The 121,896-nt window shown below is 36.4% G+C and overlaps 7 protein-coding genes across 11 annotated transcripts in view; 3 read left to right on the top strand and 4 right to left on the bottom strand.

Moving 5' to 3' along the window:
• The first annotated feature begins 318 nt into the window (after positions 1-318).
• On the top strand, positions 319-38,864 carry ptprz1b (protein tyrosine phosphatase receptor type Z1b). 4 transcript variants are annotated; one of them, XM_059510659.1, is made up of 30 exons: positions 320-603; positions 13,107-13,172; positions 19,436-19,615; positions 20,055-20,206; positions 20,777-20,872; positions 20,980-21,046; positions 21,135-21,292; positions 23,643-23,793; positions 24,704-24,888; positions 25,054-25,180; positions 26,058-26,110; positions 26,221-26,707; positions 29,502-29,646; positions 30,282-30,373; positions 30,544-30,632; positions 30,954-30,974; positions 31,148-31,244; positions 31,335-31,417; positions 32,065-32,199; positions 32,556-32,690; positions 33,165-33,328; positions 33,973-34,108; positions 34,195-34,341; positions 34,422-34,515; positions 35,492-35,565; positions 35,644-35,772; positions 35,878-36,027; positions 36,958-37,100; positions 37,174-37,309; positions 37,747-38,864. In XM_059510659.1, exons 1-30 carry the CDS (start codon positions 540-542, stop codon positions 37,879-37,881), a joined length of 3,891 nt encoding a protein of 1,296 aa, XP_059366642.1. In that variant the 5' UTR covers positions 320-539; the 3' UTR covers positions 37,882-38,864. The 4 variants fall into 4 exon arrangements, with proteins under 4 accessions (XP_059366644.1, XP_059366642.1, XP_059366643.1 ...); XM_059510658.1 differs by having other exon boundaries at positions 321-603; positions 30,541-30,632; XM_059510661.1 differs by lacking the exon at positions 30,954-30,974 and having other exon boundaries at positions 319-603.
• A 768-nt stretch (positions 38,865-39,632) lies between these two features.
• Positions 39,633-40,947, bottom strand: LOC132106228 (NADH dehydrogenase [ubiquinone] 1 alpha subcomplex subunit 5-like). Of its 2 annotated transcripts, none has more exons than XM_059511861.1 (5): positions 40,870-40,947; positions 40,328-40,372; positions 40,068-40,184; positions 39,881-39,946; positions 39,633-39,794 (listed from the first exon to the last, which is right to left on the bottom strand). In XM_059511861.1, the coding sequence occupies exons 1-5, from the start codon at positions 40,888-40,890 to the stop codon at positions 39,693-39,695; spliced, it is 351 nt and encodes a 116-aa protein (XP_059367844.1). In that variant the 5' UTR covers positions 40,891-40,947; the 3' UTR covers positions 39,633-39,692. The 2 variants fall into 2 exon arrangements, with proteins under 2 accessions (XP_059367844.1, XP_059367843.1); XM_059511860.1 differs by having other exon boundaries at positions 40,858-40,911.
• Positions 40,948-43,137: 2,190 nt separating this feature from the next.
• asb15b (ankyrin repeat and SOCS box containing 15b) lies at positions 43,138-48,610 on the top strand. Its single transcript, XM_059510657.1, is given in 9 exon segments — positions 43,138-43,425; positions 43,497-43,552; positions 43,640-43,771; positions 43,857-44,015; positions 44,684-44,929; positions 46,932-47,106; positions 47,189-47,750; positions 48,114-48,267; positions 48,354-48,610. Coding segments are annotated over 9 exon segments (1,758 nt in total). The 5' UTR covers positions 43,138-43,321; the 3' UTR covers positions 48,524-48,610.
• A 2,321-nt stretch (positions 48,611-50,931) lies between these two features.
• Positions 50,932-55,219, top strand: LOC132105503 (leiomodin-2-like). The gene is given in 4 exon segments (XM_059510655.1): positions 50,932-51,042; positions 51,044-51,337; positions 51,862-53,289; positions 54,753-55,219. Coding segments are annotated over 4 exon segments (1,845 nt in total). The 5' UTR covers positions 50,932-50,946; the 3' UTR covers positions 54,780-55,219.
• Positions 55,220-56,338: 1,119 nt separating this feature from the next.
• On the bottom strand, positions 56,339-70,669 carry LOC132105502 (actin nucleation-promoting factor WASL-like). The gene is made up of 11 exons (XM_059510654.1): positions 70,275-70,669; positions 65,172-65,306; positions 64,539-64,625; positions 64,125-64,221; positions 63,596-63,619; positions 61,071-61,320; positions 60,626-60,668; positions 59,736-59,889; positions 58,308-58,810; positions 57,505-57,613; positions 56,339-57,386 (listed from the first exon to the last, which is right to left on the bottom strand). The coding sequence occupies exons 1-11, from the start codon at positions 70,380-70,382 to the stop codon at positions 57,331-57,333; spliced, it is 1,566 nt and encodes a 521-aa protein (XP_059366637.1). The 5' UTR covers positions 70,383-70,669; the 3' UTR covers positions 56,339-57,330.
• A 16,732-nt stretch (positions 70,670-87,401) lies between these two features.
• On the bottom strand, positions 87,402-88,871 carry LOC132106227 (transmembrane protein 229A-like). Its single transcript, XM_059511859.1, has one exon. The coding sequence runs from the start codon at positions 88,687-88,689 to the stop codon at positions 87,691-87,693; it is 999 nt and encodes a 332-aa protein (XP_059367842.1). The 5' UTR covers positions 88,690-88,871; the 3' UTR covers positions 87,402-87,690.
• A 30,646-nt stretch (positions 88,872-119,517) lies between these two features.
• LOC132105501 (prosaposin receptor GPR37-like) overlaps positions 119,518-121,896 on the bottom strand; it is a 10,095-nt gene continuing 7,716 nt past the window's right edge. The window contains exon 2 of the mRNA XM_059510653.1: positions 119,518-121,026. Coding sequence (XP_059366636.1) covers positions 120,196-121,026 — 831 coding nt within the window. The 3' untranslated portion in view covers positions 119,518-120,195. The remainder of the gene's footprint in view (positions 121,027-121,896) is intronic.

Raw genomic sequence — 121,896 nt, 5'->3', positions numbered from 1 at the left:
TAAATTTCCTTTCATTTAAAAATTAAGATATTGACTGAAACATGAAAATGTACAGCATAACATGAACGACACATTGCATCTTGTTTTCCATCTATTTTCAAACAGTCCAACAGATGTTAACGGGCAGCTTTCAGCATAAAATTCCGCTTACACTGCAATGCATGCACATACAATCCAAATAACACAAGAATTTATGTTAAGGTCTGAGCTTAACATAAAATGCGACCTTTACTTTTAATATAATGTTGGATGTCACTAGCACCGTTTGTCGACCATGCACGTCCAGTTATTTGGACCGTAGACCCGTGATTGATTGGGCGCGAGACTGTGGTGTCTGTGGGCGGCGCGTGAACGCAGCGTCTCTCCTCTCGCGCGCTGTGATCCTACAGTGAATGAAGCTCTAGCGTGGGAAAGACGAACAGGATACACGAAGCACTGACATGGATCCACTGTAACATCGCTGCAATAGCTGCTACTGCGTTCTCCACAGATCAGCGTTCCTCCACCTTTAACTGCAGCAAGATTAAAGCCTGAAGACGATGCGTCTGATCGCAGTCAAATCACATCTGTTCATCGCGCAGCTGTGGCTCATCTGTCACACAGGTAACAAGTAAATACAGTGCTGAGTGATGCATGTGTCCTAATATAGGCTCGGTGTGTTTTTGGCACGAATGCATTGATGCGTAAAGTTGCGTCCATTTCCACAGGTTAAGGCAGGTTTATGAATTTATTATTGATGAATGCATAATTGTTTTGATGACAGTTAGGTTATTGCGTTTAATCCCAGTCCGTAAAACAAAAAGCGTTGCAATAACGGTTTTGAATGTCTGTTAAGTGAACGGATAAAAGGTTCATGAATCAACTTTAGTAGAGTTGAATTAATCATTTCAAGTGTGTATGTGTGTGTAAATATTAGTTCATTTTATTTCTTTACTTCTTCTTCTTTTTTTTTTTTATTCTTTTTTTTAATATAGGCTACTTTAGACTTAAGTTGTTGTATTTTATCCCAGTCCTGTAAGACAACACTTTAAAATATATTAGACTGATGCAAAGTTGTGAATGATGAAAAGTTTTATGAATCATTGAAGTGTACTGGTACCTTTTTCAGTCGAATCATTTTGATATATGGTAATTTGAGTTACTTATTAGGTTCTTACAAGGTTGTAATGTTTTTGAAAAAAAAAAATTTCATGTTTCTGAATATATATGAAGTGTACTGGTTCATGCAGGCTGTCTAAATCCAATTTCCTTGCTGTGAAATTTGCTGCACAGTGTTTGGTTCAATTTCACTCAAGGCCATTTCAGCTGTAGGACAGACTTTGGCTCTTTGCTCTTGGCGCTCGATCATTGATGCTTTTTTAATCTCTCTGTCTCTGTTCATCCTGCTGAATTAAATGTAATTTGACATGGTGGCGGAATATAAAGCCTCGTGTTTCTGACCACATGTGTCTTGAACCATCTGCATCTCTCACTGGCACACCAGAGGTCTCTTTTCCTCAAAGTTGATCTCAGCACTGTAACAGTGCACCATTGTCCTGGCTATTTCAGTCTAAAATGTTGCTGACCTTATGCAGAAGCATTAGTTACTCCCTGTTCGGGAGTTCCACAGTCATCTGTGCTGTCACTTGTGTGTTTGTGTCGTAGATATATGCAGAGTGCTGGTGGATGTAACACCCTGTTGTTCGACGTGACGGCAGGGGAAGCCCGTGTTTGTGCTGTTTTTGTCTCAGTGACGATCATTCACCATTAATGCCAGCAGCAGGAAGAGAGGGAGAGAGAAAGAGAGAAAGAGAGAGAGCTTCTGCCCACCAGACACATGATTGATCGATTCACACCAGGGTCACCCTGCCATGTGTCCAAACTAAATAACCACAGCATGGGCGGTGATCGAGAAGATGCAGTTTAGTTTCTCTTGATCAAATGAGTGACAGTGAAAGCCCACACAATCTCAAGGCATTTCATTATTAAAAGTTATCTGAAAGTGACAGGCATATCCAATCAGTTGTCACACTATTTAACCTGTAATATAATATAATATTGCCTATTAGCTTTGGTTCCCATTCATTATCAGTTCAAGTAGATGATAAAATTTGTGATCTGTAATAGTTTGCATGTGTTGCTGCAGCTTGTAGAGACGTAACAATATCTGCTTTTTTGACTTAGCATCTGAGTTTCTTTTATATGTAATGTTATTGGAGATTTTGCATGCTTCATCATATGCCTGCATAAAAAGCTACTGTTCAGACCTTCATGCACTTTGGTTTACTGGTATTTGGCACCAGAAGACTGACCTTTTTTTCAAAAAGTTACTTGATACCGGAGAGTGTTCAGAGAGGACTTATTGATTTAATACCTGTACAGTGCACATTTGTGCATGATTTTTCCTGGTTCATGACCCCAAAACACAAAATTTATTCACAATAATTGATAAAATGCTAATTTAACTAACTATATAACCTTGCATAGCTAGAATTGCAAAATGAATAGGTATAATCAATGTTTAAAACACTTCTCAGATCTTTTGTTTTTAATGTACATCAAAGGCTGTACATCCAGTTAGATGCACTGCAATAAATGATATGATCAGTAAGTCATAGCAACTTAAGTTTTTAAATTGCTTTAACTCACCAATCATAAGTTGAGCAATTAAGTTAAGATTTAAGATAAGTTAATATTTTTAACTCCATTTTAAATTCAGTTCAATTTAAAACCCTCTGGGCTTCTTCGGGTCAAAAAAGACCGAAACCATGTACGTTTTAAATTTTTAAATTTTTTTGCTTCATCGGAGGGGGATGAAACTTGGTGACTTTTGTTGTATTACCTATGTGAACACACAAAAAAATCAAGGAGATGATTCTGATATGTTAAAGGGTCGTAAAAAAAAATTGCACACTTAGCTTCCTACGGGTCAAAAATGACCCACATAGGAAATGAATGGGAAATACAAGAAAATCCGAAAACTCAGAGAAACTTTGGTGGTACAAACTACAGATCAGCCACTGTGCAGAAAAAAAGTGTACAGCAATGAAGGGGTGACACTCTAAAACATCAAGAGTGCAAATAAGACACCCTCCCCCCCACACACACACACCCACACACACAAACACACACACACACAGAGAAATTAACTGGTAAGACTGAAACAGCAAATTTTGCTATATTTTACTATATAATCATAATAACTCCAAAACTATAGCAAGGAGAGTCAAAAGGTAGGTATCGTTTGAAAGAACTCTTTTTAAATTTTTCAAAAATATAAATTAGATTACATTTAGACATTGTCCTGCAGAGAAATTGCGGATAAAAGACAAAATATATATATAATTTGTATTATGATTTTGCATATCTTTCTTATTTGTCATGGAATAACTCAGGAAGGAAATAAGGTAGGAGGAAAATTCTTTTTTAGTGAAGTCCCCCTACATGTTAGCTGCATCTGGATAAAAAATAATAATAATTTGGATAAAGGAATCAAAAGTTACAGCATTTGGAACAGAGATAGCCTTTTTGTACAGTCTTTGACGCCCCCTCATGGGCAATTGTTTCTCCATGAAGAATATCTAGTCATAAAAGCAATAGATTATGTTAATTTTAGGCTCATTGTAATTGTAATAATATGCTGTAAAAAATGAAGTGCCATTTTCAATGATCTGTGAATGTTTCATGAGCTGTATGATGTTTTTGACACATTGCAGTACATTATTTTATAGATTATGAAAAAAAAAGAAATTGTATTTATCACCAAATAACTCAGCAATACTTAAGATTTTTTCAAAGTGGATACATTCACTGTAAAGGTCATACCCTAAGCTTTCAAATGACATCAACTTTGTGTTAATCAAGGCAATATTTTTGAAAAATATGGTAATGAATATTTTCGCAGCTAGGTGGCGCCTGCTGGCGGTACACTCGGTTTTAGAGGGATTACTCAGCACTCGTTAAGAGTTAATAAATGTGATTAGATGCATTAAAAAGCTGAGATCCTAAGCTTTAAAATGATATATAGATTGTGTTGTTCCATTCAGTGGTTGCTTAGTAATTCGATTTTTTTTCTTTCCAAATGGGAATAAAAAAAATAAATAAAAAAAAGCTATGGCAGCCTATAGGCGGTTACAGGACATTACACACATTTATTATATTTTAAAGCCACTGGATGGCGCTCTTCTCACTTGAATTTTTTTTTATTTTAGGCCTGCACTCTATTTTGATGTGCAATGGTGCATTTATTGAAAAAAAATTAAAATTAAAATAAAATAAAAATATATATATTAATTCTAATGGAAAAAATTGCTCATAAAAAATATATAATTAATGCAAAGTATCATAAAAATCTTTAAAAATTCTAAATAATATACAAAAAATATTATTGAACAAAAATATATTTGATTGGTTTTCCTGGGAAAAAAAAAGTTACATTTTTAAGGCTTCGGTCTTTTTTGACCCGGAGGAAGCTAAGTGTAACCCATTTACGAAGAAGCCCAGAGGGTTAAGTAAAAAATGAAACCCAGAATATGTTTAAATAAAATCAGATAAATATGGATTGCCGACCACAATGTGTTTTTTTTATGCTGTGAATTATTGATGACAACGAGAGCATGAAGCCATTTAAATGTAGGAGAGGTTTAGAAACCAAAATAAAAATAAAATCCTATTCAACCTGTGTTATATTAATCATTTTGCATACTGTGGATTTCCTGAAGCCAAACCTGTTGAGATCCGTTGTTGTATGTAATCTTTTTAATAAATAAACCAATGTTAAATCTAAATTAATTATTGATGATTATGGCCTATTTAAAATTCAGCAGTCTTACCCTATTTAAGCATAAAAAACTCCACTCAGTTTGTATCTTGGGGCATGAATAAGTGAGAATGCCTGGAGTGTATTATGTCAAATCATGTCCTTCTGATTTCTGCAGTAAACTACTGTGAATTCACCTTAAACTCTTTACAGATCAGAGTCCAATGAGTGTCATCAGCGCAGACTCGGGTCTATTGAGCACTAAACAGCTCCAGTTCATTTCCAGCGCCTGTCTGTGTCCAACGCAGCCCCAGGCAATACTGCTTGTACCGTTATGTCATCCTGCAAATGGAAACTTACATAATGAGTAGAGGTGTTCTAGATATTAATGCAGATTGGTTTTAATCAACCAGAAATGTTTTGTGCTGAACCTGATGCCATTTGTTTAGGTAAGTGCATTTTTATTGCTTGATACAGTCATATCCATACAGTATCTCATTTAAAGGAATAGTTCCTCAAAAAAGGAATAAAAAAACATTTTACCCATCCTCAGGCCATCTATGTAGATGAGTTTTTGTCCGTCAAAACAAATTTGGATCACATGCTCTCCAATGGATCCTCTGCAGTGAATGGGTGCCGTCAGAATGAGAGTCCAAACAGCTGATAAAAACACCACAATAATCCACAAGTAATCCACAACACTCCAGTCAATCAATTATCTGAAGTGAAAAGCAGTGTGTTTGCAAGAAACAGGTCCATCATTAAGGCATTTTAACTCTAATCTGTCACTTCTGGGACAAATACATGTTCATAATCCACAATAACATTTCCTCCAGTGAGAAAGTCCATCCCCAATTGTCCTTTCACATTAAAGTTGAAAGTTTTGGCTTGTAAACATTTCTCTCCTGATTCAGATGAGACAACTTTTTTAATGAAGAAAGCATAGATAGAGGAATGTCTTGATGTATTTGTTTCTTACAAACACTTAGCTTTTCTCTTCAGAAGATGTTAACTGATGGACTGGAGTGGTGAGGATTACTTGTGGTATATTGAGATGTTTTTATCAACTGTTTGGACTCTCATTCTGACGGCACCCATTCACTGCAGATGATCCATTGGTGAGCAAGTGATATAATGCTAAATTTCTTCAAATGTGATGAAGAAACAACCTCATCTACATCTTGGATGAACTGAGGGTGAGTACATTTTTATTTTTGGATGAACTATTCCTTTAACTTAGGTCAAAACAACACACAATCTCTTTATTCCGGTCTAAAACATTCCTCAGGGAAAAGCTATTCAATGTTGGAGAAATACAATCTCCTGTAAAGAGGACCTCGTCTTCAGAAGAAAACTGTGCAGACACTGAGATGGCCAGTCGTCTTAATTTCATCCAATTTCCGTTGCATTTTTTCAAGTGGTCATGTTGCTTCCTAGTGTGTGTTATTTAGATTAAAATCATCTAGATATTTTCTCCATGCTGAGTATCGTTTTCCATCGACTGAAATTGGTGTCTGTGCATGTGGACATCGACTTAAAGAGCTTCTAAAGTAAAATGTAATAATTCATTACTTGCATGCTATTCTCATGTGGGAATATAAGACTTTGTTCCCGAGATATAAATGCAGTTTTAGAACCATTTATGAATGAGATTTATGGAAAAATTTCACACCTGTCACAGGCTAAGTGCTTACCTTAAGCAGATTTCTTTCTTGTTATTTTCCCCCCAAAATAGTGTTGAAATTCAGAGAGAATATTGCTTTTCGAAGCCTATTTCTTGATTCTCTCTGTAAGCTTCTTGTGTCGTTCTAAAGTGTAAATATTTAAAGGGGAAACATGAAACATGATATCTCAAAAATGGAGCATTTGGCTTATAATATTTATGTCCTATTAACAATTAACATTTACCCACCCTCAGTCCACCCAAGCTGTAGATGAGTTTGTTTCCTCATCAAAGCAGATTTGGGGAAATTAAGCATTACTGTCTCACTGAAGGAAGCATTATTATGGATAATGGACTTGTATTTTGGCTGGAAGTGATTATTGTGATGTTTTATCAGCTGTTTGGACTCTCATTCTAACGGCACCCATTCATTGCAGAGGAACCATCGGAGAGCAAGTGATATGATGCAAAATGTCTCCAAATCTGTTCTGGTGACGAAACATCAAGCAAGTGTATAGCAAGAGCCAATTCTTTTAGAATAAACCACTCACACTTGAGCAGATTTCTTTCTTTTATGTTCATGAAATAGTGTTGAGAGAAGATTTGTTTAAGCCCATATCTCGGTTCTCTCTGTAAGCATCTACCGATTAGTGAGGAGAGATGAAGTGAAAGGAAAATCAAATCTCTTCCTCTTGACCTCAGGATGTGGAGCTGGAGCTCTAGTAAACTGCTGAACTCATGAAAGGCAGCGCTCCAGCTTTGGCTCGGTCCAGCGGACGGACAGTGAGGCGAGGAAGGAAAGCTTTTCCCTCTGTTAAAGAAAGATGGAGTATTCGGTTGCCTTTCTGAGACGGATCTGGCCTGGTGTCCGGGGCGATAGAGGAGGCTCTGGAGGAAGTCCTGGTGGCTGAGCGCCTCCGGAGGTTCTGTCTGTTGTCAAGGAGTTTCCTCTGGCATGTCCTCAAAGTGAATGGAGAGCGTCTCCTGCTCGGATGTGCTGCGACCAGCCCAGATAAAAGCACTGTGTATAATAAATGTTGTCAGGCACAGAACTTGTTCTCTGTCGTTCGCTATTACACTCCTAAAAATAAAGGTTTCAGAAGTGGATTTTCACAGTTATGCCACAGAAGAACTGTTTAGGGTTCTTCAAAGATTTTTTTCTGTGAACAGCTCTTAAAAGAATCTTTTTTTTAACATTCTAATAATCTAAATAACCCTTTTTCGCTTTAGGAACATTGAAAGATTCAAAGGATCTTAAAGGTTCTTCATGGAACTATAGATTCTAGCAACCATAAAGTGAGAGCAAACTATTTCAGAATGAGCCATTAACATTTTCTTCACTTTTATGGTTATTCATTTAGCAGATACAGATTTGTGGATAAAAGCATCATTACAAAATGTGCAAATGTAAAAATAGTTTATTTATTTATTTGTATCTTTACATTTGTTTGTTGGCTTGTTGAACATTCATTATAAATAAAATGAATATTTGTATTATTTATTAATCAAATAAATAATATTTATATACATAAATATAATATGTATTTATTTGTATTTTTTCATTTGTTTGTTGGCTCGATTAATTTTATTGATTTTATTGTAAATATTCTGAATATATATATTATCTATTAATAATATAAATAATATTTATTTATTTATTTATTTATTTCAGAATAACTATGCACATCCTCTTCAAAAATCCTTACAGAGCCAAACTGTCTTTCTTAATTTCAAATATGAATTATTTTCTAGGTTAATGTAGTTTACTAGTTATGCAAGTTGAAAAGAAGTTTATTTTTTCATCCTGGGTCAACAGGGAAATCTCACAACAGGGCCAAGGATATATACGAGCCAAGTATGTTTACAAAAGTATCCTGAAAAAAAGATTGGATGGGGATAAGAAATCCCACAACAGCAACACAGCCTTGATTTTTTTTCCTTTTGTGTCTTCCAAAACACAGATCCCTGTTTGCCTGTTTACCTTTAACTTACAGAGAACTCTGCAGTCATAAAGGCAAATTCATTTCCTATTAAGCTGTAATAGTGAATTTGGTCGTTGATGGGAATCTTGGAGGCAGGGCAGTGTTTGAGTGTGTCAGGGAAGGTATAAACCCCAGCTGTTGACTAGCATTACTACCTTCAGCTGCAGTCGGTGTGTTCTCACGCGGACCGCATGTCACTTTCCCCCTGACCCTACAGCAACAGCTGCCACAGCCTGCTGCACTCATGCACCGTCACATACTGCAGGAGCCCCTCGCTTTAGGAGTATCTCTACAGCACCAAAATAACAAATAAAACATCCTAGCAACACAGCAATGTTCTAAAAACATCCTAGCAACCACACAGCAACGTTCTAAAAAGTTAAGTGTGCTAAAATTGTGGTCACATTTTTTTTAATCAAAATTCTACAGGAATAATCCAGTCATTCCAGTAGGAATCAGTGCATTCTGGAGTTTAGCCTGTTAGCTTGCAATGCTTTGCTCTTGTTCAAGCTGGTCATGTGAGTTCTGCACACTGACCAACAGAAAGTGACTTCTGTGTGAATTGTATTTCATACATCTCTACACTATTACTGACAATAGACAATGGACCTTTTATGCTATTTTTTGTTGTTGAAATGTCACCAATGTGACTACATCTTAAGTTAGAACACTTGTGAAATCTGTGCGTGGAAATCTTTCACCCTCACACAAAATTCCCAATCGCATGGATTCCTATTGAAATGACTGGATTTGCCGACAAAAACTGCAAATGTGACTGCATCTAAAGATGTTTGATGTGAATTTGTAATGTTAATTTTATATTTTATTTTAACTTGGTTTGTTGTATTTTAGTTTACATTTTTTATTTTATTTCATTTTATTTTAGAATTATTTAATTTTATTTGGGTATTGGACTCCATTGAGAAAAAAATCTTTTGTGTTCCAATAAGACATTCAGGTTTGGAACAACATGACAGTGAGTAATTGATGAAAAAAAAAATATTTGTTCCAAAACTCTAACTTTTTTCTTCAGTGTAACATAAAAGAATTGCCACTGACTTCTTGTGTGTTCATCAGAAGAAAGAAACTCATAGAGGATTGGAAAAACTTGAAGGTGAACAAATTATGACCGAATTTTCATTTATGTGTGAATTGTCATCTAGGCAAGTTCGGATGGATTATATTTCAGGATGTTATATTTCCTAAAATGTGTTCCTATTATAGCAAAGCTTTAAACTTTCTTCTGTCTTCAATTATTTCTGAACTGGCTGTTTTCCAACACTTGACCTTGGGGATCCAAATATAATCTGCACCTTTGGGAACACATGTCATAATTCAATTAGCTGTCAGTCTGAACAAGTGTGTGGTGTGAATTCAGGCCATGACTCCTGTCAGTGTCAGACAGGTGTTCTCCATCATATGAGAGCATGGACAGACACACAGTTCACAGGCTGCGTTTCTTCCAGGCGAGGGAAGTTATTTAGTGATGGGGTGAGGAGGGGGACTCGTGTTTTTGTTCTTGAGTTAGAAACACGACGTTCTGGCCGGCTTCCCCGAGACTTTTCTAATCCTCTTATGTATTTGAATGACTCTGGAGACGTTGACAGAGGGCAGAGGATGCTTACGATTCCTCCCCCATCCATTTCCTGCGTGAACCAGACACATGCAGAGAGTGTTTCCCAATCGAGCGACTGTAGTAAACCACTCCTGCCTGCCTGACAGCTCGCCTTTAACAAACTCGCAAAACTTTGCACTTAAAGTGTAGGTTCAAACTTCAGAGTAGAGTTGGAAAGTGTGTACACAGCTAAGAAGACGATGACTATATAAAGGGAGTCAGGCAGCAACTTCTACTAACCATTCTATATTAATCTTATTATTATAAAAAATGATTACATTCTATATACATCTAGTATTTGTTGTTGTTGTTGTTATTATTATTATTATTAGTTTTAATATATCAAATTATTATATAACATTTTGAAAGCAACTTCCACTCATGTAAGCATTTTTATATTTTATTTTAATACTAACGGCATGTAATTATTATTATTATTATTATTATTATTATTGCATTAAATTATTACATATTAATTAATATATTAATTACATTTTTAGAGCAACTTCCATTTATTGTTACCATTTTTATATTTTATTTTAATACTAATTATATGTACTAGTGGTAGTTATAATAATAATAATAGTAATAACAACAACAACAACAACAATAATATATATTATTATAATAATTACATTAAATCAGATCAACTTCCAATCATGTAACCAATTTATATTCCTTTATAATCATACGTAAATATTTCATTGTTGTTGTTGTTGTTGTTTTTATTATTATATGAAATTATTTCTTGCAATATATTGAATATATAGAGAATATATTTATATTTAAATATACTTCTAAAGATATTTTTAATAAATGTAAATATCTTATTATTTATTAAATATTGCTATTTTTAATTAGAATTTAATTTGCTTAATTTGCTTCTAAATATATTGATTATTATATGAAATGATTACTTGAAATATATTGATTTAAACTCAAAAGAGAACATTATTTAAATATCTAAAATAAATGTAAATATCTTATTATTTATGAATATATTTTTATATTTACTTTTAAATTAAACATATGCTTGCTTTTAAATATATTGATTATTATCCTGTGATCACTCATAGATCAAAATGATTTTAGCATTGAGTGTTTCCATAGAAACATAATTTCCAGGGATGACTCTCATAATCACTGTAATTCGGATGTGCGGTGAACACAGGCTAGATCTACTGCTGCTTGTTTAGAAATCTCTCATATAATGGTTTTTGTTTATCTGGAAAATGGAAGCACATCCCTGGTTGTGTTTCTTTTTTTCTTGTAGAGAGCAGTGAGAATGTGAGAGGGGTCCAGTGAAGGGCTTGTTTTATCGGTGATAGACTCATTAACATCAAACTGTGAGCAATTTTAATCTAATTTGCCGCAGGCTTTTCTCTCGGTGCCTGTGAAATGGAGCCGAGCCAAAGAAGCTCAGCAGCTTTAGTGGAGCACAGGTCGCTGTATGATACTGTTCCTGTGAATCAGGACGAGCAAAAGAGCTTCTTCCACTCGCAGTTTCATCGCCCGGCCAACTGGGATTTACTCCACACAACCGTCAAACACAAAGCTTATTTTTAAAAAGGAAAGGTCCTAAACAAATGGGTGTTTTACCATGTTTTACCACAAGAATATAGTGTATGTACAGTAAATAATGTGGCATGGTGCAGTGAGAGTTCCTAGCTCATTTTTGCACTGGTCTTCAACCCTCAAACAACCTTGTAGCAGTTTTAAATGGCTCAAAACAAATAAATGATAATATATATAAATATTAAAGCACATACACACACACACACATATACATATACAGTACAGACCAAAAGTTTGGAAACATTACTATTTTTAACGTTTTTGAAAGAAGTTTCTTCTGCTCATCAAGCCTGCATTTATTTGATCAAAAATATATATATACTGTATATATAATTTTGATTTTATAATAAGACCATTTTAGTATAAAACAATTTTTATGAAATTGTATAAAATATAAAGTTCATTTTATTATTGTGATAAAATAATTGATAGTAATGTATATAATTTTTTTAATACATAATATTGTAATGCATATTTACAAAATTCTACTGTTTTCTTAACTCTTATATGGACCACAGAGGTGCTTGTTTTTGTGAAAACTCTTCCAGAACAACTTGTGTCTGACTGTTCTTTGTAATAATGGCTGTTCTGTGGCAAAAGTCTTCAAAGGCTCTATTGTGGTAGCGGCTCTCGGTCATCATTCACTGAGTAATGGGCTCTGAGAGGCAGGGACGGGACCGGCCGTATTACACATGGGACGGGTCAGTGCTGTCAGGTCAGAGGGTCAGACTGTTAAAATGCTAAAATGCTCTTTAACTGATTCTTACATGCTTCGGTGGTTTGCAGCTTGACCAAGTCTCTTGGAAGGACATTCTACATCTGATCCATTGCACTGACTCTTGGACTTTGTGTCTACTTTAGTTGGTTACAGTCTGGCACATGCAGTTTCAGGATTTTTGAGTAAACTATTCCTTTAAGTCCCATCAAAACATTTGACGTCGTTGTTTCTCAGAGGTTATGGCTGTAATCCAGACACAACTGTGTGTGTGTTTGAGCTCATGTGTCCTTTTTATCTCAACTTTCTCTTCTACAGCAGTGACACATGTGTGTTTTGATGTGTCTGGCAGGTGTGTACACACACACACACACACACACACACACACACACACACACTTCAGACAGTAATGTGCTGGAAAACACCCGCTCAGTCTGTTCTACTGTGATAATAATGACCTTCCACTCATCACACTTTCATTTACAGATATTTATACCGCATCTGAGTCAAAAAGACCGCTTTAGTCTGATGACATCAGTTTAAAACTATAACCTGCTGTAACACCCTAGCAAACCCCTAGTAATGCCTTATATAAGCAACAACATTACAATGCACTGTATATTTCTTTTAGAACACATTAACAAACCCATAGCAGCACCCCACTATAAGTTATGTATCAAAGCATTTGTTTCAATGGTGAAACCTGACAAACTACAAATAATTAGTGTATCCTGTCACTTGTGTAATGATTTCACTCAAGCACTTTTATTTCGTGGTTTCTCTGAATGACTCCAGCTCTCTTCATCTCTCTCTTCCAGATCTGGCCGTGTCGTACCTGAGAGGTCAGCGCAGACTCGCCGAGGACGTCGACTGGTCTTACACAGGTGGGTTGAGCTGAACAAATGCTCTTATTGTGTGCGTCTCAGCAGACTCCAGTCTGCCACAGCACTGGCTTCAACCCAAACGCCTCAGAAAGCCTTTCTCCTGTGAGCGAGAGACTGGGATACGCTAGCAGAGGGATCAATGTCTGTTCTCCATTAGAGTCGACCGCTGACCTGCCGGTGCTGGAGATTAGCTGAAAGTCTGAGACACTTTAAGACACTTAAGACTTTCAAAAGAGTAAGTGACATTCAGGATTGTTGGAGGGCTTTGACTTGTGGCTTTGAAATCAGGCCGGAGGACACTTAGAAAATTATCTAAAAACAGAAAGGGTATTGAATTTTTTTGTGACTTTTAGTCCATGACTATTAGAAGTTTTTTTTAAATGTAATTATTATTTTTTTAAGTTTCAGTATTCAGTAGAAAAGCTGAATGTTTAAAATGTACAGTCATTCTCTTACCTGGAAAAGGGACCAAAACTGAGTTACTCACTGATGGGAAAACCATCAAAACAAATGTGACGTTACGTTTCCAGATGGGACAGTGACAGATGAAAATGTAATAATAATAATACGTTTTTTAAAATATTTTTGACAAGGAAATCTGAGACCTCTACAATATGTATAATAAACAATATATAAATATATTATTGTATATATTTAAATATATAATTAAAATAGAATTTGAATCAAATATATTTAATTAAAATTAAATTCATAGATGTGTTTCAATAACAACCTGTAGTTTATAACAAAAATGGAAGAAAGGAATTCTGGCAAACTTAGTTTTTTGTTTAAATTTATTTATTTTATTACAATATGTGTAATGAATGTAAATACATAAAATTATAGATATTTAAATAATAATAATCATAATGAAAAAAGTTAAAATAATTTATAAATAATATATATATATATATATATATATATATATATATATTTAAATATTTAATCTAGTACTATGGTACTCCATAGCTGTGTGGTTAAGATCATATTTAGTTAAAGTGTAACTTTTATTTTCTTTTAGTCACTTTTTATTTGTAAAGCAACCACACACTCCATAAAATAATCACTGCTGTCATGTTAAAACCACTACGAGTCTGCATCAAGACAAACCTTACTGTCTTGTGAAAACTTGTAGGATACGGACTCTGTGTGTGTGTATGTGTGTGTTCAGTGAGTCGAAACTAAATGAATTAACATGTGAAAGAAGACTCTTGATTGTGAGGCCCAGCACAGACCTGTGGAGAAAGAGAGCGAAACACGTTCCTCTGTTTTAACTCGGATTGTTTCGGTAAACTTCTCTCTTCACAAACAATAGTTGTCAAGCTTGAATGCTAATTTGTTCACAGACTCTCCTCGGTTCTTCAGCTGACAGACACACAGTGACTCTGTAATGCTTCTGATTTCCTCCTGATGTGTGGGAAATGTCTGCTTTTTGTTTGTTTTATTGGTCTTTTTATTATGCACTAATTGTGAATTAAAAATCAACTGATACTGCGGTCTTCCAGTCTTGTCACCCGATTAAATGAGCAATATCCCATGAATTATTCCACAGCATGTTGTTTTTCTCTCCAGATCCTCACTAACAAACTTTATTTTCTTCCCTTTTCTTCACTTCTAATCCGTGTTAGCATCTATTACTGTGGGAACTGTAATGTAACAGTCCAGATAGCTTTTAGGGTGAAAATTACAGAAATAATTTCTAATCACACCTAATTTTTTTCATATTTTATTTCTTTATTAATAAATAAATAGTAAATAAATGTTGCAGATTTTCATTAAGGAATTGCTAGTAAACATTTAAAATATGAAATATTTTATATCCATCTTTTATATCTAAAACTAAATTAGATTTATATTACAACTAAAATAAATCTATTATTAATATATTTTCATATTTTAATAAATTCATGTCATAAATTTTCATTAAGAAATGACTAGCAAATTTTTTCGTTGAAATATTTAAATATATGAATATTATATAATATATATTGTACATAATATATCTATGTATTTCATTTAAAATATAATTCTGAAGAAATATATGTAATATTAATACATTCATACCTAATATTAGAATATCGTATTTAATATTGTATATTTATTAAAAATTGAAAACTTTATATTAACTTTATATTATATATCTTATAAAATGATTATATATTTTTTAATTTTTTAACATATTTAAATATTTAAGTAAGAAATACTAAAATATTTTAGAAATGGCAAGTAAAATTAGCAAAGAACGGGCAGGTAATGCTTGAATTAAATGTGAAATGTTTTTTTTTTTTTACAGTATAGCCTTTAAAGTTTTCACATTTCACAGGAAAAGCAAATCCCAGAATGCCTTGTGATGGGGAAAACATATGTAATATGTACTGATATATACTGTATATTTAATATTTCATCTTATAGTTGTGTGCTGATGTGGAGTGTTTCAACTGAGTTTGAATCTGCATGCAGCTGTCTATGTAGGCAGTGAACGGCTGGACTGCTCATTTGGTTTGGGGATGGAGTTCTTACATGATCATGAGTTACTGTAGCATGTCAGTCTCCCGTCGAGGCTGTTTTCCAGAGCCCAGGGGTGTGTGATTCCCGTCTCCATCTGCTGCGGGGGCCGCCGCTCTTTCCTCTAATCATATGAATGCTCTGATAACCTGCCGCCTCCGTCCTCAGCAGCACCTCAGCTTTACTGCTCATGATTTTACTGAAGACGTGATGTATATATAAATGCATATGTTTCTCTAGAGCAAATAGGGAAATGTTGTGTTGATGTGTTAATTACTCATCGATTGCATTGCTCTATGGTTTACACAAGCTTGTTGCCATTGAACTGATTCCACAAGTTACTCACATTCAAGCTACATCCTCTCCACCTTTTTCCTGATGTAAAAATGGGTGCCGCCATTTGTAAATTCTATGGGTGTAGCTTCCGGTCTCATTTGCTTCCAGCTATTTTTAGCTGTACAAAACAGGTAGTTTTGCTGCTTTATATTGACAATTGATGTGTGATATCATATTATTTTAATCTGTTATCTTAATTAAGAACACACTGGTTTCTGCTGCAAACAGTTTTACTGTTTACTGCACTTTGTTATTCTCCTCGTTATTTACCTATAGCGGCTAATGAAATGGAAGTCTTATATATATATTTTTTTAATAAAAATGTAATATTATTATATTTGTATATTTTAATAATGAAATGTCCTTAATTAAGTTTAAAATGTAATTAATTCTTTGTAATTTTAACTTTTATAAAATGAAATAAAAATATATACAATTAAATATATAAGTTAATAACAATAACCAATATTTATTGTATTATTATTATTGTTAATATAATAATACAAATAATATTATATATAATTTCATTTTATAAAATGAAATAAAAATATATACAATTAAATATATAAGTTAATAACAATAACCAATATTTATTGTATTATTATTATTGTTAATATAATAATACAAATAATATTATATCTAATAAGTTTAAAATGCAATTTTATATTTTTAAAATAAATATAAAATATTATATATAATATTATCTGTATTATATTCATTATAATTTTATACAAATATATTTAATATTGATACAATAAATATTGGTTATTATTATTAACTTACATATTTAATTGTATATATTTATATTTATACAAATAATTATTTGCATTTTAAACTTAATTAATTATTGACATTAACTTCTCCTTTGCCGACTTTCTTGCGTGGAGACTGTTGTGGATAATTGGCTGGTTTAATCAGACTGAATGTCAGTGTGGATCAGGTGTCATTATGAAGGGAGAGGAATCCGCAATAACCGTTCCCGTCTGTGATTGTTCTCACGTTTGATCCCATGCGCCATAATTCTGTTGATCGCTTCAAAGGCCAAAGCACATCCTACCTGTTACTGCAGCCTTCGATTGTGAGCGATCTGACCTTACATGCTGTTAGAAAAATAGAAATATTCAAAATGTCAGAGCAGCCCAGAGGTCTCAAAATCCTTGAAATTACTTCAGGCTCTACGTTTATGCCACATCCGCAGACTAGCGGTTACCATAGCAGCAGCGCTTCTCTTTGATTACAGCGTATCCATGTGTGTGTGTGTGTGTGTGTGGCAAGCCATTTTAATCCTCGAAATTTTCTAGCATGCATTTTCATGCTAATAAATTTCTAATTAAAAAGTTGTAGTATCATAATGAATAGGTACTGATAGCTGATATTTATAATTTTAAGTTTTATTAAATTAAGTTCTAATAAATAAATAAGAGCTAATAGCTAAAGAATAAACACTAGTAGCTAATGAATCAGGAACAGGAAAGGTCAGCGCTAATGTCTGATGATTAAGCACTAGTAGCTAATCCCTTAAGAAAATTAACCATGGTTTTACTGCAAAATATAAAAAATAATAATTAAAGATGGTTAATGTAGTTAAACCATGGTAACCACAAATTAACCAATTGCTACATTAACCATATAGTTTAACAATGGTATTTGTTGTAAAACTGTGGTTATACAAATGGGTATTCAATCTGCCAAAAAACATGGTTACTACACTTTTACTATAATAAAACCATGGTTAATTTTCATAAGGGATAAATCAACATTAGTAGCTAAAGAATATGCACTAGTAGCTTAGCACCACTCACTAATGAAGAATCAGTATTAGCTAATTAGCAAGGAGTAGCGAAAGGATACATGGTAGTAGCTAAATAATTCAAAGATATAAGCCAAAGAATATGAGCTAGTAGCTAATGAATAACCACTTGAAGTTGATGAATAAACTATAGAAGAGGTTGCAGTAGCTAAAGAGGAAATGCTAGTATTTAAAGAATAAACATTATTAGCTAAAGAATAAGCGTCAATACCTAAAGAACAAATGTCACTAACTAAATAAGCATCAGTAGCTAAAGAATAAGTGTCAGTAGTCAACGAATAAGCATTAGTCCTTACTGGCTAAGAAAAAAATACTAGTAGTGTGGAAATAGATGCTAGTACATTTTAAGGATTAAATGTTAAAACAGCTTGCCATATTGTGTGTCTGCTGGATCCAGATGTGCACTGCTGTATCCTGACAGACTCATAGCTCAAAACACTGTGTTCCTGTTGAATGTGGCTCTATCAATCAGGCTAACGGCCAACGTTTGTCGATATTAAGTAGCTTGCGGATGTGGTTCTGCTGTCCTCACATGGTGGACGTGATCCTGTATAACCTGTTAGGGACGTATTAATTATGTTGCAGCTTAAGAGGGTGAAGAATTGCCACCCAGGAGCTAAAAGTGAAATCACTGTGAAAATATACACACTAATCGTCCTTCCAGGGAACATTAGAGCTGATAATTCAGATCGAGAGTCTTAAAGACACGTCCTCGGGGGCACTTTTAATCAGCTGTGTTTATGTTTGTGTGTGTGTGTTCAGTGATGTGTGACCCGTTGCCATCTGCTCTGTCAGTTTATCATCTGCTGAAGTCAGTGTGATATATCATAGCACTCGGTTTATGTGTTCAACATCACTGCAAGTGGCATTATTCTGCTCTGATCAGCACTGACTCTTCATATGCCATACCATGTGCTTCAGTTTGCTGCCATATGCCATTGGTTTACATTTTTGGCCTTTTTATTTGTAGTGCACAATGAAGAAATCAGAACATTTTAGGCAGAAAAGATGTTAAACTTAATTTTAAAACACAAATCTGAAAATATATAAAATAAATATTAAGATATTAACTATAGCTTTTTTTTTCTTTATAAGAAATCGAATGTCTTTTTAAAAAAAAAAAATGTTTAAAATAATATAAACACATTAAATAACATGTTTAAAAAATAGTTTTTGTGGATAGCTGCCCTTTTTTGTATTTCGCAAAACTACTTTTTGTAGTATTTTTATAGTTCTTGTATAATTATTCTACATGCTGTTTTGATCTCATATTAACTGAGAGACTATATATGCAATATTTCTTCTTTTCTCATTATTAAAATATTATAGTCACATTACCAGACTGTTTAAATGAATAAATAAACTAAAAGCATTTAAAAAGGTTCCAAGGCAGAAATTTATACCAGTTATAGAACTTTCACCTTATACACTGACATAAATTTACCTTAAAGTCTAAATAAATTCAGGTCAATATTTGGTGCATTAATTAACACTGCATATTTTTACCTGATTTGCTTCAAGATTGATGTCTGACAAATTGCTTTTGTAAGTAGCTTTGGATAAAAGTCTATGCAGTTATTAAGATTAGAATATTCACCATTATTCTTCACAGGGGCCCTGAACCAGAAGCACTGGGGAAAGAAATATCCGGTGTGTGGCAATGCCAGACAGTCTCCTATTGACATCAGTGAGGAGTTCACGCAGGTCAGGGTTCAGTACCAGAATCTGCAGCTGGAGAACTGGGACCAACCAACCACTGAATCCACCACCATCACCAACGACGGCAAAACAGGTCTGTGGTGTTTCCATATGTGATCTAGTGCAGACGAAACGTGTCTGGCATTTAAAATCCCTCTTTTAACCAGCACTCCCCACAGCGATGGCCTGCGATGAATGCAATTACAACCTGAGATTAATCGGCTGCAGATGCTGCTGAAGAATCAAATCTTCTGGCGTTTCTTTCTCATACCTGTGAATGTTAGCTGGCCGTCTTTTAGAGGGTCTGTGGTCTTACAGGAGCGCAGAAGAAAAGCTGGTGCTGAATCTTTTGTTCTGATTTGACACCGGGAGAGTGAGGGATTATTCCAGCACAAAAGGCAAAGCTTAAAATGAATCTTTTATCAGCGATGAAAGCTGAAATATGAAATACGAGCAATTAGGCATGCTGAAAGAAGAGCACAATTATGCGTCAAGCGGTCCTTGAGTTTGTGTGTGTGTATCATGTTTCTCAGTGATAATCAGTCTGAACGGTCAGTACTTCATAAGCGGAGGTGGGCTCAGATCCAGGTTTAAAGTGGGCAGGATCACGTTCCATTGGGGCCGATGTAACGCCACTTCAGATGGATCTGAACACAGTCTGAATGGAAACAGGTTCCCCTTGGAGGTAAAGTTCAACACACATCTGAATCACCATAAATCACTCTCTGTAAGACTGAACATAATGATGGTAAAGCATCAATGTATTTAATATACATAATAATGTGACATAATTATAAGTATAACAGTATTCAGTGGAAAATATTCTGGGAGGAATTTAATAGAAATTGTATAGAATTTAATGTTTGAATTGTGGAATTATTATTATTATAAGGGGCAAAGCACCGAAGTTGTGATGTATCCATTGGCGTTCTTTTTCTTCTTCTTCTTCTTCTTCAATACTGTCCATTCACTGTATTTCCAGCAAAAAAAAAAAAGTATAAAATAATAATAATAATAAAAAATAAATAAAAAACCTTCCTTTCCAAGTATTTAATATATAATAATATATCCCATTACTGGGATATATAATTAAACACAATGAAAAATAAATTAAATATCTTCCATTCATTGAATTTCCAGCAAAAAAAAAAAAAGGTAAATTAGTTGGTAAAAACGTGGCTTTCTGATTTTATGTTGACTTCAAGCTAAATTCATTCAAAAAATGAAATCAACTGAAGTTGTTTCTCTCTCACAGATGCAGATCTATTGTTTTGATGACGAGGAGTTTGAATCCATAGACGAGGCGATAAGTAGCGGAGGAAAGATTACTGCTGTTGCTGTCCTTTTTGAGGTGACATTTTCATCCTGCGAACCATAAAAAACACAAACACATCTGTATATTAACTCATATCTGCAACCCTTTTATCATCATTTTATCAAATGTTTGGTCTTTCTTAGGCCAGTATTGAAGACAACCAGGACTATGCAGCCATCATTGAAGGAGTAAACAGTGTGAGCCGATTTGGTAAATCTTTTTTTTTAAGATTACATCCACAAAGCTTTTCATTATTTCTAACTGCAATAACAAAAACACAAACATGCTTGTATCTAAGGTAAAAGCAACCCTCTGGAAGCGTTTTCTCTGCTGGCTCTGCTTCCTCAGTCCACCGAAAAATACTTCATGTACAATGGCTCACTCACCACGCCACCCTGCTCTGAGAACGTGGAGTGGATCGTGTTTAAAAACACAGTGTCCATCTCAGAAACACAGGTCAGGATATATATTATTCTTCTCCTTCCAATTCTGTCTATGGCAGCCCATAGAACCACTTGATGGAAAGTTATGAAATTTGGCACATAGATAGAGAACAGTCTGAAAATGAAGCACAATAAATTTGGATTCTCTAACTCAAACTCTCTAGCTCCACCAAAAGCTCAAATTTTAACTCATGCTTATAACTTGAACCGAAAGGACTGGAAACAAAAACACAGAAACAAAATGCAGTCTTGACCAAAACTGGCTCAGGTCATCTTCAGACCGTGCTGGCAAACTGTTGTTAAAAGGTTTTTTTAATAGATCAAACCAAACTGGGTCTATTTTCTTCTTCTTCAGCTTTCGTTCCCTCTTCCGTTATTGAGTCTATGGAAACTCACAGAACAGCTTGGGAGAAAGTTATGAAAATTGGCACACAAATAGAGGAAGCCTGGATAGTAATACCACCAAATGTAGAGTCTTTAACTAAAACCCTGTAGTGCCAGCAATGGCTCAAATTTGCACTCGTATTTATGCTAATATCACTTGAACCATAAGAGCTAGAAACTAAAATTTGTGCTTCAGATTCCTTCGCTCAGTACGATTTGATTGCATCCTAAAATGTCATTTTCCATCAGGAAAATGTAGAATTTTTCAAAAATCCTGCTTTTTGCAAACCAGATTTTTTTATCCAATTTTCCCAAAAATGGTCACAAATCATCTTCAGACCATGCTTGGAAAAGGGTATTAAAATCTTTTTGATAGATGTAATTGTTCTCATATAACTCATCATCAAATGTGATGGTGTAATGACAACCTGGATTTGAGGATATATTTCCGCTTCTTATTTGGCTTCGGCATTTGAGTCTTGCAAGAAGTGTTCAAATTTGGCACACAGATAAAGAATAGTACGAACATTAACCACAGCAAATTTGGAGTCTCTAACGTAAACTCTCTAGCGCCACCAACAGCTCAAATTTGCAATCACATTTATTTTAAAGACTTTTAAACCATAGATCAGGCCAAGTGAGAAGAGTTTGGGGTCAGTATTGCAGCCACTGGCATGATTGTGTGTGTGTGTGTGTGTAAGAGGGAGAGAGAAACCCCTCTCCTAAAAATATAGCATGGTTCATCCCTGACAGCCCCTTTAAGCTATTCTCAAGCAGACGGAGGCGTGCATTAATATTTCAGCTGGCCACAGCCTGACGTGTGGATCAGAGATAAGCCCTGGATGTCAGCGAACAAAACTTTGCCTCTCTCATCCAGCTGCACTTTAAAGCTCAGTTTTCAGATGCGAGGAGGATTTTTTGTCATGCGGGTGTGCTGCTATTTTTTCTTTGCCCCTGTGCCTGATCCTCTTTAAGCACAGACTGTTTCTTGAGCATGAAATTTTGATACTGTAGAAAAGCTGATGAAATTCAGTGCTAGTTCATTGTGTCGTCTGATCTCATTACTGACCCGCAACTGCATAAATTCACTCATGCACTCATTTATCTAGATTTCAATTTAAATGCAATCATTATAAACAAAATATAAATATATGAACTTGATAGTAATACTTGGTTGTGCAAGCAAATTCTGATCCTTGCTGTTTAATTTTTGTGTAATGATATCTGTTGTATAAAGCTCGTCTTGCACAGTATAATGTCTTCTTGCACAAGAAAATCAATATGTATTGATTGATTGATTGGCTATACTAACTCACTAGTTACTATAGCCAAACTAAACTAACTAGTGAGATTATGTACATTGTTCCTTATGTATTTAATTATTTTCTTTTATATAATTTATGTTTATTTATTTATTTTCCAATATTTTATCTATGTATTATGTAAAATGATTTTATTTTATTTTATTTTATTTGAAAAAAAAAATAAATAACAAAATTTAACTTTATTTATATATTTGGTTTATAGATTATATTTTCAATGATCTTTCTTATATTTTATGAAATTATTGAATTTAACAATTAATTTTTTTGTCTCTTTTATATATTTTATGTTTCTTGATTACATTTTTGTGATCCTATTTATGTTTTATGAAAAAATAAAAATGAGTAGTTTTTAATCATATTTAATATTATCTTTAAAATATTTTATACGTTTTACACATTTTACTAAATGATGTATATTTTTTAGATATTTTATATGTATATTGACTGTTTTTAGAATTTATAATTGTTGTATGAAAAAAATGTATGTATTTATTTTATTCATTATTTAAAATATTTTATGAAATTCCACTTATACTATAATAACAATAATAAATATTATTATTTTTTCTGTATTCTTAATTATTTATTTAAGTTTCTATTATTGCAACTGGATGGTCTCATGGTCATCTCCTGTGTTTTGTTGTGTGTTTGTAGCTGGAGGTGTTCTGTGATGTAATGACCATACAGCAGGCTGGATACGTCATGCTGACTGACTACCTGCAGAACAACTACAGAGAACAACAGCAGCAGTTCATGGGACAAGTGTTCTCGTCCTACACCGGCACAGAGGAAGTTCCTGCACCCAGTATGCAAACCACACACACACACACAGTATAAAATAATGATCATAGAGGAGTGAGAGGTCAGGCCTCCTCCTCTGAACATGGACACACATGCATTGTGCTTTTTAAAACCCTGCAGTGAATGCGTGTTGCTAGGTAACCCTACTTTGGCACTTTTCCAAGAAAACAAATGCACCAATTCTGTTTCAAACAGAGCTGATTGAGAAGCAGTTTTCTAAATTATTGCTATTCGACTGAAGTTAACTGTTCTGCAATAACATGATATTCTCTCAGGCTCTCCATCTGTATATTCAGAATATAACACACTGTCTAGTGTCTTATTGCTTGATCTTGTTTTCCCTCCCAACAAATAAGGCTAAGAATTATGTTTACTTAGTAGTTTACTAATTCAAGATTTTTTATGTTATTTTATGTTTATTGAATATTCATAAATATTCCTATTTTTTTTATTAAATTTTTTTTTATTATTTTTTACAAATATATATATATATATATATATATATATATATATATATATATATATATATATGTAAAATGTAAAAATGTAAAGAAGATAAATATAGTAAAAATTGATTAAAGATTATAGTTATATAAAAAATAAAAGACCTATAAAGAATATATTTATTTGATGTTATTTAACAAATATTTTATAAACTTTTGTAAAAAGAGTGTTTATAAATTATATATAATGTGTTTATATTTTATACTCATATAAAAATATTTTAATTATATTGTATGAAAAATAAATTGAATTTAATATTATATAATAATATTATATTTTACAAAATGCAACTATATTGTTTATTGATTTTATTATTATTATTATTAATTACAATATTATTTAATTTAGTAATGACACTCTACACTCTTCTCTGTGTACACAACTCAGTTTGGATCTCTTGTTGTGTTCAGTTTGCAGCTCTGAACCGCAGAACATGCAGGCCGACTCTCAGAACTACACAGGGATGGTGGTGACGTGGGAACGGCCGCGGGCCGTCTATGACACCACCATTGAGCGCTACTCCGTCACCTACCAGAGACTGCAGGGCAGAGACCCACCAAAACAGCAGTATCTCACAGACGGAGACCAGGATGTGGTGAGCGCTTTTACACTTCAGCAGTGATTAATATAACAGTGATGAGTGAAGCACAGTAGGGACATCTCAATCAGCGCTGTGAAACGATCGCTGATAGTTCAAGGTTACACTGGTCCTGATGGTTAGAAACAGATGTTATGGTATGATATTGTCTTGTTTTTCCAGGGGGCCATTATCCATCATCTGCTGGCGAACAGTAGCTATGTTGTCCAGGTGGTGGCGCTCTGCACCAATGGCTTGACGGGAAAAATGAGTGACCAGGTTATTGTGGACATGCCTCTTGAAGACCCTGGTAATCTCACAAAAATATCATAAATGCCTGCGTCATATTTTACACCAAAATCAAAACATATTTTAGGACGATTAAGAATGTTTACGAAAGGATAATTATTTTCAATTAGGCGCATGTACAATAACATTAATGATGAAAAAATCTTTCTATATTAATGATTTTGCATTATTTCCATAATAAAAATATAAAGTATAATTTAAAAAAAAGAAATGTAGTATGTTAGAATTGTACAAGTGTGACTTAAAAAGCATTCAATAATAATAATAATAATAATAAATAAACAAATAATTGATATTATTAATAAGTATTATATAAGTATTCATCATGGTAGTATTTTCTTACAGAATTAATGTATTAAATATATAATAATAATAATAATAATAATAATTATAATTAATATTATTATTGTCATTATTATTATATTAGTATTCATCATAGTAGCAATTGTTTACAGTTTATTTATTGATGTATAATAATAATAATTTGTATTTATTTGTATTTATTTATTTGTATTAATTTGTTGTTATTATTATTATTATTATACAAGTATTCATCATGGTAGTATTTGTTTACAGAATTAATTTTTTAATTATTAAAAAAAATTGTCTGGTTACAGTAAATATATAAATTATATTATTTATGGTATTATTATTATTAATTCTGTAATTTTTTTTTGGGGGGGGGGTGCTTAATCGTCATGAAAATTTTATACATTTTTGTATTTATTTTTGGGGGGATAAAATATGACACTGATTTTTTTGTGTGTGCCATTCACCCTTTTGTATAGCATGAATATTAATTTATTTTACAATTTATTTACATATTTATTATATTAATTTATATAAGTAATTTACCAATATTTTCTTTGATCTTGAAGTAAATGAGCTTGATTCCTTTGGCGATTTAACAGAATCCGAGGACTATAATGAGGTAAGATTTTTATAATCTACCTTCAGAAACAAAATCATAAATAACTGAATCATAAGCCTCATTATTTTTCATGAGCATCTTGAGTAAAACATGACATGTTTGGTTCTCAGGAAACATCTCCACCTGTTTCCAAATCTCCGCCCGGCCGAAACCTTATCCGGGATTCCGGGAGTTCCATCTCAATCACCACAGCAAAGGACCAACCAGGCTTCCTGTTCCCCGTGCTCAAAACGACCGCTGTTACAGTCCTCCGGAAAATGACAGAGGAGTCTTCACTTTCATGGTCACCTGACCAAAACAAGAGCAGAAACGAGACCAGACGACCACTGAACAGACTCCTTCCAGAGGAGGGCGGCCAGCTTCCTCACGGCAACATGCTGGTCACAGACGTCTACTATGAGGACAGCAGCACAAAAACAACACCAGCTCAGGATCAGGACCAAGAAACCTCAACCATGACGGCCCAGACTTCAAGCAGCACCACTGAACCTGTATTAAACACAACCGCAGCAGCTAATGCTAGCACTGCCAGCACTGGATCGGCCTTTACAGCATCTATGAAGATCGTTTCTCAGACCACTCAGCCCCTGTGTAATGGTAAGACTGGCTTTTTGGGGTGTCTGCTAAATCAAACATTTACTAAATGCTAACTTGCTTGCAGGGAAATCATATGAAATGACTAGCAGTAGTACTTGGGTAGTTTAGTAATTAGAGTGTTTCCCAACTTTATTCATCTGAAGAACTGCTTCATTAACATCACCCTTGTAAAAAAGAAGTTCACTTTAGAATACTGAAGTGTGAACTGAATGTATTGCCTGTTAATTGCAGTTAATATTTTAAATAGTTTAATGATAAAATAAAAAATGTTTAATGTCCAATGAAATATGCTTGTCTTTTATTAAAATATATTTTGCACATTTGTAATGATGAAATAGCAATTAAGTACATTGAAAATATTTTAACTTTAAACAATAATAAATAGCACACTACTGTACAGTTCAGATGCAATTAAGTGCACTTCTTTTTCACAAAGGAAAAACCTTTGCGCTACAAACCATTGATACTGTGGGTAGGGATATTCTTTTGTGGTGTAATTTAACTACTAAAGCAGCTCAGCATGTATGTAGAATTATCACCTGCAAGCAAATGCAATCTTATATGAGTTATAAAAAATTACAGGTTTACACTGTCTTTGCGCATCTGCAAATCCTGGTTGGGAATCACTGTTTTAAAGGGAAAGTTCAGCCAAAAATTCTGTCATCATTTACTCACCCTCAATTTGATCCAACAATCACAAAAGATCATTTGAAGAATGTTTGCAACCAAACGGTTGACGGTAGCCATTGACTTCCATAGTATGGAGAAAAATACTATGGAAGTCAATGGCTACCGTGAAACATTTGGTTACCCACATTCTTGAAAATATCTCATTTTGTTTTCAGGATGAGAAAGAAACCCACACAGGTTATACAGATCATGCATGAACTATCCCTTTAAACTTTCAGAAACACTCAAGGTGATGGTGGTACAATTGTTACTGTATTTATGGAATAAAAACTTAATTGCCACATTGTACCACAAATCCGCAAGATTTTAATGCACATGTCGGACTCTCTCTTCTCGGGTGGTTTGCTCACTGTTCAGATGTTGAACGCGGTGGTGGTTCTTCTCTTGCTCCTGTGCTTCTTTATCTTGCACCTGGTGATGGTCCCCCTTGGTGGTGGCTTTAGGTATTGCAAGTTAAATGTAGATTAATTTGGCTGGATTTGATACTTCCAAACGCTTCTTTCCTCCGCCATAAACGGCCCTTCAGCAGAAATTTGAAGTCTAAACTCTCCAGAAGTGTTTGTTACAGCCACATCGTTCAATGATCAAAGGGTAGCGATGGTTCACGAAGCCTCAAATCTCTATGATTCCTCAACCACTCTTTTGGAGGAGGGCTCTGCTCAGCTTCCCTCTTCAGGAGAGTTCAGCGGATCGGGGTCCACGATCTTCCTGGAGGAGCTCGACCGGGAATGGGAGCTCGACCAAACCCGGTCGGCTCTCAAAGACCCCCCTCTGAGCTTCAGCGGTAGATCTGAAGATGAAAACCGAGAGGGACTATCCTCTACTTTCTACTTTGAGGGCGAGCGAGAGGCGGCCACCACCGGAGAGCCAGAGAACCGGGTGTTTCTGTCATGGGTGACCTGGTCAGCTGAGTCTGACTCTGGCTCTGGTCAAGGAGGGTCAGTGAGCTCTCAGAGCGATGATATTCCCATACAGCTCGTAATTCCTCAACTCACTATCCGAGAGTCAGAGGAAGACCAGAACGCAGGTAAAACTGGCATGTGATATCAAATCAGCATTTGGAGAGTGCAAAACATGACTTCTTGTGTAATTCTTGATCATTTCACTGGGGTTTGATCCACAAAAATGGTAATAACAGTGCAAAAAAGTATTTAATTTGTAATTTTGACCTCTGTAAATATTGTTAATTCAAGCAAAATGTGTCTTGTTTTAAGGTTGTAAGTTGTTTTATATTTTAAATATATTTTATAAAAAAATTAAATGAGATTAAATCAGGGTTGTTATTATTAACCAAAACTTACTTTAATTTAAATAACTAAATATCAACTGAAAAATATATATATATATTTGTTTTATTTCTACTAGTTGTGAAGACAACATTTCTCATTGTCACTTAGTTTAACTTGATGTACTACAATATCAATCAATCAGCCAATCAAATAAAAAATTAAATTAAATAAAAATGAATAAAATCTATATATAGGCATTTTAGACCAAAATGGAATATATATATATAAACATAAAAAAAATAATAGTATCTCATTGGTACTAAAATAACTCCGGTTTATGCTTAAAACATAAATAAATATAATAATAATAATGTATATATATATATATATATATATATATATATATATATATATATATATATATATCCCAACTTATTCCATAGGAAGAAACAAATTTTATTCTTTATGTTTTGTTAATTGTTATTCAAGTATAAACTTAGTTTTGATCTTTGTTTGCTTGTTTGTTTGTTTGTTTGTTTCAGAAAACAATACTCTATATGTTAAGTCATTTTGCTTCTAAAGTTCTCAAGTATTTAGATATTTTACTGAAAAACAAGACAAAAATAATTTTTGCAGTGCACAGATTTGCAAAATGATTTAAGATTAGAAAAAATATTGCAGTCAGTGTGGGTTTTTATTGAGGTGGAACACATTAAATGCTTTTACACCTCTTGATGAACTATATAGCAGTTGGACTCTTTGTATTCTCGTAGCTCCTTGAATGTGCTGAATATTGTGTAATGAAACTAATAATGTGTTTATTATTTGATTAATGGATGGGTTAAAGACAGTTTTGCTCCTGTTTCCCTGATCAGAGGCGAGTAACAGCAGTCCGGAGTCTCGTGTCGGGATGGTGGGAGGCGTAGAGAAAGAGAAGAGGACGGTTGTTCCTCTGGCTGTGGTTTCCACGCTCACTGTCCTGTGTCTGCTGGTGCTGGTGGGGATTCTCATCTACTGGAGGTATAAGATCTTCACACATACGCCAGTATGTCAGTGTTTGCTTTCAGATTACATGTGCATGGACATGCTTTCCCCAGTTTACAGGAGAACATGTACAGGTCACATTTAACCTAAAATCAAAAGAAAAAAAATGAGTTCAAGAAATGTTTTGGAGCATTTTATGACAGTCAGGCAAATTCCCCACAATGTTCACTGCTGTGTGTGTGTGTGTGTGTGTGCTCTTGTTTTTGTGACATATCAGGACACAACTCTGTATAATGACATGGGTATGACACAGGTATTACAAGGAGAGGGTGACTTATGAGGACATAACCCATGTCCCCATTTTTCAAATCGCTTATAAACCATACAGAAAGAGTTTTTTTTTGAGAAAGTAAAAATGCACAAAGTTTCCTGTGAGGGTGAGGGTTAGGTGTAGGCTTGGTGAAGGTCCATAGAATATACATTTTGTACAGTGTAAAAATCCCATTATGCCTATGGGATGTCCCCACTTTTCACAAAAACTAACGTTTGTGTGTGTGTGTGTGTACTTGTCAGTTGTTTTTTTGGTCCCTTTATTTGGATTAAAATATATGCTTTTTACACGATGAGAGTAAAAATGTGTGGGAATTGAATGTTCCATCTTTATCTTACAGAAGGTGCTTTCAAACAGCACATTTTTATGTAGAGGACAACATTTCAGGCCGAGCCATATCAGCCCCATCAACACCTCTTCTTCTGCCTACCGGTAACAAACGCTACTCAGATCAAAAGACTATATTTTTTTAGATTAATTCATGAACTAATTTCATGCCTTGTCATCTATTTTTTTTCCAGATAGTGTCTTTTTTGTATTATGAATGCCTTATTAGCTATTTATAATTTCTAATGTTTCTAATCTTTTTTTTTTGACAGCAGAGGACAATGAAGCTCTCCCGGTAAAGGAATTTGTAAAACACGTTGCTGATCTTCACATGAATCACACATTGATCTCCAAAGAATTTGAGGTACTTGTGATTTTTATCACTTCTTAACATTTCTTTACATCTTCTTTACATTTCTTGATACGTAAGCTTAAACATTGCACCTTGTTATGCAATATAAACATATCAAATAGTGCATTCATGTCATAAATTCAGGATTATGAGTGCAACGGGGCAGCATGTAAAGGGTGATATACAGGCGTCTGCATGGACACCCAAACAGAGTTTAAACCCGTGTGTAGCATGAACACACATGCACACGTGCCTCATGCACCTGCACTGGCACCTTCTGTTTGTCCTGGACTTTCATTGTGCTTTTCTGCATTCTCATCCCTCCCTTATTAGATCTTGAAAGAGTCTTACGAGGTAAGACACATCTCCCTTTGTTTCAGTGTTTCTTGTTCTTTTGCATTGTTGTTATTCTTCTGTTCAGTGTATTGATGTGCATGGTTAGTATGCATGAAAAAGTGTAATAGTTTGGTAATGGTTATGACTTGAGTTATGATTTTGTCAGTGACGGGATGAAATGTTTTTTCTAGGAGATTCAGAGCTGCACGGCGGACATCTGCATCACTACGGACAGCTCCAACCATCCAGACAATAAGAGCAAGAACAGATACATTAACATCCTGGCCTGTATGAGATGTTGTGTCACTCATCCATAACAATAAAAGAGGTGCATTAATATAGAAAAAACATGACTAATATGATTTTTTGTACTCTCAGATGATCACAGTCGAGTTAAACTCTCGCAAAACTCTGACAAAGATGGAAAGACAGGGGACTACATTAATGCCAACTTTGTGGATGTAAGTGTAAATTTTACATTACATTTTAAATGCTGTAATGATAAAACATTATTGTTTTTGCAACATGTCTGATGGCCAATATACTGTATATAGACTACCATTCAAAAGTTTGGGGTCAGTAAATTTTTACGTTTTTTTTTTTTTTTAAAGCATCTTCTGCTCACCAATGTAAAGTAAAATCATTAAAATTTTGAAATATTATTACAATTCAAAACAACAGTTTTTTATGAGAAAATGTACTAAAATATAATTTATTTCTGTGATGTAAATCTGAATTTTCAGCATCATTACTTCAGTCTTCAGCGTCACACGATCCTTCAGAAATCGTTCTAATATGCTGATTTGCTGCTCAAGAAACATTTCTCATTGTTGAAAACAGTTGTGCTATTATTTGATATTCATATGCATGGAAAGTTCAAGAGAACAGCATTTCTATGAAACAGAATTTTTTTGTAACATTATAAATCTCTTTAATGAAATTTTTCAATTCTTACTGATCCCAGTTGTTATTATTTTTTTTTAACAAAAGTGTACTTTTAAAAAGTGGACACAATTATCAGCCGATAGTTTGCCAGTTTGCTTTATTTATTGGTCTGTCATTGGTGTTGGTAGAAATGCTCATGGTCTGATTGTAATGATTATTTTAGGGCTACAATCAGCCGAAAGCATATATAGCCGCCCAGGGTCCACTGAAGGGCAGTCTGGAAGACTTCTGGAGGATGATATGGGAGCAGAACGTGGGTGTGATTGTCATGATCACTAACCTGGTGGAGAAGGGCCGGGTAATGCTTTTATAACTCTTAGATGAGATCTTTTGGTTACACGCTTAAAAATAAAGGGGGTTTTCAAAGCAATGCAACTGAAGAACCATTTTTGGTTCCCCAAATAAATTTTCAGTGAACAGTTCACAAAAGAACCATTTTTTTTCTTAGTGTGAAGAACATTTAAAAAAACCTACTTTTTCTGCTATATAGAAGGTTCTTCGTGGAACCATCAATGCCAATAAAGAACTCTTATTTTTAATAATATATAATAATATAATGAAATACATGCAAAATTGATATATATAAAGTGGTCAGATGAGACTCCTGATTATATGTACATGGTGTGTGTGTGTGTGTGTGTGTGTGTCAAACAGAGAAAATGTGATCAGTATTGGCCCTTGGAGAATCAGGAGGACTATGGATGCTTCCTAATCACGCTGAAGAGCACCAAAACTCTTGCCTACTACACGCAGAGGACGTTCACCTTGAGGAACGTTAATGTCAAGAAGGTCAGTCACTAGGCCTATGCCACAAACCCTTGAGGATATTCCCAGCTAATGAAGAACGTTCTCAGAAGGTTCTGGCAAGTTATGAACAAATGTTATTTTAGTATCATTAATAGAGTTATCTGCTCTTTACTTGTATTCCAAAAACAAGTTATTTATACATAGTTTATATAATGTTTTATTTCTGAAGTGGTTTAGTTGGATGTTCGCCTAATGTTTCTTCAATGTTTCTACTTGTTGCAGAATGTTCAAAGAACTTTCAAATGTAACGTTATAAAGTGGAATCTTGCTTTAATGTTGCGAAGCACAACAATGTTTTGAAAACATTTAAAAAACTGGACATTTTGAATGTTCAGAGAACATTCAGACATAATGTTTTAATGACTTAATGGAAATATTAGAAAGATGTTCTTTAGAACATATTTTTTTATTAGTTGGGTTGTTCTCAACACTTTTCACTGTCTTTCCCCCCGTCAGGGCTCACAGAAGGGCCGCAGTCAGGAGAGGACAGTGCTTCACTTCCATTACACTCAGTGGCCCGACATGGGGGTCCCAGAATACACTCTGCCCCTGCTGTCGTTTGTTCGGGCGTCCTCACAGGCCAGGACGAATGATATGGGGCCTGTGGTGGTGCACTGCAGGTAGACATCAGTTTTAAGTTATAAAGCATAGGTGAAGTCATTACGGTCATCGATTTGACTGTTTGGACGAGAACAAAACCTGAATTAAACTGAGCTGGATAACCTTTTCTTCTGTCATACTGACTTCTCTCAGTAATTAGTTTCATAATTGATGAACACTGACTGTTGAAGCTTGTTTCTAAATAAGAATTGCAAGATGTAAACTCACAATTCAGAGAAAAAAGTGAGAATTGTGTGATTGGAAACTCAGAATTCCAAGAAAAAAGTATGAATTGTGAGATTAAAGCTCAGAATTCCAAGAATAATGTAAACTCAGAATTTCAAGAAAAAAGTAAGAATTGTGAGATGGAAGCTCAGAATTCCGAGAAAAAACATTGAGGAACATGACATGAAAAGTAAGAATTGCAGGATGGAAACTCAGAATTCCAAGAAAAAGGTAAGAATTGCAAGTTTAATTTTAGTTATTTAACTCCTTTTAATCAACACTGAATAAGGACACCATTCTTGCTGTTTTAGCTGTTTTACTGCTGAAATACAGTAGTATTATATAAATAAAGGTCACTTGACTTGAATTGAGGTAAGAATTTATAATGGCGACATACATTAAGATGACGTTTTAACACGTTTGAATGTGTGATTTTCAGTGCCGGTGTGGGAAGAACAGGAACCTACATCGTGATCGACAGCATGCTGAAGCAGATAAAGGAGGAAAATACAGTGAACATCATGGGATTCCTCAAACACATTCGGACCCAGAGGAACTATCTGGTGCAGACTGAGGTTCGCCAACATATATCATTTCAAAACATACCTTAGGATGTCATGTCACACGTGAAACATGAAACATCATATCTGTGTGTGTGCAGGAGCAGTACGTCTTCATCCATGATGCTCTAGTGGAGGCCATCAGAAGTAAAGCGACTCTGGTCTCGTCCAGTCACATTCACACATATGTGTCTGATCTCCTCACACCAGGACCTACAGGAAAGACCCGTCTGGAGAAACAGTTTAAGGTGAGACCTTTGTTTTTGTGATTCCACCTTAATCATTATTACGCGGAGCAATTCATTGATCTTTCCTTTTGATTCTGTAGCTGGTCAGTCAGAGCTGTGCAAAACCCAGTGATTACACAGCGGCTCTGAAGGAGTGCAACGCATCAAAAAACAGGATGTCTTGTCTTATGCCTGGTGAGTGTGCAATATAAGTGGTATAATATTAATTTATTTATAATAAATATATCATATAATATCTATTTATATATAACTATATTGTATACAAAGAGAAATGGTAACCTTTTGCTTTGGAGAAAAGAATCCTCCAAAAGCATAAAAACATAAAATGTAAATGTAAAATGTAACTTGTTTTTATCAATAATTTTCAATATTAAAAATAAATAAACTATTTATTATAAATATTGATATTATTTATTAATTAATCATGTATTTATATAAATACATAAATATATACTTTATAAAATTCTATTATTTTGTATTTATTTAAGACAGAATTGATGTTATTTTTTTATTCATTATAAATATTGATATTATTTATTAATATCATAATTATTTATATACAACTGTTTAAAAATGAAATCGCAACCTGTTTATTTGTTAGATTTTTTTATGGATGATTGGTTTATTTATTTATTATATTCTTTATTATAAATATATACAGTAATATATTTTATATTAATGTTTTATATAAAATTATATATTTATATAGTAATACAGTAATATCTAAAGACATTAATATAATAGAGAAACTCAAAAGGTACCTGCTTTTTCCAATAATTAATGTATTTATTTCTATGTAAATTTATTTGTGATTTACTTTATGTATTTATTTATTTTATATATTTTATTTTATTTATTAATATGTCACATTTATTTATATGCATGCATAAATATATAAAAAGAGAAAGGCTGACCATTTTAAATAATTATATTCAGTTATATTCAAATGTTTATAAATATTCAATATTATATTTATTATATCTATTTTTATTATTATTTTTTTAATATATTTATTCATATACATACATAAATACAATATATTGTATGTTTTCCTGGTTCTTTCCAAAAATTATATTCAGATTATGATCAGAATATATTCAAGATCTTTAGTTTAGTGAACCGTAATGGCTGATCTTCATCTGTGCTTCAGTGGAGAGGTCAAGGGTCAGTCTGTCTACAGGACCTGGAGAATCATCAGACTACATCAATGCGTCTTATTTAATGGTAAGACACTTGTTCTCATGCTCCTGTTTAGATTCTTAAGTAATATGGTGCTATTGAACGAGTCTGTGCCGTTTACAGGGGTACCATCAGAGCCAGGAGTTCATTGTTACCCAGAATCCTCTGCCAAACACCACACAGGACTTCTGGAGGATGATCTGGGATCATAACGCACAGATCATAGTTTCTCTGCCTGATACACAGAGCTTGGTGAGTCTCACACACACACACACACACACACACACACACACACACACATACTTCTGAATGCATCCGTATGTAATAACTGAGGCCTGTCATTTCTGACCGTCACAGAGCAGAGAAGGAGAGTGTGTGTACTGGCCCACTAAAGATCAGCCAATCAGCTGCGAGACCTTCACTGTGACCTTCAGAGGTGAGGACAAACTGTGCCTGTCCAATGAGGAGTCTTTCGTGATACAGGACTTCATTTTGGAGGCCCTGAAGGTGAATAAAACTGATTTAATTTATGAAGCCAGAACTCAGTATTTGGTGAATCTCACAAAACCTGTCAATATATACATATAGCATAAAAAAACAACAACGTATTTTAAAACTCAATACAGGAAGATTACTAAATAAATAAATGACAGTTATTGTTGTGTTGCCTTTTTTAAATAAAAATAGTTTAGTAGTTTTTACCATATTACAGCAAAGAGAATCTAATGAGAAGAATGATTGAAATATAAGAACTTCAGTAAAACGCATGGACATATTACAGTACAAATGAAAATTCATAATATTCTAAAAGATTATAATTATTGTTTACAATATTTTAATTCATAATATTATAAAAGTATATTTAAATCGTAATATTATTGTATAATATTGTATAATGTAATTTAATATGTAAATGTGAAATAATCAGTAAAGATTTAGTAGTATTTGCACTGCCTTTATTTTGAAAAAATGTTTAATTACTGTAAATTGTACTATAATATAATATTGAAATGCCTAAACAATTTAAAAATTAAAGAAAAAACTTTAGTAAAAAGCCTGGACACATAACAGCAATGACAATTTTTTTATATTGTAAAATATTAATTTATAATATATATAATTATTATTAAGATTTTCTTTACAATATTATTAAATTATAATATTACAAATGTATAATATTATTTAAATATTATTTTCTAATAATGTATAATGTAATTTTTGTAATGTAAAATAAAAAAACTGGTTAGGCGTGCTAAGATCTTTAATGCAAAAGTATATAGTTTGGTTGTTTTTTTGTGACATTCACAACAAAAAAAACAAAGCATTTTAAGATTTTCACATTTAACTTTTCTGAAAGCAATCTTTATACTGGACATTGCATTTCAAACTGAAGTATTTCAATGTGTGGAGCAACAGAAAGGTGACTGTATTTGACAGGACGACTATGTGCTGGAGGTACGGCAGTACCAGAGCCCTCGCTGGCCGAACCCGGACAGTCCCATCAGCAGCTGCTTTGAGCTCATCAACATGATCAGAGAAGAGAGCTCGCGGCGAGAGGGACCCGCCATCATCCATGATGGGTAGAGTCTCAGAGCATTTCTCCATCAGTGACTGCTATAGAGGAGTGTTTCATTCCTTACGGTGTCTGTGCAGGTCTGGAGGGACGAGTGCTGCTTTACTCTGTTCACTGACTACCCTGGTTAACCAGCTGGAGGAGGAGAACAGTGTGGACATCTATCAGACCGCCAGAATGATCAACCTCATGAGACCGGGCATCTTTAATGATATTGTAAGATGACTGAAGTATTAGTAAAGTCTGTTTGCGCATGGTTAAGGGAATAGTCCACTCACAAATGAAAATGTGCTCCAAATGTCCTCCCCTGAGGTCATCCAAGATGTAGATGAGGTTGTTTCTTCATCAGATTTGGAGAAACGTAGCATTCCCTCACTGGATCCTCTGCAGTGAATGGGTGCCGTCAGAATGAGAGTGTAAACAGAAGATGGCTTTTTGGATTCAGAAGATGTTTATTAATGGACTGGAGCGGTGTGGATTATTGTGATGTTTTTATCAGCTGTTTGGACTCTCATTCTGACGGCACCCATTCACTGCAGAGCATCCATTACTATGAACAAGTCGGATGCAGAAACAAACTAATTTTTTACATCTTGGATGACCTGAGGGTGAGTAAATGTTGGGTGAACTTTTCCTTTAATATCTTCCTGCAGGATCAGTATCAGTTTCTCTACAAAGCAATCCTGAGTTTAGTGAGCACCAAGGAGGACGAGAGAGCTCTTCACTACTCGGAAAACAACGGCACGGTTCCCGCCAACCCCTCAGAAAGCCTGGAGTCTCTCATGTAGCATACAGAGCTCTGTCACACCTCACCCAAGGAAACATACACTGAGTCAAGAGAAAGTCGTTTTGAAGCCCTCCCAAAGTCTATACATGGACTCTGTGGGTACAGGATATACTGTCATTTGGTCTTTTATTGTGCCTTTTTGTTACCTTTGTACTTTCAAATTCTTTGATATGATATTATTGTTGTAACTAATGCCAAAATTTCTACTCTTTGGAAAAGCAGTGACTGCTGTATTGCTGGTGGTGTCTTAGGTTTAGTCGGACATAACTGTTGAAGAAATATTTATAAGTAGCAGGGCAGATGATTTCATATGGTATCTATTTTGGGGGTAAAAAATCTTAGATATAAAAGCTTTCTTGAAAGTAGCCTCATAGTACAGAAGAGAGAGGTGTGATTCTAATGTATAAAACCATCGGCCACACCAACAGACCAAAATACATTTATATGACTAGAGCTTCTTTTTTGTTGTTGCTATGTTTGTTATTGTAGCAGTTTCATTTTTAATTGTAGAAATTCAAGATTTTTTTTTTTTATTAACTTAGTTGATATGTTGTAACAGACATTTTCGTACGATTATAATTTGTAATGTTTAGAAGTCTTACTGCATCCTTCTAGATTTAAATCAACGCTGTTTCACATCTCAATATCTCCATATTTACAGCTTTTATTTAAATTGTCTAATCACTTGGGTGTTTTGTAAAGCATTAACACAGGACATACTTGGATATAAGAAAGCACAGTCAAAATAAACAAAACGGGATTTCACACACACATTATTTCTTCTAGTGCTTGTCACTTCTTAACATTGTATTTTCTTCCACTGAGGTTCTACTGCTTAACCACAAAATGTTTGCAATTGAATTGAAATACTTTTCCAAAAGTGTCAGTATGACAATCTTTTTTATGTTTTACTGTCTAGTTCTTATAAAAGTGACATTGAGAGACTACATATAGAAAGTTGTCAAAAAAAAAAAAAAAAAAATTGAGAAAAACCAGTGTTTTGATCAAATTGTTTTGCTGCCTTTTTATGGAACTGATCTAAAAAAAATTATATTTTGGTTGAAGTTGAAGTTTGGTTGATTTGTTTCATAATTCTTGTTATACATTTCTATTTTCAAGATATTGAGAGACAACATGTAATAACTAACATCAAGTCTGTAGGCAAGTCAACTTACTAAAAGTAAATAAATGGAAAAGCATTAGTAGTTTGCTCTAATTATGTTTCCAACCTTTTTATGGTATTGATGCTATTTAGTTAAAATTTTACTATTTGAATGAGTTACATTTTTAAAAGTTTCCTAATTCCTAAAACACGTTCAGATTTCATGACCTTTCAAGTCCCTACACAAATTATATAGCACAAATTCATAAAAATGCAAAAACACAAAATATTGATTAATTACCTTTTCATTGCATTATTTGTGTTTTTTATTCATCTTAAAATGGATTGGCTTCTGATGTGTATTTTTGGTCATTTATAGCTGTGCCGACTTCAAATCAAAATTGATTTTCCAATACATATTTTACTCTAAACGAGGCCCTCATTTAGGCAAATTTCTTTTTTGCTGGCTGTTTAAGTCACTGGAAAAAACTTAGTGATCGACTGTGTAATAGATTATGCATTTCTCATACCTCACATGAGCTCAAAATATTTTATTGCATCTCTTAGAAATGATGAGATCATATAAGATAGAATTTCCAACTCTGACAAAGAGCTGTAAATAAAAGAAGAAAAAAAAGAAAATGCACAACTTAAATGGACACTTTTTATATTTAATATAAACATACTATGCACATGAACATCATGAGACGTCAGATGGGCCATTTCCACTGGTTCGCCGGTGCTTCTTCTACCAAAGGCTCCCATGGTTTCCATTCGGTCATCTTCCTGGACAAAGCCAGCTCCGCCTCGGCCTGCAGACACCAGACAGACTGAGGTACAGCACACTGTATTCACCTTCTATAAACGTACTGCAAATGAGGATTTGAGATCTTCTAACCTGTGAAATAACCTCCTCAATCTGTCCAGAGTTGATTTTCTTTTCTAGCTTTACTACATCTGGCTCCTTTATAGCAAAAAAGTGACAAGCATACAAAATCAATACAATCTCTTTTATCAGTTAAAGATAACACTTCAATCTAAATATCATTTGTTTACCAAAGTAAAGAATATTTTCAATATCTTACAGATTTGACGTGGCTGAACCTCTCGGTGATCAGTTGCTCTGTGTATTTCCTGTAGGCAGCATCCTGAGGCATGGTTTGTAGAGAGCCCAGGATCTTTGTGTACAAAATCCGAAGACGCTTCAAGAGAGAAAACAACTATTTAATAGCTGGCATTGGCAATCACATATGCACAATTCCTCTAAATTTAGCGAGAGATAACAAAACAGACAGTACATGCGGATAAAAATGAGAATTAATCGAAATAAAATCAAAACACTCACCTCATGTGGATTGTGGGAGACGGCAAGGCCAACCAAGCCTGTGGTCTAACAAAAAATGTATGAACATTATTCTTTAATGAAATTAACAACGGTCATTCGACATTTAACAATTGATACACGACACGTGCATATTCAATTAAGCAATTCTGAAATGACAATTACACAATAATGCTATAAAGACATCAACGCATGTATGCATAGTCGTATAAATCTTACGATGAAGTGTCAAACACACAACTTGATTTCCCATGCATGACATTTACAGCTCCAAAAGGACATTAAAACGTCAAACGATTAACTTGTATCATTATAAACCATATTTTATGCACGATGGCGATGATTCAGGTTTCACTAACTTACACTTGCCATCACGATCGACCAAAACAAAACACGACTCAAGCATTGCTATACATAAAAACGATGAGGACAACTGTACAAAAAAGGCAGAGATATTCAAACGCTCTATTATTTAAATACAAGCTTCATTCACGGATGAAAAGCAATAGTTTTCATGAATATATTTTAATGACCTCCGAACGTACCTTCTTGATCACACCAGCCATTTCTGCCTAGCGCGCGAGTCAACAACACAACTTCCGTCGACTGAGTGTGACGTCAGTTGCAAGCTTTTATCTTCATTAGTTTATTAAATATGATGCAGTGCTATTTTGTCTTTGTATTTCTTTTGTCTTGCAATTAAAAAAATATTAAATGTTATTTGGCTAATTTGTTAATTCTTTTAGTTAATTTCTGTATGTCATCTTAGTTTTAAACATTAAATGATTGTTTTGATTATTGTTTTGTAAAAAAAATTTTTTAGCCCTCTTAAAATTTAATTCGTCTTTCTAAATAATACTACTTATAATTATATAGTGTAAGTTTCAGAATACTGAATAATATGAATACTGTACAAATTGAATAGCACAACAACACTATTATACTTTGTTTCTTAAAAGTACGTTTAATTGTGTTAAGTTTCTCTAATTTTATCACAATAATTTTTATTCACTGCCATTATATAGGCTACTAAATATGTAAGATATAGACGTCTACTAAAAAGTCAAATTTCTGTGCCCTGAAAAAGAAAGAAGGGAATAAGAACGACACAAAGGTGAGAAATATTACTTCAATTTAATTTTTGCCTAAATGTAGGAGGTGATGACTTGCTCCCTCTTGTGGTTATTTCACTTTATATGAATATATTAACTTAAAATATATTAGAGTTTTTTTCGGAGATGCCGTAATCAGTAATTTATTGAATTACTGTATGAATTGCAATACTGCAAATTATTACTACAGGTAGCTATAATTTCTTCATAGAGGAAGATCTTGTTTTAAATTCATTTATAAATGACTAATTACAACAGCACCAAAAAAAAAAAAAAAAAAAAAAACCTATTCCGAGAAAAATTATATGCTACAATAGATAGATTAACATATTTGTAAATCTATTTTAAAATCTTAACAGTCCCGATTAATTTTGTTTGAATCCTTTAAAGGAGACATATTATACCCCTTTTTACAATATGTAGTATATAATATAAGTCTTTGTTGTCCCTATGATGTGTCTGTGAATTTTCAGCTCAAAATACTACACAGATCGTTTATTATAACATTATTATAACAAAATGCCAATTTTGAGTGAAGGCAGAAACACTGTTTTTGGGCCTGTCTCTTTAAATGCAAATGAACCGCTGCTCCCCACCACCTTTTCCAGGACAGAGCTGCACCATTACAGCTCGGACCTGCTAAAAACATCTGTTTGGTTCTGATGATCATGATATATCATGCTGAAATCCTGTGTTTTAAACCACATTAGGTTAAACTTCTGATACATTTTCTGAGTGCACAACAACAACAGCAAACACAACATTTTTAATGTCGAATAAAGAGATAATAAAATTATGTAACAATTTCCAGCTTAAAACAGTGAAGCACTTTAATTTTGGGGGGGTGGGGGGGGGGGCCCTTTTAGGTGCTCTGTGTGTCTGCTTTTACTCACAGTCCTGGAAAATAAAACCACAACAGTGGTTATGTCATGGCTAAATGGTAACCTTCATTCTGTGTAACTGCTGATTATGTTTGTTTCATAGTGGCAACAGATTAGATTTTCAATTGTGGTATTGGCATATAATTAGTGAAGAGGGGATCTATTTCTGCATTTATCTTTTATAAGAGCCATTGATGTTAATCATATTAGCATGTACATAATAGAAACCTAATTAAGGATACATATGGTCAAAGTTAGACGACATTTTAACAGTAAAATGAATTATAGTTTATTTTAAAAGGTCTAGTGCCTGGAAGCTTATTTATGGTCACCAAATATCATTAGTATAACCTAATCAATATTCATGAGCACATCCATTCCATATTTTACTGGTTTCTTTTGACGTCTTTTTATGTCAAATATATTAAGTGCAAAACTTCTGCATTGTAAAAAGGCAGATGTTCCAGGATTATTAACAGACATTAACATTCAAATCAGTCAAATTGATTAGGTTCCAAAATTGATTCAAAAACTGAATATGAGCAACAGTTCCTTGCACATTAAGCACAAATATAAACATTGAACATTATGCAATGATCCTCATTTAGAGAATGTGTGTTTATATCAGTCTTGTACAGTTTATTATGTGTCATTATGTCTCGGTTTTAAGAAAGCAAACTGTGTGTTTGCACCATGTGTGATTGTGAGCCGCTAAACTTCAGGGAACTCAAATCCTTTCACCGTGTCAAAGTGACCCACATTCTCAGAGTGCCAAGAGAAAGCAGGTCAGCACTAAATATATCCTCCAGATCTGTGAACAAAAACAAAGTCAGTCTGTCTTTTGCAACGCGGTGAGGTACAAGTCATGTCTTCCTATAGTTTATCAAGAACCCTCAGGAGGTATTCACAGTGAAAACCGGAAATTCGTGTCAGTTTCATAATCAAGTTTTCATTAAGAATGGAGTTTTTTTCATGTGTGCATCTTTTTTGAGCTTTGAAACACAATGGACTACATGGACGAAATGGATGAAGATCAGCTCATTGACTTTGTTATTCGAATGAGCCTCCAAGATACTCACGGTCTCTCCGTTTTGAATGAACCGCTAAGGTATGCGCAGTATTATACTTATTTCAACATACTTGTATCCTTGTGTTAGTCTCACACATTTTCTCATGCAGCACTTTAGAAACAGCCACCGATGAAAACCTCAAGATTTTATCTGCTATAGATCAAGGTAATTCATACGCGTGCCTAAATATCAATGCTCTGTTTTGGTTTCCCAATGGCTTGATATTATGCTTATGTGTGTTATATTATCCAGGTGATGTGTTTGCACTGAAGCAGCTGCATAAATACAGTGATGCCTATAAGGAAGAAGACAGCAAAGGTTGGCTTCCGATGCACAGAGCCTCAGTCCAGCCGGATGTCCAAGTGCTGGACAGGGTCCTCCTGGGTAAGAGCAGAGTGCAAACAAATGAGTGGCAAATAATTAGATATGCTAATGAGGCATTTGCTGTGCATCTTTTTTTCTTGAATAGCATCCTATGAGCTGAGCATGGAGGGGATGACGGCCGACGGAGACACCGCTTTGACTCTGGCTTGTCAAGCAGGACATGTGGAGAACGTGAAGGTTCTTCTCCAACACGGAGCATCTCCACACAACATGAACAGCAGGAACGAGACTCCACTTCTGCTGGGTATTAGAACAAAACAACACCAAATAATCATTAAATGAGTCTTGCCTTTTGTTGGAGTTTCAATCAGTAGTTACATTTTCATTAGTTCCCTAGGTAATAAATTAATTAACTTTATATTTTGCCCTAAAATAATAATAATTATTATTATTGTTATTAATAAATATTTTTTTTTTTCAAATGTATATTTTTTAAGACTATTATTATGTACTTCTTTATTTTATTTGTGGCATTATTTTCATGACAATTAAACATATTTATTCATTATATATAATTATATATAATTCTCATCAGCAGTGATAAAAATGACCAAACAGTGTTCAAACACTTTTTTTTCATATTGATATTTTCGCAATCTGAAATCAGCATTACTTCAGCACAAAATACTGTACAATTTAAATTATTAAAATAATTGTATCTTGCCATATTTATTTTTACTTTTAAATTAAATTCACCCCCTCGTCTAAGATTACACCTCATACTGTACATGCCCAACTTTATAAAAAATAGCATTAAATACATCAGACTAGTCACACTGGCTTGTGCAAGAAAGTGCATCATGGTTTTGTAGAAGTATATGAAAATGTGGCATAATGTAACACTGTTTCAGGTTTTGCATTAGTTCTTACACTAGGTTTCAGGATCATATATTCCTGCGTTTCCTTTTGCAGCTGTGAGGGCAAACTCATATGAGATGGTTGATGCACTGATAATGGCAGGCGCCTTCGTGCAGCAGGTTTGTTTGAAGAAATGGACAGTCACCCATGAGGCTGCTAAAGTGGGTTGCATGGACATCCTGATGCTGCTGCTGAGACACGGGGGGAAGGCCACGGGACGGGACGGTCATGGGGTCACACCACTGGGCATCGCCGCAGAGTACGGCCATCCAGAAATACTGGCAATCCTTATTGAACATGGTAAGTCAGGTGTATGCAAGTCTGAATATCTCTAGATCCGTCTCAGAGCTCTGAGCCCTCCCCTCGGAGAGCACGCCAAATACACATGACCTTTACTCTGTTTATTATATGTAAGTGTGAACTCCCGAAAGAGGGTAAGTAAAAGAAGGTCATTACTGAAAGATGGGGCTGTAAACAAGCAACAGGGATGACTGCAAGCTTGAGAATACTATCAAGCTGAGCCGATTCAAACACTTGGGAGAGCTTCACAAGGAGTGGACTGAAGCTGGAGTCAGTGCATCAAGAGTCACATACTCAGACATCTTCAGGTAAAGGGCTACCATGCCACTTCTGAAACAGAAACAGCATCAGAAGCATCTGACCTGAGCTAAGGAGGAAAAGAACTGGACTGTTGCTCGGTGCTCCAAAGTCCTCCTTTCAAATAAAAAAACAAAAATTCAAAGTCTTCCAGGAGATTTTGGAGTGCTTTATGCTTCCATCTGCTGACAAGCTTTATAGAGATGCCGATTTCATTTTCCAGCAGGACTTTAGCACCTGCTCACAGTGCCAAAACCACTTCCAAGTGATTTGCTGACCATGATATGACTGTGCTTGATTGGCCAGCCAACATGAAAGATGAGAAACAGTTGATCCAAGCTGAAGGTTCTACAGTGCCTCAGCAGAGCCACAGGCTGATCGCTTCATGCCACTCCTCACTGATGCTTGTGCTAAAGGAGGCCTGACCAAGTACTGAGTGCATAAATTAACCTTTTCACAATATTCTTTTGCACCTATATATTTCCATTAGTATTTCAGGGGCAGGAAATTAATCTCCAATCAAACAGTTGCCAATACTTTTTACTTCTTTTTTTATTTTATTTATTAAAATGTGTTACTTTATGTTCACACTTGTTATAGGCAACAAATAAAGTTTTTGTTACAGTGTGAAATTAAGGAATGTATTTTTTGGACTGAAATATAAAGGGCAAAATATATTTTTAAATGCTTTTAAAATATATATTTAAAAAATATATTTTCAAAACTATACACAATTTTTTTTATTACAAAATAAAATGCATATATAAATTTTATTTTATTAATTTTGAGCTTGAACATTTAAAGTGGCAGATAGCATAACTGCAGTTCATGCTTATAATAAACAATGTTATTGTCTGTGTACACTAATATACAGTATTTATGTTTATAGTGGGTGTGAACAGGTCTCTATGACCAATTTAGGCAAATGTACATTGAGCGATTCAGTTTTGTATGAAGCAAGTCGATGCCATTATGGTATTTTTTTCCATGTTTAAAATAATTTATTTTATTTATTATATTAAGAGTTATACACAATGATTCATTTGATTAAATAAGCTGAGTGACCTATAAAAGGCTGGGACACACCATGCCAACTTCAACTAGCGACGAAGAACTAACGACTAAGAACTAGCGACGACGAAAGCCGATGGTCACCTCGCATCAGACCAAAAAGTGGCACATGAACACACCCCAGAGACTACAGCCGACTGCAAACTAAACACGTGCGTTCTGCACCACTTGAGAGGTATTAGCGCTCTATAATCAGTAGCTATCACTAGAAAATATTCGTCATTCAAAAGGAGAAGCCGAAAATCAAAGATATACGAGATAGACGCAAATATATGGAAATTAAATAAAGCATTGCTTGCTTACCATTTTGTAGTATCAATAACGTTGATAACTTTCTCATGTTGTTCTGAAATTGCATATTGGAATGCCTGGGTAAGAATCATGTAAAATTATAAACATTCCATTTATTTAACCGTTTCCATCTTCTTTGTTTTAATTATCGGGCACGCTGATGGTCCCGAGGCCCCAAAATACGACAAACTTCCACCGTCGAGAGCTGATGAATGGAACACACCCAACAAACTAATTCGACAGATGCTCAGCGATGGCCCGACGTTGGCTTGGTGTGTCCCGGCCTTAAGGCATTACAGGATCATTGCCCCAAAATTAATGTATTTTTTGCTCTTACCTCTAGGGGGCGATGTCACAGCACAAGCTTCAAATGGAGACAGTGTGTTATATGACGCCGCAGGTTGTGGGAACCTGGACTGCATTGATTAGTACTTCATTAGTACTTGATTAGTGCCTAATGTAGCCAGTCTTTGCTGTCAGCTGCCGATTCACCGCGCAGCCTACGAGGGGCACTGCCTGTGAGAGCACAGCAAACCAATCTCGCCACACTTTACCAGACATCTCCACACTAATAAATATATTCTCTCTTTAACCTGACAGGGCTCTGAAGCGATTCATTCCCATCACCACTAAGAGGGCCATCCGTCTGTCTGGGATGAGTCCGGTTCATTCTGCGGCAGACGGAGGCCAGGCTGATTGTCTTGAGCTGCTCATCGAGAAATGCTTTGATGTCAATGCAATCCTGGGCTGCCATATTTCCGAAAACTACGGTGACATGAGGAAGACCCCGCTGTACTTCGCCGTCTGCAATGGAGACGTCACATGCGCCGAGATGCTTTTGAAAGCAGGTGCAACGCCCGACCTGGACCCACTGCGCTGCCTCCTGGTGGCAGTCAGAGCTGGGAAATACGAGCTGGCACGGCTGCTTCTTGCCTATGGAGCAGATGTCAACTGTGTCTTCTCCGTCGTCAGCGACACCTTATTTCCTACGGCACTGCAGTACTGCATCAAAGATGAAATGATGCTGCGCCTGCTCCTTAACAACGGTTACCATGCAGAAAGCTGCTTTGAATGTTACCACGACAACTGTGTAACAACACACACTTGGGCAGAGGCTCCTAGCCAGTCATACCAAGTCAAGACTGCAGCAAATAAAGTAACCGTAAGAATCATGTTTGGGGTCTAGAAAACAGTGTAGTGAATTCACTAACAGTTGCAGGATTTTGCATGCGCAAAAACATGCGTCTTATTACTAACCACCTGAAAACCATCAGCTTTACGAGATGCTACCTATGCAGGTATAGCAGTGCACCTTGAACATTTAAAACCCAACTCATATCGGTGTAAATCAGGTTTAATGTAGAATGCATTGTCACAATAAATGTTGCACTGTTACTGTTTTTTTTAAGAGATGTGAGTGCATTTTATTGTTATTACTCTAACAATGCATGAAGTGATCACAATTCATTTTTGGTTAATATCTATTTATACGTGGCCTAATTATGCAATCTATTCTGTTTTTAAGTTTTGCGAGTTTATAAGCGTGGCATGGATGGCACACTTGGCAGGGAGGACTGTGCTGACACTCCTGGATTACGTGAATCATGTGCACATCTGTTCTAAACTGCAACTTATTCTGGAGAGACAGGAGGAGTGGCCCGATATCTGTGACATCCTTAGTAAGACACTTGTTAGCCAATCATGTCTTTCCAAACCTTTATGAGACACAAAAAATAACAATTTCTTTATGTCTGTTTGGTATTAGGGAAGCCACGCTCTCTGAAACACCAGGCCAGGTTGGTTATCAGGAGACGTATGACACTGACAAAACTGAATGACCCAGAGTTCATGAGCACCTTTCCTTTCCCCCCGGCACTGAAGAACTTCCTGCTCTACAAAGAATATGATGTTTATGGTCGAATGGATGAACAGTAGATATATCTATCTACAGTGGCATGTGTAAGTTTGGGAACCCCTTGCAGAATCTGTGAAAATGCATGAGAGAGCTGGGGGGTGAAAACTTTTGAAGAGATCTCATAAAGGGATAATTCACCCAAAAATGAAAATTTTATGTTTATCTGCTTACCCCCAAGACATCCAAGATGTAGGTGACTTTGTTTCTTCAGTAGAACACAAACCAAGATTTTTAACTCAAACTGTTGCAGTCAATCAGTCTCAAAATGTAAGTGGATGGCATTCACAGCTAAAACATACAAAAACTAAAACGAAGGCATAAATCAGTAAAAGGCATAAAACAGTCGTGGATCACCCAGGTAACCACATACAGAAACAAGGGTTGCCAAACTTTTGAAGAGGGTTATTTTAATAATTTCACCTTTTTTTTTCAAGTCTCAATTTATTTAAAAAGCACAATTAAAAATGACTACAGTTGACCAATACGATGTACTATGTTGTAAAAAACATGTATACAAACCAAGCAAACATCAGACAACAAACAACATCACAAGCCATAGGCTGCCGTGAAGAGATATGTTTTTAACTTTGATTTTAAAATATGTAATATTAGTGCAGTTCTACTATGGATCGGTAACGTGTTTCAAAGTTTAGGTGCGGCTATGGCAAATGCTCCACCACCCCTAGATTTTAATTTCAACTTTTGAACAGTTAACAAACTCTGGTTGGCAGAGATTTTGTCTTGTGGACTAAAAGCATCTTTTATGTAAACTATCTTACTCATGACAGTACTAAATAAAAAAAGAACAAGCATTTTGTAATAAACTCTTCTTAGTTTATTAAAATTATTCACATTTTCACAGATTCTACAAGGGGTTCCCAAACTTTCGCATTCCACTGTATATGTATTTTATTCCAATTTATTCATATGAAGTGAAACTTCATACTTATATGAGTGAAACTATTTATAACATTGCAATTTTGTAATAATGTAATAATGTTTTATAAACAATATGTTAAAGATGTGTTATATGAAGATGTGTTTTAATTATAAAATTTTCATATGTTAATGCTCACAAAACAAATCATCCTCAAGTCCAGGTCACATTTCGTCCTAAAACAATAAGAAAAAGTAAACATGTATATGCACCTTTTTGATTTTAGAGTGAAACTTGACCTGGACATGATCCTGACAGGTAACTCTAAATAGTCTGCAGTGTGTAACTTTATACTTAAATACATGATTTGCTCTGGCAACAGTTTGACTGACATATATTTAATCACATGCTAAAGGACTGCATTACTTTTCAAACCATAACAATTGACAAATTTCAAACTTCACCAACACTGATCCTGGCTCTAATTCAGAAACAATGAGGATTTGTGGAAGCGGTTGTTGCTAGAGACACTTGTTATCAGAGCAACAACATTCCTGCACTGTCAACGCCAGTCGGCGGCTCCAGAGACGGAGCAGACATTGTGTTCCTGTAATAAACACAGATCCTAGCCTCACGCGGATGTTTGGATCCAATGAGACAACCAACAGTTTATTGACAGAGTATTCACAACAAGTCTAAATTATTACACACACATGACTGACCTGACAGCTAATGGACTTTAAAATCCATTCATATCTACACCGTATTAACTTTTAGCCTCTCTGTAGATTCATTAGAATTTAGGCAAGCTGTATGCTTTGTTAAAAGATGTATGCTTTGATAAATACAACAATAAAGCAAATTTGACTCCTGATGATGACGACATCAAAAGCAAGACAAAACCAGTAAAAGACTATGAGAGAAGATTTTTTAAATCCTCACAATGGTTCATGCCAGGCTGATAACCGTTCTTGGGATAATCTGTCCCTCACTAGCTTGTGACGTGTTACTTTAGCTCTATGTGGTATTTTAGGCACATATGAAAAAACTAAAAGCACCTAAGAGTATTATGGGTCGTCCGATTCTTAACATAAAAAATTAATTGAGGATACCATTTATGTAAGCAACACTAAATTGTACCTTTCATTTTTACAATTTGGCACAATTTAGCAAAAGTGAGCTGTTATGTGCAGTGATAAAGACAGCAGCTTGTGATTTCATTTAACACACCAGTAAAAATACATTTAAAATAGGTTTTTCTTCATTTAAGTGCTTCAAAATATAAGTATTTACAACCTTGCTGGCAAAAATGACTTGCTATTATAAGGACATTACCATTTCTCTCTAAGCCATCTCAGAGTGTGTCTGCTTATTTTGGACATGAACAATACAGTCAGCATTCACTGACAGGCCTCGCTGTGGCCATGTTGTGAGCTCACATGCTTTTTGTAGCTCTGTATGATTGACTCCTGCCTCCCAAAAAAGCATCGGCATCATGGGCTGGGGCTTTGTCCCACGTCTCTCTAATCCTGCTCTTAAAACCCCTCCAGTTGCCCTCCGCGGTAGATGAGCACTCACTCTAGCTTACACCACTTGATAGATCCCAGACGCCTATCTGATGCACAAATACTGAGACAAAACCAAGACTTTAAGACTCTGAGAAGACTACCGAGAGGCCATGAGTACATTCGGCTATCGGCGAGAACTGAGTAAGTACGAGGATTTGGATGAAGATGAGTTGTTGGCCTCACTGACTGCCGAGGAGCTCCAGGAGCTGGAGAAGGAGCTGGCTGATATTGACCCAGACGACAATCTTCCCATCGGACTGCGACAGAGAGATCAGACAGCTAAGACTCCCACTGGAACATTCAGCAGGGAAGCTCTGATGAAATACTGGGAAAATGAGACTCGGAAATTGTTGGATGAGGAGAGGATCGGATCCACAAGTCCTAGACAGGTCAGAGATCAACAGCCTCAAACATTACCTACACTGTCAGAATTTTTTTTTTTTTTACTTTTATGTGTATGACAGCTTATCAATAAGGTAGTAGCCTATGAAAAGACACATTTGTGTCTTATTTTACTCTAAAGGTTGTATATAAGTATCTTAGAAAATGAATATGTACCCTTACTAATACATACTGTACTCTTATGGTGGTTTTATGAACACTTTAGGAATAAGTAATTATAGGGACAAATTGTTGAAGGTGCTGCCCCAATGATAAGCTGAGTGAATGATTTAAACTCAAGAATTGCAATATTTTAAGGTTTTAATTTGAATTGTAGAATACATTTGGTAAACTTTGGCAAAAAAATACATGGTTTGCACACCTTCATAATCCGGGTAAAGGAATGATTTGAAGGTGGAGAGACACCATGGGTCTTTCAAAGTGCAATGAGAAGTTAAAACCAGATCTCATTTCTCAATTGCAGATCTCAATTGCACCTAAATTGTTTTAACAGTAACTTTATCAATTTCAGAAAGATGAAGACAGCAGGGAAGAGGAGGAATGCATGACTAAGAGTGACACTGAAGAATGTAAGGATGAAAAAGACGAAGCTGAAGAACGTGAGAAAGACACACAAATATATTCTGAAGTTGAAGAAGTCCAAGAAGATGAAAGTGAACCAGAGGAGCCAGTAACAGAAGAAGAGGAGGAGGAAGAAGATGAGGAGGAGGAAGAAGATGAGGAGGAGGAAGAAGAAAACGAAGAAGAGAACAGTCCTAAAATGGCACCAACACTGGATTGCACCACTCATCCTCAGCAGTGTTGGTCTTCCAAAGGTCAGTCCAATCAGAGACAGGCAGAGCCTGTAAGGCAATACTCTCCACTGATGAGTGAACCAAAAGCCCAAGCTCAGGAGCCCAGTCGCATGTCAGGAAACCCTACTGTGGTGGACGATGTTCTGGAAAAGATCCTCAACAATGACCCAGATACCACCGAGGTCAACCTCAACAACATTGAAAACATCTCCCAAGACACTCTTATCCGATTTGCCGAAGCCTTACGCTTAAACACACACATACGTTTCTTTAGCCTTGCAAACACACATGCAGATGACCAGGTGGCTTTTGCCATTGCCAAGATGCTGAGAGAAAACAGCAACATCACAAATCTTAACATTGAGTCCAACTTTATTACAGGGAAGGGGATCCTGGCACTGGTGCAAGCCCTCACACGAAACAGTACCCTTACAGAAATGAGATTTCACAATCAGAGGCACATTTGTGGAGGTCAGGTGGAAATGGAGATTGTAAAGTTATTGAGGGAGAATACAACGCTGATAAGGTTGGGTTACCAGTTCGACCTTGCAGGCCCTCGTATAAGCATGACGACCATTCTTACCCGCAACCAAGACCTACAGAGACAAAAGAGAATGCAGGAGCTGCGCCAACAGCAAGGAGGTGCAGCAATGCCAACAAACCCAAGAACAGTCGCCCTTCAGAAGAGCACAACCGCCTCTTCTCCTTACGGCTCCCCTCTGAGTTCACCATGGTCATCTCCAAAGTTACCACATATTGACATGGCAAAGAAGAACGCTCCCCCAGCTCCTCCACCTCCACCTCCCCCACCACCACCACCACCTCCTCCTTCTCCACCACCACCTCTACCACCCAATGTCATCGTCCCAGAGAAGAAGGCTCCCACCAGAATGATCGCAGAAGTCATCAAACTGCAAGAGGGGACTTCCAAGAAACAGAAGCATAGTTCCACCAAATCTAAACCCAAAAAGGGCAAAAAGGGGGCTGCAAAGCAAACAGAGACTAACAGCATATTAAAGGAACTGAAGAACGCTTTGAGGCCCATCAATGACAGAGAGAACTCCAGACCGTCCACACCTCTACGCTGTGCTCATGATGAACTCATGGCCGCCATCAGAGGCAGTAGCATCAAAAAACTCAAAAGGGTAAGTATTAGTGATGCACGGGTCAGGTTTTTTCCAACCTGCGGATATCGCTTTTATGAAATTATTTGGCACACCCCAGCCTGCCCCGCAAATAAAGTACATTTTCCTTACCTGCCCTAACCTGAAACCTGGTGCAGCACTCCTGCCTGTAATTATAAAGTAACCCTGAACACTGAATAGCTAGTTCAGGTGTGTTTGATTGGGGTTGGAGCTGAAATCTACAAGACAGTTGCTCTCCAGGAGCACGGTCTAAAACCTTTGGTAAAGATCAACAAGCTCAGTTCCAGAACCTAGCTAGATTTCTTGCTGTCTACCGCCTTTTTAGTCAGCTTCCCACCTGAAACGAACTTCAAAAGACCGATTTGTAAGACTCCACAAAGGCAGCAACGTTTTGCATCATACAAATAGCACCCACGCTAGGGGTGTCCAATCCTGCTCTCAGAGGGGCATGTTCTACCAGTTTAGCTCCAACCAGCATCAACACACTTAATTGGAAATTCTTTGTGAGTCTGATTGGCACATTAGGCCCTCCAGAAATCTAAAGGGAATCACAATTGATTTCAAGGGTTTAGCATGAGCTAAGCTCATGCATATAAGAGAAAACAAAGCATTTGTCAACTGTATATTTTTAACGATAGTTTTCAGTATTGAGAGAACTTGGATGGAGAAATTTCATCCATGATGAAAGTCAAAGTTGATAAATAACATTTCTCTTACTCTGTCTTCAATCTTGGATGGATTTTTCCCCATTGAGCCTTTCAATGCATTATCAGACTGCCTTCTTCATAAAAGATACATGCAATGCTGGCTTAGAATTTAAGAAAAGAAGCTTACTCTGTCTAGGTATAGGAACAGAGCCACACACTTTCAATGTTTTTTTTTTTTGTTAACAAGATAAGGTTAAAAAGTGGAAGCACAACCATATGGTATTTAGTGAAAAGCATCTTGGCATTGGAAAGTTATGCAATATACAAAGATCTGTCCTATTTTTAAGCAGAAATAACTCCCATTGTTGCCACACCTGCTTGTAACGTGACGAGTTGCAATCAACCTATAGTAGATGCATTCTTTAAAGAATGTGGTCACTATGATAGAGAAATAGATGTGGGGAAATTATACAGAAAACAAATCTCATCCAGAGTTTGTTTACTGCGGCAGTGGAAAATTCAGCATTACCCTCAGATGAGGCATCCTGACCCAACAAATTCCTCACACTTAATGTTGCTATAAATAGAAACCATTTTGCATGTCTTGATAAGGCAGATGCCTTTCTAGTGCTGTGGAAAATGGAAAACCGTTTGAGTAAACAAGACTTTAATATAGGTTAACAAAGCAAGCTTGAAAGAATGCTTGTCGTGATTGTGATTTTGATCACATAATGCATTATTAAAATATAAGAAGGTCATGATATGCTAATTCATAATAGAAAAAATTGGTGAATTTGACCTTTTAATTCTTTGCAGGTGGAGGTTCCCAAATATCTTCGGTAACCAGGCTGTAAGTCTGAACAGGAAACCCATCTCCAGAGTATCATCTGTAAATACAGATACTGTGTGCTTTTCTCAGAATCACACCAACCTTCAGAAAATATCTGGTTAATTCAGGTGTATAGTGAGTTTGCATTAAATGTTTCTAGACAGTGGCACAACAGTTAAATTCTGTAAATGTCCACTTGATCACAACAGGGCCTTGTTTAATCGAACACAACAAGGTTTTCCGTTTTGGGAATGACCTGGATATTTGCACTGTATTGTTATTTTTTTTATTATTATTATTACTATTAGTAATAGTGGTAGTTTCTGCTGTTGTTGTGGTTGTACTTTCATGTTTTAAAATGAAAAATCTACTTTGCCTTGTGAACACTACTTCATGTCTGTATAAATGTAAATATTTGACTTGATTTAAAATTATTAAATGTCACTATAATTCACACGGTATGTTGCAAAGGTCAGAAGACTAGCTCGGGCTAAAATGACGTTGCTGCAACGAGCGAGTATTAGTTGTATGAATATCAGTCATTTAATCCGGACCCTGTATGTTTGTATATTTTGGAAAAGGTCCCCGGGGAGGGGACTAAATCCACTTTGCAGCTGTTCACCAAGAACAGAGAAATGTTTTTAGCAGCAGTGGCAGGAACAGCAGAGAAGTGTGTGTTCAGGCAAAGAGTGTATCTGAAAGGCAAATACTTTTTCCAAAGAAGAGGTTTATATGAACAACATTTATGAACTTCTTACATTTTTTCCCCCATGTATATCATAGCCTGCAATCGATTTTTAAAGTATGGATGCAATTTTTTGATGACATGAGGACACAATGACAAAATGCATGTTGTTAAACAGGTTATGAACGAAGAACAGAAATGGAACTAAAACACTTCTTTAAAACATTTTGTTCCAATTCTTCAATATGCATCGCACTTACCACTTACATTTGCACTAGCTGAATATTGCAACAACAACAACAAAACTAAAACCCATGAAGATGAGACGGTCCATTCTAAAACAATATCATTTCATATGACAGAAATCATTCAGTTTATTTGCATGCTTAATGCCTGCAAATAACTTGAACAAAATGTCAGATGCAATCAACTGTCCAACTAAACCAAAGTAATACCATATCAGGCTGTGATTTTAAAAAGAATAATCTAGTATTAACTTTGTATTTAGTTAATTATATGACCAGTGGTTACATGCACTTGGCAAGGTTTCTGCAGGTTTTGTAAAGGGAGAATGAAGTAAAATAATTGTATCTTTATTTAAATATGCTTCGATATTTGTACTTGAAAACAAGACAAAATACAGAGGAAGATTTTTTTTTTTCTTGCAGTCCATGTAACATTGTATGCCAAAACTTGATGAAATTAAGGATTTCTGCTCTGATTTAAGGCCTTCATTTGTGGAAGGGGTAATTAAGACTTGTTAAGACCCACAGAAACCCTGACTTTGATTTATTCACTCAAGAAAACGTTATGGATTCCAAGGTTTTAGTTAGATTTACCACATGGTGTCTCCAAGTAAAACAAATAAAACAACCAAATGCATAAAGGTTCTGTAAATATTAACATTTATTTGAGTGTACGATTTTAATAATTTTTTTCAACCTCATTTCAAAGGTTTCAAGTCTCAATGCAAAGCAACCCTGGTTGAACAAAGGATAAAAACTGGAAAACATATTAGAATTGCTCTATAACACTGTTAAAAACAGTGAAAAGTATATGCATCACAGTGAGTTATTAGTTAAACATTGAGAATGCACAAAAGTCCATTTCAGGATTCTTGTTTTTTTTCTCTCAATGGCACACATAAACATTAACTTTTGACATAAACCGTAGCTGACCAACAGAAAACCAAAAAACTAGTGCCCATGAAATTTGTTGTAATGCCAGTAAAATGCAAACTAGCATATGCAAATAGGGTTATTTCTATTAACTGTAGTGTTTCTCACATCTAATGTTAAGGAGAGTCCTGACATAGTAGCTATAGCACACAATGTGTAAACATAACCGCCGTATTGCGCCGTTTCCCCACTTTTTTCTTTTTGATCCGTGCAAAAATAGAAACCGACTCAAACTCGGAGCAAATGTACAAATCAGCAATGGGGCTAAATATGTTTTTTAAGAAAATAACAGCACTAAACTATTTTCTGAATAAGAAAAGGTAAGAGAAAAGTATGAAAATAGTGTTCTTGCTTCGAGTCATTTTAAGACTCGCACATCTTGTTCTTTAGAGTCGACGTTCATTTAAAGAATGACAAAGAAAAATAAAAATAATCAAAAGACCCAAAAACATTCAACTCTACAATTCAAGACAACTTGATGTAAAATTGCACATGAAACCAGGAGAGGGAAATAAAACCTTTACAGGAGATGCATGACAAACCTTCACAGATTAAATGAGGTATTGCACAGATTAATACAAAAAAAGCATAAAGGCAACAGAAATGTACAGCAAATCGGTCGTCCATTTACATTACAACTTTATAAGATTTAGCATGTCAAGAGCAATGTAGTGCCTTAATTCTTTTGGCCAGCCCTGGTCATCATTCATCCCACTCATCTTCATCCTCAAAATCTTCTACGTCATCATCATCATCATCTACAAAACCAAGGATTGAATGTTAAGTTTTCTGCTTTTTAATCAAGTAAAACATCTATTACAATCCTAAAAGCTTTATGTAATTGTCGTAAAGCTTGTGTCGGCACTCGGCACATACCTGAAGAGTGGATCGCTTTGCTCCTCTTCTGCATGACCTCCATCAGCGCCCCCACGATCCCAGGTGAGGGGGCAGCAGTGGGTTGAGTCGGGTCTGTAGTGTCCTGTACCTGAAAAGGTATGGACATGATCATTTTATTTAATAATTCAATTATTTCTAGTTACTATACTAGTGTTCAAAAGTTTGGGCTCAGTAGATTAATTTAAAAAAAACATCTCTTCTGTTCACCAAGGCTGAGTTTGTTTAATTGAAAATACAGTAAAAACTGTAATATTGTGAATTATTACAAATTAAAAAAATTTTTTTTTTTAAATACTTAAAAATTGAGCAGATTCAGCTGAATTATCAGCATCATTACTGCAGTCTTCATTGTCACATGATCCTTTAGAAATCTAATATGAGGATTTGCTGCTCAACATTTCTTATTATTTCTTAAGAAATAATATTCTTATAAATGTTTGAAGAGGTGAACAAGTTGTGTTACTTTATATTTTTGTGAAAACTGTGAAAAAACAGCATTTATTCAAAATTAGAATCTTTTGTAGCATTTTAACTGTCACTTTTGATCTATTGAATGCATAAAAGTATTCATTAAATAAATAAAAAAAACCTTACTGACCCCAAACAAAAGTAGCTTCAAAAGTAGTCTTCATACATGCATATAAAAAATGTATGGACAACTGTGTCAGAAACTGTTTGATTTAGGGATTTGTATTCTTGATATGATGATTATCCATCACAACACTATTTCCCCTCCCAAACATTTTCTGTCATTAGTTTAAAAATAAAAGCACTGTACTTACATTCTTAAGCTGAATGCCCTGTCGTATTTGGTCTAAGAGTGAGTCACGGCCACCACCAGACGCGGGCGGCTTGTTGTTTTGGTCCACTTTCTTCAGCTGCGCCCCTTCTCGAATTTGGTTCAGGAGTGCAGATTTACCCCCCGGCGCCTCCCCTAAATCCCCGTCCTGTAGCGGAAGAGGTGCGAGAGGAGGGGGTCCTGGAGGAGGCGGCGGTGGTGGTGCTCCGCCCACTGAAGGAGGAGGAGGAGGTGGAGGGGCCGGAGGAGACATGGAGGCAGGTTGGGGTGTAGGAGGTGGCGGGGGAGCCAACCCAGGCCCTCTGCTGGGGGGAGGAGGTGGAGGTGCACTCATACCTGGTCGGAAGGGTGGAGGTGGTGGAGGAGCGGAGGTGGGCCCTCTGGATGGTGGCGGTGGAGGCGCTCCTCGGCCTCTGGAGGGAGGTGGGGGAGGAGGAGCCGAGTTTTGAGGAGGTGGTGGTCCTCTGGATGGTGGAGGTGGAGGTGCTATAGAAAGATGGAGCAGAAAGTTAAAAACGTTCACTTTTGGTCACTTTTGATCAATTGAATGCGTCCTTGATCAAAAATAAGATTTTTTTTATAAAAAACTAAAAACTTATTTTGTTTACTTGTATTACAGTTACTTGTTTGTACTTGAGTTACAGTGATTGATTTTTGCCATATTTCTTGCCCATACCTTTCCTTGTCCAACAACTCACTAATGCAGGCAATCACTTCAAAGTCAAACCCAACTTAGAAATAAAAGTTTCACGCCAGGGTTCTTGAATTGGTCACTGGATGGAGCAAGCATGCAGCTGTAGCAGATTCACGAAGGATGCACTGTGTTCATTCACAGCTGAACTTATTCCAGCAAACCAGTGCTTATTCAAATACTGACTCTGAATCAGTTTTAGACTGAGAAAATCTCAGATGTGAGCCGTGAGTAAAACATAAGAGATGTTCTTCCAACATCTGAGCAGAGCTGGAGTGTTGATCTTGTAAACTGACTTCTCAATGAAGAGGCTTATTTTCAATTTATTTTCAATTCAGCCTGTCTTGAACAAATAGGGATCAGTGTGGATCTGGAGGTCTAGTCTTAACTCCAACTCTGGTTTGGACTTGAGGTGCTACAAATATGAACCATAAAGACACACACACAACATCAGCCCACAGCAGACTTTTAGTAATGGATGCAAGGCTTCTGATTGGGCCACTGCAGTGCCCATTTGATTGTTGGTTCATTTTATCACTGCAGACTCATGCAAAAGGGTGAAAGAAACCTACCACAATACCTCAGGGGTCCTGAAGGGCAAATTATTTAAACATTACTTCATTATAGTACAAAATACTGTAAGATAAGGTCTGCTTAGCTCAGTTCTAATACTTTGAGCTTTCAAACACCCTATAATTGCACGCAAACTCTTGGACTCACCTTGTCGTCGAAGTTCGTTTTTGACAGCCTCTACTCCTCCTCTCTGCTCAATGAATTCATAGATGTCTTTAGACGTCTCTTTGTCTTTGAGCTGGGCATCAGAAATGCCACACATGTCAAACAGGCTCTTTAGTTCTGGGTCCAAATTATTCAACTGAGGAAAGACAAACAAAAGTCTAAACGTGAGAGAACAGAATCTGGATCCATCACTTCTGCTGCTTCTGTTGCAGTATTTCTCATATTTAATGTTCCATGCTTTTGCAGCAACAGTGTATTCCAGTGTATTCCCAGAAATAACCAAATATATCCATTTTTTAAATCACTGAAAATCTAATACATTTATTTTTACAAAAAAAAAAAAAAATGTTCTTATGCTGAATAAATGCCACTCAGTTTGATCATGTATTATATAAATGCAATGAGATTCAGACATCTTTCAAAACATAACATTTAAGACTTTTGGTGGCCACAATATTTTAGAATACTCTTAAACCGCAGAAACAGATGAATGTGCCGCATAGCTTTTGGCTTAATAATTCTTTCCTCTGATAATGAAAAATTGCTCCGGCAGACATCCTACCAGAGCAATCACACCATAACCCCTAATAAATCCCCTTTATGTAATCTCTCATTCAGGGGAGTTCAAATTAGAAACTGGAGCAACAGATCCAATACACACTCCCAGCACAACGCGTGAAATATGATCCTTGTTTTTGGGAGAATGATTGTTTTGGATTATAAAGAAACAGCCCCTTCAATTACATTGTGTAAGAGATGACTTGGAATTGTGAATCATATCCTGATGTGACCTCTGAACTGGAAAAAGCTGAAAACATGTAAATAAAGTGGACATGCATTAAATGTAAACATGCAGTGGCAAAAATACTCACATCAAAGCCTGTGTTGGGATCCCAGCCGACATGCGCTACATGCCTGAAAAAAAAAAAAAAAAAAAACATCTTAATAAAGAAATATGAAGCAAACGGCTTAGAAACTGTAAATGCATGGAGCAAATAATAATAAAACAGATTAAAGTACATCAATAAACAGGTTTAAGGAAATCTCATCTGACTTTAACATGATTCCAGGAATACAACGGCCAGTTGATCTACGTCTGGGATACATTACATGAGATTAAAAACAAGTGTCCATCTGATTTTACTTTGCATCACAACATACTAAGCGAACGTCCAGGAATCTAACAGGAACTGTGATTTGATATAGCAGCTTTAGTGTTTAGTGCATATTGAAGTGTATGCAGTACCTGGTCAAAGCCAACGGTGCTAGAAAGGGAAACGTGAAACCAAGTCGCTCTGAACATAAAAGCAAACTTACTGGAAATTGCTTGGGGTGCCGATTTCATTTTTGGATAGTTTCTTCTTCTTGTTGTTCTTGCCTTTGCCTTTGTCTTTTCTGTTGAAGTTGCTGTGGATGTTAAAGTTGTTCATTTGAGTGTTATTTGGATAACGCTGGTTGATGATTTCAGGGTTCTTTATGTCCACCGTTGCCATTGGAAGTATTGGTCCTGAAGGTCCTGGAGGTCCTGAAGGTGCTGGAGGTCCTGAAGGTGCTGATGGTCCTGAAACTGTCACAATCAAACTCATTTCATAAATTATGCATTAATTGATACGATAAAACAATTTGGAAGCTTGTTTCTGACATGGTGTGTATGTATACTGTATATATAAACAGCACACAGTTCATAAGTTTATATCTCCTAATTCTTGCAATTGAGGAAAAAAAGAAGAAGAAAAAAACCCGCAAAATAAGAAAAAAGCCAGAATTCTGAGATGTAAGCTAAAATTTTGGAGAAAAAAAGTAAATTGCAAAATTTAAACTCATGATTCGCAAAAGAAAAAAAAGTCAGAACTGCAAGATTTAAACTGAATTCGTAAAAAAAAAAATCTCAGAATTCTGAGATGTAAACTCTGAATTTGGCAACAAAACCTCAGAATTGAGATGTAAACTCAATTCACAGAGTAAAAGTCACTTGCAAGAGTTGGGGGAAAAACAGATTTAACCTCATACTTCATAGAAAAAAAGGAAGAATTACAATATGTAAACTCAAAATTTGAAAGAAAAAAGAGATTTAAACTCAGAATTTGTATGGAAAAAAGTAAGAATTGCGAGATTTAAACTGAATTCGGAAAAAAAACTACAACTCAATTACAAGATTTTAACTCAATTTGTAGGACAAAAACAGATTTAATCTCATACTTCATAGAAAAAAGTCTGAATTATGGGATGTAAACTCAAAATTCGGAGGAAAAAAAAGTCACTTGCAAGATTTAAACTCAGAATTAAAAAAGAAAAAAAAAAAAAACAAAAAAAAAAACAGATTTAACCTCAGATTTATATGATGTAAACTCCAAATTTGGGGAACTGGGAGATTACGAGATTTAAAAAAGAAAAACAGCAGAAATGCGAAATTTAAACTGAGAATTCAGAAGAAAAGTAAGAATTGTGATAAAGAACGTATGAATTCTGAGTTTATATATTAGTGCAAATTGAGAGATAAAAAATGTGCAATTGTTTTTAAAACTTTTTTCTTCCATGGCAGAAACAGGCTTCCATAAATCAAACACTTTTCAAATACACAGAACACAAGAAACTGCATCAAGACTAAACCGGCCAATAAAGCACCTCGTCCAACCATTTAAAAGTCTTCTGAGAAACTATTTGAAGCATCTCAGGCCACGACCTACCTGCATCCTCGCGCTCGACACCGTAAGCGGGCGAGAGTAAAAACGACGTGCTACAGCGTCCGCTAATGTCTCCACCCCCTAAACCCACGTTCAGAAGGATTTTACCCATCACCACACAGGTGCGCTCACTGTGCCGCAGGTTAGCCGTGGGGTCTGAGAACGGACCATACAGCTCGTCCTGAGGGAGTACGAGGCACTGCAGGGGAGCCAGGCAACCTCCCAAATCCGAAGCCCCATCAAGTATCTCATCAGTCGGTGCGGACAAAAAAGTGGTGCAGAACATCATCTCTGAACACATGTGAATGACGACGACGCAGGTCTGGTTCAGGCTGCTTTTGCTTTTCTCTGCCAGGATTTGAAGGCTGCAGCAAACCATAAAGACCTGCCTCTTTTTAATCCCAGCAAATTATACACAACCTCTGGATATTACATAACCGTTAAAGCCAGCAATAAGCTGCAGCAAATCTCCTGGGTTCTTCTAAGCACTGTGTGATAAGGACACACTATAATTTTACACCAATGAGAAACCCTCCACGCAGACAGGGGGCGCTAAATCACCTGAGACGGATGTCAATACCAGGCACAAGTGGCACAAAATCATGAGAAGGAAAAACACTGACTAACTACTACATTCATATAACTAGCAGAGAAAATCCTTTCAGATAAACTAAAAGTCTAATATTTGTATTGTTAACAGCACCAGCACCACCCAAAATAGTCTTGTTTCGTTAAAAAAAGCAGACATTTGAAGTCAAAATTCAGTTGATCTGCTTTTCTATGGCTGATTTGGGAAACCTCATGCTACTTCAAAGCTTCAGCATTGTTGTCCATAGGATGGAAGTGACTCAGGTGCCAGATTTTCTGGTATAGCTGGATTTTTTCCCTTAGGGGTGGATGGTAAACTGGTGAAATGGACTGTAAACATATGTTAATTGCATTGGTTGACAGCCCCCTGGGGCCTTACAGTTAAAAGACCATGACCACTGTGAAGACATGCCCTGGTCATATTTCAGCCCATAGTAAAAAAAATTAAATAAAAATAAAAATAAAATATAAAAAGTAGGTAGATTAATAATAATGAAACTTTGTCAGTCATGTTTAAAGTTTAGTCTAGAAAGAATTAACATTCATGTAATTCACCAGTGAACAACCTACCATTAGGTGGGTCACGTCTTTTTTCTGCAAGACACAATAAAGAGAACCATTACTACCGAATTCACCACTGCGCAATATTAAACGTGAGGTTTATTAGTGAGAGAGCAAGAAACTGAGATTTGAGATCAATCTAGTGCTGTAGGAAAGATCACAGAAGCTGTTTGTTAAGTCGGAAATGTATGGGAAAAGAATCAAATATAAAATCCTCTTCTTGTCCTGGGAAAGTTGCAGAGTCAGCCAACACAAAGAGTGGTTAAAGAGCAGAGTTAATAAGAAGCAGACCTACACAATCAGACATCAAAGAGCAAGACGTGGCACAAACAGAAACTGTCTGAGGAGCCTTAGTTAGTTAGGAAGGAAATCCTGGGGGAGTGGGATGTTAAAGAAAGAGTGACAGAAGTAGATAAAGAGGGAATGACTGAATCATGTCAGAAGAAAACCAGATGCTGTTTCTCCAGCAGAATACATAGAGACCCAGCTCTGTTATGAAGTGAAGGACAGAAACAAGCTGATATGCTGTTGCACTTACCCGTTTTCCTCCCTCTTTTATTCAGAATTTCATTGACCGAAGTCTTGAATCGCCTGGCTTCCTCCTCACTGGCAAAATTGAGACCGATCTGGCACGTCTGAGGACAAACACACATTAAAGATGCTTTATATACACTCCAGACAGATAAGAAATCATAAATCAAAACATAGATGCATCTAGAAGAGTTATTCAAACAGGAAAAACCCTTCAACTTAAATCTTTAAAAATGAACACAAAATGTCATTTGCAACTAATTTGACATTTTGAATGCATCACATTTTAGAGTAAAAGTTTGGATTCAATTTCATGTTTAGTTTAATTTTAACTCCAGCTTGATCATTCTGTGTCCTAAACATACAGCATTATAGCTTAAAAAACACAAAGGGCATGTAGGCACAAGATCTGCATACTTACATCTCCTGCAAATGTGATAAAGTATGGCCGGGAGCAGTTGAATGAAAAGTTGTTGTAGAGCTCTTGATCAAACAACTGTCTTCCGTCCTGTCAAAGCAGAAAAAGAAACTCTTTACTTAACAAAACTAATAAAAAATATTTTATTTATATTAACGTAGATTGTATTCATATAGTTTTTAATTTATTCATAGATTGAATAAAATAGTATACAAATAAAACATCTAAATAAATCTAAGTAAATCATCATTTTTTAATAAAAAAAATTCTAAATAAAATTTTAATGTGCATGATACTTAAAGTTATTCATAAACTAAATAAACCAAATTTAATACCTTATATTTACCTATGACCAAATTTAGTTCACTTATATTTATTTTATGAACAAATTAAACAATATATGAATAACATAAATGATTTTAAGTACAATATATAAATTATTAACATTAAAATACTAAAGGATGTATTTATTTTTTTAACAAAATAAATATCATAAAATACATTTGAATAGAAAAAAATTATATAAAAATAAAACATACATGAATATAGCTGCTATATTCTTAATAAAAGTTGATGTTATTGTGCTAAACCATGTTTGGCTCAATGAAAAGTGCACAGATGTGTCCGTTGACTTACCTTCATGTCAAACACCTTGATAAAGTAAGATCTCTGAGCGCTGTCTTTCACCACACTGGCCACCCCACAGCACTTCTTCACCCACGACGAGTTTCTGTCTGCTCCATAGACCTGCACCACGGCTGAACACAAACTCTGCAGAAACAGAAAAGAAACGGCAGAATTCAAACAAATCTGCCAGTCAAACTGCATGCTGCAGCTGCTTATGTAGGTCACATGAACCTACTGTGAAAATAGATGCTGCTTAGGTATGATTTCACATGATGCATGTCCAAAACCAAACATTGGTAATCTTTGCCTAATTGGTGCATGTGCTGTAAAGTGGTCAATTATAAAGAAAGCTTTATTAATGCCTTGAGAATGCCACAAACTGTGGCGTTCAACAGCTCTGGACATTACAGCGGTCACTCTGTAGAGGACATTATCATATTCACAGAGCAAACACCTTCACAGTCTCCTCACGAAGCTGCCGGTCACAACGCCAGTGAATGAGACACGCTCTCAAACTAATCAAGAGGAACACGCCGCATTATGCACATTGTGACCACAGACGAACCTCTTGGCGAAAAAGCACAGCTATATAATCATAGATCATTTTCAATATTACACAGAATGAGAGAATTAAATCCAGCGTGCATATGTAATACAAAAGGACCAAATTCTACAAAGTCTACAAGCAATGGCTTTTTTAAAATGGAATAACAGTAATAAAACAAAACAAAAAAAAAGGTAATTGCTTTCACAATTGTGACTTTTCTTCTCAGAATTGTGAGAATTGAGTAACAAACTTAGAATTACAGAATTCAGAGAAAAAATTAAAGTTGCAATGATCTTTTATTGAATTTTTTTCATGATGGAAATAAGCTTCCATAGAATGCCCCTGTTTTTGTGGTTTAGTTTTAATAAAAAGGTCTGGACAGACAGTAAAAAGCGAAGGTCAAAATCCTACTTTCCACAATATGTGGCCTTTGAGGAAAAACAAGGATACACCCGAGTTGAAACAACGCATGCATCTAATTAAACGGCTGAGTTGACAAATCAACCGTCTGACCTGAGATGAACCAGCTGCAAGGAATCAGAACAAAAGAGCCAGTCAATATTGAGCGAAGAGCCACAAAGGACTGTTAAAGCTACTCCTAAAAACTGCGTTCGTGACATGTGATGTAATCCCAAACTTCCGGGCAGCACTTAAGTGAATGGCTGCACTATGCATGAAGACGTCCTCGCCAAACAGCCACTTTCGGGAATGAACGATCAGCATCCATTCTGAGGATGGGCCAGATGATTTACATAAGAGAGCGGACCAGCAAAGCCAGACGGCCCTGCCAGGATCCCGGTCAGGAATGCAGCCACGCCACACGTCTGAACAACCCACTGAAGTGCTGGCCTTTGAGTTATAGACACACTCAAAGCTTCCATTAACAACAAGATAAAAGCCAGAGGAGCAGGATCTCTCACACACACACACACACACACACACACACACACACAGCGAGAGGGGCTTCTGCACTCTCATTGGCTGAATGAAGCGGCCGTCTATTATCAGTTCATTTCAGTCATTACTCAAAGTCAGGCGCATCCATCCGAACCCGAGCGTGCGCGACATTGTCTCGCAGCTTATCTCTCATTATTAGCTGCAGCCCTCTGGATGAAATCTGGTGACGTAATGTACATGTACTCAACACTCATGCATGCACTCGGATGACATCAGAGAAAAGAGCCACTGTTTGCTGCGAATGCTGCTATTGTTTGGAAAGAAATAACTTTTTATTCAGCAAGGAGGTGTTAAATTGACATTAAAGACATTTAAAATGTTACAAAATATTCTTACTTCCAATAAATCCTGCTCTTTTGAATTTCTTTTATTTTTTTTTAATTAAAGAATCTTGATAAAAAAAAAATGTATCCACAAAAAATATTAAGAAACATTAATAAGAAGAAATTTATCTTGAGCAACAAATCAGCATTTTAGAATGAGTTCTGAAGGAACGTGAGAAGTAATGATGCTAAAAATTCAGTCACAGGAATAATGACATTTTATAATACATTAAAACAGAAAAAAAAAGTTAATTTAGTTTGGAATACTTTTTAACAATATTTCTGTTTTTATTTTATTTTTGATCAAATAAATGCAGACTTGGTGAGCAGAAGAGTTTCAAACATATACATATCAAATTAAATAAATTATATATAAAACAAATAAAATACAAATAAATTGTAATAAAATATTTTTAAATAACTACATCATTATAAATCAACTCCATAATTCCCACATATAAATTTGTATTGCTTTACATTTTACTATAACTCTAAAATGCAAAAAAGAACAGAAAAAAGTAGAAAAAAAAAAGATTAGTAGTACTACAATAATTAAATAATAAATTATAATTGACTATACAGATAAATTCAGTCTCAATAAATATTTTTTTATATAGCTGTCATTATACTTTAGGGAGGGGTTCATTATTTATGCAACAAAAAACCCTTAACCCCCAAAAAACATTTATTATGATACGACAGATCAGAGCTGACAGAATGCGAAGTGGGAGACAGATACCCTGATCTAAAATTACTCAAACTCAGCAGCCCAAAGCCAAATAAATAAGTGAAGAAAAAATAAATAAAAATTCACCTTTACTCCTTGGTAATTAGCACTATAAGTCAACTTCATGGGAAGATTCTGACATTTCTACAAACATGTAAAATCATTATTTCGGTCATCAGCCACGCACTGTACATCTGGAAACTCACACAGAGAGGATAATTGAGGGTCAAAGCTGAAGAATCCATGACCTTGCTATTATCAAACTCCATGCATTACACACACAAGAAGTAGCTTTCCTTAGTTCAAACAACCAAAAATGACAGAAACCCGGCCAGCAGGAACTACCTGAGAGGATAGACTGGTTCTCCAACCCCTATATTCACATGCAGGAGAACCACATACTGCCAACAACAGCAGAAAATCACTGAGGCCCACCGGACCACATCCTCACAAATGTGCAATTCTGTCTAAAACGAACACTGTGTTTCCATGCACCTAAAGCTCCCTAACTAGCAAACCCACTGGCAGGATACTAACAAGAAAATGACAAGTTTGAAGTCACAAACTCATGGTTCTGTGATTCACAGCAGTTGAACTGAATCCTCAGAGAGATGTGGACAACACACCCACTACAATCATGCCACAACACGCCATTTGAATATATATAAAAAAAAAGACTTGCAAAATAAATATTTCACAAGGTGACGAAGCCTTTGGGATGCATTGAGATAGTAAACATATGAGAAGCAGCGTCATCAACCAACGCCGCCAGGAATGAGAGGCATTCAAGGACTCGTGTCATGCAAGAGAAACTATGAGTTTTGGGCGACAAGTCCGACAACTAAAACCTAGATCCTGTTTCGCACAGAGAAACGAGGCTCTTTGGAAACCAGTGTGCCCTCGTGTGAAAAGGGAAGCTACCTGAAGAACACAACATTCACTTACAGGACAGTAACACAGTGTACAAACGAACACCTGGACTGAACATTACCCAGAGAAACCGAAGTCTAATCAGGGTATCATCAGCCCGAGGGAAATCTGATTAAACTGGTGATTAACAAAACAATAAGGGAACGTGTCTGTAGTGCACTAAAAACTTGAGTGACCTATTGCTGCATAATAATAAGGTGCAACTTGAAATGAATAAGGGTCAAACAGTTTTTAAGCATCAAAATAATTAAGTTTAATATAGCATACATTATACATGATGTGTCCTGTTTATTTTTATTTTCATTAGTATTATTCATTATTATTTTTAATAATTTAAAATACAATAAAATGTATTGTTACTTTTTTAACTTAATATTTTAATAAGTAAAATTGTCAGAATGTTAAATTATTAGATTTTTTTCCCATTTATTTATGTATGTTTTTTCTTTAAATATGTTAAGCTGAATGACAGTGGAACATTTTTTTTCACACATTTTCATAGAAGTTATTTGAAACATGACAGCAGAAACTTTGCTTGCATTTAATATGTTTTTATGTATATAAAATCACTTTGGTAATTTCATTTGATGAAGACACCCAAATGGGACGTCTCATCTTTGACACATTAACATATAAATTATCAGGGCTGATTATTTTGCATAGTGTATAGTTATTTTGAGATTGTTAACTAATGTTACCAAGGTGGACATTTTGCCTAGAGTTAATTCTAAAACATGCTAATATTATACAGTAAATGTGTGTATAACTAGATAAATGTGCATAAAAATTAAGCCATTTCAGCCAATGCTCAATGTTTTTTTTTTTTCTTTTCAGTGGCTCCTACCAATCTTGAATGTCTGGTTACACTGTCACGAATGTAGCCAAATATTCAAGATTGGTAGGAGCAAATGAGAAAAAATAAATAAATGAATAAAAAAACCTTTAGCATTGCCTTAATGGCTTAAATAGTGCAATTTTATGCACATTTATCTAATTTTACACAATATTTATTGAAAAATATTAATAGATTCACATTTTTAGTTATGAAAACCTGGTTTACTATGATTGCACATGAAATAGATTTGGAAATTACAAGGTCAGTGTCTCGTATTGGAAACCAGGGCTATTTTCTGTGAATCCGAGAGGTCAGAGGAGGAGGAAGAGTTTAATGAGGCGCTGTCAGGTGACAGGATTCATCTGTAAATAAATCACGCTGTGAGAGGAACGCAAATGCATGTGCCAATATGATTAAAACACCTGATCAAGTTCACCTGTCTTTAATTAAATAAGATGAACTATTGATGCAAAGCCACACGACTCATTTATATGGCTTGATACGCAAACATGTATAGCTGTCATTATGTTTCAAGAAGGAGGTCATCATATTTGCTTCGAAAAGTGTCACACCTGAAACTTTGAAATCATTCTTGATAAAGAAACACGTTGTTAGACAGATGCGCGTGTTAAACTTTGATGATTTGTCAACTGGATACAGTGTGTGTCTATATTCTGTAAATTGATTATCCAAGTGTCACATTCATTAGTAACACCGTATCGAGTCGATAATATCCCGCAGCGTGATTGAACACTACCTGACAAAGAAATCAAGTAAATGCGTGAGAACTTACGGTGCATTTCTTGTCCAGATGGTTGAAGAGCACTTCGTTTTCTTGAGGAGTGAGAAGAATGGAGCCAATATTGTTCGCAGGCCTCTTAATTGAAGGAGGACCGCTCATTTTTGACAATCCGACGGTGTGAACTTGTGATCAGGAAGTGTTTAACAGAAAATATGTGTTCACTGATCTCTAATCACCGGAGGCTGTCATAATCAGACCTGTGTGTCTCGGCCGGGGGTGGGTTAAGAGAGGTCTTGTGTCCTAGAAGTAAAACGCGATCCTCGTTTGGTTATCCAATGTCGTCTTGAGACTCTAAACTTTCATCTGAACTCCTGTGCACCGAGCTTTCGATCCAACATGGCAGTGCCACCGTTGCGCATGACAGTGAGACGCGGCGAACTTACAAATCCTACTACGGCGTAAAGCTTATGAATATTAATGACGCGCCGTAGCGTGCGATAAGTAGCCGTAGCTGATTGGGCTACGGGCTCAGAGCGGGCTTTGGTAGCGATCGTTAGTCGCGAGGGCGTGGCTTTTGAATATTTCATGAGTTACGTGACCAGACGCTACGGAAAGGTTACCAGGCAACGTTAGCATGAGCTAAGAAATAACTATGAGCTAAGCCTTCTCTATAGTAGCATACAGGTCGCGTTTAGTTTACTTATAACGTAGAAAAAGTCTTTTAAATGCTTTTAAAATTGGTTATTAGACAGCTGTAGCCTTATAAATCGCAATCGATAAATATTTGATAATTATAAAGCAGTTCCCTTTCATAGGTCACTTCGATGCTGCGGTGACGTCACCGTGTGGGAACACCTCTCGGGGCTGCCAACTTTTGAGCTCATCTTAGAGTGAGATTTTGGGGGCGGGGCTTTGTCGTGGGGGAGGGGCTTATGGAAGGGCGTGGCTTGGTGTGGAAAAAAATACAAACACAAAACCTTGCATTAGCAGAAGTGTATTAAGTATATATTGATTTGTCAAAGTATTTGGTATATGTACAGTATTTCTTGGGAGATTTACATTTAATTTTCACAAACATTTTAAAGAAATAGGATTAACATCCATACTGACACCACCACCAGTCAAATATCTGGACATGATTGATGAGTTGTGATTGATATAAATAAAGTATTTTTAATATGGGATGTCATTGACTTGACATTCTGTTCTTAGAAAACAATAATTAACATTAACTACCAGGCATGTCCAGATATTTGTCATCTGGAAATGCTTTTGTACTGTTTTGTTATGATAAAGTTATGTAATATAACTGCTCAGTGCTGCAAAAGAAACAACTCTGCTAATGCTAACTTAATCCTATATAAAATAAATACAAAATAAAAAACATATAATAGCAGTATAAAGCAGTATAAAGCAGCCTTATAATCTTCATGGAGGGGGATTTATTACAGAACTGTTGATTTGAGGCTGCATCAATTGTACACAATAATCTGGCAACTTTGTTGTTAACATATATATATATATATATATATATATATATATATATATATATATATAAACAATTAGGCCTACTAGATACATTTTATGTCGAAACTCTTGGTTAATTGTCTAAAATAATGCATGCTGATAAATAGCAATTTTTCAAAACGAAATTCTTTACATGGCCGCAGGCCAGGCGGCCGCATTGCTCCACTCTATGGCGGTCCTTCAGGCCTACCAAGCGGAGCTCTTAAAGGAACTCGACGAGGGGGAGGGTATCACACCCGAGGCTGTGAAAGAGCTGCGGCGAGCAACAGATTTGGCGCTACGCGCTACCAAACATACTGCTCAAGCAGTGGGCCGTTCTATGGCTGGATTGATTACGGTTGAGCGCCACCTCTGGCTTAATCTCACCGACATCAAAGAAAAGGACAAATCTTTTCTTATGGATGCCCCTGTTTCTAAGGACGGTTTGTTTGGAGAGGCGGTCACTTCGGTGGTGGAGAAATTTATGGCAGCGAAACAGCAATCAGCCGCCTTCCGCCAGCTGATTCCTCGCAGGCCCAGGGAGATTGAATGGCGGCAGGCCTTCACCTATGGTGCCCCCTCGTAAGGATTGGGGTCCTAAGGTTTTTCCACCGGCTCGCTAGCCTGGGAAAACCCAGACTACTTCCGGCGAATTTCAATTCTCTCTACAGAATAGTCTGGCAAAGAGGACTATCTAGCTCGTTTCTGTGCCGCAGAAATCGCGGCACCAATCAGAAACGTTGAGGCGGGGTTTACACGATGACGACAGCGCAGCGGCGGTAAAGCAGATTTTGTACATTACAAAGATGGATGCTGCAGAGGAACATTCGTTCGAAACTGCTATCACGTCTATTTAAAGTGATTTAAACTTTAACTTTGCGTTAAAACCCGAGCAAAGAACAACACTTGAAGCCTTCATATCTAAAAAAGATGTTATCGCATACACGATACTCTGCATACGTCATCTCCTTCATAGCTCTGATTGGTTTTAGGTCTATCCAATTGCGCCCAGAGGCTTTTGAACGAGGTCCGTCGGTGACGCCCCTTTAGAAACGAGACGTCTAATAGGCTTTGCCAGACCCTAACACAGTTTCAACTGAAAAGGGTCTGGTTTTAACCAGGCTACCGGCTCGCCAGCAACAGCGAAAGAGGTTAGACCTGAGCTCAACGGCTAATGCCTCTCGTTCTCGGGCCCCTAATAGCAGCTCCTGATACTCTCGCTGCTTGCCAGGGACTGTGCCCTCCACTAGAGAGCGCTGTTGGACCGTTTTTTCGCATCCAACCCTCTCACTGCAGTCCCCACGCTCAAACATTGAGTGTCTCGCCGCAAAGGGCGATTCGAGCAGCTTTGGATCGAGTTATCATGTCGAGCGTTCCCTCAGACACTCTGCGCAATTCAGCCTTCAGAATCCGAGGGACGGTTCAAGGGTCTGGCAAAGTCAGCCCGTTTATGACGGCTCACACAGCCGCCGCTTTTTCGCTAGCGGCAGAGCCCGATGTTCATCTTGTTGGATTAACTCCTGCCGTGGACACGCTTCAGGATTATACACAACGAGACGCAACAACTTTGACGCATGCGCTTCCCCTGCTTACGGACGCCGCAAGCCTTTCATGCCCGGACATTTTAACTAGGGTGACCACCCGTCCCGCGTAGCGCGTGCGCACACAGCGTTTGAAGCCCAATTCATGCGTCCCGCAAATTGAGCCTGTGTCACGCAAAATCAATGCTTGCTCCAAAAAAGTTGATGGCTCTATATCCTCGAGCCCCAGGCAGCCAAACGAACATTACTTGACAGTTCAGCACGCTACTGCGAGAGCGGGAGCGAGCGAGTTTAAATCAAAGATGAAGTTTACATCTTTATTATTTCTGTTTTAACGTTTTTCCTACATTATTTCTATTAAAATATGTTATGTAGGCAATAACTCAGTTTACTATTTGACTAATTTACTGAGGTGGCATCGTTTTTAACTTACAAAAATGATAATTTGGTGGATAATTTACATTTTTCCGTTAATAACAGGTAGTGTATTCCGATGTAAAATTAACAGTCGCCTGTGAACGCTCAACAACCATCTTATCTGAGCTCAAAATGCTGCTTGAGCAAGTGTCAAGATACTAAAAGTAATAAATACATAATTATGAACGTTTATGTGTGTTTATTTTTGTTCTCAGTACGTTATTTTAATAGCAATTAATGATTATGAACATAAAAGCATTACAATATATATATATATATATATATATATATATATATATATATATATATATATATATATATATATATATATAATTATTATTATTATTATTATTACCATATACTATCGATGAAACCACAAAGCTGACGCGGGAGGTATGTATAACTGCAATAAAAAAGTAATTTTGAGTATTATTGCTATTAGTATTATTTTCTAAAATTAGGTAGATGTGATATAAAAGTACACATGGCAATGTTTTTGCAACAGCTCCAAGTCTCACGCGCAGTGTAGGTTGTACGTCACTGTCCGAATCCGTTCACTTTATTTATTCGCTCCTTCCTGATATAGTGAACTCAACTGCCATACACTATATAGGGATTAGTGAATGAGTGAATTCCCTTCCCTTGAGTTGTGATGTCAGACTTTTTTTTTTTTTACTTTTCCTGTGGTGTTGAGCAACTACAATTCATTTTAATCCTATAATTTTATATTATAATTTATTTAAAGTGAATAAATTGTAATGAAAAATTAATAAAATAGCTAAAGTAAATCGTAAGTGGAAGTGCATCTGTCAATTCTGTCATGAGCATACATCAGCAATTACACATGTTCAGGGGAATAGGGCATTATTAATATACCATGTAAGGTGGTATGTGCTAGAAATGGGTAAACCACTATCAGTGAGTCTGCCCATGGGGTGTCCCACATTGTCCCTCAGAAACGTACCCCTTGCCCCCCCCCCGTTGCAGAAGGCGGAAATCTTGAAACCGCTAATGTTATTTCGGGCCGCGTGGGAACGCTTGCCTGGCATTTCGCAATGGGTGTTATGCACAATTCGTCACGGATACACCATTCAGTTTCGAAAAGGCCCGCCTCCTCTCCGCGGAATTCTTCCCACGGTTGTGAAGCCAAAGGAAATAGTGGTGCTGGGACAGGAGATGTCAGCTCTGCTGAGCAAAGGGGCTATAGAGGAAGTACACCCCTCTCAGATGGAGTCAGGTTTTTACACCCGCTATTTTGTTGTACCAAAAAAAGACGACGGGTTGCGACCCATTTTGGATTTACGCCGTTTGAATCTTGCACTCAGGATGAGCAAATTCAAGATGTTAACGGTAAAGTCTATTTTGTCTCAGATTCAACCAAACAACTGGTTTGTCACGACCGATCTGAAGGATGCATATTTTCATATTCAGAACATCAAGAGACACAGGAAGTTCCTCAGATTCGCTTTAGAGGGCAAAGCGTATCAATACCGCGTTCTTCCCTTTGGCTTAGCTCTGGCTCCCCGAACTTTTTCAAAATGCATGGACGCAGCTCTGGCCCTGTTGCGGCTTCAGGGCGTTCGCGTGTTGAATTACTTAGACGATTGGCTGGTGTTAGCACAATGGCAGACTCAAGCACACTCTCACCGGGATCTTGTGCTGAATCATCTAAACAGCCTGGGCTTATGCACGAATTTCCAGAAGAGTGTTTTAATTCCCTCTCAACGGATAACCTTTCTGGGAATAGACTTGGACTCTTGCGCGATGACAGCAAGACTATCTCTCCCGCGCGCTCAGTCTCTTGCGTCATGCGTGCGTCACTTCAAAGTGGGTCACACAGTGACGGTGAGTTTGTGCCTCAGACTTTTAGGTCTAATGGCAGCGGCATCCCCAGTAATCCGTCTGGGCTTACTTCATGTGCGCCCCTTTCAGTGGTGGACGAAAGGTCAGAACATTTCACCCCGCTGTCTTCCGCATCGGACGATTGCGGTGACACGGAGGTGTGTTATGTCAATAAGACAGTGGATGTCAACCGAATTCCTTCTAGCTGGAGTTCGGCTGGGGATTTGTGCTTCCAGAGAGACTGTCACGACGGACGCGTCTTTGACCGTTTGGGGAGCTGTTTGTCAAGGGCGCCCAGCTCATGGAGTATGGACGGCGACACACCGCAGTTGGCATATAAACAGGTTGGAATTACTGGCGGTTTTTCTAGCTCTCCAGTACTTCTCGAATCTGCTGATCGGCCGTCATGTACTGCTCAGGTCAGACAACATAGCGGTTGTGTCGTATCTGAATCATCAAGGAGGATTAAGCTCTCGACCCCTGTGCAGGCTGGCGAGAAACATTCTTCTTTGGTCTCAGAACAGATTTCTGTCGATCCGAGCGGTTCATGTCCCCGGACGTTTGAACTTCGGAGCGGATTTGCTATCCAGACAGACTCTGGAGCAGGGGGAATGGAGGCTGCACCCCCAAACGGTGAGCCTCTTATGGCAAATATTTGGAGAAGCAAGAGTGGAATTATTTGCGTCGAGCAAGACTACGCATTGCCCGCTGTGGTTCTCCCTATGCCCTCCATCGCCCCTGGGCTTGGATGCGTTAGCTCACAATTGGCCTAGAACCCATGGCGTGAGTCTGACCAGCTGTTAGTCCGTTTCGGACACAAGAATAGAGGCCATAAAGCAACACATGTCACAAAGCAACGCATGTCCCATTGGCTGGTGGAGACAATATCTTTAGCCTATGAAGCTTGAGCAGATGCTTCCTTGGATCCTAGCTATCAGGTACATCAAGCGTTATGGTATAGGGTTCCCATACGGTGACGTCACTGCAGCATCGAAGTGACCTATGAAAGGGAACATCTCAGTTACGTATGTAACCACGGTTCCCTGAATGGGGAACGAAATGCTGCGGTCCCGGCCGTTCCATACCTTGATAGCATTCTTCTTCAGTTCATGAAATCTGAACGAAATAGCGCGCAAATTGGCGCTTTTTGGGCAATAGGATTGGCGGGATGGTATAGGGCTTCAGACATTCGTCACACCGAGAGGTGTTCCCATACGGTGACGTCACCGCAGCATCTCGTTCCCTATTCAGGGAACCGTGGTTACTTAACCGAGATGTTAAACATAGGAATGTCGAGTGGGCGGAGTCATGACGTGGAGTCAAGTGGGTGATTTTTTTTATTGTTATTTTATAAATATTTTTAGCACTACAATAATAAGCTTTGAAGCAAGCCTTCCTGTACAAATAACAACAGTGCAGAATGAAAAAAATTAATGTGAAGAGGAAATAACCCATAACAATAAAGCAAAGTTTAATCAGAGGAGGAATGTGTACCAAACCAACAAAAAAACAATGGTCCCTGATTAAAAATAGCACTTGACCTTCTTTTTGCCCCTTGGACTCTTTAAGACCATTGGCCTGTTTATTGGTGTAGTCAGCAACAAAAGGTGGATATGTCTTATGATTTGGAACATATTAAACATTTAAAACAATAATGAAGCTGCGTGCAATTGACATGTTAATAAGCCTGAGTCTGTTATTTCATCTTAAGCAATATGTTGATGTCAACAGGCTGCATGATGAGTGAATTCAAGAATATAAAGAAATTCCTCTGCTATGTAGTTTGTGAATGTTTGTGTGTAAGGGCTGATGTGGTGAAATATTTGCTACTGACAACACTTTTGAGTATTTCCAGTCCCGGCTTGAAGTAAGTCACTCCCAAACATGGTTGAGCTGTTAGGTAAATAGACAGAAACCTGAAAAACCAGTCAGATGAGAGAGAGAGAGAGAGAGAGAGAGAGAGAGAGAGAGAGAGTCACTGGGTCACTTTAAATAGTCATTTAGCTATTAAAAGTAGTAGTAGTAGTAGTAGCAGTAGTGGTAGTAGTTTTTCTGGGTCTATAGCAGACCCTAGAACCATTTGGCCTACAAAAAAAATAAAATAAATAAAAATAAAAACTACACCAGCAGGTCTAATTGATGAGAGCACAACCTACTGGTCAAAATAATACTCTAATAAAAATCTACTCATGATCTCATATTCTGTGACCAGCCTTGAATCACTTGAATTTACTATTGTATATTAAATGTGATATAAATAAATACAGTTTAAATAAAAAAAAATAACCAAAGAAACTCAAAAGTAATGTAATACAAAGCCAGTGAGTCATGTTTCATGATGTGAGGGAATCAAACTGCTTGCAATTACCATTTCCTGTAAACACACCTAAGACATTGACATTTGTCACACAGAGGATGATAAAAACTCTATATCAGAAATCATATATGTGTTGCATGTGTCCATAGCTCTCTTAACCTTTCACACACATCTGCTCACTATTGAATTCAGGTTTCCCGTTCAACTTTCCGCTGTACTATTTTTGTCTCTTTGAGTTCTTACCTTTGAATGTTTCCTTGTGCTATTTGAGGCCTGATTGTGGGGCGAGCATACTATTTGCTCTATAGTGTTATGCTGACAACCGACAACTGACAACTTTGCCACAGAAAGCTGAATGTGCTCATCTGAATTACTGCAGCATTAGATTATGCTTATGATGAGCAGATGGTAGCTACCGTCCAGCGCATGCACACATTAAGCACACAGATGTTCATGCCACTTTCAAGTGGCAATTTTTTTTTTGAGCAGCAATAATTGCTACTATAACCTGAAATTTAAACCTGACATGTAAGTCATAATCATAAGAAGAAGAAAAAAATAACTTTGGACAATTTCAACTTTCAGGATCATAATTTTATCTTTTTATCTAATATTTTTATGTAGTATGTCATAATTATGACTTGTATCAATTCATTTTTTGACTTTTTATCTCATAATTTGGACTTTTTGCCATAATTTCTTTTTTCTTATAATTGACTTATGAGACTTCAGTCACTGTTTTTACTCCGGAAGTGGACGTCTTTGTCACTATTATTATTAGTTTAAACATTAACAGCCTTTACTATTAGGACATGGTTGCAACATTTGCTTGAAAGAGCACTGGGAATTTACACTGATGTCAAAATATGCATTGCAAATGCAGTGTTGTATTATCTAGTATGAATCACAGAAGAAGAAAAGTAGTACAATACTGTTTAGCCAAACCAACAAGACTCATTAACATAACTATAAAACGGGAGTATACTGTGTTAACATTGAGCCCAAAATCACACATCAGTCCTGAAATGAGAACGAAGACAGCATCAGTATGGCCTTTTCAGATTCAACTGGTCCTGTGGGGTTAAAAAGGTGAATAGGGAAGTAGCTTGATTTTTTTTCCTGCACAGCACAGCAACAGATCTCTGAGGGAATCTGCTGGAGTTATGTCATGTTGTGTTGCTCTGGTGAGAGCTTCTACTGTAATTCATAAAATAAAATAATAAAAAAATAGAGAGAGAGAGAGAGAGAGAGAGAGAGGCAAAGTAATAAAAACAAGAGACTTTGTGCTTTTTCGATAGGTGAAGACCCAGATGATATAAGGCTGTTTGACAAGAGGAGAACATGCATATGAATCAGAGAGCAGCTGTGTGTTTGCCTGAAAACACTGGCCTTAGGACACACACACACACACACACACACACACACACACACACACACACACACACACACACACACACACACACACACACACACACAGACAGCTGGTTTATAAGCATGAACACAGGCCAGGAGGAAGTAAAACATCAAGAGAAATCCCAGCATGCCCACATAACAGAGCTAATTGATTCTAACAAAGAGAAATTTTAATAGCAAGAAAGATAGAGACCAGTGACATGGTACATGACCAAGTACATAAGTCCATTTACATAAGTACATAACACACAAGAAAAAAAAGCTTTTGTTAATCATAATTCTGACATAAGTCATAACTATGACATAGAAATCATAATTATGATATAAAAATCAAAATTCTTATATAAAAAGATACAATTATGAGATAAAAAGTCATTATGACATAAAATTCTAAATTATGAAGTCAATATGTTTAACATTATAAATATGATATCTTTAATTGGATAAACATCATTAATATGGGATTAAAAAGTCATTATGACATGAGTCAAAATTATGACGTCAACATGTTATGTTATGACATAAAAAGTTGAAAATGAAAATAAAAAGTCAAAATCATGACATTAAGCCATAATTATGAGATAAAAGTCCAATTTTTGACTAGTTGAAAATTTTAGGTCATAATAATGCTTTTATCTCATAATTTCACAGTACGTCATAATCAATATTTTGTGTCAACTTCTACTCCTGTTATAATTATGACTTTATCTCATAATTGACATAATTATAAGCAGTTTCATTATGTGGCTTCCATATGAAAACATGAGATATGATGGAGAGAAACCTTTTAGGAGAAACATCTTGAAAAGAGGCTTAAGAACTTCATTAAGCTTCATCACGAGCATCTGAACAATGAAATGTGATCTGCCATTCAGACCTGGCCAAACATCAGCACTAAAGCAGACTGTCCTCTCAGTAAGGATGTCTAGCATCCTATTTCAAAGCAGGGTGCGGTGCACGACTATCTATCACAGCTGCCAGTGTAAATAAACACTGATGTCACATCCTAAAAATCAGCATAGTGTGGCTGGAGTATCTGGCAGCTGAACTTTATTCTGCACAGCTGACAGCATCAGCACTGGCTAAATATTGACCTAAAGATGTCAGCACTGTACGGCAAGCAAATGTATTTCCTCAGTATTTGTTTGACCTTGTTTCTCGCTTTAGCAGCAAAATCACACCAGGCTGTGATGTTCTTAATGTCCTCTGGGCGGCAGTGGACACCTTATCTTATGGCAAACGTGAACACCAAAGCGCTAACAACATAATATTCAACAACAACAAGTTCGTAAAAATGCTTACGAAAAATGTGTGATGTTGAGGTCTATTATGGAATAACCTCTGTGCTGAATTTTAATGTTTAGGGTTGGTGTTTTGAAATGAGCAATAGAAAACATGTCTAGAAAGTGACGTTTCCTCTGTTTTGCATAATACACAAATACACCCAAATACAAAAGGTGTGACGCCCTCTTATGGTAAATATGAATTGTTAGACACATTGCGTGGTGGTAATTAGCGCACCTCATCATGACCTCCGCGAGAGTAGGCCTGTTTATGAGACTTTCTGTCAAGGTTTTCTGCCCAGACAAAAACAGAAGAAAACCAAACAAGCAGAACAGATGCATACTCACTCAATGAGGTTTCGTTACCTATTTTCTGCAGAATTGCAACTAGGGTACACCAAGGTAGACTAGGTATATGATGATGGTTATGTAGACGTGTTATTCAAGAGTTTTATTCTGTTTTTAGACTTTCATTTATTACTTTTAATGTTTTATCATTAAAAATATTTTAATTATTTTAATATATGAAATATTTGATACATTTTAAGTTCCTTTTTTAAGTTTTAGTAATTTTGTATTTATTATTATTATTATTTCAAATATGTATATGTAGTTTTTGAGTTTATTTAGTTTTTTTAATTATTATAATTTGTATTATTTATTAACAAACTAAATTAAAAATAAATGTAGCCTTGGCAAGTCGCTGAAATATTTAAATATTATTTCAAAATAATGATTTGACATACATACAATATATAAATATGACTTGGTGATAAGACATCATTTTCAAGTTTATGTCCATCGAGTTCTAAATAAAAAGAGACCATACTTTAAAAGATCTTTTAATTCACTGCATTATCATAGTTAGCCTTTATGACATGGTTATTTCATACATCATTTTGTTATGCTGTTTACTGCATCTATTTATTTTCTACATTTATTAGATCATCTGCACACTAAACGCTGAAATACAAGCCTTCGAGGGCTCAGATGATGTGTCGGATCAGTGTGACGTCACTGTAGGTGTTTGAGAAGAGCATATGGGTCAAGAGCTGGGGTTACAGACACATTATTGTGAGCATGACAGGGGATTCGGTTTCAGGATGTAAAATCACACTATTCTATCTATCTATCTATCTATCTATCTATCTATCTATCTATCTATCTATCTATCTATCTATCTATCTATCTATCTATCTATCTATCTATCTATCTATCTATCTATCTATCTATCTATCTATCTATCTGACTATTTCTATCTATCTATCTATCTATCTATCTATCTATCTATCTATCTATCTATCTATCTATCTATCTATCTATCTATCTATCTATCTATCTATCTATCTATCTATCTATCTATCTATCTATCTATTAGTAGGCTACTGTCGAATGATTAATCATGATTAATCACATCCAAAATAAAAGTTTTTGTTTACATAATATATGTGTGTGTACTGTGTATATTAATTGTGTATATTTAAATACACAGACATGCAAATATATATATTTTTAAGAAAAATGTGACATTTATATATTAAAAATATTTATATGACATAAAAAACTGGACGTTTAGAAAGTTCAGAAATAATGTGTTTTCATAACCTAATGGGAACATATTTTTCTCAGCTGTGTGAATGCTTAAATACATTCTATCAGTACAAAGCCATTAAGCTGATCACCTCTTTCTTCACCTCTACTAAATATTTTAAATTCTATATTATGATATACATTTTGAATTAGCTATTATTTTATATATTCAAATATTATTGTAATTTGTTTAAAAAAAAGTTTTGCCGTTAGATATCAGAAGTGCACTAGCAACTGCATAATAATGTGCTAATAAGCACTTAGCAGTTGCCCATGCATCCACTTGCATTATCATATGCATGCTTTATCTGATCTGATAAGTTCTCTTCCTCTTTCTCAACCAGACTTCCTTTGAGTCTTTCTCTGTGCATCTCGACAGCATTATTAACTTCTACGTGGTCGCAACTTCCTGTGCACTGCGTGAGAAACAGCGACAGCTCAGACAGCTAGACCTCAATCTCAGCGCGGCCAGCTTCAGCATTCAGGGATGGAAGTGATGACCAGAGCTCTTCCATGCCTGTGAACCACAGTCTCTCACCATCACATCAGCATTCAGGGCATCTCTTCCCAGATTTACAATTACGAAGGCCTGATATACAATACGAGAATTTCCATGGCCTTTAATATTACCTGATATGTGTTATCAATATTACAGTATGGCATCAAATTTTATTTTTCCTATTAGAAAATGAAGACTATTTAAGGATCATCAAGGTTTTTACTTTGCAGCACTATTTTCATTCAAATTAGGCACATTTCTCACTAAAACCTGATTGTATAATAATAATTCATATCTTGAATTAGTTTTTATTTCTATACTTTCAGATTTAATTTTAATTTACATTATAGTAATTTTATTACATGCTTTTTTACTTTTTTTTTTTAAAAGTTTTTAATGTAATGTATTATTTCAGCTTTTTTTCAGTGTACTTTTATATATTGTAGAATTTAGTTCACAATAAAAACACTGATGACAAATGCAATTTGTTGTACTGCCTTTATGTTGATTTAAATAAAAAATAAAAAAATTTACTTACAGTAATTGTCAATGTTATCATGATATAATTGAAAAATTGTGGGACTATTTTTAGATTGGATTTGTTTTATCCATTGCATTTATTTATTGAAATTACAGAAATGAGAATTGGGAGAAAACTGTTTAATTGCACAAACAAAAAAAGCTTTAAATCAACATATGAAATATAACCTATCCATGAGTCAAGTTATGTGAGATTCACACTTTAAAACTATTTCTGAATTTCTATTTTAGTTTTTGATCAAACCAGTGATTAATCAGGAGCATTAATACATCAGAGTTCCTTTTATCAGATTTGTGGTGAAACACATTCTGATCCAGAATGAGGCGAGAGCAAAAGGCTGCAGCTGTCTGCGGCCCTGCATGTGGCTCTTTGAATATCATTTGACTATTTAAATCTAAAGTGTAAATATTACGGTTGGGCGTTGAGTCTGAGAACTGCTCATTTGCAGCATTTGGCACCTTTGAGAAACACTTCCTGCATAGTTGGATTCTGTACACATTGATTACAAACTTGAAATAGTTTCTAAACAGATTACTATTGATTCACAAGGGAAGAGATGGATCCATGCGCACCACTCATTAATGAACGGCAGATGTTTTCTTCCGAGTACTTAAAGCTCGACTGAAAGAGGGTGGCGAGGGCATTCAGTAAAGCCCTGTTAAACACTAAAGCAGATTAGAGCTGATGCTTTATCCTTTACTTATGGCAAGAAAATGTCCTTACACCAACCTTGCAATAGCAGCCATGCATTCTTTGTTTTAGGAACAATGTCATGTTATGCGTTGCAACGCACCCTTAAAAGTACCGCATGCGCAATCTTCTCTACAAATTGCAGAACTAACATCATGATATTATACATCATTCGTGGAACATTTTTTTCTGAAACATTTAATTGGACGTTCGTCTAATGTTTTTTAAATGTTACTACTTGTTTCAGAACATTCAGAGATCAAGCAAAGATACAGTTCTCATCCTGTTTATTAAATGAAAACTATTAAACTGAATGTTCCCTTTTGTATTCCGCCGGGTTCCACAGGAAGTTAGATAAACTAGAGGGGTCAAAGGTTATATGACGCCATAGACGGCTGACAAAACGGAAATAAAGAAACGTGCCGTGTCTTTTAATTAAATTTTCTCCGAATTTGAAAGTTTGTGGAAACTGTTGGGATAATGTAAGTACACAACTAAAAAAAATATATAACATAGATATAGTGATTTCTGCTATTTTTAAAGCAGAAAAATTACATATTTTGCCTTTAACATTCTCATAATGTTTGCAAAATGATATACAATGTGGAATATGAATGACATATGAATGATTATATGATAATGCTCGCTTTTAAAGCATTTAGATTTTGAATGTTCAGAAATAAGGTTTTCATAACTTTTAAAAACCTCAAATGTCTATCTAAAAAAAATCTAATATTGTTTTAATGTTATTAATATCAGAATGTTTGCAAAATGATAAAATGGAATAAAACCTTTTCATAACCAATATAACATTTAGAAAGTTCAGAAATAACGTGTTTTCATAACCTAATGGGAACATATTTTTCTCAGCTGTGTGAATACTTAAAGACATTCTATCATTACAAAGCCATTAAGCTGATCACCTCTTCCAGTCTGTTGAGTCTCAAGGGACAAGAATCACAGGAGACGTGTATGTAAACCAGACCGTGGCTGTTTTGTTTCTTGACGTCAGATATGGAAAATATGCAGGTCCCTTCAGTAACAGCCAAATCTCTCCTGCCCTGACCAGAGTATGGAGACAACACTGAGATACACCCCAATCACACAATACATCACGTTTGATCTCTTTAATTTGATCAGTGTAATTAGTGCATAGTCTGAACAGAGACAAAGATGTGCTACAAGTTTAAAATGCAATACATTAAAGGAGTGCATCAAATGATTTCTGTTATTCTAGACTCAGACTAAAATCCATAAAATGATCTAGATGCAGGACTAATTACATAGACAGGAAAATGATAAAAATCATCACCAACCCATTCCTCCAATTACACAAAATGTTCTTCCTCAAAGTTAGAGGGACAAAACAGAACATTTGAGCAGCTGCTGAGAGTCTTTACATCAACAAGTGAAGGAAAATGAGTCCAGTCACGTCTATGGATTGTAGAAAGCTGTCTATCCTTCAAAAGAGACAAAATCTGGATTTTTTATTTTCTAAAAAGTTGCTAAAATCACAAGAGTTTTTAGCTGATATATAGAATAGTTCACACAGAAATTACAATTTTCTTAAAATGTGCTCACCATTAGGCTGTTCAAGATACAGATGAGTTTGTTTCTTGTTCATCAATGGATCCTCTGCCGTGAATGGGTGCCGTCATAATGAGAGTCCATACAGCTGATATAAACATCATAATACTCCACAAGTAATCCACACCACTCCAGTCCATCAATTAACATCTTCTGAAGTGAAAAGATACCTGTTTCAGGCTGAAATATGAGTCCTCTATCCTTAATTTTGATTTCTCTTTGTTAATTGATGGACTGGAGTGGTGTGGATTACTTGCGGACTCTCATTCTGACGGCACCCATTCACTGCACAACAAGTAAGCAAGTGATATAAAGCTAAATTTTCTCCAAATCAGATGAAGAAACAAATTCATCTGCCTCTTGGTTGTCCTGAGGGTGAGTACATTTTAACAAATTTTCATTTTTGGGTGAACTATTCCTTTAAAAATTCATTATTCTAAGCTTTGGCAGTTTCTCTCTAAGAAATCTTTTGGAAAAGGAATAATTTTTCACCAAGACAAGGAATATAGAACAATTCAGTCATATGTTCAAGAACAAGCTCTCTTTTGAGGGACCGCAGTAGTTATTCACAGTGCACGGTGCTCATATGTTTAATGAAGTCGGACTGTTGTGAAAGTCTCAATACTTTGAGACAGCTTTGTTCGTAAATGCTCAGCTTTAGCTGCCGTAATTTGCTCGATTACAAATCGTTTTTCTCTATTCCTCAAACTCTGCACCCTGAGGCCTCGTTTTTATAGATGAACTGAGATACACCTGAACTTGTTTCTGTATGGATGTAAAGGTTCGAAAGAGTTTTGATTACAGAAGTGCAGCTGCCTAGAAGTGTTAAAGAAGGCACTCTTTAAAGGAATCGCTCCGCAAAGAGTCAGTTTCTCTCACAATCAGTGTGTTATGGTATAAGCAGAGATCATTATCAGACTAATGCTGCTGTCTCCACATGCAAAATCCTGACGCATGCAGTTACGAGGAGAGATCGTCCTCATAAATCCCATCATGCAGTTAAACTATCATCCACACCCCCAATATTCAATAACCATCAAAGCCCAGCAGTGGCATCTGTGTTAGTAATTTGTGAAATCCTGCTGTGGTGTGTGCAATGGCAGTTCATAAGGTTTATCTTGAACACATCAGGTTTAAAAACACATTAAGCCTGCTAATGCAGCCACCCTTGTTTCTCTGAGGAAATGTTCCTCTGAGGGTGTAACGCTGGTACAAAAGTCCCCCTGAGAACCAGCAATTTATGGGTTTTCTGTTTATACCTCTGAGAGCAGGTGCGTCTGTCCTTGTGTGCACATCCTGGGCTTTTCTGTCATAGCAAATGTTTGGGGATTTGGCCAGTTAGGTGAATTATTACTAAGCCACTTAAAATTGACATCATGTGACCTCATACAATGAACAGATTCAAATAAAGTCGGAGAGAACAGTGCTAGTCGTCCCACATGAAACTTGTCCAACAGTCACATCTGAATAACTACTGAATAACTGAATAACAGTCTTATCATATTATCTATCTTGTCTTTGAAACAGTTTTCACTCAGAAATTGGTAGTAAATATCACAAATAAGTGCAAAGAAACAACAAGTGACACTGAATTAAAAGGGACATTTTTAAGTTGAAAGACTGAAATTGTATTTTTGGGAGAAATGTAATCCAGCTGTTTCGTTTACTTACAAACTTGGTTTTAACAAAATATTATTGTTTTAAAAAATTCTGTTCTCAAGCAAAAATAAGTTAATATATATATATTTTTTTTATATATAAAGTTGTCACAGTTTTATCAGGGCAAGCTGTCACGTGTATTAAACGTTGTAATTTTACATAATTCGTTTTATTAATAATGCAAATTTTAAATTTATATACATAAAATCGATATAAATAATTATTATTTATATATTCTATATTATCACTACTATTGGCTAAAACAATGGTTTCATGCTTTTTCGCGCTTTATTATTTAAATATAGCAAAAAAGCTATTAAACAGCCTGTGATCCTAACAGAAGCCAGGTTCTCATTGTGACAACTTACCCCATACAGTGTGACAACTTGCCCCACTAATAGTGTTTAAAGGACAGTATTATTATTTTTTTTCTGAAATCTACAGCGAGTCTGTAGAAATTGACTTTCAAAAATAAACCTGAAGTGACAACTAGCCCCTAACCTCCTCTTTTGAAAAAGCTTCTCAATTCTTTCTCAAGCATCAAACGTTCAAATGCCTTTCTGCTGGTCCCAGGAGGATATATTAGGTAAAGCCCACATGCTGTTTGTCTTCCTCCAGCTTCCCTTTTGGCAGCAGGCGTCCATTGGCGCCAGCGTTTGGCATATCCTCGTCATTCCTATCATTGCACACAACCCTCAGCAGAACATTCGACAAGACGTCTTGATACAGACTCAGACAGACCCATCCTGGAAGATACAGCAATGTCACCAGTCCCATGAAATTGAGAGGATAGTGGGAATAGTCCCAGGAACAGGCGCCATACTGTCTCAGAGCGAAGCCCCAGCTGAACTCCCACGTGTAAATGAAGCAGATGTAGATGGGAAGACGCTGCAAGGTTCCCCATCCTCTCCTGAAGTGCAGATGGAGGTAGAGCTTCTCCACCACGAAGCTGCAGCTTCCATACATGAAGAAGGACCACAGGGACGTGTGGCCCCTCAAGTCCCGGTCCGCTTTCTCAAACAGGTTGAACACAGAGGTGAAGAGCACCTCGTCCAGAAAGCCATGCATCCCGAAGAACACGAAGCGCAGGACGCCGTGTAACCCATTCGGGCGGGGTGACCTCAATAACACCCGCTTTTCCTGATACTGCAGACTCAGGAAGCCTTTATGAAAGACATTTGTGAAGTACAAAGCCAGGATGTAATGCACAACGAGCTGCGTGATGGAAACCACTCTGATGTTTTCCGTGCAGGTCACCACATTTCCTATTAAGATCTGCAGGCAGATGTACAAGGACGGGTAGAAGACGAGGTGGAAAACGACAGGTCGCTCCTGAAAGCATCTTTTTTGCAGGTAGATCTTCTCCAAAACCAGATGCGTAATAGCATGCACGACGCACAGATACGGAGAGGAGAAGCCCAGCAGTTTGAAGTCGTTGTGATCCAGGAACCTGCACGCGGAGGACAGCAGGATGTCCAGCGTGACTCCGTGCATCCCGTAGAAATACATGCGCATCCACTGCGGTAAAGCAGGCTGAGCCCGCGGGCTGTCCGCTCGTCTCGTCGTCTTCATCATCATCATCGTATCTGTCCTCAAACGCACTCAGATGTCGACGCGTCTTTGACTGACGGTCATTTTACGGCGCGACTCTCCGGTGACACGCTGCGCCCTCACGAAGCTAAAAATCTCACTAACCGCATCTCTTCTCTTTCTTGCACGATCATTGAAAGGAGCGAAATGAGCAGAGAAGAAAGGACAGACATAATAAAACCCACCACAAGATGGCGCTGTCATTTTCTTTTATACATGAAGTAAAACGTCTCTGAAGGGCAATAACAACACTGCATTATACACAGTTCTGCACATCGACACTATATTATATTATATTATATTATATTATATTATATTATATTATATTATATTATATTATATTATATTATTAATTTGATTGTTATATAGTATGTTATTTTTATAAAATACTGTACTACCATATCATAAATAAAATATATACTATATATATATATATATATATATATATATATATATATATATATATGATTTTTATTTTTATATTTTTGCTATTGCTGCATTTATATTATTTGAGATATTTTTATGTTTAATTATATTATTTTTTTATTTGATAAAATACTATATTACATAAATATATTCATACTATATGAATACATTATCTTTATCACATATAATATATATTTATACATTATCTTTAATATGTATATATGTGTGTGTTCTGTGTATATTCATTATGTATATATAAATACACAAACATACAGTACGTATTTTGAAAATATTTACATATGAATTTACATGTATATATATTCATACAATTTATATTATAAACATATTATATTATATTAATATTTTTCTATATTAAAATAATTTATTTGATTGTTGTACTGTATTTGATTTATTTTATCTTCGTGTTATTTTTTAAAATAGTGTACTATCATATCATATATAAAATATATACTATTTTATATATATATATATATATATATATATATATATATATATATATATATATATATATATATATATATATTAATATAGGAACAACATATTTTTCTGAAATGTAAAATAAATACACACAGCACACATAGATATATTGTGTAAACAAAAACTTTTATTTTGGATACGATTTATCATTTGGCAGCACTAATATATATTTTATTACTAGTCCTCATATTCATTCATATTTAATAGCCCACTATGCTCTCAAATTCATTGATCACCTTGGTTTTGTAAAGTTGTAGTGTAATTCAACACAATTCAGAGAATAAATGTACATACAAAATACTTAAGACTTGTTTTAGCTTCCATATTTACAGTATTTTTTTGTAAATATGAGGCACTGTGAGGTTTGAGCTCAGAGACACTTCTGCATCTTCTAAAATATCACACGCTGTTATCTCAGAGCTCCAGTGATCCTCTGGTGTTTTTGAAGGTGACAGATTAGCTCTAAGCACCCAGCCGAGCAAACTGTTATCTGTGAGGGCCGGTGGATAACAGAGAACTGGATGTCCTCAGTGGCTCCATGGCAATATTATAGTGAATCACTTGTTATATTCTTCATTTGTAAGTTGCTTTTGAATAAAAGTGACTGCTAATTGAAAGGCCATCATTCTGCTAGCGCTGATAATGAACCAACTATATTAAGTTTATATAAGCATTATGGAAGGAAATAACAAATTACTAATAAAATTTCAGCAGTTTTAAGTAAGTTTCATTTGTGTTTTACTGTGCAACATAATAACTGCAAAAAATGCAATGCTTTTTTGTTTTTTAATTCTTATATTTTTACAGTAGCTGCAGCAACACTGTAATTCTGCACAGCGGCCACTAGATAGAAGCAAAGTGAGATTTTAACTCGAGCCATCGCTCATTCTGCGTGCTGCAGCTGCCCTTAGGAAAGAAAACATAATTATATGTGAAGGGCAAATTATTAGCAAGCTGGTACATGACAGGCTCTTTCAGAGCATTACAGCAATGCTGAAAGCAATAAGTCGCTTTAATTTATCCCAGCATGGGCACAGCATTTCAGAGTATCATCAAATGATCTTCATTATAAAATTTCTTTTCACTCCCAGCTTGGAACGCCTGGGTTGAACATGTTAAGATGTTATCAGACATTCTTTTGTATATGGACCTCCCGTGTGTTTAGATAGTTTGTTCACTTACACTATATAATCACTTTAAAATAGGCCATTTGTATTGACTTGTGCATGTTTGTCTCGATTCAAATTCGCAATTTTAAATCACGTTAGTCAGGGAACTGCCATATTTATTTTTTGTCAAGAATGAAAACTAGGCTATGAGAAATAGATGTATAGGCCTATGCATTCTTGTGAAAATTACACGATCTAGGACCTTTTTAACGTGCGTTTTGTAAGCCTCGTTTTCATTCACGTTAAATTCAATATGGCGTCTAACCAAAAATGAAAATTTTGTTTTTCATTACATTAATTACCCTCACGTCGTTCCAAATCCATAAGACTTTGATCATCTTGTTTTTGTTTTTGACGAAATCCGAGAGCTTTCTGACCCTTCATACAGAGCAACGCAACTGAAACGTTCAAGGCCCAGAAAGGTAGTAAATACATTGTAAAATTAGTCCATGAGACATCAGTGGTTCAAACGTAATTTTATAACACCAAAATAATACTATTTTTGTGAGCAATGAAAACAAAAAATTCTTAATTCAATAATTTCTTTGTACCTTTTCTCTCTAACCTTATGAAAATTATCCATGGTTTTATTGTAGTAAAAGCCTAGTAACCATGTTTTTTGGCGTACTGATTACCATTTGTATAATAACAGTTTTACTATAAATACCATGGTTAAACTATGGTTAGTGTAGCAAAACAATGGTTAATTTGTGGTTATCATGATTTAACTATAGTAATCATGGTTTTTGGCTTAATTTGTAGTGAAACCATGGTTAATTTTTGTAAGGGTATTGAAAGTTAGAAAGCTCTCGGATTGCATCAAAAATATCTTAATTTGTACTCTGATGATGAACAAAGTCTTATGGGTTTGGAATGACATGAGGGTGAGTAATTAATGACAGAACTTTCATTTTTGGGTGAACTATGCCTTTAAATACTTTGCAAGTTCATTCCAGCCCATGTAAAAATAATGTCCCATCAGTTTTAAGACAGTATGAGTGCATTTTATGACACTGTTCACAGAATCTCTAGTTCATTCATACAGAATATATAAGCTTGTTTGAGTTAGTAACAGTAACCAAGTGATGCAGAACTTAGCGAAAGGCCAAAAACATTTGACATTCATTATATATCACCTTATTTTGCAATGCAGGATAAGCCGTTCATCAGCAGTAAATTGTAAACTATTTGCACTTAACAAAGGATAAACCATTGTGTTTCTAATTCTGACAATGCATTACAATAGTGTGACGAGAAAAAACAGTTAGCAATATGAAGCAGTGTAGCATAGCTAAAAATAACTAGAAATAGATTACACAGCAAGTCTTGCATATTCAGGGCCTGTTTTACATTAAAAATAAAGTGGATAGGATGTACTGTAAAGCTGGTCTGAGTTAAAAGCAATAACCAAGGGGGCAGAGCTTTACGAAAGGCCATTTTCATTTAGCCAGAGCTGTTCGCGACCATTCTGTTTGAACATATTCACTTCATTTTGCAAAACAGAATTAAGCTATTTTCTGTGCATGTGCGAAACTTTCTTTAGCTGCTATTGGTAAACAACTAGCTATAAGAATAAAGTGCTGTATACTGTAAAAATAGTTTGCGCCACAAACCAATGCGTTTTTATTATTTATAGATATGACTGATGGCTCCATGTGATTAATGGTGTCATCTATATTGTGCTGTCAGGTCTGTGAAAAAGTGTGGATATCTGAAAATGTAATTTCAGATCCCATTTCCTCCAATTTGCGTCTCTTATTGGTTTGAGTGGCTCTGTTTAGTGTCAGAGGGACGCGGCCGGGTCACGAGGAGGAGGAGAAAACAAAGTCCCAAGAGGGGTTTCACTCTTTTTTTTTTTTTTTTTTTTTTACTGTTTCTAGGTTTTATTAGACATTCCCCTCACTTCCTGCTCTCCCTGGGTCCTCTGTACCAAGTCTTGCATCCGTAATGAGGTTTTAACCAATCTCGGTTGAGATTTCCACAGCTACTGTGCTGGTCTAGACAGCTAGTTCAGAGCAGATTGAAGCTCATATTGAATCTGCATGGAAACTGTCAATATATCTCTATTACACATACACCAGAGCAATTGCCTGACACTATCTTTACCTCCCATCTGTAATTCATATCCCTGAGGTTCCATTCTAAGGCCGTTAAAGCAGCGCAAGGTCATCACCATGGAGACAACGACTTCAGCTGCAGTCTCTCCCCTCACATTTTCTCATTCGGTCAGTTAGCATGTTTACAGCTGAGGTCGGAAGGAGGTGAAAGGTAGGAAAGCGGTGTTTTCTCAGTGTTCAACAGAAGGACAGCCAGATGCTGTGCGTCCTCAGCACGGCCTTGCATCTCGGCATCCAGCTGCGTCATCACCCGGCTAAACACACCTTTGCATTTTACATCTGCTTGTGTTAAACAGCCCTGTGTGAGGAATGAATAAAGACACAGCCGTAGTTCTTTTTAATGAGCTCCCATGGCAGCCCGAGTATGAGCTGGAAACTAGGTTGAATGTTGTCGTGTTTGAACTGGAGGTAACAATGCAATCAGGTTGAAAGGCTACAGGACGTGTTTCATGTGACTGCTGCCGAGGGACAACAACATCCTGCCAAACTTGCAAAAAGGTGAAGCTTGCTAATAGAGAAAGCATACAGAACGAACTGACTGAAGATGTAGAATATAACTAGAAATGGAGCAAGAGAAGTGAGTGACGAAAGGTGCTTGCATATGCAAAATTCATCACCATAATGATAGGGTTGCCATTCAAACGTTAAGGGGCAGAAATTCATACTTTTACAATTCTCTTTCAAATAAATGTTTTTCTTCATTAAACTTAAAATTCTGAAAAAAAAACGAAAAAAAAAAAACATGTATCATGGTTTCCACAAAAATATGATCAGTGACTGTTTTCAACATTGATAACAATTATTAGGATCATGTGACACTGAGGACTGGAGTAATGATGCTGAAAATTCAGCTTTGCGTCACAGAAATAAATTTCATTTTATAATATATTTACATAGAAAGTAGTTATTTTAAATTATAATAATATTTCACAATTTTACTGTTTTTTTTTTTGACTAAATAAATTCAGTCTTGGTGTGCAGAAGAGGCTTTTTTCAAAACAATAAAAAATTTACCCCAAAGCTGAAGTTATTCTGGGTGATTACTTGCTTTAAATTACACAGTACTTACATATTATTGCTTTTTGGTTGGTTTGATTGCTTCTATTTGTCCTCATGTTTAAGTTGCTTTGAATAAAAGCATCTGCTAAATTACTAAATGTAAACATAACTTAACTTAAAAAAAGATCCCAGTTTATTGATATCGATATTCTATTGATATACTGGCCTCTACAGCTCAAATCTTTCAAGTCTGTGGTATTATTTTGCTTGTTTTATTGTCCATCAAGAGAAAACCATAGGTCTGCTTGCTTAAAAATGCATAGCTTGAGTTGAGCACTAGCCACAGTGATGCTTGCCTTAGCAAACACCTTACAAGCAGTCTGGCACTTGTGGTGTTTCCGCTTGAGTGATTGGTAACCCAGGGGGAAATGTAATACAGTAAGGGCATAGAGACATTTTAACTAGCTGAAGATGGGCATTACTATTAATGGTTAGTGTTGGTTTACACTGAGAGGTCATGGAGGCAGGATATGATGTCGTCAGCAACTAGATTATCTGCAGGATATGGCCACTTAGTGTGAACTGAGAGGGTATTAGTTGTGTTCCAAAACCTAGTGAGCTCATTGTTGTCCGTCTACACAGACAACAACCTCAAGTATGCTTATTGTAGTTGCTAAAACTAAAAACTAGGGCGGTCGAGTGAGTTTTAAAATCTCATTAATAACACAATGTGGTGATCATTAATCGGATGAATTGCAAATAAAGCAACTATTGTGTTAAACAACAAAAACATCCAATAGACTTTACAAATAGCAGCTTTAGAAAGAAATGTTTTGATTCAGCATAGAATTTATTTGTAGGGTACAACTGCCATTATTTATTCATTTATTTTAAGTAGCCTCATCTGAATGTGTATTTATATATATTTACAGATTGTTTGTTGCAGCTCAGAGGTGGCATGAATGCATTTACACTGCAATTATATGCAATTAAATAAGGCCATTAGATTAATGATTATTTTAAATGTGTATTAAAAAGAAAGAAATAAACATGAATAAAAATGGCTGTATAAATATTAAAAAGGTAAAAGAAAAAGTCAACAAAATTAATAAAAATTCTAAAGTTGGGATGTTGACTCTTTAAGAATATAAATAACTTTGTGGTGCAAGGTCTGCAGTCTTACAAATTGGCTTGCCTATATAGAAAAATTATTTGATATATTCCTGCCATAATTGGTGTAAAACACCAAAGATGGCTGAAATCCTGTTCATTAAAATGGAAAATATTGCCGAGGGAAGGAACAATGAGCTTGAATATGCAAATCAGAAGGGAGTGGCCATGCTGAGTTCAAATCCACTGACCAGAAAGTGCAGAGGACAGAGGTTTGGCTAAATGAAGGTCATGCATTGTTGCCGGATCGAGCGTTCGTTTGCTCACCCTGGAGAACTTGATTATTATTCACAGCGTTACTCGTAATAAATGCAAAAATCTGAAGGGCTGGTTTTTCATATCCCCTTTTCAGAAACGTTTGGTTAAAATGCCAGAAGAATGTCAAACTAATGTCAGCAATTAGAGCGAAGTCACAATTTGCATCAGCTGCCACATCCATCTAACGAGAGAAAACTGGTTTGGAGAAGCCATTAGCCTTGTTAAAGTCAGGAAAGGCAGGGCATTTGTTTTCAGAGGCTTTTTGGACCACTGTTTTTCTTTATTAATTATTATTAATAGTTCAAGCGAGATAATGACATAACTTAGCATTTGAAGATAAGGCAGCAGTGACAGAAGGACTGAGCGCTCATCATCTCTTCAAATCTAATTACAGATATCTGCTCCACTAGAGACACAGACCTACACAGAGCAAATCAAATCAGCTCCTTTTTTTTAATCACTGGCCTTCCAGCATTGACTTAAAACTGGAGATTCTAAACTAAACTTTTTTATTTTCTTAAAGGAATAGTTCACCCAAAAATGAAAATGAAGTCATTAATGACAACATTCACAACATTCTAAAAACATCTATGAATATATCCTAACATGCACATGTTCTGGCACCTACCTGATCTTAGCATCTTAGCAATAATGATTTCTGTAAAGGCACCACTCATATTTTGTTAAAGGGTTAGTTCACCCAAAAATGAAAATTATGTCGTTAATAACTCACCCTCATGTCGTTCCAAACCCGTAAGACCTCCGTTCATCTTCAGAAAACAGTTCTGAATAGATATTTTAGATTTAGTCCGAGAGCTTTCTTTCCCTCCATTGAAATTGTGTGTACAGTATACTGTCCATGTCCAGAAAGGTAAGAAAAACATCATCAAAGTAGTCCATGTGACATCAGAGGGTCAGTTAGAATTTTTTGAAGCATCGAAATTTTTATTTTTTGACCAAAATGCTATTTTTGATGTTTCAAAAAATTCGAACTGACCCTCTGATGTCACATGGACTACTTTGATGATGTTTTTCTTACCTTTCTGGACATGGACAGTATACCGTACACACAGCTTCAATGGAGGGACTGAGAGTTCTCGGACTAAATCTAAAATATCTTAAACTGTGTTCCAAAGATAAACGGAGGTCTCACGGGTTTGGAACAACATGAGGGTAAGTTATTAATTACATAATTTTGCTATTTGGGGGAACTAACCCTTTAACAAAATATGAGTGGTGCCTTTACAGAAATCATTATTGCTAAGATGCTAAGATCAGGTAGGTGCCAGAACATGTGCTTGTTAGGATATTCATAGAGGTTTTTAGAATGTTGTGACTGTATATGGTTGCTAGAATGTTCATAGATGTTTTTAGAACATTGCTCTGTGGTTGCTAGGGTGTTCATAAATGGTTTTAGAACATAATGTTACATATACACATGGTTAAACTAAAAAACTAAGAAGGACAAAGCAAGACATCTGTGAGATGGTTCTGTTTCTGATCTCCTGGGACAGGGCTGGAGATTTATGTGTTGAATCGTTGAGGCGTGAGGCGTCTTCTTCCATTTCCAAATCCTAGACCTCCGGTCCAAATTGATTGACTGCGGAAGGACAAACATCTCTCATCACCCATCCAGAATGAAAATTGGCTTCATGTTAATCCATTAAAATGCCAGAATCATTCTGTCAATCCCACAAAAGCTAAATTATTAAAGCCATGCGCTGATACCAATTCAAAACATTCATGCAGCGAATCAAAAGTGCTCTTCTGATACTGTGACCGTGTCTGAAATTGTATTCAGCGATAGATGGTTTAGCTGGATATCAGATGAGTGCCAATGAAAAGTTCTGCTCTAACAGTTGCATTAGCATGACGCTCAGGTTGTGCGCGGCTCCTGCGGCGTGTGTGCATGCGGTAAGCAGGGAATACAGCGAAATGTCACAGCTTTGGGATGGCTCCCCTGCTCCGAGGTCACTGGGCTGAAGTGAATCTGAACAGTCCAATTAGGATTTGCATAATAAAAGATTAACAACCTCAAACGGAGGCCCGCCTCCTCAGGTGACGGCCTTTAGCAGCTTAATACACAACATAGTGTTCATGTTCAGTCTTCACGTCAGTCCGTGTGCAATATCATCATCCTTATACTGCCTTTATATATATTAATAATAATATATTTATGTATATAATATTATATAAGAAAACAATTATATTATTATATTATATTGTATAAACATTATATTATTTTATTATTTAATAATTATTTTTAAATGCAATATTATTATTTATTTATTATTGAAATAAAAAAGAAATTATATTATATTATATTATATTATATTATATTATATTATATTATATTATATTATATTATATTATATTATATTATATTATATTATATTATATTATATTATATAAAAAAAATATACATAATTATTATTTTATTTTTATTTTGGGGTGTAATGTGGCCTGGGCATGTTTTTGTATCTATTATTATATCTTTTTATTAAAAAAACAAAAAAACAAACACATAACATAAACACATTACATTATTTTATTATTTAATCATTTAAATTCAATATAATTTCTGTATTATTCAATTCATGAAATAAATGCATTAAGTAATAACAAAATAAGAAAATAAAGTGTATACATCAGTTTTTATTATTTATTACAAATTTGTTAATGTAACATGACCTGGACATGTTTTTGTGAGACTGTGTTGATGCAAAGCATTAGTTTGCTTGAATTTGCAGAGCGACCTTTCACTTGTTCTCTAATGAAATGATCCGTGCAAAGAGGAAGGAATCATAGCTGAGGTCCTTGCCTCTGAGGCCCCAGAGGATGCTGGGTAGTCTTTGACCCACTGACACACATCTTACACCCTCTGAACATCCATCTGCTTTTGAGACTCCACTGGAGACACTAATGCCACAGTGCCAGCTCCTCTAAATCACAGGAGGGAGAAAGTGTGTGTGTGTGTGTGTGTGTGTGTGTGTGTGTGTGTGTGCATGAGGATGCATCGCTCAACTAGTTTAGTATTTACTCTCTCTGTCCCAGCCAGTCTATATAAATTATTCAACCTCACACACACACTGTCTGCTTCCATGTTGTCACTGTTCCCCAATGTCACATAGCAGGAGCTGCAAACATTCAGATGGAAATGAAAACATCTTGCTCTCTCATACTAGCTCTGACTAGTTCACTACTAGTGTTCTCTCCACTGCAATGTGCACGTGTACATCTCTAAATGGGTCATGCAATGAAAAACAGGATTTCTTGATCTTTTTGAGTCTGATTCACCATGCAGAGATGCTCATTATTTACATAAAGAAGTCTTAAAGGTACAGTAGCAAAAAATCTGGAGGTTCATACAGAAGGATAGTGGTCAATCAGACACTAAATAGTGTTTTGCTGCAAGTTTTAGAGTGTTATGAAAGTTTGCTGAAAATGTTTTTGTGCATATTTATCTCTTAATTCAAATGGGATGACTTTTAAACTGGAAAAAGCAATTTTATGGATAGAAGACAAAGTAAAAGCAAAGGTTTAAAGTTAAAAATGTCTTAATGAGGAATTTGTTTCTTACAAACACACAGTTTTCACTTCACATTACTTTAATTGATGAACTGGTGTGGTGTGGATTACTTGTGGATTATTGTGATGTTTTTATCAGCTGTTTGGACTCTCATTCTGACGGCACCCATTCCCTGCAAGGCTCCCTTAAGCATGTTTAATATCTCATGAACTTTGATCAATGGTCATTTATCAGATCCTCACTGTTTGCATTGCTAAAAAAAAACTTGTTTCTTTTCATTTTCATACCAAGAATTCCTATAGTTACACCACTGCTTGCAGAAATACTGTAGCTAATTATGAACCAAATCTGCTCTCATTATCAACCGAATCTGCTCTCATTATCTTACATTATCACAGACTATGAATATGCAGCCACTGGTGCATAAATTATGCAAATGTGTGGCTGTGGAAAGAATTGATTGGAACTAATTGATTAATGAGCAGCGCTAATCTGAGATAATGTGTTGTCAGTCAATGTGAGTTTAACGTCACATTCACAGCCGGACATAAATCCAATCAATCACTGAGCCGCTTCTCCAGAATAACTCAGATTCACATTATCACAAAATGACATCTCCAGCAGTTGAATAAACCCAGTGCTTTGACTGTAATGTGGCTGAGAGTAGCAGGTGTCAGAGATGAGCATGCAGAGGATCATATCGCATCAGACTAATACAAGTAACAGGCTTTATGCCAGATGATGTATGATGATTTATACCCATGCAGACACTCACTCGATTCATGTTCTCCTGCTCTCTATGACTTTCAAATTCAGGCGGCCTCTCTCTCCACATAACGACAGGGATGGAAAAGGAAAATAGATTTTAAAGCTGAATTGAGGTGACATGAAAGATATTTCCCTCAGAATAAAAGCTTTTCAAAGCCGTATTTACTTGAGAGATCATGCCTCTAAACCTTCCTAGGTTATTTCATCTATTTGGCTGAATCTCGTGGAAATATGAACAGTTCATATTTCAACTCAAAATCAAAAGGTGGAAAAAATGTAGCATGCATGTATCAATATTACAGTTAAAAAATCTAAATAATATAATAGTTAAAATTTAAAACATACAATTATTAATTTCAACGAATTCATGAAACTAATATGACGTTTTTATGACTTGCAATTCAATAGTGATTCTCATCATTTATTTGTTTTTTTTTTTTTTTTAAATACAGTAATACATAAACTAAAAACTGTACAATTAATACTTCAATATGTAAATCCTAAACAGATTGAATTATTTAATTATTTTCTTTGCTTTTCTAAACCCAAGCACTACAGTGAAATACAATAATAATATGTAATACATAAAAATCAATAGTTTATATATATATATATATATATATATATATATATAGAGAGAGAGAGAGAGAGAGAGAGAGAGAGAGAGAGAGAGGTCAATATTATGTTTTCATGACAATTAAAGTACTATTAAAATGTAATTACCATAATGCATCTGGACATTGTACAGACTAACTTAAGCAAATTTCTTTGTAATTCAGTGGTTAATCTCATTATTTTAATCCTGATTGAAAAATACTATAATATATAAACTAGAGGCATTATAACGAATACTGATATGATGTGTAAATACTTTGAAGTTTAAATGATTTCATTACAGTAATGAGATTTGTTTGTTGTTGTTGCATTATACAGTAATGAGATTTTTCAGGAAAAATGTGCTCAATAGTCACAAAAATGTCACAGTACAAAAACAAATCTTTACAGGGTTCATTTACCCCAATCACAACATCATTTCAGTCTTTCTTTTGACTTTAGGGAGAAATATGACTCAGATATTTTACAGTCAATATAACTGGGGTCTGATGGCCTTACAAAAAAACAAAAACAACTCTCTCTCTCTCTCTCTCTCTCTCTCTCTCTCACACACACACACACACACACACACACACACACACACACACACACACACACACACACACACTGTCTCCAGTAGCAACTGTCTGTAAGCCTTGATGAATCATCACAGTGGGTGACCAGAAGCCCTTCCTCCCTCAGCAGCAGTCCTTGTTTTCTGTGTTTATTTATATTCATTCTAGCCGTACTTCCAATTTTTTATTTATTTTTTCTCTTATTTTCTCTCTTTGTCTGAAATGGTCATATTGTCATGTCACGACAACCACATATTCTCTCTGGTTCACCCGGCAACAAGCATCTCTGCTCCCCGACTCAGCTTATTAACCACTAAGACGACTTCAGCATCACGGCACCCCGGCTTTACCTAAGTAGCCTTTTATAGAGCTGTGATGAGCGCACACAGGGATTTAATTTTAACCTGAAAGGAACTCTGGGATGGCAAAGTCAAGGGGAGATGTTTCGGTTACTATGGCAATGGCAGGAAAGGAATGGATCGTCTCTTTCTGAAGAACAGAGAGGCGAGCAGGAAATTTCCATTCGTGAGCAATTACGCCGATGGATGGAACACACCCAGGAGAGGCTTGTAACCTCACTTCAGGAGAAAGCACTTTAACACGTTAATGTAAACGCAGAAACCTCCTGTCCTCTTTCAAATTGAGCAGAAAATCACATCTGACGGGTGGTTTGGGGGTCGTGCGATCACGCTTCAATGCCATCCCAATGTCAGTCTGTTTTCTGCTGTTTTCACCTCTTAAAAGTGCACTAATTTATGTTTACGATAAATCTGATTCACAACATAAGGATTTATTTTTTCTTTATTGTTGCATTTGATAAAAATTAACAGGACACATCACAACCACAAACAAAACAAAAATATACATTAAAAAAACATAATTTGAAGATCTCTAATACAGCTGTCCTTCATGTTAAAAGGAAATCAAATCAAATAAACAATTCCAGGTAGATTACTTGCTAATTTTTATTAAATTACTGATTGCAAATTACATACAAATTGTAGTAACTTAATTTATTAGATTAGTAATGTATTCTGACTACTTTTGAATTACGTTAAAGTTACTTTTGACCAACTCGTTCATCCCATATTTGAATGGGATTACGGTTTATCATATTGATTTATAAAGAAGAAGAGAAAGAAAAAATATTCCATTCTTGATTATCAATGACATGAAGTGCATTAAATATCAAAGAACATGGTTTCCTAGATTGGGTTAGGGAAAAAAGAAGAATTAGGGAGAATCAGTAAATTACGAATAATTTACTGCCACGTTATCATGTAATCCATAAAAAAGTAACTGTAATCTGATTATGCACAGTTTAAAATGTAATATAATCTAAATACAAGTACTTTTTGGAATCTGATTACGTAATTGGAATTACATGTAATCAGTTCCTTCCCAACACTGTAATAAATAAATGAACAAATAAATATAGTTATAGATGTTCATTGTAAAACCTGGATCCTAAAGCAAAACCAACTGAGAACCAACTGGTTGTTTGTATGCTGGTCTTCCTCATTCTTCTGCTGTTGTGAATTCGTTCATACAGCAGTCAAACGTGTCTGTCATTTCCTCCTTATCTGACCTCCGTACAGCAGCTGGCCGTCCCACAGTGACACGTGTCTTGAGAAAGATGTGATGTGGTCTTGTACATCCCACTCGTGCGAAGAGCCACAGAGCAGGCATTGTTTAACGCCTGGCATGTGATTTTGACAATGGCGCAGGTTTGCCACCTCTGTTTGTCCACACATTGAGCAGACTGCCTCTGAAAATGCCATCAAAAGTTTAATAAAGGGTTGTTTTTTTTTTACAACAATGCCATAGAAAAACCATTTTGCTACCTCAAAGAACCTTTCAGTTCTAAAAAGAACCACTTTTTAAACATATAAAAATCTAAAGAACCTTTTTCCATTATAAAGAACTCTGATAGATTCCATGGATTTTTAAGGTCTTTCATAGATCCACTAACGGCAATAAAGAACAATGAATTTTTGCAGAGTATTAGATGTGCACAGAACACCAGCTGACATCCCTGCAGCCCAGATTCTCTGTCAAAGCTAGTGAAAGCCGAGATGAAGAAATCACAAAGCAACAGAGAAAGAGAGAAATGAACACAACGCCCCTGCAAAGCAGTGGTGTGGCATGGCCAGAGCTTCAGAAGGGTCTCTGTGGCACAAATGCTTATACTGTGGGAACAATGAGTGCTCTGTGGAGGGCTCTCGGCCGGGGCATTGTGTTCCATCTCTCTCTTGTGTTTCCCCGTCTCAGCAGGCTTCACTCTTCTGGGAGGAGGAAGAGGAGGAGGAGGTCCGGCTCTCAGATGATCTCCAGGGGCTCCGATCTGAGGCTTGATAAGCATGTGACTTCACAATTCTGTTTGACTGAACTGCTTGGACATCGCTCAAGCGAGCGGCCTCTGATCGCCTCTGATACCTAGCAGGAGCGGTTATTTGAGAGAGAAGTGTAGGACTGTCTGATGAGCTGGCTCAACAACGACCTTGCAGGGGACGAGTGCTGTTTCATCAGAAACATCATTCGAAAAGTGCAATAAAACAGCTTCACTTAATCACAGTTTAGATCCAAACTAACAAAACAAAACTAACAAAATCCCACCGGAGGCTGCGTGTTTACATGTCATGTAAGACATTTACATTTTAAAGCACAAATAAGAAATTATTTGATTAATAAGTCTACAGTGATATATGTTGTTCCATTACTTTATCTCATCAAAATAGTTTAACCAATCTATACAGTGTATATTTATTTATGTATATTCTTTCTCATCTTTAGTGTATCTGTTATTATGGCACAGTATTGATCTGCACTCATTGCTATTTCCTATTCTGTGATTTATGTTTGTTGCTCCACCGCTTCAATTTCCTTCAGGAAATTAATGAAGAACAGCTCCGTTGAATCTTACAATAAAATGCTGATTTAAAAAAATAAATAAATAAATTAAACAGCCTCGCAATGCATAAACCATGTTGACTTGATTTGAAACTTATAGTTTATACAATTTACTTATAGACTATATGACTTTTTGCAAGTCACCCATTAAATTAATGAATCAATTATTGAATTAATCACAACAGATTCATTTAGAGTGATTGATTTGTTAAGCAACAAAACAATTGCTGATGTTTATGAGTGAGTCATTGAATTACTCATCTAACTCATTCATTCAAACATATTGACTTATTCATCAACAATATAAATAATTTAACTAACTTGTAACTTACTTAAAGTAGTCTTTATGAAGGAATCATTGCTCATTCACAACTGATTTATTTGAAACACTGATTCATTATGAAATAAAATGTATGTTGTCATTATGAGTGAATCAGTTAAGTCCTTGAGTCGTTTAAATGAGTCGTTCAAAAATTCTGATTCATTCATCAACAAAAGAAGTTACTGCCTGCATGAGTGAGAAAAACTGATTCATTAAGGAACAAAATACTTTTCAACATGAGTAAGTCATTGAAAAATTACTTCAACTGATTCATTTAACAACACAGATTAAAGACTTAAGAATAGAAAACTAGCATGCTACTCGTACTGCTTGTGGCATATAAAGTACAGTAGAAATAGTAAAAATAGCTTGGGAGCATGATACTCCTTATTCAGCCTGTCTTTATAATTTATTCAAACACTCGGATTCATTAAAGAACAAAATTAGTTCCTTTGTTTATAAGTGAGTCATTGAATCATTCATTCAACCCATTCGTTCAAAAACACTAGCTCATTTTGTCAGCAAAACAAGTGACAACTGAGTGCCATTTCTGTGTGAATCATTGCACCTTCACAAAGGATTCATTTGAAAATACTGATTCTTTAAGGAATGAAACAAGTGCTTGTCTTTATGAATGAGTCATTGAATCATTAACCCAACTGATTTGTTTGAATTCGGAAGAGAAACTTCTCTTACTCTTACTATTTGTGTCATATAAAGACGTGGCAGAAACAGTAAAAATAGTCTTTCTGAATGAATCACTGAACCATTCGCTTTAATGTTTCATTTAAAAGTACTCATCCATTTTAACACCAGAACATGTTATAATAATCTCAAAGAAAGCTCAACATAATATTGCAGGCTTTTAAATGGATTAAAATTTTCTTAATGGTCTTTCACAGCCAACCTCTAACCTGAATACTAACACACACACACACTCACAGATGTGTTTACATCATCAAACCAATGTCACCCCTGGGGAAGTTTTCTTGGAAGCGGCTTACAGCTAGAGACGGTGGTAGAGGAAGTGTGTGTGATTGTGTGTACGTGTCGGAGTGTGTTTGTGTGAACATGTGTGTGTTGTGGGTTAGTGTCAGCAGGCTAATTCATCACAGGGGGCTTTAAATGGAGTCTCCATTACCACCTGCTTTCCTCCAGACTGACTCGCTCCTGCTCTGCACAACAGATACTGGGTCAGAGCGTCTACAAGGAGAAACTTCATTAAAAATGGATCAGCAGGATTTTTCTCTAGCTCTGCACTAGAAAAAGCTCCAAATGTATCTCAGTCTCAGGTATGCTGAAATCTCAACAATTAGAATAATCCATGAGAAGGGAGAAAACAAAAAGAGAGTGAAAATGAGGGCGTCTTTCTGTAGATAAGAGACCCAGGAGATTGCATACATACAGGGGCTGAGCTGAAACTTATTCAAAAGATTCTTGTCTCAGGACAATGAGCGCACACTCACAACGGGTTCATTATGTCACAAAGAACATGAAAGACTGCGTAACTAAAAGTCTTGATTTGAAAAGAGATGTGAAACACAAGGGGAACTATATTTGGAGTTCTTGATAAACCAGTAACGTCCTCTGCTTTCAAAGGTTGTCTTGGAAACTGCCGCATGAATAAGACAGATAACTTCGCTGTGAAGAGAAAAGTTGGGTGTCATTTTAATGCTTTTAGTGGTGCAGCAGTTTCTTTGGTGCAAGAAATGTCAGCCGTACTGTGCTTCGGGCCAAAGCGGTTCATTATTTGCTAGAATCTGATACATCCTATGACATTTCTGTTCTGAGAAAATATCCTGCTCTGGAAAAACTCCAACTTTCACAGGCTGTAAGTAATGAACACAGGCTCAGGTTGTGATCCCGAAGGATTAATGGATTAGAAACCACTTATCTTAAGGACTTCGAGCGAACAAAGTAGAATTCAATGTCATGTCAGGCACAGTTTACATGTTACATTTTTTTTGCGCGTGGTGTTTGCTTGAGCAAAACTCGCTGTCATGATTCTAGGGAGTTGTGGGTGGTTTCCATGGTGATGCAGAGCCGTAACTAAGGTGCTCTGAGTCATTGTAACACACTGCTATGTGGTGCTGTGGGTGGATGCTTCGGCACCTCAAAAATGTATGATGTTCTTCTCTCTATATGGTTATATATCTATATGGTTAATATCATTATTTTAATGAAGAAAAGTCTGTTTTATTTTGCCACAAAAATGAACATGTACTCACCCTCAGGTCTTCCAATGATGAAGAGTTCATTTCTACATCAGATTTGGAGAGATCCACCATCACATCACTTGCTCACCAATGGATGCACTGCAGTGAATGGGTGCCGTCAGAATGAGAGTGCAAACAGCTGATAAAAACATCACAATAATCCACACCACTCCAGTCCATCAGTTATTGTCCCGTGAAGTGAAAAGCTGCTCTGAAAAGAATAAAAATCAACATACCTGATGAAGTACACTGCTTTAAAAGTTTGTATGGTCACCCTTCATACATCTGTAAAATCCAAATCACATGGCAAACTCATTATCATTAATGAGACAGAGATATCAAATATATAGCTCTTTACTCAGTGAAATATTAAAATTGTGCAATAATTGAGACATATAACATGAAATAATTATGCATGTTATTGGGATCAACTCCAAAGCAGCAGAATATGAAGCAATAAAGTTACAAAAAAATAAATAATAATAATTAAAAATCAGCGTACCAGATTAAAATATCGGTAATCCCCTTTAAATGTTTGTATGGTGACCCTTATTCAAAATACAAGTAAAGGTAACCATGTCAAACTGAATTATAGCACGATTAATGAGACAGAGAAATAAAATAGGGTCTTATACAAAACAAAACAATACAATTTCCAATAATTGAGGCACATTATATCAAAAACCTACCCACATATATACTGTATACATATATAGCCTATATAAAAAGGTAGAAAAGCCAAAATGACTTTAAAAGACAATGCAGCTAGATTAAAACCTACCTTGATAAAGGGAAGAGGCAGGAATGATTAAAGACATACTGTAAAGGGTCAGGTAATTAAAGGGGCAGACATATCATATTAAAGTACATTCAGATATATATTTTTTGTAATTCTACCCAAAAGAAAAAAAAAGATATTGTAGCAAAACTACAAGCTACATATAATGTACAGTCCTTATACTACAATATCTACAAAAATAAATCACTGAAGCTGTGTAAAGGGACAGTGTATTTGAGATAATTACCAGATTATATAATTTTACACTATTATTATTATATATTATTGAAAGAGATTATATTCTAAGAGAGAGTGTTTGATTATTGGCTTAAAATAATAATTAAATCAGCAATATCCACTGGCTACTTGATAGAGAAATTAGCTGGCTACTTGAAAAGGGACACTATTTTAAAACACCTGCATTACTGTCATGCAGCTGAAAAATGTATTTAGTAGCCTTGCTAATTTTAGTTAGTTACTCCCCAAACATCTCTGTGTGTGTGTGTGTGTGTGTGTGTGTGGACTGCAGGTTGTACAAACTGCGGCTGTCATGACACAGGCTGGTGGGATGCATCTGCATGGAGTGGGAACTTTAAATAGACTGCCTTTAAAACCACACAGCTGTCAAGGTGTCCCTCTATTATTTACTCCACTGGATGTGATGAGTTTTCACATCACATTCCTCTTTCTCAGGCTCAGGGCGGTAAGGATTCACCTTCGTCACTGACAGAGACTCCCGTATCCTTTGCTGCCCCGAAGGCTTCGGGACCGCTGTGACAATGCCATTAGTTTTCCATCAGCTCCCGTATCTGGAGGTATTTTCTGCTGCAGTGGGCTGAGAAATTGCCAAACATCCATGTCATTTGAAGAGGAGGATTACATTACCTGCGTTACTCACAAAACCACACCGATGAGCCTTAGCCAATAGATGAGGGCCATAAACTCCTCACATCTAGCGCTCACTATCAAACACAATCAATATCTCATTGTTTGAGAGCTTAATGTGGCACGGCCGTGTGTGTAAAGCAAGCCTTCTAGCTGTATTACAGATTAGTGAATTAAGGCCGAGCATCAGATCTGGATTTGAGTCAGGCTGCCGTAAGCTTGAATTAATGTTCTTCAGATGCAGATGAAACAAACTTTGGCTGCTACAGCTCTGGATTGTGGGAATGAGAAAGGATTTGTGCCATTACATCAGAAACATGCATTTAGTGTTGCAGCAGCGACGGAGAGTGAGAGTGGCTGCCCAGTGTCGCAGTCAGTGGCGGGTAATTGCGGTGAATGATTAATGTAGACTGCCTGATGCAATTAGCAGCACGGTGTGAAAAACACACTGAATATGTGTCTGATTCAAAGCCATCAAATTATTTCAAATGGAAATTTTGCTCTTTAATGCAATCGGGGTGCATTAGTGCTGTTTGCCCAGGCGAGCATCAAGTTGAGCATTTCTGTAGCGTAAACAGTAGAGTATTGAGCTCGCAACACTGATGTCTAGGTTTGATTCTCAAGAAATGCAAAGTGTTTTTGGATAAGAATGTAAAATGTCTGCCTTATGCATAAATGTAATGCAAACCGCAGGAAACAATTAAACTAGAAATTACTACACTGCAAAAAGTAATTGTCCTAATTATAATTTTTTTCTTGTTTTCTATACACTAAAAATAATTTTAAAATGAAATAATCATCGTTCAAAAATTACTAGTAAATTACAGTACAACGCAAATAACACATTAAATTAAATTTGAAATTATCTGCTACAGTGTACAAATATCTAAACATTCAAGATACATTAACTTAAGAAGCAAAATGACTTGGGATAATAAGTCTTGCTTTCTGTAAAACATAACAGAATTAGTGAGTTTAAGCTTAAAACAATAAAACAATCTGCCGTAAGAAAAATAAACTTAAAAAATGGGAAAACAATGTTTTTTCTTACCCTATTAGCAGATACTTTTTCTTGTTTCAAGCAAACAATCATGTAACTTAAAGTAAATGTATTTTAAATTAAGGATGTTTAGGTATTTTTACTGGAAAAAAAGACAAAAATAAGAAGAAAATAATTTTTGCAGTGCAATAGTTTAATAGGTTCTTGAAGTTTGCATTGTACTTACACATAAAAAGTATCTGCCAACAGAGTAACTTAATTCAAAGAGGATTTTTCTTAACCTATTGGCAAATATTTTTCTAATTTTAAGCAAAAGCTCACTTAAATTTGATAATTTTTTTTTTTTAAATATATATTATGTAATTTTGCTTCAAGTAAATGTATCTTGACTCAAGAATGTTTAGATGTTTCACTGAAAAACAAAACAAAATACTGTGGAAGAAAATGTATTCATTTATCTTTTACAGTTTACACTTTGATGCATAATTTATGTTAAAGAATTTGTGCTGTGGACGTGAATTATGCCTCAAATCATACAGTTTGTTGCTGAGAGATGTGCTAATGTTTTGCTTGAATTAATAATGGGCACAAAATCCTCTAAAATATCAGCAAAGCACCAAAAACGGACTTTTGCATGAACAAACACAGCTCACGTCTTCCTTAGAACATTTTAAAATCAAGTTAATGTGATCAGCCTTTTAAATATAAAGTGAAAAAACCATGTCATAAATGTTAATTTAAACAGACAGCACAAAATGATCCCCCAAGGCAGACACCAAACACCTGACCTCCAGGGCTAAACTCAGTGGTGTTAAACCCCGCCCACGTATTCTGTAGTCGCCATGGCGATTCCCACTGCTCATTAGGGCTACTCAATTAAAGAGAGAGCAGCAGGCGTTTCCTCAGGAGCCGTCCAGAGTCTGATTATCCCAACCTTTTCCGGCAGAAAGACGTGAGGAGGGAGGGCCTGCGGAGAAGGAGCCGTATCCGACAGAGAGGAATGACACAACACACACCCTAATCCTCACACACTCCACGGGAACACAGAAGCCTGGAAGATCACAAGATAAACTGGCACCTGCTTCACAAACAACAGAAGCACACCTGAGAGCCAAAGACAAGAATAGCCATCAGGGTATTATGAACGTCACATAGTCAAGCCACAGATGTCTGACTAATCTACAGTATGCATTTGGTTTAAAAAAAAGCTTTCACATTGCGTTAGTCCTTTAAAGGAACAGTTCGCCTAAAAATGAAGATCTGCTGAAAATGTGCTCACCCTCAGACCAAAAAAATGTTAATGAGTTTGTTTCTATATCAGATTTAGAGAAATTTAGCATTACATCACTTGGCCACAAATGCAGCGAATGGGTGCCGTCAGAATGAGGATCCAAACAGCTGATAAAAACATCACAATAATACACAAGTAATAAAGTCTATCATCGATACTAATGCTTTCTCCAGTGAAAAATCCACCCACATATTTGTTTAGAGCTGTTTGGCTTGTAAACGGTGCTTGATCTGTGTGGATTTTTCTCCCACTTCAGAGGAGACACCTTTTTCACTTATTTTAGCAGGAAGTGACAGTTTAAAGATAAAACCATCTTATGATGGATTTGTTTCTTACAAACATGCAGCTTTTCACTTCACAAGACATTAACTGCATGGAGTGGTGTGGTGTGGATAACTTGTGTATTATTGTGATGTTTTTATCAGCTGTTTGAACTCTCATTCTGACGGCACCCATTCACTGCAAAGGATCCAGTTGGTGAGCAATTGATGAACTGCTACATAGCCTGAAGGTGAGTAAATCTCTGTTTTTGGGTAAACAATTCCTTTAATAAAACTGCTGATTGATTGTTCCTACTTTACAGTATATTTTCATATCCTTATCATTTATAATATTTCATGTTTGCATTTACATAGTGTTAACTTGAATTTTTCCTTTTAATCTCAGAAAATTGTTTTTATATTAAGTTTTTTTTTCTCAAGTCACTTGGTGAACTTGGCAAAAGAGCAAGCATCATGGCCTCTAATATCTCTTTCATCTGTATCTCCAGCCATGAGAGAAAGGTGTCTGCTGAATTGTGCCAAAAACCATGGCTAGAGGTCAATGGCAATGAGCCATTCTAGCAATAACAAAAAACAAAAAAAAACAAAACACTTATCAGATAGAACTGATGAACAGAAAACACCCATAAATTCATCCTGCAAGATGAAGAGGGAGGGAATGACATAAACTAGACCAACCATCAACCTACATTCACATTAACCTAGATGAGCCATGGAGGAGAAAAATGGCTCTTGAAGTACGACTACTGCATTTTTTATTCCACCTATACCAGTGGAAACAGTGGTGCTCTTAAACTGGAACTGCTCTGCAGCCATTCAAGCATTCAGTTACAGCGCTGACCCAGAAATGAAGACAATAAAAGAGCCAGGAGGACTTTCAGAGGGTCACTACGACACAGACTGAACAAGCATCAAGCGCAATTCAGTTGTGCAGTGGATAAACTGGCCAGAAGAAGCGCTCGGGCTTTTCACAGTAGACCGTCTGTCAGAATCAAAGTTACACAACACATATATAGACATTTTTCATAAAACCTTTTTTAATGTTTATTTGATGTTTTAAATGTAACATTAATAGTAATAATAATAATAATGAAAACAATAATAACGATAATGATAATAATAATTTATTTAATGGTTTTGGTAATTGATTCACCTTTCATAGTAAATAAATATATTTACAAAAATAAATTGAAAAATATATTTCTGGGTGAAATATCATAAATATTTATATAGCACATAAATGTTTTAATAAAACTTTAATATCCCTATTTTATAATTTGAATTCATAAAATCATACATTAAATAATAAATCCAGAATGATAATAAATATTATTATTATTATTTTTATTATATTGTGGTAAAATATGTTCCAGACATTTCTTAAACGTTCCTGTACATTGATTTACCTTTTATAGTAAATAAATATATCTGAAATATCATTAAATAATCATGTTTTTCTTATCAAAGCAATTATAGAAAAAGACATATTTTGGTTGGTTCACCTTTTGTAGTAAATATATTTAATTTATAATACATATTGTGTCTTATTTAAGCAAATAAAGCGATGGAAAAACATTTTTCATAACATTTGGCATGCATGCATATCTCTTTAAACCATAGAGAAAGTTTTTTGACAAATGGAGCCAAATATCTTCAGTACATTCACAGATTTTGTGGAGGTTTCGATTCACTGGATCAGATCCTGTTTGAGCTCTTATAAATAAACATGGGAAAACTGCTCCCTCCTCCACACAGCTCCACATGCCAGAACCCACACAGCCCAGCAATCGGTGAAATATTCATCCCCGCTATTTCTCTCACTTCAACAATTATTCGTTTGTGCTGTTGAATTATGCATTTTCTCACTGTGAAGTTGGACACTGGTGTTTCTGTTCTTTAAATCTGGCTTTGACCAGGTCTATAAACATTTTATGAATGAATCCTGATCAGTGGTGGAGAACTTTATGTCCAATGAAGGGTGACCTACTGTATAACACAGCTTGATGTCCACGATTAAAGCAATATTTGATACAAGATAAATTCTATGGTTTGAAAATAAATATCATGTTTACAGTAAAATTTTTACTATGGAAGCATGTTACAAATCAAAAGCACATAACAAAATTACTTTAAAATGAAAATGAAAATTTAAAAAAGCTTATTCAAAAAATTAATAACTACTATAATGGCAAATAAATAATATTATACATATAATATTATGCAAGACATTTGGGATATAAAAGTTTATTATAAGTATAAAATGTCCATTTAGTGGTCAGACTACTGCTATAAGACATAAAAAAACAAAAAACTAACAGGTATTTAAATTAAACAATTACAATTATAATTAAAACAACAAATCCTCATAATAGTATATAAATAATACTAAAATAATCATACTTTCTAGGCACCATTTCTCCAATAATCCCTTCTGATCTCTTTACTACTATCATTTACTTTGTTGACTAGCTCATGACAGGAGTTTAAATATTGCATATAACTTTGCACACACAAGGTTAGTAAATGATTACCTTACATTAGTGTCGTGTTATACACAGAATGGTTGATTACTGCAGCTATATTTCATTTATTTTTAGCAGCTCGATACCCAGGAACGCACAGACTGAACACACACAATACATCTGCCAGATGTAAATAAAAACCTGTCTTAATATTCATTTAAATATTTCACTTATAAACAACAGTCTGTGGAAAATCAGTGGCGCACTCGGAATACTAAAGTCCTGCTTTTTTATAACAGGAGAAGTGATTCTGACAGTGATGGGTAGAGAAAAGCTGTGTTTCCGCTCGAGTAAGTCTCCTGTGCTCTTAGGCCCATCAAACCTCCACGCTGCGGACCCAACACATTACCATGAAGACTGCAGACATCCACTGCAATCTAACAAGGTCTGGGGGCAACTTATTCTTGGCAGTTTCTCAAAAACTAACCTCATTAAAAGAGACAAAACACCTGTTCCTCTCGGGCAGGGCTGGAATAAAGCCATAAGGAGCCCTGGAAGAAAACGGCATCAGCTCTCCGGTTGTAGAGCTTCATCAGTGGCTTGAGTTGTGCTGTTATTACTGGAGCATCTGAGAGGAGAGCAGGGCTTCAGGGTAATGGGGTGAAACTATAGCCAGCGGCCGCATGAGGGTTTGACGGAGACACTGTAATGATAGACGTCATGCTGCTCCTCCACAATTACCACCCAGATATGACAGATCAATCTCTCCGGCGCAGACGAATCGTGACAAAATGGCAGCGATTCATTTGACGAGAGGACACGAGGACAGAAATCTGTCACAGAACAACGGACATCTTTGAAAAGAGTCTGAATAGCACGAAACCTGTCAGGAACATGTTAAATTTAGTCATTTTTTAACCATTATTTCTAGTTCAAATTTGGTAAAAAAAAAAAAAGATTCCTAACTTTTCATTTTAATTTATAGTTTTTTATTTAGATAATACATTTTTATTTTTACTGTAAAAAAGTCATGACAACTTTAAAATACTTTAATTGAAAGAAGTTGCAATTTTTTTTAAATATATATTATATTCTTAATTTGAAAGCCAGTTTAATATAATTTAATTTGAAATGACTTAACCAAGTTGATTATACATAAAGATGTGAGGCAGGAACTGAACTTGAGTTTTTAACTTGGTGTAAATTTAGACTTTATTTTTATTTCAAGTAACTGCCAAAAGTTTTTTAAATGCATAATTAAAAAAAATGCTAATACTTTTCATAAGATATAGGTAAAAAAAACTCAAATAATTATTATTATTAAAATAATTTGTGATTAATTCATCAGAAAAATAAATAAAATGATTTTATTTGCAATATCACACTGTCACGGCTTACGCTGCTGGAAGGAACACGGAGCCGAAGGATAAACGAAACAAGACTTTATTAAATCAAACATAGGTAAGGTAAGTAGCAAATAACTGGTGGCAAGTGGCAAGTAACAAGTGACAAGTGACAAATGGACAAGTGACAAATGGACAAGTGACAAATGGACAAGTGACAAATGGACAAGTGACAAATGGACAAGTGACAAATGGACAAGTGGACAAGTAACTAGTAGACCCGACAAAACAGAACTGAAAGGACAAGGCTTTTATACAAGGGATAATGGGGAATCACAGGTGGATGGCATGACTAAATTAACAGGGACATGGAACACATGCGGAAATGACTAGACACACCTGGGAACTAATCAAACCACACAAGTTAGACAGAAACTGGGTCACAGGGGCAAAAACACACAAAATGAGTCCAGGTGTGTGACAGTACTCCCCCCTCCCGGTAGGTGCGTCCTCGCACCGTAGAAACAACAAAGGGAGGCGTGGGTGGGAACTTGGGAGGAGGTTCCGGTGGAGGACAGCCTCCCAGGAGGGGGCCAGCAGACAGGGACCACAGAGGAAGGAGCCAGGGAGGAGATGACGGAGGGAGGAGCCAGGGAGGATCTGAAGCAGGAGGTACCCAGCAGGACCCAGGCCACAGCCATAACGGCCCAAGGTGGGGCCGACGGTGGAAGGAGCCATGGAGGAGGAATGGTCACCGACTCCAGGGACTCGACCCACGGCAACGGAGCAAGTGGAGGAGGAGCCCGAGGTGGAGACGGAGAGCCGAAGAGCCAGGGTGACGGGGAGGAGCCGGAGGTCCTAGGCGGAACTGATGGCTCTGGTGACTGACGCGGCGATGTGGATCCGGAAGGCCGCGGTGAGGCCAGAGTGACCGAGGACTGAGGTGTAGCCGAGGGGATGAAGGAGCCTGACGGAGCCGGAGGGACGGAGGGATGAGGCGAAGCCGGAGGAGTGGAGTCCCGAGGCATAGGATGGACGACGCCAGACCAAGGCGGAGCCGGAGGGACGAGGGAGCCAGGCAGAGCCTGCGGACTGCCGGGCCACGGCGGAGAGGAAGGAGCTAGGAGCCATGGTGGAGCCGACGGGTCAATGGGCCGAGGCGGAGTCCAGGCCTCAGAGGCTGGAGGCGGAGGTGAGGGAGACGCCGACCAAGGCGTCACTGGAGGATGGCGGTCCCGCTGAGCTCGCACCACAATGATGGTAGGCTGAGGGCGAGCAGAGGGGCAGCCAGACGACAGCGGAGGAGGAGGCAGGAGTGGGTGGGAGGGTGGGATTTTTGGAGGAGCAGGCATTGGAGTAAGCTCTGGGGCTGGAGCCCTTCCTGGGCTTAACGGAGGATCAGGAGCCCGTCCTCGGCTTAACGGGGGTTCAGGAGCCCGTCCTCGGCTTAACGGGGGTTCAGGAGCCCGTCCTCGGCTTAACGGGGGTTCAGGAGCCCGTCCTCGGCTTAACGGGGGTTCAGGAGCCCGTCCTCGGCTTAACGGGGGTTCAGGAGCCCGTCCTCGGCTTAACGGGGGTTCAGGAGCCCGTCCTCGGCTTAACGGGGGATCAGGAGCCCGTCCTCGGCTTAACGGGGGATCAGGAGCCCGTCCTCGGCTTAACGGGGGATCAGGAGCCCGTCCTCGGCTTAACGGGGGATCAGGAGCCCGTCCTGGGCTTAACGGAAGATCAGGAGCCCGTCCTGGGCTTAACGGAGGATCAGGAGCCCGTCCTGGGCTTAACGGAGGATCAGGAGCCCGTCCTGGGCTTAACGGGGGAACAGGAGCCCGTCCTGGGCTTAACGGGGGAACAGGAGCCCGTCCTGGGCTTAACGGGGGAACAGGAGCCCGTCCTGGGCTTAACGGGGGAACAGGAGCCCGTCCTGGGCTTAACAGAGGATCAGGAGCCCGTCCTGGGCTTAACGGGGGAACAGGAGCCCGTCCTGGGCTTAACGGGGGAACAGGAGCCCGTCCTGGGCTTAACGGGGGAACAGGAGCCCGTCCTGGGCTTAACGGGGGAACAGGAGCCCGTCCTGGGCTTAACGGGGGAACAGGAGCCCGTCCTGGGCTTAACGGGGGAACAGGAGCCCGTCCTGGGCTTAACGGGGAATCAGGAGCCCTTCCTGGGCTTAACAGAGGATCAGGAGCCCGTCCTGGGCTTACAGGAGGATCAGGAGCCCGTCCTGGGCTTAACGGAAGATCAGGAGCCCTTCCTGGGCTTAACAGAGGATCAGGAGCCCGTCCTGGGCTTACAGGAGGATCAGGAGCCCGTCCTGGGCTTAACGGAAGATCAGGAGCCCTTCCTGGGCTTAACAGAGGATCAGGAGCCCGTCCTGGGCTTAACAGAGGATCAGGAGCCCGTCCTGGGCTTAACGGAAGATCAGGAGCCCTTCCTGGGCTTAACGGAAGATCAGGAGCCCGTCCTGGGCTTAACGGAGGATCAGGAGCCCGTCCTGGGCTTAACGGAGGATCAGGAGCCCGTCCTGGGGATGGGAATGATGGGAATCCTCCCGAGGACCATCTTCGGGCGACAACGCGTGGTCCGGGTAGCTGGTGGCATTAGCTAGGAAGAGAAACAGTCTAGTATGGTCCTCGAGAGAAAGTCCCTCCTGCTCCAGCAGGAGGAGGAGGTATTCGGGGCGATAGAGGGGATCCATTACACACTACGGAAATAAAAAGACTGTGAAAAAACGGAAAACAAAACGGAGGGAAAACACGCAGTTTTTAACTTTTTAGGTCGCGTCTTCTGTCACGGCTTACGCTGCTGGAAGGAACACGGAGCCGAAGGATAAACGAAACAAGACTTTATTAAATCAAACATAGGTAAGGTAAGTAGCAAATAACTGGTGGCAAGTGGACAAGTAACTAGTAACGAGTAGACCCGACAAAACAGAACTGAAAGGACAAGGCTTTTATACAAGGGATAATGGGGAAACACAGGTGGATGGCATGACTAAATTAACAGGGACATGGAACACATGCGGAAATGACTAGACACACCTGGGAACTAATCAAACCACACACGGAAGACAGAAACAGGGTCACAGGGGCAAAAACACACAAAATGAGTCCAGGTGTGTGACACACACATGTTTATATTTCTGTTTTAATTTCATTCATTCATTGCATGTTTAAATAATGTTTGGTATTTACTTGAAATAAAAATAGCCTATGTAAAGTTTTTTACTAACTGATTTTTATTGATCATATCAAATCAAAGTGAAACACACGCGCCGAGTTTAGGGCGGGACTATCTGTTTGTTCGGCCAATGGTAGTTGGGGAGGTGTTGGGAAATTATTATTTTTTTAATTCCAGTAACAAATTTTTGTAATTTGTAATTGTGAAATTGAATAGCAATTTCTGAGTGAAATTTGTTTATACACCAATTTTCCTTCAGTTTAATGACCGGAATTAGCAGTTTTATGAAATAAAAAGATCATCGCATTATTTTTTACTGTAATGCAAATTAAAATTACTATTAAGAATGAGAATAAACAAAAAAACAGTAAGGGAGACAGAAAATGTGCGTAATGGCCATCATTGTCACAATACAAAACATCTTAAATATGCCTAACTTTTTATGCAAAATTTCTTTTTTGATCTCGTTTTGGGCCCAGATGTTTTTTTTTTTTAGTTTTTTTTTAGATCTGTCAATTTCAGCAACATTTCCAAATCCTCAAAGCTTTCCAGAATGATTTTCCCCCACATGCACGATTGAGATAAAACATGAGTACGCGACAAATTTTGGGAGTCTGATTACTCTGCAACAAATCAAAGCGTGGCGTTTCTGCTGAAACAGTTTCATATGTAAATCGTCCAAACACAAACGCTCCTGTCTGTCACTATCTTCCCACAAAGTGTCCCAAAAATAGCAGATTGCTCCGTTTCTGACACCTCAAATACGGCAGATGCGTTTGAAACACAAAAGAGCACCTCCTCCAGCTTGTGGGAGGGGAGTCCGCCATGTTTGGAGTAAGATCTCATCTGGGCCTGTTCAGTGTGAAGCCTGACAGCTAATGCTTTTATGTGGATAAACAATTCCTCAGACACATGGCGGGACGGATGTGTGTCGCTGGCCTTGAATAATGCAGGGGGAAAAGAGTGTGACAGCTTAGAAAAACATTGGAAATCTTTGTTGGAGACTTTAGTCAAGCAAAACCCTCTGTTTGCATTCAGAATGATCTTTCTGTATGCACAAAAGCCGGTTTATGATTAGCACACGTTACAAAAGAAATGCACGCAACCACACTGGCACTTTCATATATCAGTTTGCCGTTCTTCTAGCAAACGTGTTGTGTTTATTAAAGAGACATTTCGTTTCGGTTATATAAAAACGTTTAGAAACCGTTAACTAGGAGGAGCATCATGTGGGTGTTAACAGGTATAAGACACATACAGATGCTCTACAGAGTTCAAGAACGATTCACAAGAATCACCTTCATCAAGAGAAAGGTCACGGCACGCAACACACAGCCATTTAGAAACATTAGAGAAATGTTACTTTCAAGAAATGCAGAAACACACTGTGCAACAGTAACACCGTGTCTACACCGGACGCGATCGACACGATAAAAAACTAGACAGATTCCTTTAATCAAGCGATGTGATGTAACTTTAGTTCAGCTGTTCTTTATTTTCAATGTTATCACGAGCATGGAAATCTGGAAAAGCCTGGAAAAGTCAGGGAAATGAATAAAACATGTAAGTAGTTGGAAATCACAGAAAATTCAATATTGAATAAAATTATTTCTAGTTATTTTTAACAAAAATCCATTCGCAGGCAAAAAAATAAATAAAATAAAATGCCTCTGTATTAAATAAAAGTTTTTTTTTTTTTTTTTTTTTTTACAATCTCACAATCTCATTCAGTCATTGCAGATTTAAATAACGTTTTGGCAGTTACTTGAAAAAAAAAAACTAAAAAAAAAACTAATAGAATACTGAAAAAGAAACTATGTAAAGATAACCTATGTAAAGTCTATAACTTTTATTTAATATCTTTATGATAGTAAAGATTAAATTAAATGACAGATAAATTGCATTAAATAAAAAAATTTAATGAATGAAAAAAATAAAAAAAATTGCATTAAATAAAAAAAATATATATACAAATTAAGAAAAATAACTACAAATTAAGAAAAACTTGGATTTTACAATATATGTCAAAATGATTACAAATTCCTGGACGCCTGTATTTTCCCTTTCTGTCTTCACCACAATGATTTTATTAACAATATCAAATATGCTCATATTTTTGCTGTGAATTTCATTCATTCATTTTATATTTAAATAAGTCTTGGCAGTTACTTGAAATAAAAAATAAAACCTATATAATATCAATTATTTGCTCAAAGTAAAAGTTAAAGTAAAAAGTTCATAAATTAAAATCAATAAAATATTTTAAATTACATTTAAATAATAAAAATTGTATTTTACATTCAAATAGAGTTTAAAAATTTGACCTTTAGCCTACCCACAAACCTACATGTGACTAGTCTGTGATTGGTGAGCATCTTAAGTGAATCAACACTTCCAGACTCAATATGAAGCGGAGTGACTCCGTTTCGATCGCCTCCAGTGTAGACGCAATGCAAGTGCAGAAACAGAGTAAAGAGAAAGCTAAAGTGTTTGGCAGTGCAAAAAAACTCCAAAAATTAAAGCAGTCACTAGTTCAGTGTATATTTATATATATATTTATATATATTAAGGACAATTATACAAAACAAAAGAAAGTACTGACATAACTTTCAGTCTACTTTACCTTCTTTAAAAGAACAACACACCGGTTGTGGTCAAAGTATTTACACAGTAAAACAAAAGCATGTGCTTGTACAGTACAGTAGGCACTGGAATCCCCGCACATTCTCTCAGCAGTGGGATCCAGTTGCCGTGTAGTTGGACATTTCCCGGCGTATAGTGCTGAACGGCGACAGCTCCAGCTCCGTCGTGCACTCGTGCTCGTTGTCGTCGCTGGCCGTGGCCGAGGAATGAGCGGCGATCCCGCAGGCGTCTGCACAGCAGCAGCAGCAGCACTCCAGAAAGGCACGGCCGAAGGGTCTGCAGAGGCACAGCAGCAGCACCGGCGTGACGGCCGCGCGCAGGAACAGCAGCAGCTGACTGAGCAGATGCAACAGCGTCATGGTGCTCTGCGGGACCCCGGCCGCCATGTACGCCGAAACCATGTTGCATACGTTCTCGGGGACCACACACGCGCCGTAGACGATAGCCAACGCCACCACGGTGCAGTTCATTTGGCTTTCCAATCGGATTTGTTTCTTGTTGCCTCTGGCACAGCCGCGTTCAGCACGACGGATTCGCCTTGCAGTGGCCACCGAGCTGCCGATGGTGAAGAGCGTCGGCAGGCAGAAGTAGCAGCCGAAGCACCACCAGAGACGCGCGCCTTCGTAGGTCAGGCCCAGGACGTACAGCGTGTCAGGAAGGGACGTGGAGATGCGGATCAGGCAACGTTCGGATGCTAGCTCGTCCACCGTGCTGTCGCCGTTTTCTGACACCAGCTGGCGAATCAGGAGCTCGGGGAGGGCGAGGAGCAAAGCGCCGACCCAGATGACACCCAGCTTGGCGGTGGTGGAGGTGCAGTTCTCAATCATTTCGTAGTACATCTGCACGTTGGTCGCGGCGCGGAAACGGTCGATGCAGAGCGCGCAGAGGGTGAAGGTGGTCACACCGAGAGACGCCACCTGGAAAAATACAAACACAAACACTGTTTGGTTATAAAAAAGATGGAAAAGTGCTTCACGACCAAACTCATAATGAAAAAAAAAATTATTTTTTAATTAAATAAAAAATTTTCAAGCCCGCATAAGTCATGGAAATTCATGAAATCATAAGTAATGCAAAATTCAGAAGAAAAAACAACACAAATTTCTATATATATATATATATATATATATATATATATATATATATATATATGTATATCTGCAATTTATATTTTATAATATTTGTAGTTATGCACAAATTTTTCTAAATAATTACTGAAAATATCATCAAAAATGAATTCATCAAAAGGTTTGGAACCCTGTATTTTCCAATTGTGCCTGAAATAATATGTTTTAATAAGAATATTTAATGTATTTAATTTGTTTATATGAATATCATTAATTTATTACATATTTAAATAACTTCTGGCAGCTACTTAAAACAACCTATGAGAAGTAAACTTTTACCATTTAAACAAAAAAGTTACAAATAAAAATATTTAAAAAATATTAAAAATTTTTAGTTTGAAAAAATATTAAACTAAATAATATATAAATAATAAATAAAAATACCTTTACAATTAAAGAATAATAAAAAATTATTTAAAAAAACATAAAAATTATGAAAGAAAACGTAAAAATATTCAAAAATACAATTAATAATAAAGACTACATTTTTTACTATTTAAAAATGAATTACAAAATGTACTTTTTAGAAATTTAATTAGAAAAATAATGGAAAAAAGTTTTACCAATTCATAATTATTTTTTGACGAAAATAGAAGTAATATTTTAAATTCTATGGATTGTGTTGCAATGGATTTTATACACACACACAGATTCTATCTA

The sequence above is a fragment of the Carassius carassius genome, chromosome 26, assembly GCF_963082965.1.
Source record: "Carassius carassius chromosome 26, fCarCar2.1, whole genome shotgun sequence".
NCBI classification, from domain to species: Eukaryota; Metazoa; Chordata; class Actinopteri; order Cypriniformes; family Cyprinidae; genus Carassius; species Carassius carassius.
This window is presented reverse-complemented; position numbering and strand designations above follow the sequence as displayed.

Coding starts and splice junctions, on each gene's coding strand:
- LOC132106228 (XM_059511860.1), bottom strand. CDS start 40,890: ATGGCTGGTGTGATCAAGAAGGTACGTTCGGAG. Junction 40,373..40,857: donor TCAAGAAGGTACGTTCGGAG/GTCATTAAAATA, acceptor ATTTTTTGTTAG/ACCACAGGCTTGGTTGGCCT. Junction 40,185..40,327: donor TCTCCCACAATCCACATGAG/GTGAGTGTTTTG, acceptor TCTCTCTTGAAG/CGTCTTCGGATTTTGTACAC.
- LOC132105502 (XM_059510654.1), bottom strand. CDS start 70,382: ATGAGCGGTCCTCCTTCAATTAAGAGGCCTGCGAACAATATTGGCTCC. Junction 64,222..64,538: donor TTATCACATTTGCAGGAGAT/GTAAGTATGCAG, acceptor GTTTGTCCTCAG/ACGTGCCAGATCGGTCTCAA. Junction 57,614..58,307: donor AGGGCATTCAGCTTAAGAAT/GTAAGTACAGTG, acceptor ATACCTTTTCAG/GTACAGGACACTACAGACCC.
- ptprz1b (XM_059510658.1), top strand. CDS start 540: ATGCGTCTGATCGCAGTCAAATCACATCTGTTCATCGCGCAGCTGTGG. Junction 30,374..30,540: donor ACCTCTTCTTCTGCCTACCG/GTAACAAACGCT, acceptor TTTTTTTGACAG/CAGAGGACAATGAAGCTCTC. Junction 32,691..33,164: donor GGAACGTTAATGTCAAGAAG/GTCAGTCACTAG, acceptor TCCCCCCGTCAG/GGCTCACAGAAGGGCCGCAG.
- LOC132106227 (XM_059511859.1), bottom strand. CDS start 88,689: ATGATGATGATGAAGACGACGAGACGAGCGGACAGCCCGCGGGCTCAG.